We start from the raw sequence: 144,179 nt of genomic DNA, 5'->3' as shown, positions 1-144,179 counted from the left end.
CCAAACGATATGCTCTCGCGAGGCTCGCGTAACGACGTGAATTTGCGACCTCATCCGGCCAGATTGAATCGTTCAGCCAGGAAGCATCAAATCACCGGGAACACATCGCCGTTATACGCCAAGGAGCCATCGAGCCATCTCGTCCCTCGCCTTAAATTATCGTTACGCTTGCGAGAGGTGGCTACCTCGCCACGCATGAGATTGTGACTTTTATTTATTCGCGAGTAATGGCGCATTGTTGGCCGCTGCAGCGACTCGGGCTTCCGTATAAGATGATCTCCTAAACGGCGGTTACACCCTTATCATTCGTATTTCCATAACCATCCGTTGCGCAAACGCCAATTCAAGCGCCGAGATCGACCGTGGCTTCTCCGAGCCGCAGATACGGCTGAGCGGGTGCATGCGCGCGAATCAGATTCCTAACGGAAAAATGTCTATTGGATGTTGGAATCAAGTTAGAATCGAGTTCCCATTGCTAGAGGAGGAAATGATATATTATGGCTCTTGTAGGTGTTATGGACATCGTTAATACCTCTGTTATTAGGGGATGAATTCCAACGATCATCTATTATTATTGTAGGATTATTGTACAAGTTATTGTACAAAATTTAAGTATATGGGGGCCATAATAACACCTCTATCAAAACGATTACGATAACGATTAACGATAAGTTAAAACTAACGATAAATGTAATTTTAATTTAAAATTTGAAGAAAAGATATTTATATTATTCTGATAAATTCTAAGTTTCATAACACCCATGATTATTGTTCAAATGTTAAGGGAGAATGACAAACTATCGAGAAGTTATTAGCGAATTCGATGTTTCTTTCGACCGTCTTCAATTCGATACTTTGTTTATAATAGTGCACGATCAGATAACGTGATTTATTATTTTCTAAAAATATACATATTACGCGGTTTCAGATTTCTTTTAACGATTTTTTCAGGCAGTTATAAATATCTGCAGCCACCGCGGAATCGCGCTTCCCGACAAGCCATGTTTGTTATTCGATGCATTTCCATAAGTGCCATCGTAACCAGATACTCCTTTGCGTGGATCAGGTGTCCTTTCGCGATAAAAAGGCATCTACAATGGTCTGCATTTGTAATAGCGTCTTCCTCGCACTGACCGCGATAGCTTATCCTGCGAGACCAAACAAAAACAGTCGGTGAAACTCGCGCGAGTTGTACTTCGCCCCGAAGAAGTTGAGCAATACAGATAAATCGACAATAATCTTAGAATATAATGACTCGATAAAAAAAATAGAAGAATATTCTGAAAGTTAATGGGCCTCGTGACGCAAATTCCATAATCCTTTATATTCGGAGAAGAATCTCGGAATTCATTTGAAAGCACCGACGACGCAGAAAAAACCGCCGGTTCATGCGACGAAGATATGTTTCCGCGGCAACGAATTTATGTTCCGGCGCGACCATAAATCGATTCTTTCTCTGCTTTGTGCGCCTAATACGCGAGACGGGAAATTTACGAGGTATCAAGCGCCGTTAGGGTTAATCTCGTCGTTAAAGGATTCGAGAAACACCGTTCGCCTTTCTTCAGATTGTAATGGAATAACAAAATAAATTTCTCAGGAGTGCCTGGGAGTGCCATGAGCTACGAATCGCATAGCTCATCTCGGAAGAAAATATTACGACTTAAAAGGATCTCATTGAGAGAAGATTGCAGTAAGCTTTAGAAGGATCCCCTCCTGATACACGCCGCTAAATCGTGTCGTTCAACTCCAATTATAGATTCTTCCACGGCAGATTAAATAAGACGAGGGAAAACGACCGCTAATTTCGCAACCTGCCATTAAACCTGCCCGCCTGTGTATTCTAAAACAATTAATTTCACGAAAATTATACCGTCTACATCGGCCGGTTAATCAGTGCGCAACTCTCGATACACCTCGAGATCGATGTCCGCGGGGATATCTCGCGAACGCGTCGACGTGTTTTCCCCCGACGACGACGTCGCCGCCACTCGTCCTTCTAGCGCGGAAATAAGACACAACGATGAGGACGTGAGGATGAAAAAAAAAGGAAAAAATAAATAAAAACGCGGTAATGTTAATTTAAGTTAAATCACGCTCGATCAATATTCTGGACGAGTGCGTTGTCCATGCCTCCTCGTCGCCGCTCCTCCGTTGATGCGAAGGTAACTAACGTCTGTTGGCACGTCCTCGCGTGTCTACCGAGCAAGAGGACTTCGGAGGGTGTTGGGTTGGCATGTTAGCGGTGTCGAGGGTAATGACAGGCGCGGTGAACATTATGCTAAGTGCGAGACCAGACTACCTTTTTTTCCTTTCTTTTCCTTTCGCCCTCCTCTCGGACCTTTTGCCGCGTCGTGTTCTCCTTTGCTTTCCCTCTCGCTTTTTGCTCACCTCTCCTACCTCGGCAGCAGCCGATATCCAGCGGGCACCACGGTGATTAAGGCCCGTTTCATCTACGTAAACGTCCGTCGCACCTCTCTCTTCTCTCTCTCTCTCTTCCCCTTTCTCTCACCCGGTTTCTCACTTTCCGGATCTCCCTTCTCGCGCCCCTTTCACCCATCCTGCTACTGATAGTTTTCAATAAAGAAGCACGCGACGCGCCGCGTAGAAACCATTTCCTCGAAGTTGTTTCGCCTCGTTCTCGGCTTGAATCGATGGTGAGGCGACGGCGATAGGCATCGCCATCGAGGCTCGCGGGAGCGGACGCCGCGGCCGTCGATTTTTGTGGATCGGTGTTAAACGGAGGCGTCAGAGCGCGAGGAGAAAATGCGGTAGACCTTGAAGCGCCGCGCTTTTTCTCCCGTTCTTAACACGACGGGTAGACGATGCGCAGGATAAAGTGAGGCGATTTTCTATGATAACGTGAGCGACATTCTGATCGGTACGTTCGAAAAACCGTCAAAAACTTTCGCGTGCGAAGAGGTGACCATGAGTGAAAAATTGGACTTGAAATTCACGAGAAGTGATCGGAAAAGTTGGCTGGCGATTCCTGTATTTTGACAGTAGAATCGAAATTCTGGTTACGCATTAATACAACACTATCAAGCTTATCGTCTTCCTTTGATGCTATAAGTAATTATTTTCTATAATTACAGATTATTTATATGTTTTTATTGAAAGCAATGGATTGCAGATTCGTATTCATTAACTGTTATTTAACCGTTATTTGGGTTATTATTTCTCGATGTACGAGATAAATATCTGTGTCCTCCGTGCTAGTGTCCCGATTCACTCGTGGCACTGACACTGACGTTCGCGCAGATACGATTTGATCGGAGAAACGCATGTTAATTAACGCGATGCCGATGAGAGTCCGGTTAACTGTATCAAATGTCAACTATATCAAATTCTAATCATCCAACGGGAATAATAACTAACACACCGATACACGTACTCTCTAGTGGTATGTCACTCGCCGGCTTGAAACGTGACATAACACTTAGCCACGGAAAACTTCGAGATTCGCGGCAGTACGATGAGCAAAAAGAGCTACGTCATCTCTAGTCAATCGTTAGCGGTCGTCGCCCGCCGCTGAAGATCACAAAAATCAACACACAAAATATTTCTGACCTTCCAAGCGGCCGAATAATTTCTTATAAACCATATGGGATTTTGAAAAATTTTACATTCTCACGCTCTGCACAATTTTCCGAATGTTTTTTATTGCGTTCCGAGATAACGAGTGATCCGCATACCACGAAGTATGTGTACCGGTGCCGTTAGTTATCACTCCCGTCGGGTAATTAAACCATTACGTTCTTTAAACCGTTTCATCGGGGCATCAGCTATTATCGGCATCGGGTTAATTAATACGCATTTCTCCGATCGAACCGCGCGAACGTCAGTGTCAGTGCCATGACGGAGCAGTTAGGATGTTGGATCGGGAAGCCAGGAAGATGCAGGAACGCGGACAGCGATACGCATTACATATTTCCGATTAAATTCATCCAATCCAATCATTTATTATGCGGCGGATTTCCGATTTTAATCGACATTTGACGAACTTACCGAGAATAAAGAGATACCAAAGTCGAAATTTAGGCTTATACTTATAGTCTTTCATTATTTGACAAATATAATTATAGCTTCATTAATCTCCGATTATTCGTTAATCTATATACCTATATTTATTACATTACTTTATATAAGAAATATTGTTTTAATAAGTAGTCATTTATAGCATCGAAGATAGCGCAATAGCTATAATGTTTTATCTCGAATTCTCCATTGGTCCTTCACGTTCGATGAAATTTGCAGGATCAATGTAGAACCAAAATTTCGACGCGGGATATAACATGCATCATCTACTAAAACTTATGAATAAAAGAATCGATTATATATTCTACATACGTTTGTCGGTATCGTTTACACAACATTTAATATCAATTTGAGATGTCTTTAATGAATTGCTTTCATACTTGTTCTTATTCTTGCCATCCTACGATGTTACCGACATATATAATCTGACGGCGATACGAATTCGTACAATCCAATTTGAATAACGAGCTGCTGGAAGTGTTAATATCTGGGCGTCGGCGATAATTCGGGTTAGCAAATCGGTGATCGTGCGTGAAGTGTGTGTACGAAATATGCGATCACACCTTGTACGCTCGAGCGCATTCTCGCCCTGCGTGTGCAAAGTCGAGATTATCGCAGGAACGTATCTTGCCTCGTTTGCCTCACATCGAGGAGCATTTCGTGTGAATTTTAAGATAGCTGTATAGCATAAAATGAGTATAAAATGAGTGTCTTAGGAATTCGTTGGAATTTGCACTATATGTAGATTTTAATATGACTTCATTATTAGCGCAATTATAAGTAGACTAACCATTCGGCAGCTGAGATATTCGCAACTGAAGAGATGACACTTTTTATGTGTATTTCTTGAGGTTAATGTCCTATTCTTAACTTCTATCTTTAATTTCTTATAAACCATATTTGGGATTTTGAAAAATTTTAATTTTGATGAAAAACTATTGTAATTAAGGACTAATATAGAGACATTATACAAAAGTTTCAGAATGATTGAAATTTTCTTTTAAAAATATAGCTATAGGAAATTTACAATTTATAGTAATATCCGCGATATGTGTACATATAAACATATTTAATTATTTATATATCATTTTCCATTATGTATGCATTTCTATTAACTCAATCGACGTATAAATAAAGCAATAAGAAAAATAAAAAATAAATAATATCTTCGTGTTTGTAATATTTTGTGTGTGAATTATTAATTTCACTTCGTTTAATTTTACTCAAAATTAATATTTATTATTTAAATAATTAAATAAAGTTATAGGAAATTTATTAAATTTTATTCAGTAAATAATAAACTTGTACAAGGGTCCCTTAATATCGCTACTGAAAATTCGACATTCTACGATACAACTACCTTAAAGATAATACTGTTCTTTCTCTCTCTCTCTCTCTCTCTTTCTCTCTTCCTCTCAATTATATTATCGAAGAAATAATATCTATATAAATAATGCACTAATAATGCCCAGCGATCGGTTTTTACAAACCTTGTTTTTTTCTTCAGTTATGTACCTAAGAGCCTATTTATATAATTTATTCCAATATATCTAATACATATAATTTTATTCGCATCATCAGGAACAACTTGATACTTAAATTTTAGATTTCCGCAAAGATGCATTTTTATTTCCATTTTAACCGAAACGCATTAAAGCGTTATGCGTTCACGCGTTTTTGACTGAGGTTCCAAAAATTCGCATTACGCGTGTGGCTGCCAAACGCGCTAATATCCACTTGCGTGGCCGTCACCACGCCAGCAGCATATGCACACACGTGCCTCGTGGCTGCATAATGCGGCGAATACGGACGATGATTACGGATCATCGTACTTATGGCGAGCCGTAGCGATGCCGAGATTACCGGAGGAAATTGAAATCTGATAGCAGCTTTGCTCCCCGAAATGGCGGCGTCGTTCGCGCATATTTGCATATATACGGATATGTTTGAACACACGCGACTCTGGATTTCGGATACTGACTTCGCGAGAATTACAAATCGCAATTTGCGAAAATATGCGGAGCGAGTCCGGAAACGGTCACAGAAACGAGTGTAGAAACACGAAGTTATAGAACGCGTCGAGGCGACTAACTGTCGATAACCATGGCTATTAGTTCTAATCCGATTTTATGTAACATCGTTTCTAATCGCAGTGAAACCTGTTACAGCTTGAAACATTATATAGGATATAATATCGGTATTAATATCAATATTCCGTGTATATTAATGAAGATCCGCACTTTCTATATGGTAATGCTGCACAAAATTGTCCAACGGCTAAATTAACGATCACTCTGATGCCTTTTATCGATAATGACTTATATTTAGAAATATCATCACTATCATCAGAGAGCTAATAAACGTTGCCACAGTGAGTCCTACACTATGAATACTCGGATGCAAGCGCCCCTGTGGCCTAATGGATAAGGCATCGGTCTCCTAAACCGGGGATTGTGGGTTCGAGTCCCACCAGGGGTAAAAACTTTATTTTTTACCGAATATTTTTTAAAACCACGAACGCTCGGATATTATCAACCGAATATTTCGTGCTTTTGCATTCCTAAAAAGTATCTGACAATTTTAACCAATAGCAACATTAGCGTTTATGAAAACCCGTGATTCTCTCTCGCCGAAGACACAATATTTCGAACTATATCCAAAAAGTGAAAAGCAAATATACCTGTGCGTAATTATAAAACTTTCTTGAGGTATTTTTTTATATAAATAAATAAATAATATGCGAGAATAGCGAAATTGAGGGATGGTTTGAGGATGGAGGCTGAGATTATTCCGAAGATTGGGAGGATTTAACGTACGAGAACTTATAGGGTTGGAAAGCGGAATCTGATAAGCTTTTTGACGGACGTGAATCGATTCCCGCGTATCTTCCGTATATCTGTCGCTAGGGTTCAGGGAAGTCAATTTAATGGCTCGACGTGGTTGCAGTTTATTGCTTCGTACTGCCCGAAATACTCTAATCAGATTGATAGCCGCGTAAACGTAGACTGGGTGGTCCAAGCGATCCCGACGCGAGGCAGAAGAAGATCCCGGCTCGGGTTAATCGGTCACGAAAACATTTCGAGGGGTTGCTCGTGGACTCGACTTTGGTCCCGCGATAAAATCGGTCCTCCCAGTTCACAGAAGAGGGTAGTGGTTATTATCGGCCCCGGCCGTCTCCTCTCAATGTCCGACGAAACATGTAGTGGTCTACTTTATTGGATATTCCACGAAGATCGGCGGGCTTTCCTTTTTATGAGTGTCATAGGTCACGCGTCCTATACTTGACCTCCGGTTTCTAATATATAGCCCATATTTCCAGTATTTCAATGAGATATCAAAGATTCTTGTCTATTTAATCCACTGACTACACCTCAAGGATATTGTGTAGCAATCTTGCTTTGCGCACGTGTATAGCGTTAGAATGAACGATTCAAACGCAAGCTCTAGTCATTTTATATTATATTCTAAGTCGGATAGAAATCACGCTTCTTCTCAATCGCTGCGTATAAAGGAGAATGAAATATGAGAAATTAATGCGACGCAATGCACATTACGTTTCACGTTACCGAATACATATCCTCGTGGCGTTTTCACGCGGTCGCTTTTCCATCGCGTAAATTATCGCTCGCATTATATCCTTCTGGAAATCGCGCGAACACGTCCTAGTTTTGCCATGTTTGGCGCCGACGTTCTTTACACGATAGGATTATCGGTCGCTCATTCATCTCACACTCGCACACGTGCCGCTTTCTCTATTTCCGGAATCGTGTTACGGCGTTATCCACATCGATATAGCGGATCGTTTCTTTCCTTCTCGTGAGGAAGAAAGAGAGAGAGAGAGTCCACGCGTCGGATCTCGATCCGGAGGAGCGCCGCGAGGATAAACGGTGCGGTCGAATCTTGTGCGAACGCGATAACGATTGCCGGGGTCCGTACGATGCCAATGAGAAGGTGGGCAACGTGATTTGTGGTCGCGCGAAAGAGGATCTCGTCGTCGTCCGTTGGGAGGGACGCTGTACTAGTGTGCATTCGGTTCAGATCGGTATCTGCGTACACGCTACGTACGAGTCTGGTTATGCGAGGCGGATCGCACGTACATCGTCGATTTCTTCGGCGAAATAAACCTGTTCCTCGCCCTCCGGGGAGATGCATGTCCACCGAGATTTCGGGAAAGCCCCGTCCCTTCGGATAAAAGTGCTGACATATCAATCAAACACCTGACCTCGCGAGAGAGCGGACGGTCCTCTTGATATTTGATAATTAATTGCCCTTCGGCGATTAAGGAGCTACGTGCAGCGTTTACATATCAACTTTTTGTAACGAGCTTCGCATAATATGTAAACAAAAGTATGAAGAATCGTCTCTCAAAAGGACATCTTTATGAAGTCAGTAATGTGGTGAGCAGAAAAATTCAAACATTGAGCGCTTCTCGAGTCGCTCGGGTAGCCCCTTAAATCGAGAATAAAAATTCTGCAGAAATACCGAGACTGTACTCGGAATAAAACGTCGAAACGAACTTTCTTCATCCACCAGTACCGTTGAAGCTTAATTCGCTACAAGATTTTTATTTAACACGAGTTCGCAATAAGTACATAAAAAAAATAGAAATTATCGGAGGTACGTGTAAATTTCTCCCGACCGTTCGGTTTAGGCGTTTAGTTATCTCGTATCTCGCGGTCGCCGAAAAAATGTTACCATCATCCGGGAGCGTTGCCAGGTTGCGTGTTACGTGCGAACTACCCTGAAATTATCGCGCACGGCGCTCTGTTATTAACCGATTCGGCGCTTTTCTCGCGGCCGTGTTTCGCCCACGTCGTTTTCGACCTTTGATGCGTTCTCAACCGCCCATGCTCGGAGCGACCGGCCGCGAGTCGCAGCGAACAAATTACCGAGGATCTTGCAAAACGCGAATACAAGAAGAAGACTTAATTCATCTTCCCCTCTCATTATCGCTAAGAATCTTACGTAATACTATAAATTAACAAAAGGAGGAAGTTATGCATATGCATTTATTGCCACGCAAACGCGCGCGTGTACGGCTCGCTGAGGCGAAATTCGTGCAACGGGAATACCGAAGCCCGAAATTTCAGCAGAATTCGCGATTACCACCTTATAACCCGCCGCCTCCCATCACGCGGTCCGAACGAGACGAGACCGATCGTCGTAGTCGACGATCGGTTCGAAATCGTTATTTATTACTCGCTACGCGCCGCGCTTAGTAACCGTCGTATACATATGTAAACTCCGAAAATGAGAATGGTGGCGAGGGGTGAACCGGGGTGCGGCCCACGCCGACGGCGGTTCTTAAATCATAATCCTCTCAAATATTCAATTACGCGGGCATTGTTTCGTCGTTGATGCATAGCGCGGTAACACGCGATGCACCGGCCTCCACCTTTGCATGCATCCACTTACATGCGATACAGACCGCGCGCGTGATAGCTATGCTTGCGTGTGTACGTGCGTGTGTGTGGCCCATAGTGTGTACCCACAGCACACCACCCACACCGGTATTGGCCCATTAGTCGAGTAATGGGTACCCAGCGCATCACGTCCCACGCGCTAACGCTAATTTCATGGTGGTTTAGGAAGCGTTAATTAATTTAGACGAATCGCTGTGCTCGCCCATTAGCATTAACTCATCGCTGTGATGATGGCCGAGGACGTGGGTCGCGTCGAAGCCTGCGATTCGTGGCAGGGATCTCGTGTGTGCGCTCCCCGATGCGGTAGGTATCGATTGTATCGTAGGGAAATAGGCTACCGCCGGACGGAGACAATAGGACTTTCGCTCCTTAGTTTTACGTATTTATTATGGCGGTAAGGTATTGTCAAAAGGATGAATAACAATGTGACTGTAAGAGAAATTCATAAGACCGGTGTGAGGTGCTTGGACTTTTGAGATTTCTTTCAAGTAAGCTGAAAATAGCTCCGTGTATTTTTCATTCCAAAATTTCCAAGACGCGTCCGTGTGTAGACATTTATTTGAAAATTAGAAGTTTCTGAAAAGTACACGGAGAAAATATTGCAGTAAAAATTATCACAAAATTTTTTAATGCTGTACCACACCGGGATTATGACTAAAATTATGATGTGCGTAGTATTAAAAGTGAAATAAATAAAATAACGATAATGAAAACTACTGAAAGCGGTCATTCAATTAGGTCACATTAAAAGAGAAGTTTATTAGCTTGCATAATTGTTGTGATAGCGGGGGAGAGTGGAAATAAAGACCGTAAAACGCCATATTAAACTCTTGATACGCGATATTTATTTTCGTGCTAGATGTAACAAAATCTAATAATATAATGTGGAAGCGAATTCCACATGTCACGTAATATTGGAAGAGGGTCCAAATACTTCGTGACATAATATGGCGAATGGGGGAGAGGTTAGAAAATACTCGAATTTCGCGTGACGTAATTGTTGAATGGTCCCAAATTAGTGCACACCGATCGCCGAAGAAAACGATCAGGTGTCCGGAAGTGTCATCGTCGGACTCGTGATCCCGAAGAGCTAGCGGCTGTTCGCACAATTGTCTCGAGAATAATAAGATTTATACGTTCGCAATGGCAGGCGTCCAAAATTTCGGTCGGCACTATTATTATTATAGAACAGACAGACGTTCTGGTACAGTTCGTTGCAGTTCAAAGACTTCTACGCTTCTACGTGATGTTTAGATCCGAGCACCATTGTCTCTTCATCATAACTCTAACATTGTAGACGAAACCCGGAATTTGGAATTTAGATAGCCAAGCGGACTTGAGTGATAACAATTCGAGCCGTTAAATTAAATATAACGTACGATGGTAGATTCGTTGATATTCATTTACTTTCGTTTCAATTCCTTTCCATTAATATTTGCATACCTAATATTCGTACATATAAGTTGCAATAAATCATACAGGAAGCAGAATCGACAGGACAGATATCGATTTGAGCAAAGGAACATAAGAAAGTATCGTCAACTTATTATACAGTATTCCAGAAGTTTATTTTAACTATAATTTCTCTTCTAATTACGCTTACAAGCGCGATATCTGTAATACTCGCGTATAACCACGCATGTAGACATGTCTCAATTGAAAATATCTTTGATTAACGTTCTCTCGCAGATAGTCTGACACACGATGTGCGCGAATTGATATAAACATGAAAAACGCCCGAACGTACGTTTACGCCCACGTTTACGTCTGGCTGCGCGAACGATACTATCGTACTAATCAGCTCGCATTCACGTACACCCTTACTGAGTCGACATTCTTATCCCGTACCTTATCGTCAGATTATCATTTAGTACTGTATTGTATCCGTTCGGGGACGATAGCGAAATGTTTAGCCGGCCCGCCCACGACAGCTAGTCGCAAAAGTGCAAAAATTGTCGATACTCGTGCAGAAAATAGACAACCGTGTAGAAAGTAGAATTAGCAGGGCGAGTATTGATTAAATCGAAGAAATGTAAATGAAAATCCACATTCGATATGTTACGCGTCTAACTCGTACTGACCTAAACGAAGTTTAGAAAGGTGGAAAAACGCCGAGAGATTTGTACTCTCTTATTTGTCTCCTTTTAGTGACTCGAAATCGTCATAAATTATCACGTTTCTCTTTCTTATAAACGCGTTTCACGCTTCTTTAAGAAGTTCCCCCGTAGAAAATTATTCTACTCGGGAGGATAAATAATCGAGGAGAAGAATCCGCCTCAGTGTCGGATAATTTCCACACCTTTGTAAAATTACGCTGTCTCGTAAATGCCAACCGTTCTCGCCCGATGTTACGACTGGATCTACTTCACATTAATTATCCTCCCTTCTCGACGTCCCTCGTGCGGGATCGACGAGAGGAATATCGGATAGCATCATGTCGGGCGTAACACGTGCACACACGTGCGCAGGTTTGACTTGACGATTTTTCGGGGCCCTTAATCGTGTAGCGTCGAAACCTGAATCTGATTTATCGGTTATCGACGATAATACCTATGAAGGTGTACGCGGCCGATCCATCACTCTCTCGCGCGTTCGAATTATTCGGGGTGCATGAGAGACGGTGTTGCTGCACACTTCTGAGAGGACAAGGAGGGAAGAGGGAAGCTAAGAGTACATAAATGTACATAAATGTTGATGTGAGTAATGGCGCGCACGTTGTACAGGGCGATCTCGGTAAAATGGTCCCCTCGTAATGGATGCTTATGAGGCATACGCGAGAAAAGATAAATCGCTCGGAATACATACGCGAGTCGTTTATTTTGCGAGTGCCGCGATATTTTGAAAATTTATTCACACCTCTGGGATAAATATTATCAGCACCTCGGCATCATCGTATCGAATACAGCTAACGACCCGTGTTTTATTCCTCGATAAATTTCGTACAGATTTGACCGTGACTCGTGGATCGTAGTTACTAAAGAGTTGCTTGATGTTAAAAGTTAAAGTATTTCTAATTTGTTCTTAAACAAAAATCGTCTGAAAACCCAACAAAGAGAGAAAGCAACGATGATTCTGAGACGTTCCGTATGTCTGATTAGAATTTACGTTAAATAACAAAATACATACCGCTTGCGTTCTAATAAATAATTTGAATGTCCAATTAGCGCGATCCGACGAGACGGTAGGGGACACATCGATCATAAAAAGGGTTGATCCAATTACAGACTAATATTGGGACGTGTAAACTTTTTCCGTTAGAAAAAAAGGTGTTTCCGATCGGGCGAGAATTCGGTCCTGCTCTCTTTCTTTCTCGCCCCCGCGTCTACTTCTCGCATACACGCAGAAGTCTCACCATAACGAATCTCGGTCCAGAAGGGCTTGTGATAGGGACACCTCGATAGAAGGTGGTGGTAGGAAGATCCGGCCCATTAGTTACCACAAGCCTCTCGTCAAACAAGCCTCCGCATACGTAATGCACAGCGATAACGTCGCGCCGCGTCTCGTAATAACGCATAATCGGGTAATGCATTTCTCCCCGCGTTCTCTCGTTCTCGCTACAAGATTATTATTCATCGATAAAAACATTTGAACAATTCGCTTTAGGCTATGTGTATCAAATCGCGCCATGGAATACTTTTTTAACGCTTTTTTAAGTAAAATTATTATTCTTATTATTTGCGAATTTTATATTGAATAGTTCTCTCGTTTTTAAAAATATTCGAAAATATCGAATTTAATTTGTAGGTATAAAAACGAGTTATGAGTAGATAAATCAGAATTAAATGTTATAATATTGCTTTTTGTTTGAAAGAATGATGTTAGATTTACTCTTTTATGGCTAACTGAACACGGTTATATTTCCGGCAAAGCTATTTTAGATGTATCTATTCTTGATCGGTATACTTGGCTTTTTATTTAAAAAAGAAAAAAGAAAAATATAATTGTTAAGAAAATTCGATTATCGGAATTTATCTTTGTGACGAAAGATTTAACTCGTGAGAAACATATTGGCATGCTTGTCCATTCGTCGAAATAATTCGCGCGCTGTCAACAGTAACGAACAATTGTGCAATTACGTTCTTAATTATTTTCGAAACATTCGAACGTCCTTACACGCTCGAGATAATTATTCGTGAAGAATAATTTGTATTTCCATATTATTTCACATTAATTGTGCGTGCGGACGTACGCCATGCCACGTATGACATTTTGGCAGTCTTGCGGACGCCCTATTCTCGCCGAATTCTTGGCAGCGACGCGGTCAAAGAATATCTTCGAGATTCTCGCACAAGTCAACGCAATGAGGGAACATAGTAGACTGTGTCGCGTAGATTATTGTTTTTTTTTTCTTCGAACGTTTCGTCATTTCGTGAAACTAAACTTCATGTCGAAATTTTTTCTTGTAAACAACGCAATTATATTTTTGCGCGCAACACAAACTGAAGAAACATATTTTTCTGCGTTTTCCGAAAGCATGATTTGCATACTAACGATGTACTCGAGAAATGAATCAGAGTATTCCGTTCAATTGCCTCATAAATAACACGAGATCCAAGCGCGCGCGACTGTCATGAAGGCCCGACTGCCCGACGTTCTCACGTGATAATTGATGGGTACACGTGCGTTTAGGTGCGGAAAGGAAGCTTAGTAGGTACATCACACTCAGCTCAGATTAGGGTGTCTCATGGTAAAGGGCCGGGTGCATCGTGTCTGCGCTGGCAAACGTAGTCTGGATTCAAAATACAACGCGAAGCGCCGGCCATTTGTCTCTCATTTCGTTAAAGGCGGACCCAGTCTCTAGAAGGCATCCACGTCCTCGGAAACGTCATATGATCGATGAAACGCGTATGTCAACGTCCCACTAGTGAGCACTAAACAATGTAGCGCTTGAAACCGAACCGAAAGCTCAACGCGGTATTTGGGGAAAATGTCGCAAAGAATTATCGGAATTATAATTTAATATAAAGCCATGATTAAACGGCTGACATTAAAAAGGACGTATAGTGCGCTCTATATTTTCGAAAATAATTTTTCGACGAGAAAGATGAACCGAGGGACAAACGAAGGGTCCTAGAGAGTTTTTGGATGTACGAATATTTTTGAAAAATTAACTGATATTACTCAAATGGAATATACACATTAATTGGTACGTCAGTTTACACTTGAACAATACCGATTAATTTTTGAAATCAATAATTATTTTTAAAATTAAAATTAAAAACTTCCAAATTAGCGTGTGTCTTTATCACTTATACGAATATAATTATATAAATTTCATACGATTTTTTTATAAGTGTTTAGTATAATTAATGAATTTTGCATTAATTTTGCATTCTTCTAATAATATATTACGTATAGAAATTGGCTGAACGTAAGTTTATAGTTTACGGCATAATTCCCTTCGCCTATAATCTGTTCTTTTTCGGGAGAATCTCGGGGATTCTCAGGCCGTAATAGAGACGTTGAAAGATCCAGACTGGTTAAGCCATGGTCGTATCGACTGTGTGATCGTTCGGAGGGCGTGGTGCCGATACACTGGAAGATCGTTTGACACAAAAGCCGATCCGCTTCCTCCGGGCCGTGTTATTAACTTAACATATCTTCACGTTCAGTCTCACGATCGGGAATCGAGCGAGATCAATCGGGCGCCTTCATTCCTGACGCTCTCGAAACTCCCTTTCAAACGCGCCGAACAATTTATTACTCTTTTACTTTCTCCGCTATCCTTTTCTGCCTCGGCTCTCTATGTATCCGCCTGCGGATTCGCTATCGTCAGCGGTATCGGAGTCGCTGAGGCTGATAGAAGTATAGCTTACATGCGAGCCTAAATAAAAAAATCAACAAATCTTTATATGAAATTATGTCAATTTAATGTAAAATTTTGTACTTTTAATCTTTATTTTACGAAAATATCAAACGTAGAATTTATACTATACAAAATGCAATATACACAGATAAAAGATTTCTTTGGATTTAACACATGAGTTTGTTCGACTTGGGCTTGTTTAATATAAACAACACGATTTAATATCAAATATTATTTTGTTTAAGTTCGTTAATTTTGTTGAAAATGCTGTTGTTTTACTAAAGTAAACCATGTAGTTTGACAGAAAAACAATTATTTAGAGAATATAGATCTTTGAGTTATTAGTTAAAAAAGCTTCTATACATGGCCATCTTCAATCATTAATAACTCTGAAATAAAGCAAATAGAATACATGTTTATATGAACTTTTTTTTATTGCTTTTTCTTTTCCTGTTCATTTCTGAAGCGGGTTCACATATTAGGAAACATCCTGTATATTAAATATTGTTCCACTGAAACAAAAAGAAATTCTTTAATATTTCCCTAATATAATGTTATTTTTTAAAAATAATTTATTGTTCGTGACAACCATTGTGACGTTTGGATGAAAATACAAAAGCAGTGTTATTTGACATAAAGATATTTATTGTTTAAGAAACCAAACCATCCTGTTTATTGAATCAAACGTTTGTTTGCTTGCTCTATTTGAAAAGACAAATTTGTTTCAATTAAAGAAATTTTATTAAATCCAAAGAAATCTTTTCTCCGTGTAGAAGAAAAACCATATTATCGCGTACAAAGTGCTAGAGTCGGTACTATTGTTAAGAAGAAAGACTATATTATTGTTTGATACAAGATGTCATCTTATCCTTCGCTCGGAAGGAAAAGTAAACGGAACAGGGGAGAAAAAGTAGACCCATTACAGCGCACAGTGGCTTCGAAAGGTCAATGAATGGAGTCCTATTGCAGTCTCGTGCAACTTCACTACATATGGCCCATTCACACACGTGCTACGCACGGCGCGTAGCCCACGTGACCGCATTGACGTTCCATTCAAGTTGGCGCCGCCGCCCGGAGACGACGGTGAATCTTGGGTTAGCCTGTACATACCTTGCGAGGTTTCGAGGCGTGCACCACCTTCGGTCGTAAACACTGCTGCGCCAAGAGGAACGTGACGGAAACGGTGGCCAACAGTCCGGCACCCTTCTGGAACTTCCTCAAGCCGTTGTCAACACGCCATGAGACGTACGTGCGCGTGACGTCGCGAAAGTGCCGTGCGAACGGCGACACGCGTCGCAACGGGCGAACCATCGTCGCCATTTTCGACACGCGTAGTTGCTAACGCATGCGTCGTGCACACTCGTGCCTGCTACAAACGTCAGTATCTCCCGTCGGTATAGTGCCGTAGCGAAGAACTTTCCTGCCCGGCAACGAAAACGACATTTTCGACAACATTCGATCTTTTCGAGAAATTTACGAGCGAATATTCAGTTTAGGCTTTGAATTTCCGGTTTAGACTCTAATTTTTCAGAACACTGTATTGTTTCGTGTATATTATGTTCTTTTGGGAAAGCTGTATATCTACAACGATTTTCTTTTGTTTTTTTTGGTTTTTTAGTAGAAAATTTTATGTGGAAAAATAGATACAAGTACAAAATCTCTTGATTTAATTTTCGTTTTAAAATTCTCGAGAGAATATTCAGGGCGGCGAAAAGAATTCAGGATAGTTTTCTGCAATTTGGCCAATAACATACTTGTGACAAGGAATGTTTGCATAGGAAATTCGATCGGTATTGAGGGAATGAGATAGCTTTTGATCATATAACACGTTGATAGTCGATCTCATTCAACCAACATTTGTGTTAAGAGTAAAGCCAATAGCCGCATAGTTTTCAATGAGCCACAAAGACGATACCTATAGTTAATTTTATAATACTGCCATATCGCTCTTATCATTTCTTTGTTAGACAGGTGTCCAGTTATCGTACGATCGCATTTGGCACCGAGTCACAATATTCGACGTATTTAGCAGGACGTGTCTTTGACAGCCGCAGACAGTGACATGTGTGTTCGTCGTCGCGAGAGATTTATCTTCGAAAATATCTGAGGTACCAAGAAGAAAAAAACTCTTTTATATCGCCGCCTTTAACGTAAACACATGTAGAAAATATGCATTAACCAAATCACAGTCTATCGGTTGCGTATCCGCGCGCACGTGTCCAATATAAAAAAATTTAATTAATACATTTATTCACCTTTTACGTTTTAAGATTTCGAGATTATCCTTGCCGTCGCTAAAAATATCACGATCGTGCGATATTGTTATATATATTGTTTTTTTTCTTTTTTTCCATCGCATATTTATATAGTCTTAGAAAAAATTCTTGTATGTCGGTTTTTTATGAGATTTTCACATGAATAGAATTACTGCCGGTGTATGTAATATCATTATGAATTTTTCGTATTAGCGTGACACTCACATAACCTGACGGAATTTGCTTGTCCGCTCCACTTATGGAGTCCTCACACCACGAGTGTTATTTTCTCGAAAAGATAAGAATACTCGGCAATTCGCACACGAATACCAAATTAAGGACGTTTAAACCAAGAATGAGAAATATGTGTCGAATGTTGAAATTCCACGTATTTCGCTTATTGCAAGGCGTGCTTCCTCATTAACCCTTTTTCTCGAGTGAGCAGCTGCCCGAATTGAAAGATATTAAAGGGTTAATGATGGTGTAATAGGCGAATTAATACACGGATATGAGTCGAGTCTCGTGTAAAACGGCAGAACGAGAAGAAATCCGCTAAGTTCTGAATTGCATCATGTATATTGCGTCTCCTAAGTGTGTAAAGTGTCATAATCGTGCGTAAATCGTTTATTCGTCCAATCACTCACGAATTGATATCACATACCGATATCATCAGCTTGGACACGGAAAGCACCGGAACTAAATCCAAATACTTTGAGATCAATCTTGAATTCCTGACTGCGGGGACTGAAACTTTAAACGTACAGAACGAAAATTTCGGTTCGTTCCTACAAATTCACTCGTTTCTTGTTTTATTTAGCCCGCTCTGTTAGCAATATCATTGATATTCGAGATGCAAGAAATAATCCGTGGTGTGACTGCCCCTTTACGTCAGAACTCGATCTGTCCTTCACGAGACGACTCTTCGGGGCATGCCATAATCACGCATTAATTATGATCACGCTGGATGGCACGTAACCACATAAAATAAGTCGAGGCTACGCGGCCAGCCGTGCAACAACCTCGCTACGTCATTGCGAAAGGATCGAGGACCCGATGATTTACCCTTATTCCATCCGCCCCTTTCCCTCGTGTTTTGATCTATTTTCCGTGTTTTTAATCAAACGGTTCCTCTGTGTCCGCGACGGATAATCCGCTGTTCGTAGCCCATGTGCAGGGCGAAATTATCTTCTGCCAATAACTCCATATTATCATCCGGCTCAATCATCCGCGGCGTTTAAACGGCCATGTTACGCATTCCAGTTTGCGCCTCTAGTTGCTTCGCTAGCAGCCGGCCAAAGTTAGCCAAAGAAGTTATAAACCGAACGTGATGTAAGTTGGTTACGAGAGCTCACTCGAAGTTTAATAACAGTAATAGCGCGTGAGGATTATTTTAGGTAATTCCAACTGCTTATTTGTAAAGAAAAAAACAACGTTATTCCACAATATGGCTGGTTCAAGCGGATGAGGCCTCTTTGGGGATGCGCGTTTACAGAAAACGATTCACTAAACTCGTACACGAGAAAAACAATTTCGTCGTTTATAACTAAATTTGAAACTGAATTTCTCGTTGCTTGAGAACCAGACGAAAATTTAGTTGCAAGAACAGAAAGATTCTTGTGGGAGATTTCTATTAAGTCCATTGGTCTCAGTTGTCTCAACCGAGGAGTTTTAATGCAGCTGAAAATGTTCACACGAATGTTCTCAGTAACATATCACTTTATATCATTTCTTGTTGTCGAGTTTTCATTTCTTGTCACCGAGCTTTCATCTGGTCCCTATTCTGTTACAGGAACTGAGTTTTTTCCGTGTACATCTTGTTTCTGTCGTAATGCTTGAGAAACTCGTTTCTCTCAATTCCTCGAGATTTATACGCGTGACGAGTTTATTCGAGTCGGTTTGGAATAAATGATGTATTTATTCGTTTCTCGCGAGGTGGGATGTGCTGCAAAGCGAAGATGCGTGATTCTCGCTCGGGAATCGAAACGACGAGAATCGTTCAGACGACGAAGGATTAACCGAAGTGATTCACAAATCGCCGTCACGACGTTCGCGTGTTCCTTTCGTCGTTGTATAGATAGGAATAGAACTGAAGAGGGTCGCGTAGACGAAGGACGTTACGTAACGAGACAGAAGCTTCTTCACCCACGTCCCGACATCGCGTGACGCAACGCGAAAAGAGTTTGTTCGAGTAGCGCGAGTGCTAAAATTACGCAGGCTAATACAAACGTCGGTGTTACGCTCTCTCAATGTGTATCGAAGTGTCGTGTAATCACGTTGAACCCTTGCTTGGGTTCTTTGTGTCTCCATCCTAGAATAGTAGTCCGCGATCCTTTCCGATGCAAACATTCCGAGGAAAGTTTCGCATGACTTCTCTGTCAACAAGTTACATAATATTGAGTACAGCGCAAATATTATATACCGGGGGTCTACCAAGAGTATGGAAGCAGTGGATTATTTTCAAAACGTAATTGACTAGAAAACGGCTCAGACAAAAGTTGTAGGATTTGGAGAGAGACATAAGTTGGTGGCCTTAACTTCGTTGTAAAATCAATAATGCAATACTTTATGAGACATTTCATATTTTGCGCTGAAAAATATCAGAATAAAGAGTAAAATACCTCGAAAAGTATTCACTTCTCGATAATCTTATTCTAGTATTTTTATACGCAGAATAAATGGGGAAATCGATTTGTATTGACAAAACAATATGAATTCGTTAAAAAGAATGAAATTAATTTTCACGTAACTTTGGCGTCTCCACATAGAAAAAAAATTAGATGGCAAGAATACAGCCCTTCAAAATCATTTAATTTTCATCTAAACAATTTTTCTATAATGTCGATATTTAATACGTTATCTTAAATGGCAATTTTAAATCATCCACTCTGCATATAACGTGTTCAAACATCAGATATAAGAATTAACGTTATTTTTATACTTTTAAGAAATATTCCGCACGAGCTAATAAAAAATAATTCTAAAAATCTTACACGTATAATATTATTCGAAATACTTGAGATCTTGATAATAAAAGGATGTCTCTCCCATAATGACCATTTAATGTTATAGAGAGCTGAAAAAAAGGGAAGGAGATAGAAAGAAATTATTTGCCGAGCAAATTCCGTATAATCGCTGTTTGAAGAGAGTAAATAGTCTCTGTGGTATCCGAGCGCGGCACGAACTCGCGGATTAAGAAAATACACTTGGAAACTGCGGTGAGCTCGTTCGCTCGCGATCTGCCGGGTAAAAATCCATTTGACTTCATGCCGCAGCTGCCGTCGTCGTCGAGCGCGTTTAACCGGCAACGAGCGCTGCATCGAGGCTGCAACTACCTCGTCCACGCGCAGGACAAGTGCATCGTAGCGCGCAACGGGTTTACCGGGAGCGCGAGGTAGGCGTTAGATTTCTTGCCGCCCTGAGCGAAAAGTCGCACCTTCGGGTGAAGACTGCCACGAATCGAAAAGCGATCGATCTAATTTCTAAACATCAGAGCTCCTTCGCTCCAATTACGTCTGCGTAACTGAATGCAATTTCGTAGTGGCGTTTTCTATAAAAAAATCAATCTGATAATTGATTCAGTAATTATCAATTTTATTAACAATTATTAACGTATTAAAAAGTGAAATAGAAAATGATTGGTCTAATCACAAAAATTGAAAATTAATAAATCGACAATCAAAAAGCGACAAACATATGTTCTTCCGAATTTTCATTGAAGTAAAATCGATCGAATTCACCGTTAAATCAGTCATTCGCGACACTTTTTGGACACCTTGTATATACCAGGTAAAGAATTAAGCGTACCGTGAGAAACGCCCCAAGATGTTAAGGAATTACGGATTCCGGCACAACTTCCCTATAAGACCTGTCTGCAGGCTTTATCAGTGCACTGTTATCTCCTCTAATTTGAATAATCAAATTCGACACGGCTAATCGACTTATTCCAAGAACGCGGCGGAATGATGGCGGCAATAATGCCGATAACAGCGTGGGGCGGTATCATCGATATTCACCTAATAAAGTCTGATAGAGCAAAGCGGCCTGTAATGCCACCTGTACCACCTGTCTTTACTGCTTGATAAGGGTATAAGTGCAGCCCGGGGTTGAAACTGTATGGGATACTCCACCGATGCGCTCCGCGGATCAATCATGATGGATATCTGCAATAACGAGTGAACGAAGCTGATTTTACGTGTGAAACATCGCAAAATGTGCTTGCGCTTAACCGCAAGCTGTTCAACGGAAGACCGCGAAGATTTATGCGCAGGCATATCTGATTAACACGTTTATTACCATACAGGGGCTTTTACAGTAAGCTATTATAATAAATATAATATTTTAAAAAACACATAAACGTTATTTTTTTATACATTATTGTACACCGACATTCTATCGGTGCTCTGATATTACGTATCGATCTATTTTTTTAAATGTATTTTCTATTAATTATCGTTTTGCGATATCCGTAGTTCTGTAACGGTTAATTACGTGGCGCGAGCAAGGGTAGCGAGTACTTAGGTCTGAGGTCGGAAAACCTACGATCCCGATTGAGGGATCAATGATTAGGGACGTTTCGCGATACTGCGGCGTTTGTCGTGTTTCGCCTATGGGTCGCGGGCAGCTAGAACGGAAGACGTTTATAGAAGAACGTTAATTATAAATTGAAATACGCGCGTCGCAGGCCGAAGGTCGGGGTTATGGTTATGTTAATAGCGAAGATTATGATTATGATTACGTTATGGTCATGATCCGTAAGTGGCTAACATAAGTGCTATGAAAGATCGGCAATATACGGAGCAACGGAGACATGCCCGCACGACGCATTAGATATGCAAGTACTCTTATAAAACGACCGATACTGCTTGTTGCGATGCAGTAAACATTTCCGAGCCCGTACGGAAAGTTGATATTTATTAATGCGACATTTACGCGCACTTTCAAATGCCGGCATTTTTATAGATGTTACGTTATCAGATTGGTTGCAGCAATTAAATATTTGGTCAGCAGATATCCACTATTTTAATACTTATGAAATCCTTCCTTCAGTGCATGTTCGGAATAATCTGAGAAGCAGAAGTGTGCGTGCGCGATCTCGGCGATACGATCGGCCGTTGTCCCGCGATGTGCTTTTTACTTGGAAAACACGATTATTAAAAGACAATTATTTGGAGGGCACTGAGATTACGTAAATACAGGGTAAGAGCGCGGACAATGCACCGCAATTTTTCCCGTGCGGCAGGACGACTTTTACGCCTTATCGCAACATCGATCATTAATTATGGTACCGACAACAATGGGAGGAGATGCAGACAACAAAGGGGGGTGTGAGTACTGCTCTATATTCTCTATATCTGTACGGCTTGCAAGCCGCAACGCGGGCTTAATCGTTTCCGGCGTTCGACGTGACCGCGCGCATGTATTTTACGCTTGTTTACGTTCCGGAGATGCCGATGAGCCGCTTATTTTACATTGAGCAGCGCGCGCGGCAATAAGCGATTTGTCGCAGCAATGGGGAATATATTCGTACCTGTCGTACGCGCGCGCGCTATTCAGCGGATACTCAACATAATTCATAATTACATGTATTGCGAGTCGCTACAAACGGATCGATAAATCTGATTTAAAGTCGATCTTTTAATCGATGGAGCTGCAAATGTAAGAGATAAGGAGCCGTATTCAGTCCTAACTCCGAACAGCAATTGCGCTTGTTCGTTGCGACTGCATGAGGATTTATCGCGAACGTGTATAAGAGCTTAGAATATTCTGTTAACTATGCGTATCCTACGCATAGTGTACATACTCGACAAACGCACTAATCCTCTACTAATTCTTATTGAAAAATGAAGAAATATAACTCTTAGTGATTTATATTCGCTGCGAGTTTACGAAGCAATACTCAGTAAATATTCAGAAAATATCTATTAATAGGATATCTATTAGTAACGACGCAACGAGCTAACCGGAAATATAATCTCAATCTACAGTTGCTTGAGTCTTGTCTATTTCTTGCAGAAGTGTCAAATGTTCTTTTAATCCTTGTGAGTGGGGTATGCGAAATTGAAACTGACCGATATAGCTCGAATTAATCGTTACACTCATATATACATGTATCGTGATATACGAGTATAAATTTGGCTTAATATATCGTTTTCTGGGATCGGGCTTTACTCGGAACTCATTGTGCAAACAAGTTAAGCACACGGCGATTTATGTCGCACGCGCGCGACTCCTCTCCGACTCGCGCAACTTTTCTGCGAGAGATTTTACGATTCTGTTTAAATGCACGGTCGCGTACGTGTCGATAATTTTCTAACGAGCATCCTACGTTATGTACACTTACCTGTCAGCACTCCGAGCACGCCTGCATTAAACATTTCATTTCGCCGGTCCTAACTTCGCAGCGGTTAAATTCGTCCGCGTTAATCCCCTGCTCGAGCAGCGTTCGCTAAAAAGGAAGGTCTCGTGATTCTTCTCTTTTTCCCTTCCCTTTAACAATGCCATATTTTACAACACGGAAAATTTACATTATGAACATTATACAGCTGGCTCGCGGTATAATTTAACTGCTGATATGAAAGATTGCTTTCGAGTTTCCTTCAACTCGTTATTACACGTAGCACTGATATAGCGTGTTCCGAGAGATAAGAAGCGTAATTTTATGTAGCATTCATAATGTACGAATTATTCCGTGTCTTTCTGATAGTGAATCATCGTTCACACAGAGGTTTTATGAAAGTACGCACAGTAAACGACGAGGTATATGTTGAGATTTAAAATAAGAACGCAGCTTTGTATATTCAATAATATTTCTTTTATTATTTCTAAAAATTATATGGCGACGATATGGTGGGGTTCTGCGTCGAAAAGAAGCGAGAGAGGAGACGAGCGAGCGAGACGTGAGAATTTGAGAATCGATCGGCCTGACGGGAAATTTGCTTTGTCGACTTGTTCCATTTTCCATATCTCTCGCTCCCCTATCTGCTCTCCCGCTCCTCGTCCTCTTTCGCGAAGGCGACGATAAAGAAGTGTACCTCCTTGGGAATGGGACAGAAGAGGAAAGGGGTCGTGGATTCTGAATCATATCACAAGGTAGCGTCGAAATTGGCGGTGTTTTGGTTAAGAGAGGACAAGTCGTCGTCCCGCGGGCCGTGTACTTGAGGTGTCTCGACTTCGAAGAGTCATATCCGCCGTACATCGAGCACCCGCGGATGAAATTTCGATCGATCGATCAATCAGCGCGGCCCCTCGCTTGTCATCAGAGTTTTAACAATTAAATACTCGTCTATAACCTTAATAGTTTTTCAGTCTATGAAAATTAAATACATCTTAAACATGGCAGTGCTAGACTGGTTACGCTTCGACCTTGGAATCCGGAATTGTGCCGACGATGCGATCGTGCTTGCGTATCATTTTGCCAGATATATATCTAACTTTTGCGTCAATTATCTTATAACATGACGTTTGAAGAGCGTTAATGAGTGAGGTGTTTTGTTATCTCGGCAGGAAGAAGGAGTAGTTGGCGACGTGGACGTTGGAGATCAAACGGTGTATTCGTAACAACACCGTAAGAACGCAATATCGCTTCTATCGCTGCATCTCGAGAGCTAATCTGAAAGTGCAATTAGCATCAGAGATTACGTATCTACGACTCGGGACGTTCCTCTCTCCACGTCGCTAATTATTTTAGCAATTAGCCGTTTCGATAAGCATCGCACTCGCGCATCCACGTACACCTTCCCGAATTTCACAAACATTGCCGTCTCGTTTATCGTTAAACTCGTGCAGCCTGAGAGCGATATCTCGCATGAGTTTGCCTTCTACTCTTAATCCCGTCGAATCGCTCGTCTTATCTCATTCGCCAGAGCACGCATACTTTACTTTATTGAGACAATTCGGAATCCGTTGAAAATATCAGCGCCCGCGTATCGAGACACATACACATACACACACACACACGCACACACAGTATCGTGCAGAGAACGTTTTCTTTTATCACCGTGGAAATCTCGTAGAATGTAAAGTAACAGGCGGTCGCGAATCGTTTTGAAGACAATTCTCTCGGCGCGTTTTAACGACTCCAGAAAATTTCAATGATAAGTCGATTGAGCATGTTATGAAGACGCTCGTCGAATCAAATAGCTTACGTCACACGAATTATTCCCAAAATCTTCCGCAATGCTGCATCTCTCTGCCAGAAGAGTTACGATTAATAAAATGATTTTCGAGAGTTATCTTGTAATATTTTGTAGTATCTCTAATGCAAATGACGAAAATAGTTCGCAGCAGTCGCATTATAACGTCCTGTGTGTATTTGGTATATTGAATTTAAACGAAGAACACACACGGTTGTCGCATATCGCGAAGCGGCCCAATTTCAGTTCCGGCGGAAGCAGTAGCTCATTTTGCCAGCAACCATCATCAACTGTACGACGTAACGAGCTCTACCGTGCATGGGAAACAACTTGCTTTTGCGAAACGGCCGTAGAACGTTTCAATATCACCGCGATAAAGTTGCAATTATTCGATACATAAGGACGTAACGCGTTTAAATTCGACGAAATATATGTTCACTCGGCGATTTTCCGTGCGAAATTACATTATCTTTAAATTTAGTGAAAAGTCTCTGACACACATCTGTTTCCCGACGTATCGTTTCGTAGTATTCGCGCGTTATACAAAATCCGTGTTTCTTATTTCCTTGAAGTTTCGCCTCATCGCCACCTCTGTACCGTAATGTTCTCGCGGGCCAGGGCGAAGGCGACGTTTTCGAGATATTTTCGACGGATTCGTGTACCTATAAGGACAGACACAACATACGTAGAACACATGATCGATGCGCATGATTGATGAGTAATGATCGTAGACTTATGTACACGGAGAGTCACACACAACTGTTTATACAATATATAAATAAGTCTTTAATAAATACGCTACTACATGAATAGGTCGCTTCTAAAAAAGAAAAAGAGAGAGAGAGAGAGAGAGAGGGAGGAAGAGAGAAAAGAGAAAAGAAAAGAGGAATTAAAAAAAGAAAAACGCAGCGAGGTCGAGACATTCTCCCGCAGACACATCTTCGTACAGATTCGATGAGACTCTATACTCGAGAAACGAACAGATGGCTTTCCATCAGGTATGAACAAACCTTCTAGCGGCATTCGATGATCGAACAGTTTCCACGGACGTCCAGCCCGTAATTATTGCGGATGTAAGAATTCGAGATCGATCGAAGTTATACTTTAAAAACATTTCCTGCCTACGTGCGACTAATTTCGCAAAATTGAGCTGATAAAGATTCGTCAAAAGCGACAAGCGTGTTTTTCGCGGAAACTCACCCGCGTTATGCCGGGAAGACGGTTCTGACAGACACGTTAGAGATTGCTCGCAATCAGGCGTGATTATTTGTTCAGTATGATTAAAATAGCCCGAATTTTGAATTTGTGTCACGAATTTGTGTTACGCGTATAAAAGGATCCGAAGGGTGAAAAAATTTCAAATACAGCCATAAGTGAAAAATGCAATTAGGACCTCCGTAATTTTCACGTCGGCAACGTCGAGCGTCGCAGAAACGAGTCTCTCAAAGGATATCGTTGCGTCTCACGAGAGACAACGATCGACTGAATAGTAGAACTCGAGCGATCAGCGTGTGTAATTTGTGTCGATCCGATTCATCGACGTACATACTAAAACGAAGCAGCGTGCCACTTTGCTCCGTTATAAATACTGAGATTACATCGAACGAATTTACTCTATACTTCTCAAATTATATGTACGTCCGTTGGAATTGCGTTCCATTGCGAGTGACAGACTTACGATTTGACTGATCACTCGCGCGGGGGCTTCCTCAATGTTGGCGGCCTGGTCAATCGCAGGCCAGATCGTGATTCGCATCCCGAAATGTCCTTCTTGTATCCTATAATTCGTGTACAATTTACGCTATTTAAAAAAAAATTACCTCATTGTGCGGCAATAAGCGTAATTGGAAATATTCGTCGTTTGGTTTTCGTTGAAACGCGGGAGAAGCATAATCGCGTCGCGAGACTGCCAATAATCGACGCCGGACAGTTCGCACCTTTTTATTAATTTTATTTTATTTTTTTATTAATTAATTAGACCGATTTCTACTACCGCCTCGAGGAAAATCGGCCGCCGTGTTTGCCGGCCGAATTCTTCGCCCATACGCCATTCCCTCTTTTCACGTCGCTTATTGTCTTGTCTCCTTCTGCACTCCTCGCTCGCTAAAATACTATCGTATAATTATTTTAAGCTTAAACGCTAATAGTACTAGTTAAGACGAAGTTCGCCACTAATATACAAGGAGTTTCCTGCGTCGATACACGGCAAGGTGAGAGCGATTCGTGTCAAGTCGAAGAGAGAAAAAGAGTAATAATTTCAGACACAATGTAGCCGGGTAATCATTTGCCAATATAGCCATTCTAATGAAAGACAGTTTAGAATATTCTAATTCGCGATCATTTGATTTTATAAACCGTAGACATTTTTCTCTCCAATTTCCATATTGATTCTCGCGTTCTTAAATTGTCTGCTCTTATTTCTATATTTTTACCTTTAAATGCGATTCTTTTCTTCCGGTTTTTATTTAACATATTAACACATTAAAGGCGGGAGTCGTAGTACTACGATTTAGCTCGACTGCGGCTTAAAGGCGGGAGTCGTAGTAATACAATTTAGCTCGACTGTACCTTAAAGTTTTTATGATCACACAAAATATCGCCCGCCGTTAATGTGTTAATGGCCGTGTTTAAAAATGTTTAATGGGAATTAGGCAGCCACATCATTATCATTAACTCTTTAAGGCCTATACATAATAGTATATATTAACTTTGGGTCTTCCCCAAATTTCGTCTTTTGGTAAAATGATGCTTCTGTCGATATAATATTATTGATCCATCCAAAATGAAACTATATTCTCTATCCTAATCCGTGGAATAGTGTCTTTCCTGCTGAAAATATATGCAATCGCATATAGAGCAAAGTCACTGACATTCGGATTTATATAAACTTGCGAAAAAAACATAAATATATTTTTTTTATGAAAATCGTGTCCGCCAACGATACGAATTTTGTTCTTCAACGACTGTTATAGACAAACAGGAAATAAATATATTTGTTTAATAAAACAATTTTAATATTTTCTTATTTTTATACTTTAAATGCTAAATGTACATAATTTATGTACATTCAGAAAATTGTACTTCTCGTCGACCAATTTCATTTAGACATAAAAATTTCATCAGGAACATTTTTTTTACGACGATTTTATAAATTACAAAATTTTATTTCAATGGGATCGATGTGTGAGCCTTAAAGGGTTAAATGTGTGACGAGAATACGTACCTAGATTGTCACGCTGGAAGTACTCTGTGGTTATTAAAACTACTGAGGATGTATCACACTGACGTTAAGAACACTATAAAAATTAAAACAATAATAAATAAGAAATTTACAATAATTTCCCTTTTTAAATGCATATGTGCATCGTCTAAATCACTTTCAAAGTGTAAATGCAAAATAATCATGCAATGAAATATCTTTAAAGCGGTGTGAATATCTTTAAAGCGGTCTTTTGCAGCATGTTTCTGAACTCCGCAGACACTGATTTCGTTTGTAAAAATGCATTCGAAGAAAATTTCCGGGCGAGGAAATATCGATCTCGGGGAGTCCACGGACGAAGGTTGATCGGAATTCAGAAACTGCGCATTCGCATGCATTATTCCGACTTATCACCTTCTAAATGCGCGTCAAACAATATTTGCTCTAAGATCAATGTGTATGTGAAAATTACGGCTTTATACGACCACCTGGTAGATATGCAATTAGATCATTCGCCACGCTTCCGTATGCAGTCCGCGGCTTGTTTTGCGCCGAGAGAGAAGCAGTGGAGATTAAAGTCACATTTCGTGCTCGTTACCTGGCTACGCTGTTTGATACTCTCGTCCCTCTGCCACCGTAATTACCCCTTTTCGGATAACGAGCGTAAGAAACAGCTTCACCGGCGCGCTCCTCCCTTGGCTGTATAAGCGAGACCGAAGACTCTTCGCTCTTGCCAATATTCATCGATCCACGACACGAATCGTGGTCTCTTCCTCGCCGTGAACGTTGCACTCGAGGACCGACATCAGATCGATTTCGGTGAACGCAATTTGCTACCGTTACGAATTATAACTCTGACCCTGCCGAGATATCTTGCGCGCCTCGTGAAAATCGACAAACTTCGAGACTTCTCACGAACGCTAATATGTTATTAAACTAGAAATCATCTCTTCTTTTTGATGTTTACAAACTTCCCGGAAATTAGAAATTAATTGGGACGTATCCCAAGTCTGCAGTGGCCTAGGTAGGCACGCCCGAAAATAGGTCTGCCTTTGTCGGCCGCAGATATGGCCATGACAGGCAATTGTCAGAACTGTGTATTTCTAAAACTTATCTGGGACTTCTTTTGAGCGTCGTATTCGTGGAAAGTTACGCCAATAGAGAAAAGTGTTGTGGACGATACGATGGACCGAATTGCAAAAGTTGAGAAGAGAATTGTAGGAGGAACATAAAGTGAATTTTGGCGAAGGCCACGTGACTGAATCGATCTCACCGAAATACAAACGTGTCAGCCCTGGGCGCCGTGAGTATCAAAGTTCCGGCGCACGGTCACGGTGGTCGTGCGCCCGTCGGTACACGAATGTGGGAGTAAGTCGTAACGTAAAATGCTCGCATATGTACACGTAAGTTTACAATGACGTTCGCGCGCACAAGTCACCCCCCAGCCATCCACGGGGTGTCTCACATCGCCAGTCTGTCGAAGGGGGACCTCGTGGTGGCCCGTAGGATCGCGTCGTCCGTACCGGAGCCACCGTCCTCTTCGAGCAGCCGGAGGGTCGTCAGCTCCGCGACGACCTCGCTCGAGGCTGTCGACGCGGTTGACTCTGTCTTTCCTGTCGCGACCTCGCTCGGCTCCTCGTCCACGAGCGAAGACGAGGCGGGAGCTGGCGGGGATGGGGGAAGAGGAGGTTTCGTCGTGGTTTCAGGAACTTTGGTGGTTGTCGGTGGACTCCGCTGCGCCGTCTCGCCCTTCGTCGCCGGCGGCGTCGACCTCGCTCGACCGGCCGAGCCGAACGACTTTCCTACCCTGCGCGAGCCCACCGGCCTCGGAGACCGTGGCGGCGACGACGACGGCTTCTTACGACCAGATTTCGGAGAGGCCACCCTTATGTCGGAGGGAGCGCTCGATGCACCAGGAGAAGACGGCGAAGAGGACGACGACGCCGTCACCACCTCGCTGCCCGGCGGCGCCGTTAGCGACGAAGAGGCCTGGGACGACGTCGTGCCAAGCGCGTACCGCTTCTGGGACGACGTCGGCGAGGTCGCGCTCCCTCTCGGCTGCGTCGTCGCCGGACGCTTCCTCCTCTTCTTCTTCCCGTCCGTCAAATCAGGCTTTTTACTTTGACTGTCGCCGCCGACGTTTGGCTTTTTCGCGTTTGACGTTGGTGCTTTGTTCTTACCGTTGCGCGTGAGGTTCCTGCCGACGACGACGACGGCCGCCGCCGGGTCGCAGTCTATCCGCGACTTCCGCTTCTTCGCCGGCACCGAGAGGGCCTGGCGCCTGCAGGCTTCCTCGCTGGCCGCCCCCTCGCAGGACCTCTTGGATTCCGGCGTGGTGCATCCGACGTTGCTGCCGGTCTCCGGGGACGCGTCGGCCTCCGTCGCTTCCGACGTGGCACCCGCGACGACGGACTCCTCGGGAAGCTGACATTGGGGACCGGGCCGTTCGCCCTGTCTGCACCGTCGCTTCCGCTTCTTCCGCTTCTTCCGCTTACGGCACCTGAACTTGTCCCTGCCGTCCTTCTCCTGCATCGGCAGGGTCGGGCACATCGGCTGCTGCTGCGCCACGTCGCCGTGCTGGCCGCGATGATGCGCGCGCTCGTGGTGCCGATGGCGCACGTTGTGCTCGGCACCCAGCATCCGCCTTTGCAGGGCCTCCACGCGGTCGGACGGTGCTACCTGCGTCAGCACCCTGGCGTAGGCCGATAGCTTGCCAAGGTTGCCTTTACCTTTGGTTTGTACCCTCCTCGGCTGGCCGGAACGATTCAAGCCGAGGTACATTGTCTTCTTCTCCGTGGACCAGCGCACCGAACTGTACGTGTTATAGTTGTGCTGCTCCAGGTTCTCGTTGAAGATGCACTCGTTCGTGTACTCGCGCTGTAACAGAACGAAGTGGTTTCTCTTTGAAAACTGGCCCGATCGGGGTGAGATATCGACGAGGTAAAATTAGGTAAGGCAGAAAATCAGGCTGCAGAAGCAGCTTATATTTCAACAGAAATAATGAGATGATCACAGTTCATATTTTATATGTGTGTGTATGTATAATGTTACATATATTAATATAAGTAATTTTTATATCGATTGTTATTTGTTTATGTTCATAATCAAGTTTCTTTTTTACGTTTCTTAAAATATTTAAAAGATTTCAATCACGATTAACAAGATGCGTTTGAACGGAAACGGAATATTTCGCGAGACGAAATGAACGCGTGAGACGCGTTTCTCCAGAAAAAAAAGCGCCGTCAGTTTTTTCGATTGAGCTTGCTGGTTGCGGGACACCCTGTACACGACAACGTAGACTCTTGTGCTTCGTTTTTGTTGGGCGATGCACACGTGCGCGAAACGAGGTTAATGCAAGCGCTAGTCCGTTTCTCAGTGGTGCTGAAGCATTAAGGATAATGCGGAACCGACCGGCCGACGATGGCGCATACGGTAGGCATTAAGTTTTCGCTTACTGCGGCGGCACAACGCCGTTGGCTTTATGGTAACGCGTTCGTGGATGAGCGAAAGCGGCAGTATTCTTCACAGACAATTACACCGTTTGTCGGTTCAACTGCGCTAAGATGAGCGGTTCGGGCCGCGCCCGATGTCGACGGCACGCAGCGGTGCGCGCTCGGGCATGCCTCAATATGCCCGAGACGCACGACGTGCATCTCCGTCCCCGACTGATGTTCCTTTTAGACAAGGTAAATTTGCCTCCGATGTGGCGATCGCCTGCACGCGATATTACTTTTCTTCGCGCATGTATATTCCCGACTCGAAATTTTCAATTCTATATTAAGTTTTCGAGCGGAGAAAATGGAAATCAGTTCCCACCTCTGCATCAAACTCTGGATTGGATTTTTGGCATTAAAGGAGTTCAATAAGTACTCATGTAATAATACAAATAGAAGTTTATTTCTATTTTCTCCGTTTGAAGACTTAGTGTGGAATGGGAAATTTCGAGTCGTGGAGGTATCGAATTTGTCAAGGGAACGTGTGTTACGTTTCGTCACATTTGAGGCAACAATCGTTTCTCTTGACTCGGGTTCCACCATCTGCAGGTCAGAATACGCACGTATTCCGCGTATTTCCCGCGTGTATGTAATCTCGCGTTATTAGTCACTGTTATGCTAATTCTTTCGGTCCTGCCCATTAAACTCCGGTCTTACGTGCGCGCACGAAAAATTTGTGGCGAGATCTTTTTGCGCCGCGGTTAAAAGCGCGGCATACCCGGAATGATAAATTTCATTGAGCACACATGTGCGGCGGCCGGCACGCTAAACGATCGCATTGACCCTCGGATTCCACTAAGCGGCGGAAAACGAGCGGTCGTGCGTCAAGGGGGGAGAAACGCCACGAGGAAACCACACAAACAAACTTTCGTATTTTCCCTCGGGGATTTACGGCTACGACGAAATGAACGCTTCGCCAGTTTGTCTTCCTGTCATCGGCCTAAGCGAGGAAAATGTGCGGATAAAATGATCAGAGTCGCTTCCTTTCCGCCCGGGGCGTAAAATCGTGCGTCGCGCGCGAAAAACGGATCCGTACCCCATCTATACCCTAGTTTGACATCTCGCATAAATTTGAACCCTCATTGTCGACTTTTTACTACAGGTAAGAAAATACAGACAATCGATATCCCAAGACTCGCGATCCTTACGACAAACAGCTGGGAGGCAATCTCGAAAATCAGCACAAATTAATTACGTTGCGAGTCTGATATGCGCAATGCGAGCTTTAAAAACTTTTGAGCGACTTAATATAAACGCAAGCACGCAATTACATCGAGTGCGTGCGTCTGCGTTTAAGGAGCGCGCACATAACTTCTCAAGGATCGACATGACACGCTCAAGAAGAACTCTCGAGGCTCTCGATTCGTGAGTCGGTTGCGAAACGGTAAATGTGATTGAGACGTGAGCGCGACACAAATCGCCACAGGATATTTTCAGCTTGCGATTTGATTTCTCGCTGTGATTACTATGAATGCACCTTTACGCGCGATTAAAACGCCGACCACGTAACTTCCTAACAAGTCTCTTCCTCTGTCACACGAGCGAACTGGTCTACCCTGCGGGCGAATGTGCGCGTAAGTACGGTTGCACTCGAATGCCGCGCGCGGGGCGGTTCACGTGGGGTCAAAGTCAACTGGTTTTCTACCCCATATTTAGTAGACAAAAAATATTTTTATCCTAGAGGGGATTTCGCCGTACATGGCGGCACGATGTGAGCGCGATATGGCAAGACGGAAAAGATTACAGAACGGCGACCCTGGGAGCCACTTGAATTTATTTCGCGACGGAAAACAACCGACGGGAGATGTTTCAAACATTTCCGCGATACTTGAATTGTTTTCCACATAATCTTAGAAACAAACGGAGGGCGGAAGACGAAGTCGAATTTATGTTGGTTTAAAATGCGCATACTGACGCGAAATTTCCGGCGAGATCGACATTGTTGACAAGATCCAAGGGAGTCGGAGATAGGCTTCTTGTATATCGCCCGTCGCTTACATCGTCTGTGCATTGTAAGCGGATTCCTCGAGTCTCCTTAACAGGGCAAGATTGCCGTATTATTTGCACTTTTTACCCTTCGGAGGCTCTTCCGAAGCCATTTACGAAGAGCGACTCTTTTAAAGGCGACTGCGAGTTCCGCGGACTAGCTTGCATTGATCCTGGATCCTGCTCGACAGTTACCTCAACGATGGCGGAAGTTCGGTGCCAAGAATAACGTAGCTCGCGCCGTGAGCGAGTGCTGTATGCAAGCGTGTGGGCAGGATTTTTGGAGAGGTGTCCAAATTTGCGGCGAGCAGAATTTATGGGATCAGCGTGCTTTCTTCCTTTTGTATCCGACATTTTCTGACATTCGTGAGAAATGATACAGGAAGCATCATTTCGCTGCGCAGGCTGTCTCCAAGCAAAAAAAGAAATCCGTTATCGGTCGGTTCACGGATGTATCATTTACGTTAAATAACCGTTTCCGGGTTACCTTTTACTCGGCTGTTAGAGCTGTAAAGAGAAGAACAAGGTGACGATGGCGGGTCAATGAGATGCAGGACGAAAGTGAAGAAACACGCGTCTCTTCCGGGCCTCCGGGCCCGCAGCGCTACTGATTGGAGGATATTACCCTCGGTATTTTTACGTCGATCTAACGAGAACGCATCTCGCACGTGACCGGTGCTTTTTTTTCTGTGTCGTGATTTTCAAGACAATGATCATTACGCGCGCAACTACGAACCACGCCACTTTATGCCTCGATCGCTTTTGTCTCTCTGTTTTTCTTTTTCCCTACAATACCTTTTAGTTATCAGGCGGTACAAAGAAAAATTTCTTTTATAAAGAGCAATATGAAAAAAAGGATTTTAACTTAATTAAATTAATTATATTAACTGTTAACTTAAAAAGAAAATGTTAATTCACTGAACCCTATATATAACAATATAAACAGATTATTAAGAGACAGCAGTGACAAATAATGATGATAATAATGAAAGCGAATGATAATAAAATTTAGTTATTATATATGGTAGACATTCTCCAGTCAACCAACAGAAACATCAATGATAATTTCTCATTTAATAATATAAATGCAATATAATGCGCGTATTATGTAACAGATACATTGTTGAGTGGGAAATTATAACATTGATATTATATTGCTGTTATTTGGTGTTTGCTGGGACATGAATAGAATAATTTATCATTACCGTGGTATACAATTCTCTCGCGTAGACACTTCGAACGAATTGTCGTGGAATTCTCAGTAGTTTTGCAAGAAGAACCGAAGTTACGTGGACGGCACATCGGTACACACATATACCGTTGCCGTGGGCCATTTCTATTTTGTTCGCGTCAGTCAGTAAGCTCGGGAAAGTGACACGCAGCCAGAAAACGGTTCTTGGCCCGACTATGATGTAACAGAAAGAAGAGATCTTTGTGGCGCGCGAAGGAGACCATCGGTAATATTACTCGGGAGAAAGTGTTCTCAGAACATTCTCAAAATATTCGGATTCTCGGAGAATCTCAGATAATATTCTCAGAACTCCCGCGGGATGAACCCCCTTTTCCCGAAAATATACTTGGAATATTCCCAAAACGTTCCTTCGAATAACAATCGCGGAGTGTACTCTCAGGGTGTTCTCGTTCACGAATAATGAGACCGATTGTTGTTCAGTTAAATTTACATTGATATTTGATACCTAAATTTATATTATTTCCCGTCGTTATACCCGAGTCGAAATTCTGGGTCCTACATTAAGTCTATTTAGTTCTACATTAAGTTTTTTAGTGGAGGAAACGAAAATAACTTCCTACTTGTAGTATCAGAGAGGCATTAATAGTGCTTTTTTTAGGGAATTTAAACCTTCCGGAAGGAAATCTTCGATTGAAGAAAAAGGAAATAACTTCCCATTTCCATTATGCATCAAAGGAGCACGATAGAAGATCTTTGAAGACTTAATGTAAGACTGAATAGACTTAATGTAAAACTAAAATTTCAACTCTAGTATATATACATCGACGCTCTCGGCTGCGATCGTCGAATCAGACTGGAATCTGTTTTCTTTTTCAATGTCGCGGTACACTGACTCCCCTGTTTGTTCCCGCCGCGGTTACAGCTGAGACAATCGCTTCTTGCGCGACGCAAATTGTTAACGCTATTATCACGAACGGGGTGTCTTCTTGCGCCGTTTAAATCGCTCGCCGAGCTCGCGCGTACAGGTGACATTTTGCCGATAATTCGCGAATTAACCGCATTCTCCCGTGCGAACTCGTCGCTAACGATCACGAACAATGCCGCTTTTTCTTCCACTCGGGATTAAGATTAAATCGCTTATACTTAGTGGCGCGCGCACTTATTAACGAGCTTGCCGCCTGAGTGCCTGACCATTTCGCAGAGTGTTCGTCTTCTATTCTATTCTAGTCGTCTCGAGCGAAGCGCTTCCGCGCTCTTATACACGCGTCTGTGACTCTAATAATTGAAGACTGCGCTCGCATCATCAGAAGCAAGCTCGGTTGTCAGTGTTGACCGTCGATGTCCGATGCGAAAACGTAAAATTTTTGGCTGTGTGAAGTTGGCACCCTAACATTAGCTCTCGACGGTTCTGATTAAAATTCCAGCTTCATTTTAAGGAATGTAGGAATATTTTTATGTCCATAAAAAGAGTTTCGGCGATTAATACTAAGAAAATAGCAACTGGAAGAGGGAGTGCTAATTTCACACTCAACGTCACGACCGGATAGTTCTGAATAGCTCAATGGATATATTCTGAGGAATACTAGAGTTCCCGACAGAAGAATAAATTGTATTTATTTTTTCGAAAATTTAACAGTTGAAAAAATCAGATGTCAAGCCCGAATAATTCTGAAATAATTCATTTAATATCTCTCGACGAGTTTTCGAGTTCCTGATAAATAAAAAAAATATCAAACATCTATAATTGTATAAAAAATCGCCATCGAAAGTTATCCTGCTGAAAATTTCTAGATGGATTCCCATGGAAATCCATAGGAAATCATGTGAATCCATATAGGATAATAAAATTTCATACAGGAATCCATATGGTGTGTGGAAATCTATATAAGTTCGTGAAAATTCATATAAGAATCTACGTGGATTCCTACCTGGGAAGGACCTTTTAGATTTTTAGCGCAAATCTCCAGAGACAACCATGAGAGACACCATATGGATTTCCTGTATAAATTCGTACTTGGTTTTTTCTCAACAGAGTACCAGCGGCAAACTTTTAAGATCAGATAACTCCCTAATTAAAGTTCGGATCGTTTGACGATCTGTTTGAATAATAATTTCTTGCATAACTTTTTGAACATTATCGGAAACTGCCACCAGAACTTCTGAAACTCTTAAAAGCAAATTAAACTTCCACACTTTTTCTCACGTATTTTTCGTTTCAGAGTTGCGATATTCTTAGCGTGATACGAAGCAAAAATGGGTTAGGACGATTTATAACAGTTTTCGAAGTCCTGTTGCTGATAATTCTTGTGGTAAAATTAATCAGCCAATTAAGCTAATCGAAGATAGCGAGGCCGACTCAAGAAATTCAAAGAGTAGAATCTCGCAAAAAAACAACGCTGTATATCAACTTTCCGATAATGGCGAGAGAGACACCTTGGCGCGTGAATAATAGCTCGTACTTCGTTGTTGTCCCATTTGCACTTCAACGTGCAACCACGAAGCCCGTGGAAGAATCCAATTCGGAAGAGAAGGCAGGTGCTTTGTTCCGTGCAGTTCCGCCCCATCTCGCGCAATTAACGAGGTGCAATCGAGTTGACGATAATAATTAGAGCCGCGTCTTGATAACGGATTGCGCACGATTCTTTATCGCGCAATTACCCAGGGCCGACGAACCTTTCGCGCGCATATTTGCACGTACACAAGGAACCAGTTATCGGAAGATCCTTAGAAGTGCCGCCGATCATTCTTTATGACGTTTGGTAATGAGTCGCTATTATCGATACTCGGGGCAAATTTCTTAGCGCAAAGCGCTGGCGCGCGTATAAACATTTAAATCATTTGTCCCTACGATAATTGCGATAATCAAACGAAAACAAAGTCACATCTGGGCGTGCGCGTACGGATAAATAATTAGCTATCCTTGGGAAGTTCGATTTTTCCCCCGTATCGACTTCTTAAACGCCTCTCGCGGCGCGACGTTATGAACGCCACGTGCACGCAATTAATATTACATCGCACATCATAATTTCATCGGGCGATCCTTTTTCTCTTCTCCACGAGACAAATAGGTATTTATGTTGGAGTGAGCACAAACACCGGTCGGAAAGATCAAAGTTAACCGACGGACCGCGAGAAGGAACCGCGCCGGGATAAGAATTATTCGCGGTGTTCTAATAGCGTTACGTTAATTTGTAGTACGTCGAGACGAAAGAACGGCGCCGCGTCACGGTGTGCCTAATCCAATTAGCGAATTAATAGCGTTATTAAACGCCGGCTCTCGAAGAAACGGACCGGCTACACGCGCTACGTCAATGGTCATAAATTATCGGATTGAATTTTTAATTTCGAATATCGACCATACCGTGCTCACTCGCGACATCCTCGGACACTCATCGCGCCCGGCACGGTGTCCTGCTTTCCTCCCAAATAGGAAATAATCGTTTTTAGTGAACAATAAACTGGAAAAAAACAAATGCTACGTCCAAGTAAATATTTGCTATGAAGTATCAGAGTGGGTTTATACGCGCATTTATCGCGATCGCTCGCTCCTCGTTTCAATTCGGACGTTTTGTTAGATTTTACAACGCGATCAATTCTCGCCGGGGTATCGGCACGCGCGCAACTGACGGAATTAGAAGACGACAGAGCCGGGAAATGAGTCATAAAGACTCGCGCACGCGGATGCAGAGGGGAGGCGGGTTTCCGTTAAACGTCCGACTCGAAAATCGTAATTTTGCGCGGAAAATCAAGCCGGACGGGATCACACACGGGTCAATGCTCGGTCGTTTCCCGCTTGCCGGATGCGCGCTCTAGAAGTAGAGACGACGCAATCGGTGAACGCGTGTTCGGTGCTCGAGGAGATTTGCACGCCCAAAAAGGAGGAACGGATGTATCCTTCCACTCGCGGCGTATATGACGATCTCGTCGTACCCGCGTCCAGATGGGAATGCAACTGAATTTAGCATGCGATGCGCGCGGTCATTACTACCTGTCTTTGATGTTACCGATTTATTACATCTCGCGAGCCGCGCGTAGGAAACGAGGACGCTCGAGAAGGGAGGGAAATAATATGACGCGGGCCCGTGTAGACACGTATTTTGATTCCCGAAATTCGCGTATGAAACAGACGGAGGCGATTTCCCCTCCCCCGATTAAACCCGCCGTTAATTCTGGTGAAACGTGGAGGTTTCTCCGCCGTTCGATGACGGCCGGATATTCGAACGAGCGGATTTACGAGCTTGGGTCTGAGGTTGCGAACTGTCCGGCGGGACCGCGCGCTTAGTGTATTCTCGTTTCGACGATGTCAGAAGAAACCGCGCTCGTAAAGCACGCGAAATACGACGTCAGTGTCTACCACGCGAGAAGACATATTACCATGGTGTGCCGGTGCTTCTTTAGCGGCGCGCCGCGGAGCGGTAATCTTCCCGCCGTCGAATTGTCTTCTTAACCCTGTCGACCGCGCGATAGTCGTTTTCGTCCGGCGTCACGCGCCAGACCTTGCTCACGGGGGAGATCCCGTGTGACGAGCGCCCTGCTGCGAGCCGGATTCGCCGTGTAATCTGTGTTACGGGAACCCCGAATAACATCGTTCGCGCGGTATGGTTCCCCGTATCAGCGTTGCATCGCGCGGATGTAATGCGAGCCGTCCCGACAATGTTGCAATTGAAAAACGGCGGTAGACATCGTCCCGATAACGCTACGATTCAATTTTAACACTGTCCATATAACATAACTGAAATTTAGCTATGGGCCGTTCAACAATTCGCATCGCAGGAGGATTTGTTAGTCTTGTATGACGGTTTGTGATGGCAGAGGAGGAAGGGGAGTAAAGACCGTGAAACGTCACATTAAATGGCATAACTTGTAAACATGGATGTGGTTGTCCGCATTGTTTGCATCCGTGATTTATTTATTTGAAACGGTATTACATGGCCAGCCAGTTCGTATCTGTGGGAGCTGATTCTTTTTTCCGCGCACTCGTCGGCGAATTATTATATTCTCCCGTTCATCAGAGAATGAAGTAGTGCACTCGACTTCACAGCACTTTCGCAGATCCCGACGAGCTCTCAGAGTTTCGAAACTGCAAATCCCCAAAGTGTCAGGGCCTTCGATTCGCTCGTCCGCCCACACAGGCCTGGCAGCGTCGATTCGTGCCGGTTTTCATCACGAGTATCGCCTGGCCGACGGTTCCCGCTTTCATTCGCACGTCGCAACGGCGACTCCCGGCTGTTGGGCCGAGAGAATTCCCATAGGGCGAAAATCTGAGAACCTTGAGGGAAAAGGAGAGAGAAGGGTGAGAGTTACGGCCGCGGGTGTTCGGGGCGGATACCACCTCCGTAGGATTATTTAGAGGCATTCCTTCGAACGCCCACTGGTCACCCACCATAGCCGCCCTCGGCCCCGCCGCTTCCACCGCGAGAGAAGACCCAAGTTCGTCCCTTCGACCTGAATGAGATGGGTCGGCCGGAGAATGGAACTCGAGAGTAAGTCTGTCCCAAACCCTCTGCTTCTCCCCCTCCCGCGTTGCCGCCGACGTGGACCCTTCGGAACGTGCGCCGCGCATAAACGGCCGTCTATCATAATATTTGTGCTCGCGTCGGCGACTTGAATTATGTTGTAACGGCCAGTCACGAGAATGAGACGACCTGAGAGGAAGAGTCGCGCATGGAGGTGTGTTGATGTACGCGTTAGCGAGGTCCGAGGGTGTGCAGGGGGGGCACCCTGTGCTTGCACGTGTGTATGTGCGTGTGCACACGGGTCTGATGTACGATGGGCCGAATTGGGACGAATACCGTGTCCAATTTTAACGAGAATCCACCCAGATTGGATGCCGATAAAGTGTCGAACGGGAACTTCATCCCGAATCCGGGCCGGTGACGCCCGTGGAAAAACGGTTCTCACGGATTTCAACCCTTTACCCCCCGATAAATCGAACGCAAGGTGCCGAAGGGTCCGAAGTGTCGTCCGGGTTGCATCATATCTCGTCCGTGAGATTTACTCGCGCGTTACGGAGAGAATACAGGTGGGAGGGTTTATTTTACGATCGAATAAATTATTTCGGAGTATAAAAATTTTGATGTCAAAGCAAATACCGGATTAAACCGAGAAGAATTTTTTAATTATTATGTATCGGTTCTTCTTGTTGATCGAAATGATATTTCGAAAGGCACCTCGGCTGCGATAGCTCGAAAAACAACGAGAATACCTGATTCGGGATATAATTTATGTATCTAGATACATCTCGGTTACATGCGTGTGTTTTATGTGCGTAAGGACATGGCCGAAGATAGATACGTTCTACTAAAACCTGGTTCTGGGATTACGACCGCGGAGATACGAGGTTTTTATTTATCACCTCGCCTGCGTCGTTTTTAATTTTGTATTTTAGAAGCGTTTTTACACTCTTTCGAGCGAGGCATTAAACGCAACATTTAGAGCTCTCTAAAGTTGTATTTTTTATGTAATACCCGCTATAATTTCATTCTACGTCACTATTAATTTTATTTCGTCCAAATTGTATTCCCAGAAGTCAACAGCTCCATTTCGGCTTCTCGAAAGTTCGAAGTACGACAACGTCGGATAAGCTAGGCAATTTTCCTCTTGGGAGTTCTGTAAGTCGGAAATCGTGAGCAAGCGTCGTAGAAACATCTCCATGTGACGATCAATGAACCTTCCTCGAGATACCTCACGAATTTACGCGTCCACCGATGATACGCAAGCGACACGCGGGGTGAGAAACATCAGTTTTCCATCGTCATGTAAGAGACACACATGTGCGCGGAAATCGTAAAAAAGCAGACCGCTTCGTGCTGAGAACAAGAATTCGAGAATCTTGCCATCCCGGGATCGACCGGTGGGAATCGGCCGGATGTATTTATGTGACAGCCCGCGCTCCTTGGTAAGTTCGCCGGTCAATTAAACATAAAAGTCGACGGAACAACCCCCTGCTGCTGTTTGACACTGCACCGTGATCGAAACGTCGTGGTACGAGGGACGAAATTCGTTTTCGTTCGACACGAGATTCCTGCCTTTTTTTGCTGAACGCAGCCATTGCCTTTCGAATTCTCCTCCTCGCGTCGCGCGTCACGAAACGCGAGAGCGGGCACGTTAAAGTGCCGAGGAGAACAAAACCTTTAGCGGACTTTATCGCTATTTATTCGACTCGTTCAGTTTTATTGGATCGTGCGTCGTCCGGTCGCCGGGACTCGACTTGCCCCGGGTGTCCCGCGAGCCGCCATAACCGCTCTCTCTCTCTCTCTCGCTTATCTCTGACGCTGCTCGCCTCGATCGCGTGTTAATTTATGTACGTTTACTATCTATCGCGATGGGTAAAGGTTGGTCTGGAATCACGTCTCATCAAGGGACGCCCCACTTATCAATTGCGTGGGCCGACTCGCCCCGTTACATTTTCGCACTCTCCATCGCTTCCTACGACGCGGAGTGTCTTGCACGGTCGGAAGAGAGCGGATGAGTGTTAACGGAATTGGCAGGTATCTCCATATTGAGAAGACGTCTTAGTCGATGCGGGAACGATCGCCCACACTGCTATTCGCGGTATCGGAATAATTGATTACGCGTTAGCGGCTGAAGGCTCGCTTAGTTTACAGAAATTTGCTCGACGTTACCCTATTTAAAACTTACGAGAAATCCGAGAGCGGAGCCGCGAACTTCCGAGAATAGCTTCACTTTCGACGTGTCGAAATAGACGAGCGAATCGTGGAACTTCGAGTGCTTATTTATAATCGGATCGGAGGACGCTTGCCGAAAATATTTTCAGCGGTAGTAGGGAATAAATGTTCTCTTCGTAAGTCAAGCTGTGTGTATGTTTACATGCACGATGTCGCGCGCGCGTTATTATAAGTCGGTGAGTCGTCGGGCGTCGACGAGACAATGCTCGCACACAGACAGGTACATATCCCAAAAATTCTCACATTAGCCGGTCATTATTTTATATTTATAAGATTCGCAGGAGCGTTAAAGTTATCGGATATTCATTTTGCAATTCCCACAGTTGCTGCTTTACGCGACTTCTCTCGATATCGTTTAAAACGGCACAGTGATATTTTCCCGTCGCCTGGCGGCCGATGAGCGAGGCGGACTTTATTACGATTGTTATTATCCTCCATATTGTTAGCCGTGCTGAATATAAAATGCAAATACACGGGTGTCTCTCTGATTAAACTAATAGTCCGCGCCACATTTCGCTCGTCCGCGAGAAAACGTCCAATTCGAGCGAAGGTCGTTGAAATAAAAGTAAATGACGCTGCCTGATGTTCGCACATCCCTTTTTGCACCTCCTGCAGGTATTATCAAGCCCCTCTCATGGGAATAGCCAGTCGTGATCGGGCGGAGGCCGCGGGGTGAACGAATTATGGGCTCGCGGGGCAGAAAATGGATGTTTGACGCGCGGCAATTCGCGTTATGCGGGATATCTGTGTGTATAGCGCGCGGTAACGCGGCAATTTACGGTAGCGATAAGTACTGCTCATTATGTCCGACTTTTAACGGTGAGCCGACCGTAACGGACATGCGTCCAATTGATTATAGACTTTCCGGCGAAAACTTTTTATTAAGATCGATTATTTGGCGAAACAAACTTACGCGTGTCGAGTATAAAATATCCAAGTGCCGTCTGCACCGTCGGTATTCCCTCTCGTTGAGAACTCGCGCGCGGAGACGGGGGGGGGGGGGCTCTTTCAAGTCGGCCGATCATTTACATCGCGCAAAAATAACCGAGCGGCGGAGTCGGGTGCGCGGGAGACGACACTCTCGCCGTAATCTCCGGCGGGTCTCCGCAACAGGGAGTCGTCGTATCACGAGTGAGAGCGGCGATTGAGTACCGGTCGAATCGAAAGGAGGGAAACGGTTTTCCGATACAGTTGTTCGGCGACTTCACGCCGGACAACCGCGTTGGTCGTGGGAACGATGGCATAATCCGATTTAAAGTCCCGCCCCGCGGGTTATTTTATGACGTCGATAAGCATCTGCGCTCGGAGCGGTACATGATTTCAAAGTAGTGCAGGAAGTAGATAACAGATTTTCTCGAGGGGAGGTCAAGCGTTATTTTACACGAAAAAGTCGCGAGTGCACACCTCGCGCAGATTAACATAGCAGCCTAGCCGTGCGCGTCGCGCACTATAAGGGAAGTATCTGTTGAAGAAAGAAACAGGCTACATACACGACGTGCTTATTATCATGATTATTGCCGCTTACTTATCGGAATGCCTCGGTATAAACGGAACCGTACGAGTATTCGCGTCTCTGTTTTCCGCACCGTCTCTACACTCCTTTCGACCCCGGACACTTGTAAAAATCTCGGGATCGCTTTCCTTTTACTTTAGCAATCGATAAATAACCGTGAAATTAACGTAACGAGAATCCTGAGGAAACGCAAGTTGCATGTTACACTAATTTTCATGAAGTAAAAATACACGATATCTTGAAGATCGACTGAGTAAAAAAATGACAAAAGCAAAGATGTCGAAGCAAAGTAGTACTGATGTGGGCACGAATATCGAAAGAAAATATCGACACCAAAATACCCGACATTAAAAGACAAATATCTATATCGGTGGTATTGCAACATTTTCACGCATGTCGTTCGGTATCGCGGGAGGAAATTGTTTCTTTGTCGCGCTTCTTTCTTCCACGAGATTCCCGGTCTGAAAACCGGGCGTCGCTATGGTCGACAAGAGCAAGACCCCGGGAACGTGGTGACCCAAAATAATCATCGGCTCGTGCAAATAAATCCGCCCTTATCGAAGCTGATCTCCGCGGCCACCTTCTCGCAACGCGATTCTCACATGTTTCCGTCTTTGAAGCTGCGCGCGCGGCAGCGAAAGCCTTGAATTCCGCGGGGTACAAATTAAGTATTTAAGATAATTAGCCAGGGACCGCGTGTTTCGTTTCTCCCGTGGAAACCGATAGCAACCTACTGCCGCGGTCGGCGATGCTATCTCGCTGCGATGCGATCCTCTCTCTTCCTGAAAGCTCCTTCCAGAAGTGAGTGCACCAGAGGAGCTTGATTTACATAGAAATACTCAAGCCAGAGTCCGAGCAATCCGCTGTAAGCGGATGAAATTATTTCTTCATAATCTCCAATTAAATCACGATTAACGTAACATTAAGTGTATATGTGAGAGAGAAATAGATAGATAGATAGATAGATAAAGAGAGAGACGAAATTAGACATTAATATGCAGAGTGGTTTAAAAGTCCGGAAACGGTCAATTATTTTGCAACGTTTTATCGTTAGTTTCACTGAATGTAACAACGGCAGTCGTAACGCAATGCCTCACGACACGCGTCATCTTAACCAGGCTTTGACTGGAGCGCCTTAAGATCCGTGCGCATATGTAATGCGGATCGCCTCGTAGCTATTTTCAACTATCCGTTTGCTTAAACAATAACCATCGAGCTCGGCACCTGTCTTCGCGGAGGAACGTAGCGCCCGGTGAATCCAGACACCTCCGGCAAGATCGCTCATTGTAGTTACCGCTTTCAACTTGCCGTCGACTGCAATCCGCGTCTACGGGATGAAGCGCGTGAAACGTGTATTTCCGTACATACAGCGGATTCGATAGATTGAATTATTTGTTATATTATATAATTATTATATATTGAAGATAAGAATTATATATTGTTAACGTCGTGGCAAGAATCGACGAACGATCGGGAACGAGCGGAATGAATTTGAAGATGAATTAAACAAAAAAACGATCTTATCAATGGCGATGCAAGATGATCGGCGAGCGAATTTACTGTCAATTAACGTATAACGCGAAATGCAGCGATTCACTCTTTAACTTCGATCGAAGTGAGGTCAAACTCGTCGGGTGTTACAAGAGGAAGAAGCATCGCTAAGCCGCACTTAATTGCGCCGCTTCTATTACTTTTATTAACGCACTCTTTCTTGCCGCCAGGTGGATTTATCCTTTCGCTCGCGTGTGCATCCGATGAGAAGCGCGAGATAACTTCGCGGTGAAGTTCTTAGCGCATACTTCCATCTCGTTTATCAGCAAGAAGCTGAGGCACCGCAATTCCTCACGCGCTATATGAAGCGAGCGCGGACTCATTTTTCCATTCCCCATCGCCGCATGTAATGGCGAGCGCGCATTGAGACGTCACGTGGTTCACGGTTGTATCTTTAACAAAATACGTGTGGTATTTTCGCTCGGTTTTATTTCGCCGTTCAAGTTGTCCGTGTCTTCTACTGTGTGTATGTGTGCATACGCATCGGCGAGATGCGATACCTCAAACACTCTCGAGTCGTGCAAAAATCGCAACGACGCGTAACTAACGTTGATATATTACGATTCGTCGTTTGTAAGTTGAATTTCGGTGCACGTCACATTCCATCCCGTCGTCTGCGAATACGGAGGTAAGCGATGACGCACGATTTCTCCGAGGAGAGGAAGAAAAATCAAACGACATCACGATCCCCTCTAATATAACAAATCAATCGATCAGTAAATTATCGAGTGCATTTTTTAGAATAACAAGCGATGGAAGAGAAGCGCGTGTGGAGTTACTTTCGTCGTAGATTTAATTGACAGATTGGCTCGTTGATTTTTTTAGCGTCTAGAACCAGTTGGTTCTTTAATTCGATAATCAGATGTCTCGATATCCGCGTTCGAGCGCAACGACAGTCGATATGTCGTTCTCTCATCATCTGATGTAGCTTCTCACTTTTTTGACAATGATGGACCGGTCGCTCGAGAACATTCCCCTTTAGCGGAAAAGCGCGAGGAGAGCTTCTTCTTTTCGCGTAATGATATGTCGCATTGGCTCGCACCTGCTCGTCTATTTTCCTTGGCTGTTTTCCACGTGAGAATTTAAAACGAGAAGTGTATTCAAAGTGGTAGGTGCCGGGTGAAGTCGCTAGATTTCCGGAATAACATTAATCGCTTTGACGTTCGTTCAGTCGGTTTGTTATTTCTCCATTTGTTGTTTCTCCCGTTTGTCCCCGGTGTCCGAGGAGCCGCTTGAAGTCGAAGATCTCGGATATTAAGGTTGTTGATCCATAAAATGCCGGATTTTTAATAACGACATTAAAGGGCCTCTGCATAATATAGATATTTCCATTAATATGCAGCTAAAATTTACGAGTAAGCAAGAAAGAAAGTGGTTTGACGGACCTAATTGCCTTAATCGCGGAAACGAAATGCGTATTTACGTGATATGAACAAACGAGCGAACGCAACGCCATAGTTAAATTTTTTTTCCCTCGAGACCGAGACAACATGTTAATTACGCGCGAGTGCGGGTATTTAATACACCTCGATTCGCTCGACGAATCAAATAAATATCCATCCGGGCGTCGGGATAATCGTACAGCCGACTCGCGCGTCCATAATGAACCAGCCATGAAAACTGGTTAAGTGATTCTTAAATACCATTATTTAATACCATTATTTCCTTAAATACCATTATGACTATTACGCATTTCATTCGTGCGAGTAATATAAAACGGCCGTTTCCGTACGCCGTATTCCGGAATCGTCGGGCGTTGCAATCATCGTAAAGAATAATAACGAACAGTAACGCGTGCGAACGAGCGAGCGGATATGCAGATGGTCTCAGTGGCATCTCTCACAAATTTGTTTTGCGGTGTGCTTATTACCGTCAAACTGTCTTCAATCCGTCTGCTGATTCGCGGAGCGCCGGTTTTTTGCCTCCTATATCGTGGAACGTGACAATAATGCGACCGTCGATCACCGGAAGCGGATACACACGCAGTCAGAAATTCAAGAATAATCGAGTGTTTCACGCGTGGCTTCGGCGATATCGCGGTTCCGTCTCTTTTATGTGTCGTTGCTTCGATAATGAAATTTTCAAAGCTTGATGACCTCGCGTCGTTAGATAAGCTCTTGAGGCGTGCGTTTAATTAATTCATGGGACACTTTTTATCTATTCGCGCATCGCTCGGCTCGGGACTATTGGATCCTTGATCGCTTAGCGCGCGAACGATAACATATCACGAATCTGTACACTGACTTATCATAATTATTCCTACGTGAATTTCCTCATGTCGAATATATAGGATGAAAGGGAGATGCTTACATCATCACGTGTAGTTTACTCAGTCCTGTAGACGTAAAGAGGAAGTTTCTTTAGGCCCGATTAAACAGGACCCTCGGGTGCGATTAACCGCGAAATTAATTATTCGTGTGATATAGAGTCGTGTCTCTAAAGGGAATCAGTATCGAGTGGGAAATTACTCTCCGCGATCGTATCGACCGTGGACGCGGAATTTCTCGGCGGGCAAAGCCGTGCTTACGGTCTTACAGGTGCGCGCGTTTAGCGCAATTACAAGTGCCAAATCGTTTATTGGCCGCGCCTGATAATTTCCGGCGTCTAAAAGAACGACTTCTCCGGCGCGGTCGCACCAAATCGGGCGGCGCCGTCGCGCCTCTCGCATTATCGAGCGATCTTCGGGGGAGACCCGCAGGGGCGAATCCGTGCGGCGTAAGAACGACTCCGCGCATGCAAAGTGCAAGCCGCAAACCTGCTCTTACGCGAGAAAAGAAAAAAAGGGATCGAGCGTTTTAACATTCGTGAGAGGCGCGAGGTGGAAGGAACCGCCGAGGGAAGGGGGGTTTGAACGCGGGTGGAAATATTTCAAGGAGATACACGGTCGTCGTCGACATCGGGATTATTCTCGTATCTTCTTCGCGGTTCTGAGAGATTTCAGCCGAAGGTCTTTGTTTATGAAAAAGTTGTCTATCAGAAAGTTATCAACAGAAGAAATGTTATTTCCCGGAAGGGCTAAGATGGTGATGGTATCTCGAAAACGCGTGTCAAAATCAAAACTACCGGAGCTTAAATCGTTATCGCCAAGATATGGCTGTGCTATATTGAGCAACAGTGAAAACAAAGTATGCGAAGGAGCGTGAAGGCGTGAAGAATATCCGGTAACAGGGTGATATTTAAAGTTCCAGGCGCCTCCGCCGTGGTTGCGCCATCAAAGGTACCGACCCCGTCCGTCTAAATTGGGATTTTCAAGGGCCGGCCGAGAAAGAGAGACAAAGAGAGGGAGAGAGAGAGCCCGCGAGAGAGTTCGTTTAACTTTCAAATTGACCCCGATTTAAACCGCAAAAAGACGCCGGTGTCCGCGAGCGACGTAGACACGACTCTTCGGCGGATCCAATTTGCCGGCAAGGTGCGAAACGAACGATCGGTGGCTTCGGCCCTCGGAGGACGGGAAAGGAAGGCGGAGTTGTCTCGAGGATTTACTTCGACGATACTGCGAAATTATTCACACGGTTAGAGCTTGCGCAAGGAACGGTTATAGGTTCGGTCGCGTTTTCGTCATATATGATACTCTTATTGACTGATCTCATTCCGCTATGCGACAATTAATTTGATTTTTGTAACAAACGTTTGTCTTCATTTTTCATACATTTTCATTTTTTTATTTACTCTTTAATATTTGACATTCCGTTTGGATTCGTTTTAACGAACGTTTATTTCTTGAATTTACTCTTCGATTAGCTTTTCTTCTCTTTTTTTTCCATGCACAACGTATCGATGCAAATTGGAACACAGCTCTCGTCTGTTTTATTTATTAGGTTGGTGCGTATGAAATGTCGCATTCTCTTTACATGCGGACGTTTTCCTCCCTGTTTTCGTTATACTTTTGTATTTGGCATAACCTCATTCATACTCGTATTGTCCATTGCCAGAGACTCATTTCAACAAAATAGGTTTTCTCGAAGGTCTTCCCTTTTTTATTTCTTTTGAGTTTATTACCGATATGAATTCTGCCGACATTCGCGTCATTTTCTTATATGAGTACAAACTTGGTAATAGTGCTGCAAAAGCTGCACGCAACATAAACCAAGCGTTTGGGGAGAATACGGTTAACAATCGGAAAGTGCAGCGTTGGTTCGAAAAATTTCGGACTGGCGATTTTTCACTGCAAAATGAGCCGCGCGGAAGACCCAAAACGTCTGTGAATAATGATGACCTGAAGGCTCTAGTGGAAGCGGATCCAGCCGTATCCACGAGGGAACTTGCTATCAGGATGAAAGTTGACCATACAACGATATTGAGACACCAAATTGTACTCCCATCGCTTGTGAATCGGCATGGCCCGCTACTGCTCCATGACAACGCTCGGCCGCACACATCGCACAAAACAATTGCGAAACTGAACGAACTGGAATATGAAGTTTTGCAGCATCCACCATATTCACCGGATCTCTCGCCGACCGATTTTCATTTTTTCAAGCATTTAGAGCTGTTTTTAAGAGGCAAACACCATGAAAATGAAGACAGTCTAAAAAACTCGATATCAGAGTTTATTAATTCTAAAGACCAAAATTTTTTTAAGACAGGCATCTACGCTTTAAAATCTCGTTGGGAGAAGTGTATTGAAGCGAATGGAGCATACTTTGATTGAATAAACAGCTTTTGAAGAAAGATATACAGTTTTATACAATCACTTAAGAATCCGACATTTCATATGCACCAACCTAATATGTTAAATTGAGCTGAAGCGCAACAGCTGTCGAGCACGAGCTTGCACTTACAGTGCGTTTATCATTATTATGAGAAGTCGCTTTGAGCAAATTGCATATTTCCCGTATAATTAGAACATGGACTCTTACGCGGCGATAACGTCGCGATAGTGAAGGATGTTCCAGTACGCTCCTGTTGCATTTTGTAAGCTCATGTTTTATTTAACGAATTAAGTAATTGAAGGAAGTATTATATCATAAGAGCGTTTCGTAGTCAATAATCACGGATCGAACTTGATTGAGACAATCAGTATGTCGGCTTCAATTTCCTGAGACGGGGAGATACGAGCGCCGCGCGAATATTTTTTATTAATTGCGCACACGAGAAATTAGATTAAATCACGGTGTATGTTGTACGCCCTTTTTATCTAGGATCGACGACGCGTTTAATAATAGGTATAAAATGCAGTGATCCTCGTGAACATCATAATCCGTGTTGTGTATATTATGTGCACATAGCAGAAACTGTACGAGAACTTGATTGCAATCAGGCGCGAGTGCAATGCGCTCTTTGAAATCAACTTCGTGGTTCGTCTTGTCTACGGCCAATCAAGTGCAATTATTAATGCTCCCGATAATACCAAGAGAGAAATAGAGCTAGAAAGAGAAAGAGGGGGGAGGGGGGAGGGCGGCATTGCGCGATTGCGTTGCGTACGCGTTTCGAGCGAGGCTAGTTTGCAGTTCTTGCGAGCTAAATTTATCTTGCGTCTTATCGAGCATTTGATAAATATAATATATTATCGACGCTATCAAATATTCGATCTGGAGGAGACTGTCTAATATAATATTTGTCCTGATAAAATAGATCACGCGTGACATTAAATTGTACATTGCTCTTTGATCTTTTCTTAACGAGAACGTTAAATTATCATGCAAATAGCCGCGAGGGTTAATCCTTGAGCTGCCACGCATTCCTTCGATAGATTTAATTTCTTTTCGCAAAAAACAACTTTATGTCGTGCATTCCTCTAATTCTTTTACCACGTGTTCGATATCGAATCTCGATGTCTAAACGTTAACGTCATCCCCCGATATTATTCTTTTTCACATCGCTTTTTATAAAAAAAATTAATTTCTTTTCCTGTAAAATTTTTTTTGTATCGCCTAATAATGCAAAGATATTCGCAGTGATAAATGATGATTATGTGATTAAGATATATAATATAATATAATTATAACATTTAATTGTTATCGAGTATGTGGTGAAAACATTACAAGGGACATGGACACATTTTTAACAAAAATAAGATTACTTAACCTGCTAAATTATATTAATATAATGGACATTAAAATTTATTTAACACATCATTTAAGTTGCAAACAAGCAATTTTTCGAAAAAAAAAACTGTTTCTTTTCTTTTTTTTTTTTCAAACGATTAAGAAAACTAATTTTTGCGAAAAATTAAGTCGCTTGAAGGAACGCGCGGCAGCTCGCGTATTAACCCTCATATCAGAACCGACCGCACCAACGGCGACCATTAAACAGCGCACGTACATAAAGCAAGCCCTACCGATCGACGAGGACGACGGCATGCAAATACGATTAGTCACTCTTGGAGTATGCGTGTATTACGTGTCGATGCGCAAACGTCGATCGACCGGTATGCTGGGATCGGTATCCCGGGATCCTGTCGGATAATTTTTTCCGTGTCGACGTTGAATTCGTATTCCGTATTAACGATATCACCGATCAAACGAGTTCGACCGGAGCGAGCACGTGTTCAGCTCGGCGAATCCGCAACGATGCATCAGCTCGTCCGGCCGCGAGGCAACACAACGCAACGCTGAGCCTCGACGACGAGGTCGTCAAGAAGGATGCACGGGTGGCATCGCTGCCAAACGACCTTGGGATCTATTCTCGACCTAGCGTAATATCCTCGCCGCGCACGAGGACTTCCTCCGCGTGTCCCGAGTGCTCCATTTGCATCTGGTAGGCCAAGTAGACCGATAATCAGACGGCTGGTCGCTTTCTGCCCTTCGTGCTTCACGCTTCCGATTAACTGCCGAGTGTTTCGCATTCCGCGAGTAGCTTCTTCTTCGTAAGCGACGACGAGGAGGATGAGGAGGAGGAGGCACACGGCGGTGCTCAAACCTGCTCTCCCTCTCGCTGCTCCGATTTTAATGCCGACGTAACCGACCGACAACGTGGCGGAAGACAATATTTATGGGCGAGCGATCGAGCGAACAGGCGCGTCTTTTTTTCCCGAATCAATTTTTATTTCCCATAGGATCACGGATTCTATGCGGAAAACATGCTTAACTGCCTTCATCGGGGCTTACTGATTTCCACGCATTTATATCTGGAATTTTACTTTTTTCGAAGTAGTGTTTTATGCGGATGGTATGCGAAATGAGAAATTGGTTTAGGTTCATTACCTCCGGCACCTTTACAGAGATATTTCACTCTTTTTTTATTCTTCGTATGGCCTGTTTTTTAACCCATTCTTTCATTTTTATGCATGCTTCTTGCATTCTCAGGCATGCGCAGTTTATTAAACGAAAGAATATGACGAGTACACGAGAATATGCGTGAGTATTTTTGAGGAGATTGTCCGTGTCCAACACTCGTTTCTCAGCTGATGAATGAAAGCACGTTACTCTTTTACTTAATTTCGTTTCAATACGGGAAGGAACACGTTGAAGAATCGCGCATTTACTAGTGCCATTTCAAAATGCGCAATATGTTGCGAGTGTTAAACCATAATAATACATTCAGTTTGATAGAGAAATTCACTTCGTTCGTGACAGCTGCATTTAAGAATAGGGAGTTGCAACAAGTGAATTTCTTTGCTAAAAATGAATGAAGAAGACGCACTTTATTAAAGAATCTGACATTCCGATTGAGCAACTCCCGAGAATGTTACCGGACCTTTGGTTTCCCGCCACGATTTTAACTGCTCGCACTTGTCCGATAATTTACATCGCCTTCTCCATTATCGAGACTTATCAATTGTCGCTTAAACGACCGTATAGATAGCGCAACAGCCGGTCGTCAATTGCGTTTTACTGTCGCGCGTCAAACGCGAGAAGGATTTTTTGTTGACGCCAAGCGCCTCCCCGACTAACGAGACTGATAATCCCGGCGCACCGAAAGGGTTAACGAAGGACCGAAGGACCCCGCACTCTCGTCTGGTCCTGTGTCGTAAAACAGCGGGAGCGTAGGGGAGACTTGTCGCGCGACTGTTACAGTTCTCTCTCTCTCTCTTTCTCTCTCTCTCCCGCTCCCTCCCTTCCTCGGGATTTTGCATACCTCTCGAGAGAGCCTCGTGAAATTACATAAGTAAGTTTCAAGCGGTGTTCCTCGGCCGGCTGTGTGCATGTGTTCCATTCGAGACACGCACGCAAACTCAAGTGCGATACGCGTGCGAAAAACGTACGAGAGTGCCGACTACGCTTGATAGGTATCTACTTTTTTATGTCACTAAGGTATCGTTCGACCGATCTTTTAGTGACGTAAAACGACACGAAGATAGCTGTCACAAGCCGCATTTACGCGTAGATACATGCGGAAGATATAGATGTATACGAGATAATACGTCTCGTAAAAGCGCTTTCGCGTGTGCGAATCTGCGGACTCGCGAAATTTAAAGCGACAGTTCGATCCTGTTGTCAGGGGAGGCGGAATTCGCGCTCCTCTTAGAATCGAGTTAGAAACGGGATACATCGCTGCAAGGACTTTCAATGTTGTTCGCTCGATATCGATCGTAGAAAGATCATCTTGAGGAAGATGGGTTGCGCGAATAGTTTTTCGTACACACTCGACTCCGATGCCGGAGATAGGAATTCGCGGAAAATCCTAGCGATCACGTAGCGATCGGAAACGCAATGGATATCCATCCCCTATTAACGTGCTCGCCGTATCCTCAGATACGAGGAAGCCTGAAAGAAAAGATTCCGTGCGAATTCCACGCGATATGAAGGCGCGGTGCGTCCAGATGAATCTAGAGAAGCATGAGATTTCCTTTATCCTTTAATCTACCATCGGGAGTAGTGTAAACAGGAAATAAAGCCGATCAACCTAATTATAGGTGAGGTATGCCCGTCATGCCCGTAGATACGCCCGGCATAAATGAGGCGCCATTTACAACGATACTGAAACGAAGCATCGATCCTTGGAACAGAAAGAGATTACCCGGGCCCGTACGTCGAGATCGCATCGCAATAAAACTGAAATCGATTGGCGATTCTACAGGACAGAACGAGATTACTTTTGCATCGCGCGTATAAATATCTCGAATCGATCTTGTAGCAAAGCGCCGGTCTCCTTGATTTTTCCCAGTGTCGGAAACAACTTCGCGAAATGCATCTTAATGGACGTATTTGCATAGACAATTAAATAAAAATTAAATCCTCTGTCAACGACGACCGGAACAAAATTATCATCGGAATATCGTATTTTAATTTTAAGTGAATTTATATATTTATAGCTTTATCGATCGAGACTTTATATAAAGTAAAACCGTCTTAATTTATTGAAATTTACCGCTTAATACATTCGTGCAGCAAATTGCCGATGCTCCGAATGTTCTATTTTGTTCCTTTTTAGTTTCAATGATATACTTCTGTTTCTCTCATTCTCGCTCTCATTAGCGACGTAGCGACATGTATTTTTCAATTCGGTGTTTTATTATCTTTTCGAAAGTATATTTTTATATCTTGATATTCCGTTTTATGCGGGGAGGCAAATGACCGTTGTAGAACGCAATTTATTCAAGTCTCATCGTACATTATACGTGCAGGTTGTAGATAACTTTAATTATTAGATCCCTTAGAGATTTTCGACAGTTATAAGTTTTAATTACAACAAGCAGCGAGTATCCCGACTTTTCCGCTCGGATTCCTCAAAGCACGCAGTGACGGGTTTCATATTTATGTGCTCTTCTCTATAATCAGGCGTAATTTCACGGTTGATCGAGCTAATAAAACTGCTAGGATTTTCTGGAAATCGTGCTATCGATCTCAATCTCGTAACGAACCGCGGAAAATTTATCGTTATAAATTTATGTTCTTAATCGTCAAGCTTTAACAGTTAGATCTTAATCGCGCGCCTCCTTCGTAAACATCACGCGATGGTTTCGGTTTGGTCGCACACAGCGTTCCCCAGCATTTTTTTCGTGGACATAATTCATTATCTCCGCGGCGCAGCGTTAACAAGCCTCTTGCCCTTTGACCAGCCTGTATATGGATCACTGTGTAGCAACGACTGTCAGTCACGCGTCTCGTTTAGGAAAATTGGATTCGTCGATGCTATGTAATTAAATTCTTAACTATTTGTAACACATGTGTAAGAATTAAATAATTCAATGAATAACATAATTAAAATTAAATTATCATATAAATGCATAATCATATAATTTAGTTTATTATGCAAGATTTTCCTATTTATTTTATACGTGTGAAGCTTAATTGCTCTGAAGGTTCCGCTTCATTGATTAATTTTCACATAATTTAATTAATCGCTTATATTTCAATAACGAAATTCTAGCGTCGATTAACTTTAATAGTAGCTCTTAAAGTTTACGATTAAAAACTTCGTGACTTTTAAAAAGACTTTTATAACGAGAGGATGTACATGTCGTACCCCCCTCTCCCTCCCCCCGCTTCCCAGTAGCAACGATTTAACATCTTCTTCGTTCAATATTCCGAGCACGAGTGTCTTTTTATCATTAATTGCGTTGAGACGCTATTTATAGTCGCTGTAATCGATCGGTTTCAATGCACATCACGCCTGTTTTGCTGTAATCAATTTGCGTCTTTTGAGATATTTCCAAAAACAAAATGCGCGACTTCCGCCGTTGTTAGCGGTTTCACCCTAGTCACCCTCAACCCAACTGGTCGAGCTTGTCTCACATATCATATTCATGAGGTCTCGGCCTATAATTAAGTTAGAATTTTACAGTCGATTGAGCAATCGAAAGTTTTTCTTAAGTTTTTGTTGACCTTCGAGAGAACGCGGGATATCGATAATCAGTATGGGCCATAATTTACAGCCGGAATGTGTGTGGATATGTATGACTTGATTAGAGAATTCTTCGTGTATACTTCTGTGTATACTTTGTGTGTACATCTAATATACATATTGTTCACGAGGACATATCTGATGTCGACATTTCTGACATATCTATCTCACTCAAAAAATCTATGCTCATTAACTTATTTTGGGCAGAATTACAAATGACATCTATATTTTTTTCTCGTAATGACATCAGCCTTAGTGCAAAAATGGGATTTACAATGTTTTATTTCACATATTCACACAGAGAGAAAGGTTTCTTTGGATTTAGTGTTTGTTTGATTTGGGTTTAATATGTAATAACAGAATTTTTAATATATAATAATATATAATGTGTTTGTTGAAACAAACATTCGTTTGTTTGCAAACGACCTATTCCAAAAGACAAATTTGTCCGAATTAAAGAAATTTTATTAAATCCAAAGAAATCTTTTCCTCCGTACATCTCGACGGAATACACCGGACTCCTCCGATTTCCCTTTTATGTATTACGTCGCAACATTCTCGTTGGAATGAACGTTACGTCGAATCGCTTCCGCACAAATGGGAATGAAAGCTCTCAATGCGCTTACGAAAGCTTTGCAATTAAGTTAGAGTTTCGCGTCCATCCCGCCGTCGTGTACGGTATGGAAGCGATCGAAGCTTTCGTGTGCTTATTAACATCAAATTACAACCACCAAGGGTGTGATTATAACACGGTTCTTCTTCGCATAGCTCGAAAGAACGAGCGTGCGGGGAACAGGTTGATTATAAGCAGTCATCGATCGGGAGGCACATTTTTCATCGGCACCGCCGCTCTCGAGTTCTGCTCCTCCCGTTTATCCTTACGGACGCGTGTGTTCCGACCGGCATGAAATCAGGATACAGTGGGGCAGACATAACGAACAGGAAGTATCTTGGTACACAAAGGAGAAAGAGAAGGAGGGATTACCGCCGCGTATCGCGAGAGCGACGCCGTATAAAATATTAAATTCGTTCGTGCCTTAAAATTACATCGGTAATCGAAATAAATTGGTGAAAGCCGTTCGTTAAAATCAGATAAATATGTTCCCACAAACTCACTCGGTTAATGTAAAATCGTATAATTTCACGACGTATGCTGCTAATCGATCAATCAGCTGATTTACTTTTTGGAATTTCAGATATATAGGGTATTCTAAAATTAGACCGAGAAACTTCAGGTAATTATAAAAGATGTCAAAACAAGTAATTTTTATCAATAACCGCCATGCCCACAAATAGGTTTCTATATTGAAGTAAATGGCAAACATTGCGGGCATAGATTCGCTGACAAAAAATATTTGTTTTAGTGCTCTTTACAAGTACTCGGAATTTGTCGTTCTAATTTCGGGACACCCTGTATATCTATTATTACTTCGATACGATCAAATATGAAATTGGATTTTTATCTTATACGTTTTGGATTATTCACATTTACATCGTAATAATGTTTTATTTTGACGGAACGCGAAAATGTCTGCTCGCAAGTTTCAGCGCGCTCGAAACAGCAGTTTCACTTACCGAACCGTAGAGCAGGCCGCAGACATCCATGCAAAGGTAAAGGCAGGTCGCCACGCCTTGAATCCTCAGTTGGCCTTTCGACACCGATGTCCTTTGAAAAATCGCTGAAACGGACACAACCGTCAATTAGCATCTATTATAAAAGTTCCCGTCCTCTCGTTTAATTCGCCGCAACATAGTCAGTGAATATCGTTTAATGACACGTATTTCGTCCACGAATGTGCGGAATCGAACGAATTCGTGTCGGACGAGGGAGGAACAGGTTCTTCGAATGTTTTAATTTGTGACCGACCTTGCTCGCTTATCGCGCTCCTTCTTGCTCCCCCCCCTCCTCTCCCCTCCCCTCCTCTATCCTCTCCCTCCTAATGATTCAATCTTGAGCGCGATGATACGTATTCTCAGCCGACTCGTAATTCATGGCACTTATCTCGAGCGTCAATGTCCATCGGGAGGTACTACTCTGTGGGCTGGCTATGATGAATGAAGCTGCGGCGCGAAATTGCAACGCGACGTTGCGGTGGCATGCACCACTGGCGGATAGGCATTTATACTATCGATAAGGCTCGCCGTCGATCGAATCGGTTTACACTAAAGCCTGTTTTTAGCGTCCATTTGGCGCGACGTCGCGTTGCGTCCGTCGACGGTCGCTCGGTCTCGCCGTGAACGGATATTTCTCGCGTAATGCGTTAAAAAAAACGCGACGGATAAGTGAAAGGACTTTATCGGAAATAACGATCGATTCTTTTAATCGTCCCGGAGTCGCTTTTCCTGGGAGGAGTGGAGCAACGCCGATAGCGAGCTCGTCTCGGCCCTCTCGGAGCGCCAGACGCGCTTACATACAGTATAATCATCTTAATTCCTCCAAGCTATAGGTAGATAGACAAGGTGTAAGGCGTGCTAACTGTCTTATACTTGTAGTTTAGGTCAGTGTGAACAAAAAAGTCCCGTGCAAGAACAAGTATGTAAAAAACGGGTTGGCACGCCATGTGTCGGACACCTTGTATACGGCAGGATGCGTATCAAAGAGATATAACGTGCGTGACAGTCCGGCATAGCGGAATGTACGCACGATTGCGCGCGCGCGGCCCGGTAAATGCAATGAGTTATCGGGAACAGTCGGTCGATTTTCCATTTGTGCTCCTCCCTCGGGAACTAATATGTACAACAGAGCGCAGGATTCGAGGTCGTAGCGCGTCCCGACCGGCTATATTAGCTCGTGCACCCGTGTAATCATTTTCTTCATTAGTTGCCGCTCGGCCGCGGCGCGCAATAAAGATGCGCGTGACAGGGTAGCGTCGCGCTAAATCGCGGTAAATCGGTGCGATCGCATCACCTGGACGCGCGACTGCTAAATACAGGGTGCTCGACGCGGTAATTCATCGCTCGCTCACTCTCCCAGTCCCCCTTCGCCGATATCGCGAAATAATAAGACGATCATATCGGCGTGAGTCATGTACATGCAAAAAGCCGCGTAATGAAAGCGCACCGAGAGTAGAGTAGAGTAGAGAGAGAGAGAGAGAGAGAGAGCGCTGTCGCGAGGAAACCACGAGGAATTTCGACGTGTTCGAGCGGACAGTTTGATAGATGTTCGCGTCACCGAGTGCCAAGCGTGTTTCTGTTACATCGGAAGAATGCTCGCTAAGTGATGACTCCTTCCTTTTACCCGCATATTAAATATTAATGCGGGAAAGATTAATTACCGCGCTTTTGCTCCAGGGACCCCTCCTTTTGCGCTACTCGCTCAGCTGTCCGCGCCGGTTTAAAACACGATCGCAAGTGAGTGAGAGAGAGATAGAGAGAGAGAGAAGAGGGGAAGGGGTGATCCAATCCTAGGTATCGCGCGGCATTAACTCGGCTCGGCAAAAACTGACGCGGGTTAATTTTAAATGAACGATCCTGGACACCCCGGCTCAGGTGTCCCTTAGAGTATTCGCGGCCTACGTGTCGCTGTCATCGCGATTTAACACGTCACTGCATCGCGTAGATGCATCGGCGAGAGCGCGTTCGCGCTAGCTAGAATCGTTTAGCGGGGCCGGTATCTCGCGCACGAAAGTGTAAATATCTCGTGCATGCTTCGCGATTTTTTGCCGGGCGATCGGCGTGCCACCACCGTCGCCAGCACGTCCTGTGGTAACCTGTCCAAACAGAAGTATACAGCGTGCGTCAAGAATGAGAGAGAGAGAGAGGGGGAGAGGGGAGAAAGAACCAACGTGTCAGGACGAAGAAACGGAAACAGCGCCGGGGTTCGATCTTGACTGCGCGTCGTTTATCGGTGCAGCGCGGCACGTACTAATCAGAGCTCTCTCTCTTTCTCTCTCTCTCCTCCTCGTGACGCGACGCGATGCTCCGCACAGTCGATCGCAAGCAGTTCGCCACCTCGGAAAATCGATGATGATGGAGGCTCGCATGACTCTGTTATTATGAGCATGCGATCGGTATTCGCGGTCGAGACACTCGAGGCGTGTACTATTCACGGACGGGACAGCCGATTCCTTAAAAAAAAATGAAAAAAAAACGCGCGCACGCATACACACGCGCGCGCGATCATTTAGACGTCAGCTTGTGAAGACGTGTGCGAGCGCGACGTCGGTGTTAATGAACGTGTTAAGGGTGCGTTATACGAACAGGAAGAAAGTTATTAAAAGTATCAATTGTTATTTGCTGGATGTGCGAACGGTGAAATAATTTGGTTATGCCGACTAAACGTGTTTTGCTGCGACGGAAAAATTATTATTCCCGTGTAACAAATCTTTTCGCCGTCCGCGCGATAACTGAGAAATTCACTATGCCGGTGAGTAATTTTTTTCCGTACTCGATGCGCCACTGAAAATACGGCACTAATGGGTGCATTAAATAAAGGGTTCAATGAAGCTGAGAGAACGGACACAGGGTGGTTTTCTGGGAAGGTAGCGTTGCGAAGTAATAAAGACGCGAGTCGCCATGGCATTTGCTGATTAACGTTCGCTAGTAACTGAACGGTTAATGAGCAATAATCACCGGGTATCGCGAACAGCGAGCATCGCGCGATGAGACGACCAGTTTGTGTGCGCGGTTTTTTAGCAGCGTTTTCGGCAGTTTGACTTGGCAATTAACGGCGTTGATATGCGCGGTGCGACAACTGGTGAGCGAGATCGCGTGCCGCGCCGCAACGCGTTATGGCTTCACTTTAGCAGTCAAAAGGATTATTAAAGGGATTTGTGGTGGCAGTAACATGCGATGTGTGTACGCGGGATTACGCGAAAAATAATGAAAAGGAGCGCGCACGGTGCGAGGTAGCGAGATTAATAACAAGGTAGCGCACAGAAGCTACATGTAAATACAGTAACTTCTGTGCGTCTTCGTCCGAGTACGCAACACGGAAAAATCGACGGTTGAGAGGCTTATTTCCGCGATCGTTGCGTGCACCTCTTAATTACGGTCGATAAATAATTATATTTAATCTCGCACTTGGAAACCGACTCGGTATGATTAAGCGTTAAGTCGTATCGCAATTGAAACGTAATTAAAAACGTTTTAACACTAACATTTCCTATCCTAGTACTCGTTGTAATAGATACGTGTGAAGTGGTAACAGTGATATTACCATTGGTTCAGCAGTTTTCAATGAAGGGTATAAAAGGAAAGCAGGATTCTCTACTTGAAAGACAAGGCTTCGTCAAATTAGAATACACTAAGCTCAATAATTATAAGAATTTCGCTCTCGTTGTCGAAGTTTCAAGCTCGCTGCAATCAAGTTAAGATTTATGCAGGATTTTACAAGGTCGGGAGAAACGCGTGAATCGCGCATCTTTTTCACAAAGATCGAAGTAAACAATCGGCCGTTATTCACTTCTAGATAAAGGCATCCTCGAGTCTTGAGAGTAATGACTATTTTTCATTTTCTGGTTTCGAAGTAAAATACATTATCCTGAATTTATGTATTCTTGATACGTTAACGTCTTAACGACGTTGACGATATTCTTGATATGTTGACGACATTATTAACTAGGAACTTGCTTTTTGTTTCAGATATGGTGGAACTTGTGACCACACAGTGGATGTGATTACCAAGAGGTGCAGTTTCGGTGAATGCCGTGACGGAGGATCCGGTTCGTACCGAGCAGGGTCGGCTTGAAGGTAGGTTTACCCCAATTTTCCGATAATCTTGCGTTCAACTTTTTGCGATTGAAAATTGCCACGTAATTGTCCAAGGAGAAATCCTTCACAACGATCGCAAAAAATTAACACCTTCATACCCACTTTTCTCGTTAAACCGTTAGCTCTTATATCTAATCGACGATGTTATATTTTTTTGTCCCAGAACAGCAGCAGAACGTGGCCGATCCTGAGCTGCTGACAATCGGTGAGTCAGAAAGCAAGATTTTAGGTGATGGGTTATTTGGCCGACGATTGCATGAAACCATTGAGATTCACACTATCGCATAGTCTAGTTTCTTGAAAAAAAAAAAAAATGGGCAGAGCCTTTATGCTAAATAAAGCTCGTTTGCGCGACACGAACGTGACTTGTTATTCAGACAGGCGAGGGACTAAAAGATATGTTAATATATGCCGCAACTGTAGAAGAGCAAAGCGACAATGAAGACCGTAGGAGTCATTTCGACCGGCAACGCGAATCGCGCATCCGAGCATCAATTACCGATCGCACATTACACGGATTTATACTTTTCATTTTTACGAACCCGGTCCCCCCCCCTCTGCGCTTTGCGCTTAACATTACGGGCGGTGATTAACGACGTGAGCGGGGCAACGCGAACGAGTTTTACGACGTCATTGCGATATGAGCGGCGATCGAGCGCTCGCGATTCGACAATAAGCCTCATACACGGACGAACCGATACCGGTGGTCTTATCTAGGCGTATAATTTATACGAACCGCCGCGAAAGAAGAATCCACAAACCCGTGCACAGTACCGCTTCCGGGAAGTGTATTGCAGGAAGTGCCATTGCCGCGCACAGGAGCGTCTGTGGGACGTTCAGCGGGAATTAACCGAGTTGAAGCAATCGTTAGAATTCATTGACTATTCGTATAGACGCGGTATAGTAACAATTCGCAACGTTCAATACTCGGGAGACCCGACTGCTCGCGACGTTTAACCACGGCTCGAGAATATTATTTGAAATATCGCACTGAAAAAGAAGAGAGTGATAACGTCCAAATAATATTTACCTGGTCCAAGTAAAATTACTCCAATACTCCTTCGTAAATATTTCAACTTTTTTTCCGTGCCCGGGGCGGTGTGGCAGTAGTGTGTCATTTTGATTTTTCGTTTTAAGATATTTGCTGGGAGATCTCATTTCTTACTTTGTTACGAAACGTTTCCACGTAACTTCGCGGAGTGGGGAAACATTGTATCTCATATTTTCCCGGGAAAAATTATTTGCCTTTTTTCACACACCAAGAGGAATTATATACGAAAGAAAAAATTACAGCTGTGTTCGAGCCGTCTCTTTTTACGTTTCATCTGTCGCGCGCCGATGTGTCTTCCGAAGCGTGGTTCCCGCGAATGCATTTTTCTCCCGAGTGTAGCACAACGCATACGCCGCAGAATTCGCACTTTTTTTTTCTCCGGTCGAGGTGTAATTTCACATCGACTCATCCGCGCGTGCGAGCGCATTTTATTGCTAATATTAGAATTTCAATGCGGACATAAGCGCGATATTAGGGACCCGGTGTGGTTTACGTTTTCGACCGGCGCGAACGATGCCGGCTAAATTATTGGCACATAAATTTAATTCAAGAAACAAGTTAGAGGTAGCCACGCGCGCATGTTCTCATATCAGATATTCCGGCTCAATTGCTTCTTCTCGGTGATGTTAAGTTACGAGCGGTGCCAAAAATATAGTATTCCACTCGCGCTGCGGATCGAGGCGTCGCGAAGTTCTACGGACGTTGCGAGACGAGAAAGTGAAATGTTGCCGAAAAGTTCGCTGCGTTGTCAGACGTCATTGTAGCTTGACGTAATCTAATATCTCGAGAATTATTGCTTCCACTTGCTAATGAGTACACCGATTTTTTTTCGACGGCGCTTTAGAATGCGATGATCGATCACGCGTCCTACGCGATAAGTCGTCGACACAAAGCGCGTGTAGTGATAATGGATATACTCAGATTTACAGATGTAGCTCGTAACGCGGTTAACGAGCTCTCCCTTAACGAACGTCAACACGTTAATTGGGTGTCTGCGCTACTTCACGCGCAATTTCAACCGCGTATATCTAGCAATTGACAATTGTGTCGTACTCCTTTCGGATGCTACATTTTTCTCGTCGAGAGACAAACGTCTTCTCTCCGGAATATCTCAAATCTCAGATTCCATTCATGGTCCTTTTAAATATGAAATTCATATCTAATAAAAAATTATGGCTTCTGTGCATTATATAAATTATTATAATTATAAATATCATATAGTTATATATAATCAAATATATATGAATCGTTATAAATTGTACAAATGATTATAATTATTCTGAAAATTTATATAAATCATCATAGATTATAGTTTATATAAATTACTATCAATCATACCCTGGTGTAAAATTTGAGATATTCAAACGGAGCGAATAACATCGCGGAACTCTCGGTCATTGAAATTTCTGGAATATACCACCGCGCGATTGTCCGTTCGTTTGCGTACCGTTTATTTCTTACGTCGATTGACCGGCTGCACCGTCGCGTAATCCGGCGGAAATCGGCGCGACAAGTCGCGTTAATTGCGCGCCGCTGATAAACGGCGGACGAAGACTGATTATCGATCTCTCGTACGACGCTCGACCGACCGACCGACCGGCCACGTAACAAAAAGTGCACGAAATTTCTCTCATGCAATATTCATCGGGGGGATTATGGGTATACCAGAAGCGTCGGTAATTACTAATGAAGCAGGGGCATACGACGTCGGCGAGACACTACGCGCGTCTGCAAATTGCCGATACCGCGTCCCGCCAGAAAGCGAGAGAGCGAACGTGCGCCGGTAACGGTATCGATGTATGAGGATTTGATCGATACTCGACCGCCTGTCGTCGCCTTCTTGCTCGCCTTGGACATTTTAACGAGCATTTCCTCTTGTAGAGTCTTTTTGTTCGTGCACGCTGCAACTCGAGGCCTTCGTCGAAATCTCTTCAAGATGTAACGAGATTTGCTTTTTATTATACGTCGATTATCGAGAGATCTCGGTCGTTTATGGGAACGCGCGCGCAAAAAGCCGAGTTACGGCGAATTTCTGCACGCGGTTCAATTATCGTATAGATATTCATTGTTGTTTAATAGCTTTTGCAACTTTTTATCGTCCGCGGGATTTATGAAAATCGTAAATTGATCCTTTAATTGCGTTTTATCGCTTTTTCGCCGGAGCATATTTACGTTTTCGCATCTTTTCCTTCTCGTTTTGACCGTAAGCGGGCGTCTTATCGGCGAGCTTTCAATTTTCAAAAGCGCGACGTACCGAATGTACGTACGTACGTACGTATTACCCCGATTATCTTATATCAAGCTCGTGTATACCCCTCATTTGTCCAATTAGACCGCGTGTGGAGTTCTCTTTCTGTTAATTAAAGATTTTTAACTGGCTTATAAATGGCGTAATGTAATCCCGTATCTCTATGGTAAATTCCATTACACGGTTTCTCGACGCATATTGTATTCGCCAAGTGAAATTATTCGCTCGTTACAATCAACAACCAGCCAACCGGCTGCCCACGTCTCTAATCTAAATTCCCATTGTCGTAAAGAATTATGAAAAGTTGTTTTGATTATGTGAAACCGGAAGCTGAGGCATTTTAAGACAGAAAACACATTATGTGACTCGCGACTTATTTCGTTTTAAACGAATTCTTTTCTCACGACAATCGCTTGCGTTTAAGGTAATTGTAGACGTAAAATGAGTTTTATAAGAATTCGTTGAAACTTACGCTATGTATATAAATATGTATAATAACCTAATTATTAGCGCAATTAGAAAACGATTGGACTTGGGCATTGCTTTGAAAAGCACTGTTCCCAGTTCACCGAATTTCGACGTAAATGTCGCGTTAAATACGTAAGATACGAAAGAACGATAGATACGATACGATAGAAGCGAGATAATTTCGTTAATTCCGAGAGTCACTTTTATTACTCAATATGTACGCGCAACGGTGAATACGTGCCGATTCGCACGGCGCATCGCACGCGACGTCACCGTGCAGGCGTGGTATTTCGAGAATCCGAATCAGTCTGGCGAATCAAATAGCCGTTCGTTGATACGTTCTAAGAACCGCTGACTGTCGCCCGACAAGGTCGAATCTGCATGTCGTATCATCGTGTAATATTCGCCTATCTACGTGATGCGCGGCACGCGTCGCCGCGGTTATATCCTCGAACTCGAGCGACCCGGAATGATAATGGCACGTTGCACATTGGCACATCAATAAAATTGCGCACCGTGCAAATTGTTGCCGGATGATGCAAAAGGTCTAGTGGATGTCATAGAAACGCCTAGTGGTCGCAGACGACCGCTGGTAAGTTTCCGAGCAGAAAGCAGCTACTATTCTTCTAACTGCTCTTATAATTTGCCAAAAATGTCACTTTTCGCCACTATTCTGTGCGAGGTCGTCTTTTTTTTGCCAAGAAGCTATCACTATTTTCTTTTATTTTGTTCTGCCGACTGGATGGCAATACTGAGAAAGAGGAAGCGTGCGTTTTCTTGCCAGAATTACTGACAGCTTCCTCCGGCGATGAGCCGCACTTCTACACGCGTTTCTAAACACAATTCGTAGGAAATCGTAGATCCCGGAAATCGCGAAGGCGCCTCGACATGAAACGAATCAGCCCACCCCACCCGGTATTTACGCAATCCGCGCTCAATTTCTCAATTTCACGCGTTAAAGTCCCAGAATTATCGAGTCGGCCGCGTAGATTATTCACAAAGAACGGGAGAAACAGAGGACGGGATAACGCCCCGTGTTACAGCACACTATGTCGTATTTCGGCGGTGGTCACGCTGCCTTTCTCTGCAGCGAGATTGGAATCGATGAAAGAAAGAACGGTGAGATTTATCACGGAGTCGGGTAAAATTTACGCCCATCTGATTAAATCCCAAACGCGCGCGCGCGCCGCCGCGGTCGGATCGAAAGGCTGGTGTGATGTATCCCGTGGCAAATTAGCGTGTGGATCTCCGGCCGAAATTAAGTGGGAAATAGAAACTTTAACGAGGACAAATAACTGAAAGCACAGTAGGTAGATGTGTTAATCATCCTGTCGTGTTAAATCACCGACTGAATGAAGGGCGCCGAGTTAGCGAGACCACATTGCGATTAAGATGTAATTACACGCCAGATAGGATGAATTATTTACGCACGGCGAGGGGAACACGAAGGAGCAGGGGAGAGACGGTTGAAAAAAATAGCGATATTTCAGGCGTTTTCTCACAGGCGAATGGAGTGGTAACTTGTACTCGTTATTATCGCGCGGATAAATTTCCATTTAACACGCTTCTGACGCGAGATAGGGCCCTGCGAGGAAACGAGTTCGTTTACCGAAGAGAGACAGTAATTATCCGATGAATATTCGTATATCCTCTTTCGTTGCGCCGCTCGCTTTATTTTCGTTTCGCCGCGCGTTGTACGCATACGACGAATAAAGATCCGTCTCGGCGAGATGCTCCGGCGAGTTGTGGAGAGAGAGTTAAAGCACTCCGCTAACACACAGCGGAAGAATACTGACCCAGTGGGAATCGCCAGGGAAAATATACGGAGTGTACAATGTGCGCGAATGAAGAGGAAGCGAGAGAGCAGGTGTAAAGCACCGCGAGAGCGTCCGCATGCTTAACGTATCGTCTCGTTTACGTTGTACGCCGCCGGTGTTTATTGACGGAATATGCATCAAACAATTGTAAATCTCACGGCATCCGGCAACGCGGGCGCATTAAAATGCTAGTCCGCGCACTATGCATACATCAGCCGGGAGTAACGTAAGTGAGCCGCGCCGGCGAGCGATTGAATAAATTAGATCCTATCATAAATGTTTACTCTCCTACCACCCCCTCGGTAGAAAATAGCCCCGTAGGCCCGTTTTTTCGGGAGATTAATTTGTCGGATCTGAGTAACGGTGTGGTCTCAGAAAATAGAGGGCCAAATGACGTCGCCCGATTAAAACACTCTGCCTTTTGCTCGAGAGAAAGACCTCGACTTTGGAAAAAATGTTTGTTCGAAAGCCCATTCTTCTGCAGATAGTACCATGTATGACGCACCGTTCTCTAGATCGAGATTATATGATTATCAGCCTTTTACGTGTAACAAATGAACGGTGAGTTATTTATTAGACAACGCTATTTTGTAGCGCAAGCTTTCGAACTTTTCAAGTCACTTTGGATCTTGTGCCAATCTGTTCTCTCTGTCACGGAACTACGCAAAAAAGTTTAGGGTTATGTTGTTCTGTGAACCAACATACCTGAGCCTACTGTTTTCTCAATCGACATACCTGAGTTTATTGTTCTTTCAACCGACATACCTGAACCTTGTTGTGAAATATCATCTCACCGAATACAGTCGAAGCTACCGGTAGCTGATTTTCTCCTGTTTTTCTTCCTTGTTTGTTTAAGACGGCCGGAAAGAGCGAGCCAGCGATTTCTTTCCACAGTAGTAAAAAATATATACGATTCAAGATAACATGAAAGGATATATAATAAATGTATAAAATAATGTAATTTCAGTGCTTTCATATCATTTTTAGATAATTTCCTGGTTGTGTGTGTGTCACAAGTATGTCGGTTTTGAAAGGTCTTGAGGTTCTTTAGAGCTGCTTAAATGTGCTTTTTTCGAGAGTTTCAATTATAAGGCACGATGAGGCTTACATCATCGAGGCTCTCGCTTGTCGCACGTGTCAAAGAAAACCGAAAGAAATAGCGGGTGCACCCGCTCGCGGCCGGTACGTTTGGAGAGGAAGAGTTACGGGTGTCAAGAAGAGAGGCCACTAACCCGAGGGTTATGTCACGGGAGGAGCAGAGACCCGAACGTTTCGCCGTCGTTGCCGGCGTCTCGGCCTCGTGGCGTGACCGAAATAGAAGTCCCGTTCGCGCGCGTTGTTGTGCACTCTGCCACAATAAACCGTTCTTCTTACTTACGCATCGCCATTTAATCCCGAGGGCTGACACGGAGACACGGCCGATCGAGCGGCCGCGCTGCGCCGCGCGTATCTTCCAACCGCGCCCGTCCGCGACTCCTCCACTTTTTCCCATAATCGTTGACCTGGTTTACATCGCGCGTTTTTAGGGTCAGCGTCGCGTTCTTTTAATATTCTTTAATCGGGATGCGCGAGAGAAGTCTCGGTTATTTATAGAGCGCGTACTTACGCGCGCCGGGACTGTCGTCGGGCATCCGACAACTAAATGCGACCGTTTGCTTTGCCGAGCGAGCCGAGCTTTTGTTTTCCTGCCCTCTGCGCGTACGAAGTTGAAATTTTCTGCCGGCATCGCGTTATAAGTTCAATGGACAGTTCACTGGACTCGGCCACTAGACTGTGACGAACCTGATCGCCTCGAAAGCTTCAAGCCATGTCCGGCTGCTCGCGTGTTAATCGCTGTCAGCGATAGCGCGATGCCGGCGTAATTTGAGAAATGCTTGTAACTCGAGTACACTTTCAAACCCGGAAATCGGATAACGCCTTCATTCATTGACAATTCAGGAAGACAGGCCGAGTATATAATAGTTGGAGCGACGCTAGCTTGACACATTGTGGCGTGCGCGAAAATTTCATTTTGCCTGATTTCCAATTAAAAAGCACGGAGACGGTGGGACTAGATAATACTAAGTGCGATCTCGATTTTTTCATGTCAAACGGTCGTTCATTCCGACGTGTCGTTATTTCCAGTATCATCGATATTGCATAACTGCAGGCAGAAAACAGAACTTTGAGTAATTTACTGTACACACAGTAAAGAGATTTTGCGTTGGAAATGATCCCCTGAAATTTTGCCTTACTTTAACACTTGAATTTTTAATATTTGTGCATTTTTTAACACATTCCCCGTATTAAGATAACACACAATTTCAGTGGACTGTTTGCAACACAAAATTTTTTCCTATGTCATCATAGTGAGTCGTGCGATTGCTGAGACGAATATCATAGCAATGAAATACGCTGTCATGGGCGCTTGCATGCAAGCGCCCCTGTGGCCTAATGGATAAGGCATCGGTCTCCTAAACCGGGGATTGTGGGTTCGAGTCCCACCAGGGGTACAAGAACTATTTTTTATCATACTTTTCTGTAAACTCCAAATTCCCCGATATTTCTGGCGATTTCGCATCATTGCAGCCGTAAAAAATATTTAGCACGGTTTTACCGAACTTCGTTACGAACGTTTGCGAGCAATCCGCTTTTTTTTTTCGACGAAGCGATGCTCAACATCGCGAAATTATCGTGAAACATCCGGAATGTAAAACACACTGGACGTAAATCCGTAATTAGTAAGAGCTTGTGTTTTTTGAAAGCTCGATCGTAAAAGATTCTTCCACAATTCCGTTTTATTTCGCGCGAGGAGTCCCGTTCATGTTCGCATCAACGTTATTACGTACCGCCTATATTATATACGGTTAGCTCGTCGAAAATTTAATTTCGCCGGTAGAAGCACGTCCCGTCCCGAAGGGACGATCGTATGAAAGAAAGGGCCGGGACACGAGGCGAAAGCGCGGCGAGAGCAAAATGACACACAAAGGTGCAGAGAAACGGTATGCGGTACACCGCGGCGGCCCGTTCGGTGATAAATCGCTGTTCGTGGTCTCTTTGCTCGAGTAATTTGTGCCGCTAAATGGCCACCAAGCCGGCATAACTCTTTCGGGTGGAGGCGCCTATAGAAACAACAGCGGCGCACGTGAAACACGCGTCCCCCTCCTTATGTAAATCGTACGATCGCCGGGTATCCAGAAATACGGTGTTGGGGAAGAGAGCCCACAAGAGGAAGAAAGAGAAAGAGCCCATATATAAATACCAAACAAGTTGTACTTCAACGCGCCGGAAAGTACAACTGTTCCGTGTTGTCGTTCGAAGTCGCGTTCGAGTAACACCAGCTCCGACTCTTGAAGATTCCATTATTTCGTAATTAACTTCTTCATACGGAAAATTGCCTCTTTAATGAAATAATTTATTCATTGAAATCGTATCTCGATGCTTTGATACTTATCGTATGTACATTGAGGGGAAAAATCTAAAAAGTTTGTGTATTTTTTAACAGATTCTCCATAAATAATATTATTCGTTAGATACTAATATCATATTTATTTGTATCAGTATGTTTGCTATGAGAAAACAGTTTTCTCCAAATGAGAAAATATGCATTTTCTTAAATCTGCAGCTTTTCACGAAAGTAATCGCTTACTCTCTACTTAACCGTTTGAGTGCCAAGGAGCGATTTTACGCTTCTTCTGTTTCGCTCGAAAAGTACCAGCGTTCTAGGCTGCGAAGCCGATAACCGGCACACGCTCGGCTTCTGTCGATGCGCGACTTTACGGGCTACCATTCCGTTTTAGGTAAAAATGAAATAATGAGACAACTGATAAAAGAACGAATTTTAATTGCAATCTAACATTTGGATGCAATCATCGGAGAATAAGACAAGCGCTATCGCGTCGTTTGGCATTTCTGAATGGGGAATAAGACAAGCGAAAAAGCGCTCCTTGGCACGTTTGGACGGGGAAACAGCAGAGACGCGTGGCACTCAAACGGTTAAATAGAAGAATTTAGATTTGAGTAAACATGTTATTAGCGTCTACGAAATATATTTTTTATGGTATTTTTTAAATGTTTTTTTTTTTCTCTCAGTGTATCGAGTATCAGTTTTTCTTTCCTCACGTTAAACTCAAAAATGCAATACATCCTTACCTTCGTAATTATTACAATACACAAATGATAACTGTGAAATCAATTTCACGTTGAAGAATATACTTAGCGATTTACGGGAAAATTCGGGAATTACGATTTGCGGAAAATGTCGGGAGAGATGCGCCCACTCAGCTTCCTCTGCGTCACTCCTTGGTCCTTTTTTCGTCGGTAGTTCAACGGCTGCTATTAGGGTTCAAATGTACGGGAAGTCGGTGACTGTAGTCCGCTTAATGTACACACTTTACGAGTAATTTGTGTCGTTGAATGGGCACGGTCCGTTCTAACTCTCCCGGATGATATCCGCAGAAGCGACGCTCTCTCGCGGTATGTAAAGGGAGCAATCGGGGTTGCTTCCGAGCTCGGAGGCCACCGAGGGTACTATTGGATTTTTCAGGACGTCATCCATTCCCTAAATCCCGCGCCAGACGCACTCGCATCTTCTATAATTGACTTTCGCATGCCGGCGATCTACCCTCGCCTTGTCTCGCGCCTCTCATTTAGACGTCACTCCCACCGTATTACTTCACTTTATCTTGTTAACCTTGTTTCGTCTACCGCATTAGCGCTTAGCTGTCCTTTTACATTTATCGCGGCAGTTGCGATAGATCTTCCAGCATTCGTTAAATTTCCAGATTAAAATTTCACGGTTATATTCATTGTTGTTCCTCCTAAAAGAGTTTATCGCGAATAAACATATATATTTGTAATAAAATACTGTGTTTTTTAAACAAAACCAATTTCTCAAAACTATTTTAGTGAGGGCCCACATTACCATCTCTGTTCGATTAATTATGCACTATCTTACTTATATTAATTATATACTATATGCACTATCTTATTTATATTAATTATATACTATATGTTTACAAAAATAACGCCCTAATAATAAATATTTCATAACTTTGAGTCTAGAATTTTGGATGGCTTCCGGTTTATATATACATTCGCTCATCTTTTTATACCACATACCATTTCTTTTCTTCTCATTTCTTGACCTATCTTTCCTCACTATCTACTATCTCTAAATTTATCTCTCTGTGTTTTGCTTCTTTTCAACGAAGAATTTTTCTTTCTAGTTTCAGTCGACTGCGCTTTGGTTGCTCTGTCAACGTTGTCGTCGCGATCCAATTTTTTAAATTACACTTCTTACCTCACATAAAAGAAACTTTCGGGAATTTTTACGCTTTTATAGTTTTCGAGTTTTATGGTATCTCGAGTTTCCAACATTTCATCGAGTTTCCAACGTTACTACCGACCATAACGCTATTATTCACGCCGTGACAGGATGAATGTAACCATTCGTAACGTACATCTTCCGGGATGTAAATATTCAAATTTAACAGGAACCTAGTGGAGAAAGGATAGATTGTTGCAAGCACGGTCGTTAGAACGAGTACACGCCGTAGTCGCGATATTACGAACTGTCAACGATAAATCTTTACAAAAGTGCCTCCATTTATAATAACTAGCCGATAGAGCAGCTACAAGTAACGGTTTTAATTGCACGAAGAGGCCCGTGACCGTGATCAATCGCATGTATTTACATACTCGTGTTTATATGAAGAACAAGCAGCCACCGTTTGATATTTGCTAGCATAATGAATAACATCGCTGCTAGCATTTGAAGGTAAATGCGGTTAGAACAACGCGCACGGAGAAATGCGTCAGGGGCGCGCCGCCGCATTTATATTTATCAAAATATTCCGCTCGGTTGCTCCATTCATCGCGGTCAATGAACGAAATGTAACATGGGATCTCCGGATTGATATATCGGGTATAATATTAGAGCAGAAGGTAGTATTATAGATCTCCTTAATATCTCCGCTATCAGGAATTCTAAGTCATTACTTGCGAAATCATTTATTTAATAGCCCGTCGTTGCGCAGTGACGCTAATATACTGATATGCAATAACCGGTATTTGTTGGAACGTATTTTTACTTTCGAGCCTTTTGAAATAGTTTTCAAGGTGCATTTTAGCATCTAATTACATATATTATCTCATTTTTCTTAAATTTGGGCGTATCACGCGGATATGTACACTCGAGTGTTTTGTTTATTATTTAATGTTTTATTCCGCTGTTTTGAGTTATGCAAAATTAAACAATAGCGCGGCATTTTGCTAATTTAGCCCGCCACTAAAATAGATTTAATATCGCCTCTTTTCGAAATGTTTATGTGTCGAAGTTATTTGACAAGTCAATAGTTCAAGTTAAATTGACAGGTCTATTTGTTTTGTAGAAACGGTTCTTTTTTAATCATTTATATACCTACATGTTGACTAGTAAATCAATATTTACATTAAAAATTCATGGTTACATTTATTGTTGTTCCTTCTAAGAGAGCTTATTTCGAATAAATATGCAAATTTATGATAAATCACTGTTTCCAAAACTAATTTCTTTAAATATATTTTAATGAGAGCGACCACATTACACCATTCCTGTTCCTCTTCGACATTATACTGTGTCGCCACATTTTATAAATAATGTCCAGAGTGATAAATATTTTACAACTTTGAGCCTGAAATCGATGGAACTACACAAATATAATCGTTAGGTTTTCATTTAAAAATATTGATTATTAACAAAGTTGTACAAAATGTAAATAGGGGGCCGTAATACCCCTTTCTTCTCTAAATCTCCCGTAACGTTAAACGAATGATTCATTCGCGAAATTCGTCCGTCCGTTCGTCACGTCGATTCGTTCCATCGAATCCATTATTTCACGAGTGAGTCCCTTCGCTAACCATTTTTTTACGACCTTAGTAATCCCTCGTGAGATTTCCTAGTACTTGTTGCGCGCGGTAGGTAGCCTCGGAACGACAGAACGAATATCCCTTGGTACTCATCTCGATGGACCAATTTGTACCGCTAAATGTCCCGCGATCGAATCTTTTTGAGAACAACCCGCGCACGTTAATCCGGCCCTCCCCCTCGATATATGTAAATTAATCGAGGCTCGATCGTCGGGTCCCGCGCGCGCGGCATCAAAATAACATATATCGTAAAAGGAAGAACGTCGCTCTCGCGCGCGCTGCCAGAATCTATAAAAATTCCAGACATCTTATTCCTTCCTTGAAAACGGTGAGTTACACGGATCTGAGGCGCCGCAGGCGGTCTTGACGCCCGGCCAAGACTAATAACGTCGAAAAGACAAAAAGGATGCTGCTGGTGTCGGTGTAAAAAGCCAAAAGGCGAGAAGGGGGCTGCCCTATGGGGGCACATGCGGTCACTGAGGCCGGGATCGGTGACAGTAGCGGGTTTGCCAAATGCGAGGCCCCAAGTCCGAGAACTTGAAGGATACACGAAGATTCGCCTCGAACATAAATTATTAAACAAAATGATTCCATATGAATTATCTTGAAAATGATCGCATAATGAACGAAGCGCAATGAACGTAAAATCGATATGTAAAGTAAGGAACATTTGCGAGAACGACGTCGAAATACATATAGAATATTGCGACGAGCGAGACACTTATAAAAGAGAAGAATTTTTCACGCGAGTAGATCTTTCCTTCGGCGGTATCCTCGCGCTCGGGTGGAATCATTGGGAAATCCGCCACTGGTCGACGACGGCGATAAAAGAGATTCGGGAGGTCGCAGAGTCCTTGGCACGGCCGAGACGATGCCTCTCGAAAGTGGGCCCGCCGTTAACAGGGCAGGTCCCCGTAATAAACGCTGATTTAGGTGACGTATCAGCAGCAACGCGCCGGTCGTCTTATGACACATGGCGACGTTCGCTTATTATTCGTGTTTCTCTCTGTCTCTTTTACTTTCCGCGTTCCCAGGGGAGAGAAGAGACCGTGCGGGACGGAGGATCGAGGGGGAGGAGGGACTCTGTGGGATTATCCTGAGGTGAGGTCCAGCGAGCGCGACCGTGAAACCGAAGACGAGCAATTACTCGGACGGGTCTGATCGGCCGGGCAGGCGAGCGGCCTAGCTTCGCTAATTAAACCGAGGACAGCGAAATAGCGTCACATGACGATCGCTGATCGATGTTGCAATTCCGCGAGATGACAAAGTGATGATAACGTCGGCCAACGCGCTCGATCGCCGGAGATCTCCATTGCCGATAGGTATCAGTAGTGCGCGCTTGTCCCTAGGGAGTGCTTAAGATGTAGGCGAACGCCGTTAGATCGGTTGATATATATGTCTTTGATATTATTCGAATACACGATTAGAATACAGATGGACTCGTCAGTCTGTCAACGATATGATCGTTTTTCATGTTACAGTTTCGAGCAATCTCTGATCTTGATCGAAGCGATCGAAATGACTTCCGTTACCTCGAACCGTTAAGAGATAACAGGACCCTGATAAGAGTAAAAATTAGGTGGAATTTGGGGAGTTAAAGAGTTGTGCATTAATAGGAATATGCATTTTTAATTATGTATGTCTATTAAGTACACTTTTAATAATATATTGGTATAAAACATAAAAATTTATTAACATCATTGTACCCATTTCAATTCTGTTTTGTAAAAGAATTACACGTCAACGGTAACCATGCTGGCCTCCAAATTTTACTTGATTTTTACTCCTGTCGGAGTCCTGCGGAGCCTTAATTCGGTAGCGAATGAGGAAAGTCGCAAAAGAAAGGTCAAAAATCGGCGACGTTATCCCATCGAGCCGCGCGCATATCGCTTATCCTTCGCACAATACGTGGAAACGGTCGTGAGTAATGAGAGGTAGCGTGGCGCGATTGAAAAGTCGCGGCAGGAGTGCGAACGGCGCGCGAAATACACTCGCCGTGGATTATGACGTTATCGGAATAATCGATGGGCGCAGTTTGCCACGTCGCGCCGACGGCCGGCGATCTTTTGTGCGTCGCTGATTTACGAGCGAACCGCGTGCGCGTATTCCCCGGTCGCCTTCGCCTCGAGTACACGAGTTACGCTTTCGACATACCGCGGGGAGATTTGAGAAATGATGTATGCACATTCGAGCGTTCAACGACGCGAGCTACACCGGTACCTTCCGCTTAACCCGCGAGCGTAGGCGTCGTCGGTACGAGCGGTGACGAATTATTCTTTTCCACGCGACAATCATGTGTGAGAAGCGTTATCTTGATCTTTGCTTGAATTTTTCACACTCGAAGAAACTCGTATTTGAATATGCGAATATTCCCGGTATGCCTTTTGAGCCCCACCGCTTGGACGAATCTGAAATTCACTTTCTCGCATGAATAATGCGATATTATTTATTTTAGAAATCATATATATATGTATAATTGCAAGATAAAAAATATTCCGTATTTGAGCGCGTGACGTTTTGTTGAATGATTAGGCGTGACCGTGCGCGTAGGCGGAACACGTTCGAGCTGCAAGAATTTGATCGGGGTCAGATGCATATCGAGGCGCCAGTCGACGACAGTCTCCGCTAAAGAACAATGCGCTGGTCTCCGCGTCGCGTGGGCGAATTGTCAGGCTAACACAGATCAATGAAGTTGTATCGAGTGCGCTGAATCTCTAGAGGAATATTCGCGCACGGTAAAAAATTTTGTGTTAAATTTCATACGCATTCTAAACGGCTCGGTGAAATTTTCGTGTTAATTTAACACGCAAGGTGAATATGTTGAAAAGTAACGCAAATATTATGTCAAAAATTAACACAAAATTAACACGTTAATCGACACTGAAGTGCAAAATGTATTATTTTAACACTTACATGTTGAATATCGACGCGATGCAAGATGTTAAGATAAAACGCAATATGATAAATTAACATACGGTATGTTAAAAATTGAACCCAAAGATTTTAACAAGGATCGATTTTAACACAATTACAAAATGAATTTTGTTTTTTTACTATGTGAGTTCGTACGCCTCCTAGTCAAAGAGGAAAATTTACATGAACGGTGCAAAAATAACATATAAATCGTAGATCATTATTTATTATAAAATTTCTAACTGGAATCTGCGAATCACCGGTTGGGCGTCGCCGATAACAATCACGGAAAGTATAGCGCTAGTGAATGAGGAAATATAAGTTATACTTTTCAACGTCTAATTGCACGGTGCACACCGAACGACTCGTTTAATGCGTGACGCGCTGTCGTTTCCGGTTTAGATTGCTCATCGAAAAATAAATTGCACCTGATAATTTTCTATAATGAGTCTTATTTTTCAACGTGTATACATACGTTGTTAGCGCTAGCGAAGACATTCTTAGCTAAAAGCGCATCCACGCACTTAACATTTTAATACCATCGCATCCATCGCGCGCGTCCGTAATAATAATAATTTATATCAATATGTAAAAAATAGTTAATTATAAAGAAGAGAAGTTACATAGCTCTCTTGCGTACACGTACCGTCATACAATTTTAATTCGATGCCAACGGCAGTCGAACGATTTACCCTTTTTCATCTGTCGATTTATCGGGACTCTATTAGTCACAGGACATAATAGCAGGTCGTTCGAAGAGTCGATAATGGCGGCTATTCAGAGTGCGTCTACTTGTGCCTTCGGAACATGGCCCAATTTATCATAATGAAGAATCATAGCAGGTTACCTATCCACACATTCTTGCTCAAGGGTAGGCATGTGAATCTCGGCGGAGATGCATTTTTTCGAAGGCCCTCTAACGCGAAACATATCTCTTAACTTTAAAATTGAGTAGATGTAAATATTAAATTTGATAGGAGAGAAATATACGCCAAAAAATTAATCGTCGTAACGTTAAACAATGATTTCCCAAAATTTTAGACCGTAGTCGTCGAATATTTTGAAAGTTAAAAAATAATCAGAGAAAAACGAGAGCAAAAAGGTTGCGCAAAATAGGAGACGAAGTATAGTGATTGGTAGTTTTAGGATATATTTTTATTTTAAGCTGTCTCTTAATGCAAAACTGACACTTGTAGAATATGTTTCTGTGTAAAGATTGGTCAAGATTCTACACTATAAGAATTCATAATTATATTGGAAAAGGAAAATATATTCTTGCATGAAATAAAATATCGAATTGAAATGACGAAAATTACAGTAATTGGCACTCATGTCACAATGATTGGTATACTTGTCACGGTGATTAGCATTAGAAATCTATCACAATTTAGAGTTAGTAGTTAACGGTGAAAACCCAATATTGAAATTGCGCTGTTAAACGATTTATCAGATAATTGCACACACCAATACATCGGCGGCCTCTAATTACAGCCTAATGAGTTAATCAACACTGCAACTTAATCGATTGCTTTTCGATAGCAATTCCATTTTCTCCCTTATTATCAATAGCTGCACATTCGATGATAATTAGTTTATTTAGCGTTTAAATATGCAGAATGTTAATCACTGTACCCCCGCCAATCACTGTATCCCTTCCCCCAATTAAATTAGACACCGAACGGAAATTACAGTTTCGAAAATTCTTTCATTTTAACAAAATCTCTAATTTCTAGAAACAGTCCGATAGAATCAAGTTAAGGAGTTTAAATCGTTCCCTCGGGATCGTATTATGTAACGTCACCTCGACACTTTCGCTGATTTTGCACACACAGCCTAGTCACGCGAGAGCGGTTTATTACCGACTATTATTAAGAAGATTTACATATTTATATATTGAGGTACAGGTACACACACACCGCGAATAATTGCTTCGTTGTGCCGGAGGCGGGCTCGTCGCGGATAACGACGCTAAATGCGCGTGCGAGAAAATTTATTGTTTTCGCCGAATCTTGATGCACTCGTTATGTGATGCACCGTAAATTACTACAAGCTTTTGCTAGCATAGTTTATACCCCTGACATCAGTGAGTCTCCTTTATATGACGAAGAAACGCACTTTGAATGCATGAGACGCGCTATGATGACATTTAACTGACGTCTTCTTCTACTCGCACGGCGCCGCGAAGAACGTCATTGTCTGTTACATCGTGTAAGTGTGGATCATCGCGTCGGCTATAACGGGTGACTTATTACGGTATTGGAATCATGAAGTGTTCGACGAATTCGTATAGGCGGAAATTTGGAGAATCGGTAGAGCGCGTTAGCTTCATTTGTAGCTAACGTTTTTCAATGCCTGAGAAAATAATCACGTCGAGACGTATGACGATAAGTGTTCCATCGCGTATGCTTTTTCCTCGATAATTAATTGCATGATTTATATTCTTAGGAAAAAATGACTGAAATATAGATATTAGATTACACTTAAGAACCTCAAAATATATGCGTGGGAAGTTTCTGAGACAGCATTTTGCTGGATAACAAGATGTTAATTACCATGTCACTCGCAGTTTGCCACGTCATGACGGATATAAATGGATTCACCAGTGTCATGAAAATTGAACGACGTGTCGGTCATAGCGATAGCAACGGCATCTGTTTAAACTAACAGTAAACTGGCGCGTATTGTTTTAAGAACGACCTCAAACGCTCGTGGCGGTAATGTACGTAAATGACGTACTCGTGCATGCACACTTCATTACCGTAGTTTACTGTCGGACAGGAATTGCCTTCCCGTGTCGGAAGGCGGAGGGGAACATTTTGTGGGCGTGTGCCGTACGCCTTCCTAAAGTCTAACTGACGTCTTTTTCGATTCGTTTCGAGCCACGGCGCCTGTAAAACCATGCCGAACTTTTGTTCGGGAATGCTTTCGGCTGATAGATTTTTAATTAAGGTGTCCTAAGTCGTTAAGCAGTAATTTAACTTTAATGGGATGTCGCGGGATCCCAAAAAGGACGACTATAAAAATCACCTCTTTTGAAGAAATTCCTCCTCCCCGTTATCAAATATTTCTATTAGTCAAAACATCCGAGTTGAATTATTCGGTATCTCTTCGGTGTCATTAAAAAGAAGAAATTCGCGAAGGAATTAAGAGTAAGAAATTTATCCGCTATTATCATCGTAGCGATCTTCCCCTGTTAATTCGCGAAATTCTTCATAACGTAAATATACAAGTTATCCATTATTCGTGTTTAAATGGAATGTCTAAACAACTATAATTACAACGAACGTTCGAACGACTGATCTCTGCCTTATCAAACCTATTTTTTGGCGTTCAAATAGAAGTGATTGCTTAGTTATCGAATACCTTTCGGTAAATTCGCTCACGACGCGCCACGTTAAAATCAACCCTATTTACGACACAAGATACAACTATAGATATCGAAGATATCGATGTAAAGTCGAATGTAAAATAAATAAGCCGGGTCACCTGTCGGTCGGTATTCGGACGGGACGTGCTGTAGACAGGTTCAGGTATAAGATAGGGGTTAATGGTCGTCGAAGAGTCATAAAATCAGGGAGAAACGGCACGTTGCACCCAGTCGTTTTCTCTTCCGTAAAAACCTCGGGACAAGCTGGCAGCAGCAACGACGGCGGCAATATCGGTAACGACAACGTCGACATCGGAATAGCGGACGCGTGCAAAAACGAGTTGTGCCCCGATAGAGCCATTTTCCCCGCTTTCCTTTTGTCCTTCTCTCCCAGAGGTAGAGAGGCCCGTCGGTATCGAACAGGCGAGAAAGAGAGAGAGAGAGAGCCGCGCGAGAAGTCCTTCCAATCAGTTTGGAAAATTAATGGACGGAGGCGGTTATCGCGCTCGATGCACGCATCGATAATCCCTTTAGTTCCGGCCGGGAGTATCGCAGATCGGAGATCGCGAAACGCGCTCGCGGGAGACGCGTCTCCTGCGGCCGGGAAGGTAAGACGGCTCGTTCGATCGATCGCAATTTGCGGCGGGCGGCGATTTTTGCGGAATTATTAATTACGGCCGTCTGCCCGGCGGGGATAACTGATTACGCTGAAAAACCGTCGCCACCAGGCCGTCGCGAGCACGCGATTAGTTAACTCTCGCTCGGCCACCGACGCGACGGATCGACCGACCGAACAGACGAACGAGAGGGTAGCTGGTTTGATTTATGCGTGAATAATTGAGGAGCGCGCGAGCGCGCGAAATGAGTCGCTCTCGTATGCGTAGCCACGCGCAGGGGGAATGAGAGAATGGGATGGGGGGGNGGGGGGGGGGGGGGGGGATAGGAAGAGATAGACGTCGTGTGTGCTTTGATGTTCACCGGCGGGGAGAAATTCAATTCATGCTGTCTAATCTGAGGGGAGTAATTCATTAGGCTGATCTATCGATGTGGATATTGGTGACTTGGGCGGATAGGCGAGCGATAACAGGTTTTGCGAAATGTGCCATTAGTTGCACGTCGATTTGCCAGTATTTACGTAAAAGTAAAAAGCTGGCGGTGATGCAACGTGTAATTTATAATCACACCTGAGAATGAGTAATTAGTTCGGGAGAAGAAATGCGTGAGCGTAATCGGCCGGTGTAAAGGCCAACGTTCATTAAGAGAATTGCGGATGTATTATTAGCGACATAAAATATTTTAATGCCGACAACGACGTGGTTTTTATGCGAGGGACGTTCTCGCGACTGTCCGACGCTGAATATCTTTGTGATTGAATCCGCTTGAAATTTCTGTCGCTGTAAAATTTAATCGGGATTAAATGGATTCCTCGTTTCCTCCTCCTTGAGGGAATATTATCGCACTCGGTGATTGCCTCGAGCGTATTTCGATTTCGGCAGATGAAATCGCGAAATGATCGAAGGAAGAGGCTCGTCGGGATTTGCCCCGGTTTAACAAACTACGACGAGTCGGACCTCGCGTGGCCTAACCAGATCTCGCAATCGACGTTACGTTTTTTGTCAGCCGGTAAAACGCTTCATTTCGCGAAGAAGCCGTCACTTTGGACGTAATAACGCAACGATTTTTCACACTTTTATTATACCGCGCCACTCGATATGCCTCGCCACCGGCCGCGCCGCCGGTGCATGTCTTGCGTTTATCGCGTCAAAAGACGACGCTGGCACAAAGACCGGTTTTGTTTCGATTACATGGACGACCGATCGAACCGTAAATTTCGGCAGAAACGCGGTTTTTGATGGGAACACGACGTGGGCCGGCTTGCCTGCTGATAGCAAGATGCAACGAGGGCTTCGCTCGCATGCGAGATATCGCGACGATGCTCCTCGGCTCGCGAGAGATGGGCAAAACGAATTTTAAAAGTCGGTCGTTTTTTGCATTTGGTACGAATGAGGAGATATTATCTTATTTCTCGTATATCAATACGGAAGCGACATAAACTACAGAGCTTCTTATATTTCTCTCAACGCGATATAATATATTTAAATATGAGATTCCACAAAATTCCTTGAAGATTATTTCCCCCCGATTTTTATAATACGAAAAGTGAAACAGTTTCAACGTCTATCCACGTTTCATATTTCCGCTCTCGCGTGCGTGCAAATTTTGATTTTATTTGACTATTGACCGCTTCTCAGCGATTTTACACTGATTGTACTTTAGAGAGTACGAGCCGTTACCTCGTACTTTTATGCGCGCAAGCGAGAAATTCGAGACAATCCAGGTGTTAGCGACGCAATTCGAAGGATCTCCTCGCAGATGCCGCGATCTAATAATGAAACCGCAACATACAATGGAAGGGCCAAAGGCTTTCGTGTAAACCGATGTTAACCAGATAGACAATAGGCGGCTGTGTCCTGCGCGCTGCTGCGCTCCGATGCAACACGATGAAACGTTGCCGGTACGTAAACAGCTTTCCGATCCTTAAATAGGCGGAAGACGGATGGTCGGTGTGGTCGTGTCGTCCTCGTTTTTACGGATATCGGCTTTCTCGGCTTTTCGAAAAGCCGATTCTTATCGAAGGATCGGATCGATTCCGTGAGGGCGCGCCCTTGTTTGCCCGATCGGCGGATTGTTCCTTTGTGACCGTCTTCGGCAGATGTCAGCGATTCGAAAAAGGACGGTCTTAATCTCTTGTCGCGGAGTGATCCTTTCTTCATCGCGGGAAAAGATCGGTGTGTCGAGAAATTTGGGAAAAATGGCAGAATGAACTCGCTATTAGAGAGAATTATTAGAGCATGCACACACAGACACACAAACACACAAACAAACACACACACACACACACAGAGTTGTACTTCGTTTTCGCGTATACTCGGTATATATAACGTCGTCATTGCAATTTTCTTCGAAAAACTGAAACTTGATCTAATCTTCTTTGTAAAGTAGGGAAATTCATGCAGTTTTGAACCCTTTAATTTTTACTTTATGGATTTTCCAAAACGTTTAGCGTCGATTTCTCCTTACATTTCGAAAGGGAGAACTTTATCTCTCGTGAATTCTTAATATTTAATATATCGCATGTATTCGTGTAAAATTCTCAACACATAAAATTCCCAGGAAATAGGACCCCCCTCCCCTTTCTCTGTCTTTCTCTCTCTATTACACAGTAAAATATTCGGTGTTAAATTTAACATATTTTATATGTTCCAAACGGTCTACATAAATTTTCGTGTTAATTTAACAGAAGGTAATTATGTTGAAAAATAATACACATATTATGTCGAGAATCAATATAAAATTATTATCAATTTAAAACATCACAAAACTAACGCACGAATATAATGAAAATGTAACACAGACATTCCAACAAGGACAGATTTTAACACAAGTACAAAATGTTTTTTACTGTGCTACTACTGCTTTTGCGATATTGCGTTCAAATTTTTATAATGGACGTAATACGAATAAGCCGAGTGTTTTTGTGTCGAGGAATTAATGGATGCGTCGGATTCCTCCTGCACGAGGAAGAATTGTAAGGGACTCGATCGATTGCGGTTCCCGTTGCGGTCGCAACAATTTACTATTTCGCTGCCTCTCCACGCTGCGCTTGCATATGCTTTTACGGAACTGCCGCAGAAATTTCGCATAAAAACAGAGCGCACAAGACACGTGGTAATGCAACAAATCCATCGAGCGCTGAATCCCTTAACGCGGAATCGTGAATTTATGGCTATAAATTATGGGGAAATTTTAAAATCTTGTTTTAACATTGCAACTGTGTGTAAGATTTTTATCAATAGCGCATCTGGAACGTATCGTGGTATTGTATATAAGGGGTAACCTCTAAAAGCAGATGCCGAAGAACAATAACTAAAACAAATAAGATCTATCCGAACGATCGACACGTCTATGAATTATTTGACGATGAAAAATGAAACTTGGTTTCGGAAAAAACAAGCTTCGATTAATGAGTAGATAATAAAACTTTTTATGCATTCGTTTGCCTTAATTTAATATGGAGCCGACAAAAATGCTCCCTCACACCTGCCACAATCACGTCAGGTATGCGAGAAGAGAGTGGCGAATCATCGCTAAAAGGAGCAAAGGGAGTTTAGTAAATTAAGGGGCACCTACAAGGTATTTAGTTCCATACGCAGGCCGACGCACATCATATTCGCGCGTTTACGATATGCGTTATATCGTAAAGGATGAAGTTACGTACATGTACGTAAACGCGTCTCGCACGTCATTCCTCCCGTTCCTTCTCGTCCGCTATCTATACAAAAAACGAATTAGCTCTTTTATATTAAATAACAAATAAATTGCCTATAAAGAAAGTAATACTTCCAAACACTTCTATTAGAAAAACTGTCCTGAATTGAGCCACTTTTTATATATTTTCTTTTTTTTTTCCTCGTCAACAAATTCGCAGATTTAATCTTATTCTTCTTCACGCACGAAAGATATATGATGGAATAATTCCAAAAATATGATATTGAATTTCCGGATGGAATCACCGCTGATAATCTTTTCGGGATACTCGCTTTATTTACATAATATGAATTTTTCGTTATTTATGGATAAATAACGCGACGAGAGATTGAAGTGCGAAAGATCAATCCCGTAGTTACAATATTAGCTCGAGGAAGCCGAGAGATCTCGTCGGACCGGTGAATATTCTCACACCGCGTTGGGAGTACGCGCGATAAGGGACACCCTGTACATTCCGCGTAAGCTGCTCCGTTTATGACGTCGGTCTCGCCGTAAGAAAAGAATAGCCGTGCGGCCGCAGACGAGCAACAGGTTATTCTTACGCGGCGCGTCGCCGCGCACACGCGGTGCATCCACGTGTGCGCGCGGGCACGCACGTGTGTGCACGCCGGTGTACAGTGCAGTGCAGCGCGGCGGAAATATACGCGCGGCAATCTCGTCGCGTCTCGAGGGATGTGCGCGTGGGAGGAACGGGGGAAGGAGGAGAAGAAGAATCGTCCAACCCGCCCACGAAAGCCCGGAGAACCTCGTGACCTTGACCGTCACTTTGTGCGGACGGTACCGCGGTCGCGGAGATTAATCGGCCGCGATGCGAATGAGAGTCCTTTCGCGGTATCGATATATTCGTGCTCGTTTAATCCGCCGAGATAATGATACCCGCCCGGGGCGAACTTTTATCGCTTTACACGTGTTGAGCTCGTTGCGTTTTTAGAAACGTTCCTTGGCTTCTCAGCATCGGCAAGACTAGTTGCACGCGAGATTACACAACTTATAAATAGGATTATGGGACGCGCAGCGTTTAGTATATAGAAAAGGAAAGTGGCGTACAGGAGAGAAATGAGTGTAGCACGTTTTTCTTACCGTATATTACATTCAAGTATATTTGCTTAATCGGAATAAAAGAAATTACTCCGATACTCCTTTGTAAATATTGATTCGAACGTAGCCATTTTTCTCGGTGTATGCATTATGAGGGCGCTGAGAAATTGGGGCAGATGAGCGCGTCAATTTCCACTTCCGCGGCTCTTCTTCGCGCGGTCGGGCCTCCGTCAACGAACGCGAGCTATTACGTATTCCGAAGCACACATGTTCCCGCGTTCATTTCACGAGGCGTATGTGTGTGTGCGTGTGTGTAAATCGCGTGCGACAGGCATTGGCATTGATAACTCACTATCGTCACCCGATAATGAGCGGCGGAACTCTATGCGGTGTTGCGTGTGTAAATGCTTGAATTAATCGACGAGTCGGAGCAGAAGAGCAAAATCCAAACGGTCGGAGGCAGCGGTAAACGCCGTGAAAACGATTCGTGCGTTCGTTCCCCGGAGGCGGACGCTCTTACAAAACGGAGAGAGGCAGCGCCGCTTAACCTCTCGTATAAATTATTTAATTTTTCCAGATATCACTTCGTTACCGAACCAAAGTGTCCGCCCATTTACGAACGTAGGCCGTTTCTTATCGCCGGTCCGACTTCGCCGCAGATAAAGTTTCAACTCTACGAATGTGGCCTTCCCCATTCGTGGAGATACCCTCGAGCGCGCGCGGATCATATTTAATACGGAAACCTCTTCCACGATTACGCGCTCGAACTCGAGGCAGTTTCGAAGAGAGCTTCGTGAGAGAGGAGTTATGAGAAAATCAAGATACCTTAAACGTCCTCGCGCACACGCACACGCGCGCATTCGAAATCCCGTTAGACTTTTCTTGGCCGCGGTCGCTGTTCGTGATCGGTGTGATTCGAGATTCATAATTGAGAAATACGCTCACGCTCGATGAAACGACTGTTTTTTGCGCTAAACGTCCTCTTAACGGCGCGGCCGTTGCTTCGACGATTGAAAATCCTACGACCGTTTCCTCGTCTTAATTCGACGAGACGCCGTGCGTAACATTTTAATGTGGTCTCAGCGTATGAAAGTTCTATCGCAACGACGGAATCGCTCGCCGAGGAAAATACGGGATGATGCATTCGGGACATGGTGAAGTATTAGGATGACTTCATCCGTCCGGGAATACCGCGTGTGTGTCTCCGCTATAAAACGTCGTAACATGCTGCTCGCGGGAGCGTTTGAAACGCACCGGGGTTAATTTGTAAAGAACTCCGCTGCGCTATTTCTTTGTGGAGTTCTACGCTATTTACGATGCCTTTACGACGTTTCGCCGACGGAACCGGTATTTTACGGTTTTCGTCGTTGCATTCTCGCGGATTTTTACGAGCCCTTAACAACTCCATTAGCCGCTCCGCAAATGGAAAATAATGCCGGTCGCGCGTACCTTTACTCGTCGCGAGCACCGCGATTACGCAACAAGCCGCGACATCGATTTTCGCAGCGTGCCGAGCTCGAACGACGGCAGAACGACACTGGATACAATCGGGAAGGTTGCCGGACGTGATCGCGACTGGTGACCGAGTGAAGCACGAAACTCCGTGGCTTCTTTCGCCGCGACGAGCGCCTTCGATTGAAGGTTAACCCTGGGGGCGGTCGCGTGGATGACTAGTTTGAGTCGACATTTTCAATAAAGAAAATCGCTTCGGAAAATAATAATATTCATTTCTGTGGAAATAGCGATTGTAAAAGATCTGATTTAAAACGAAACCAAAACCATTTCTACGTCTTTTTCTCAATTGAAGAATAAGACAGGAACGAATTACTAGGAAATCAACGTGGATGGAGATCGTTAAGATGGATGCTCGTTGTTATTTTTCGGAAAATGCGTTTTACTGCGCACGGATGACCGCGCTACCATCGCGGAGTTAAACTGCAAAACGATCAAACGGTTCCGCGTATTCTCAACGGCCAATTGACGTTATCTTTCGCGTAAAACCGCTTCTAAGAATAATATTACACAAAGGGTGGGCGTCGACGAACACGATGTCTTCCTGTAACCTACCCTACACAAATCTATCCGCACCTCAGTCCAGCTAGTCCATTCGCGAATCCGTGAGGTCGTGCTAATTGCTATCCTCCCACAGTGCGATCGTACGGAAATCGCGCGAACGTCCTATTTTTCTCATAAATCTCTCGTTCTCTCCGGCGACGCGACGCTTTGCCGAGGAAGAAGCTATCAACAAGATCATCGATATTGTTCTTCCTTTTTCCTCGGCGTAGGCGTAGGAGAAGCGCCTCTCCAATTATCGAGGCACACAAGTATACATTATGTCAACGGGAATGAGCCGGGATTTATAAATCTCCCGCGAGCCCGGAATAACTTATGGGATGTAAATCGAAAAGCAGCGCGTGGGTACCCGGGAGAAAGATAGAGAAAGAGGGAAGGTGGGAGGGAATCCTGGATCGTTTGTTTAGCCGTGGTCTCGGGGTGTACGGGGGGTTGGTCGAACGGCTTAATCTTTTTAATAATGAATGGCTTCCACGGGCCGAGAAAGAGAGAAAAAGAGGGGGAAAGATCACAGTGAGCGTCCTTAATTATTTATTTTTCATATCCGGGGGTTTCACCGCTCGTGCGTGCGCGCTTTATTGTGGCCGGGGCATTAATAGCTCGATAGGGATCCGACGTGACGATGCACGAATGCCTCCCTTTCTCGGTGGGAAGGAAGAGAGGCGCAGATCTACGATAAGCAGGTACCTTCGGCGCGATATCGTTCCGATCGCGCGGTTTCACACGACGGAAGGAAAGTGAAACCAGTTTGACATTCGACTGGTAACGCGTTCCGGCGGCGGGACGATTTCGATGTCTCGATACCGTGGGACTGGAACACACCGGTGTCACAGTGTGGCACCACGCCGTTTGAACAGGGACCGGACGGATGTCTGAGAACGTATCTCCAGATCGCGCGCGCCTCTGAGATCTCTCTTTTCAGCGTGGAACGCGCGCGGTGTTATTATCGCGCCTGCCTTGTCCCCCGATCGCGGAGTGTCCGCTTTCTCTTTTCGCCGGGCAAGGGTTAATTTCTCGCGACGACACTGCGCTTGTTTCACGACGCAATCGAATTCGAAATGAAACAGAGTCGCGACGTGCTTTTCCTACGTTTGAGCGCGTGCAGGAATTCACTCATTGTTGCACCGGGCTCTCGCCGCAAACGGCTCGAATGGCCACAAAGTGCGCCGTGGTTGGTTACGCCGGCAACTTTCTTCCTCGTCGCGGCCGAAAAACCCAGCCGAAAAATATGAAAGGCGGTGCGCGGCTTGAATAATTAAAGTTCACGAAGGGGAGACGCGCGCGCCCGAAGAGATACTTATTTGGGTACGAATGGCCTGCGGTTTTCGAGTGTGTGGAAAATCAGCGGCGCCTCAATGGCCACGGGGAAACGTGCAGTTCACTTGGAATTAATATTCAGTCGGTGGCGCCTCCGGGATTTTCGGGAAGAATACCCGCACGTCCATTGATCTCGGATACGCGTCCGGCAAATGCGACCGTGCGTGTTGCATTTAACACGTTGCATGCCGACTTTGAAATCCGCATAGTGTCTCGACGTGTGTGTTGCGACACGAGCGGAGAATACGAATGGTGAAAAAGTGCGAAGCTAAATGTCAAATCGCGAGACGACGCGATATCCTAACGCTCGTCAGTTCTCTCGTCATTGGACAGCGCCCGATTTAACTTAATGTCATTTTACGGCGGTTATGACGGGGCTCAGGTGACGATTCGCGTCGTTAACAGTTAGTGTTCATAAATCCGCTTTACGCACGCGGTATGTTATAACATCTAAGGAGCCGTATCGTCCGAGAATGCGTTCCCTCGGTGTCATTACGCATGTTCGAATTGCGTATTTTAGGGTTGTTTAGAAATTTCAAGCTTGCTTCGACTCCTCCAACGGTTCATTTTGCTTATTACACGGAAGAAGATGCGCATAAAATCACCCACAGCGTTCTGCTGCCGCGAAGTGTTTAATCTTGAAGTTAACCCTTTGCACTCGAGGGCTCCGCTATGGAGACAATGCAAATAACTTTCAGTTCATAACATGAGGACAAAGACAAATCGTAAAAACTATTATGTATAGAATATTCCGCTGTTGCTATTTGCATTTGAGTTTGAAGAGTTTGAAGACAAGTTTTAAATGGCTCCGCTCCGGAGCCCTCGAGTGCAAAGGGTTAATATTACAGCTTTGCCCGATTCACCAGGAATTTGAGGAAAATCGCCAAAAAAAATATTGTAACTCTCAATCTGCCGACTATACGTTTTTAATTAATTAAACTTAAATTAAAGAAAAAAAGGTTAAATTTTAAATTCATTTAATCTCTCCGAGGCGCATCTCATAAGAAATTGCTGTGAAATGACCTTTGGCGTACGTGATCTTTCACACGGCACATCGCAAATATTGCGGCACACGAATGCACCAGTGGCAAAAAACGCAAGATGCTGCGTAGAATTCGAAATTACCGAGATTTGATTTGGCGCGCCGACGCGACACGCTCGTTTTTTTCGCCGTGCGTGATCGCGTGCGTACACGACGGGATTGCAAGGTCGAATTTCCGTCTCTTGTTGCTCGCTTCTTGTTGTGTGTCTCGTTCTCTCCCCTATTTCCCCACGTGTCTCACGTCGGACGAATTTGGACGCGTAACGCGAGGGACGCGGGCTGACCCGGAATCCGGCAGTAGGAAGCAATGAACTTTTGCGAACCGCGGCTTGCGCGTTCAGGTATAGTTGCCGAGTACCCCATTTATCTCTCTCGACTCGGCTGCATCGCCGCACAAATTATATTTAGCCGGCTGCTATTTAGGTACACCTTGTGGACCCATTACTATCTTCTAAGGCGTTCTGTCATAGACACGATGATTCGGTGATTCCGTGAATCGACGGAACGTACAGGATCGCGATGATTGCACGCTACGACGGTTGTTCATTCGCGAATACACTCGCGAAAAAGGGGGAAAAATGGACTTATACCGTATCAGAAAAAATCATGAGAAATTTTTGCGAGGGAGGAGATGACACCTCAGCGTCGGTTCGTTGTTGGGCCGCGGCGACACCAACACGCCCATCCCTTTATTCGGTCTCGACGAGCTTTAAATGAGTCCTCCAGTGATGATCAGAAACTAATGAAGTTTTCAATTAAGACGTCCCTCCTTGGTTAATCACGGAAAGCATCAATGGGCACGCGGCCGAGGTACATGACGAGCGACGTCGCCGCGAAGCGTATAACATAATCTATTCGACCGGAGATTGCATTTCGCCCGTCGTATATTTATCGCTCTATTAACTTGCAAGTGTACCCTTCAACATTACGCAGCATGAACCGTGCACGCGTGACACGCCACATGCGGAAATATCAGGCACGATTATTGCGCCAATGATGACGCGTTGAGTTCGCGCGAGAAAACTATGGGCGTGGATATGAAGTTACGTTCACATAAGACTCAGAGCCGTCTATTGCGGCTTAGACGAGCGGTTCACGCGTGTATCCTCCCGTGAGGAATTAATTAATCCTTTGCACTCGGAAGCCGGGCTACGCTCGACGTAACATCTTATTTCAACAGCTCGAATTTCGGAGTCTGCTCGAGGTGTGAATATCTATTAAACTGTATATAAAATGTAATATGTTATTAAATCTGAAAATATAGAAAAAAAGGTGGTATTCCCCTCCCCCAGTTATACAATAACGTTGTTAATCAGTGTTTAAAATTGAGAACTGAACGGTTACATTCGTCAAAGTACTGTTCAAACGATTCTAATTCCAAAGCTATGAAATATTTATTACTTATGACGTCACTTATAAAAATATGGCGACACTGTACAGTTCGAAGAAGAAGGGGTAATATAATATGGCCCTCCACTAAAATATATTTAAAAAATTGGTTTCATTTAAAAAAAAAACAGTATTTTGTTACGAATTTATCTATTTATTCAAAATGAACTCTGAGAAGGAACAATAATGAATACAATCATGAATTTTTAATGCAGATACTGACTTGCTTGCTCAGATGCAAATTGTCAAAACGACAATAGACTTTTAAACTTAACTTGAATTATGAAATTATCGAATAACTACTTCGACATGAAAACTCGGAAAATTATCCGGGTGTGACGTTGAAGTTCCTATCACAGAGTGCACTGAATTAACATCGCTATAGTCACGTGCAAAGATGCTCATTTTTTTGCGCGATTCAATCGGAAATCCGAAAGAATAATTACGACTCGGTCTTCGATTCCCCCTGTCCGTTGTTGTTCTTTACTTAACGCAGGGATATGTTGTTGACTCTAATTCGCCGGTAATAAGCAGATGCCGCCCCGCGATTAGACGAGGTTCGACTTCTTCCGTGGAGAGATTCAAAGGGATGACTCGCGAAAGCGCGACGCTAATTGGGTTACGCCGTTTAACCCGACCGCATCCGGTTAAGGGACGCGGTCTTAGAATTTCAAATCGCTTCGAGTCCGATTCGAGACAGGGCGCTCTCCCTCTATTGTCTCGTTTTCGGAGGGGAGCTGTGGCGGGGTGAACACGAGTCTGCGAGTCGCGAGTAGCCCCCACAGTCCCGACGGCTTCAAGAATTCATGTGGCGCGCGTATGTATTATTCATGGCGCCATGAATTATTGTCGAATCCACGAGACTACGCTGCCCTAGTAGGGAGCACCCCTCCCGTAGCGGCTCGTGACGTTCGTTCGGCCGCGCCTAGCGATCCTCACCTCGCGACTTCCTTGTTAACGTAACAGCTGCCAAGAGACGAGGAAGACGATCCGTCGCGAATGCTCGAATTTCGACGTCAACTCATATCCCCTGGTTGTCGCGAATGGAAAAGCGTCGTCTCGAACGACTAGCTGCGAGAATGCACAGAACGCGACCACTCTGTCTTGCTTATTGACGTGCGACCGGTGCGTACGAACGCAATCAGTCGCATCGCACACGCACAGAGTTACGACGTGATTGACGAATGACCATTCGTATTCGCGTCGCTTATTACGGTAGATTTGTACGTACATCGCTGATCGCAACGCTAACTTGTAGGAAAAAATACTTGCGTATTTGTTTCCTTGGGTTTTCGGTTAACGTGCTCTAAATTAGAAAAAGAATATAAATATACGATAAAATATACGGAGATATTGTAGGGATACAATTTTTGCAAAGCGTTTGTAGTATTTTTTTTTTCTCGACATTGTTGATCTCTTGGAAATATTTTATAATTAATCGTGCAAGTGGCAGCGTCACAAGTATTTTCATATTCGCATGACAAAGATCCGCGAAACATCCTCTTCGATGTCTTGAATCGAAGGAACTTAGTATGTATACTTGTTGGGACGGATGATATACAGGCTGCGTTTTCTTTGGACGCTCACGCGCTATAAGCGTCATTCTATCTTTACTGTTCATCACATGCCAAAGTGAGATAGAATGACGCTCAAGCGTGTGAGCGCCCAAAGAGAACGCAGCTAGAGTATTTTAAAATTAATTCGGCAGCCTAGCCACTAGATGGCGTCTCTACTAGTGAGTTCTCTCGCAGTTAAAATCCAGCTTCGAAGTATATATAGAGGGGGTGCCTGTGCGACGAAAAGTTAAGACCATGCTTCACAGGATCAGTTCTGTAGTAGCAGATCTTATACCTCTTCCCTAACACGGAAGTAGATTCAACCACGATGATGAGCAAAAGCTCTCTTCCTTGAGCGTGAGAACGACTGACTGCTCGACTCGTTTCGAGAACTCGGTTATCGATGATCGTTCACTCTTTGTACTCTGTACAAGGAGGAGGGGGAGAGAGCTTTCTGAGTGGCCCTTACAAAATTCCTCCAACAGTTATGATAAAAATTGAAATTTTTTTGCAAGATGTTTTATTTAACTTTGAATGGGAGAAGAAAGTTGGGAAAGTCGAACATTGTAAAAAATAATACATTTCTGATTAAAGTTGAGGAATCAGACTAAATGTTAAAAATTTATTTTTAAGTCTTTTATATTTCCAATAGTTATTGGAATAGCACAAAAAGGGGGGGGGGTGACGTTTAGTAGCGAGAGGGTTAATTTTGCCTATTAAACTTGTGCCTTGTAGATAAAGAAAACAACATGTATTTCTAAATATTAGGGGTTACTCCTAAAATATATAAGTCTCACAAAAATCAGGATGTACCTTGCGAAATGAGATTCTCCCGAATCAAACGAGGAAGCTCCGAACCATTAAGATTCCACTCTGCGAGCGATAAGAGGCGGTCCTACTGCGTCATTAATTAAAGTTCGGCGCGTTTATCGGTCGGTCACCGAGAATTTCGGCGAAACTCCGCACGAGATATCGCAATTCGCGTGTAGTACGCCTGCTGCGTGTTAAAGTCTCACGTAGACGTCGCTATCTCTCTCGCTCTCGTTCTCGAGAATTTCGCGCGGAAATAACGAGGGAAACATTTTCAAGATCAACGGCGTTAGAGAAAACTAACAGTTCGCACCGACGATCTGGTTCCTCCTATTTTCGTCTCTGAAGCGGGCGATTCGGTTAGGTCTCGCTCGAGTCTAAGAACAGGGAGCAGCTTTCGCTCGGCTACAACGTCCAGAATATTGAACCATCGAAGATAGTTACCGGTTAGTTCGACCCCCCGCTCGCGAGGCAAAGCACTACTGTTTCCCGGTGTGTCTGGTCCGTTCTCGCGCGTGTACGCGAATCCGTGATGCGCGGGACGGCGGCACCGGCTCTGCTTCGGTTCTATTCTAGGTTGACCTATAGAACGGTTCCCTCCTCGCTGCGTGCGTGCGTGCGCGCGTGTGTATGAAACTCGGTCTCGGGATTGCGCGTCGCGGCGACGGATTCTTCGTTTTCTCTGGGTGGTCGAAATATACCGGCGATAAATTTGAACGCGGCGTCTCGCCGTACGCGGAAGGGATCTGGAAGCTTCTCGTTTTTTTTTTTTCGTTACTTTTTTTTTAGTCATTACGTGGGCCTGAGAGATCCGGCATATCTGCGCGATCAGAAGGTCATGGTAAAAATTCTCTCGCTAACGATGCGCTTAGCACTCAGGATAAAAAGATTTTGCTGAATTCTTAATTTTATGGTTGAATATTATAATTTTATAATTAGTGCAAACAGCGTGTTTACTGTCTGGAAGAAGTTGAGAATCTGAGAAATCTGAAATTCTCTGGGGATTTTTATGCCCGGAAAACCTGGAAAATCAAAGAATTCTCAATTTTATTGGAAATCAAAATATATTTAATGGATGTTTTAATGGATTTTTAATTGTATTTTATAATTTATAAATTTTTGTGAAACGGAAAATATGAAAGACTTTGCACGATATATTTATTTGCAAGATACATTTAAAAATACTTTCATTTTACTTGGGATTTTTAACAAATTGACTGATGAAAAATCGGGGAATTTTCGAGAAAACTTTTTTCGGATCTGAATAAGTACTCTAAAAAAAGAAACACACAATTTTTGTACGGAGCAATAATCTTTATTGTTTAATAAAGATTTATGAGTAGCGTGTTAAAAATAGCGTAATCGCGCGAATAAAATACTCCAGTGAGGGTCTCAGGATATTTCGATGAATGAAAGCGACATCCAAGGTGAGATCAACGAAACCAAGAGTGGATGGAGTTTCGCTTTTCGCTGCCAAATGCGCACTGTCTCGCGTAACAACGTGAACAGATAATCGTTCGGGTTCAACGACACGGCGCTTCGGAGTTTATCGTCAACGATTAGATAATCTCGCGAAATTGGACACAATGGCGCGCGGCGCGATCGATCGTGTGGGTCCGGCACGAGCGAGTGAGCGAGCGAATCGAACCGGTAGCACTGCTGTTAATTTACACTCAAGCTTGCGGAATCGCGTGGGTTTGACCAATTATCGGCGCGATCTAACTGACGACCGCGTGAAAAATTAATTCGCCGATTTGTAAACCGAGGATGATTATATCGGCGAGTTTCGCGTTAAATTAGCGTGCGCGTGCGAGAATCTGAGCGGCAACCGGTTTTGATCTCTCGCTGGCATTTTTACGTCGCGCAGATGTGATCGAAGCGATCATTTCTCCTTTTGTTCTTACGGTATACTCGGGCGGTATATTTTATCTTGTAACGCCGTTTCTAACGTGCGATCGCGCGCGTGCGAGAGACATAGAAAGAAAGAGAGAGAGAGAGAGAGAGAGAAAAATGTTGCGTTTAACGAGTAGTAAAATTTAATTGGATGTTTCTCTGGAAGTGACACGGGTTGTTAACGTCCGAGTGTATCGACAAGTTATTATCGATGTAACGGATGCTTTACGACACCCGTAAAATCTTATGACTGGAGGGAGCGACAGGTGCTTCCACATTTTTGCCGGATAGGATTGTATACGATTTATGATAGATGTACTGGTGAAACTTCGGAAAACCTCGGATGCGACTGGAAGACAACATTGTCGGTTTTCGAGCTACACAGCTAATTTTGCTCGTGTTTACTGCAGAAGATGCAATGGTATATTAAAAATCTTAATAATAATTATATGCCAATGATTTGTGGATTCGTTACGAAAGAAATCTTTACAAAATTCATCATGAATCGTGATTGGTATTTATATATAATATTATTCAACGTCGATCTAATCTCTCGAAAGAAAGAGAGAGAGAGAGAGAGACCAGTTTATAGTTATTCGATAAACTCGATTGACCTTGCTTCGTACTCTGACAGGATGCGACTGATGACGGTATAGTGAACGTGACGAGCGATTCCAGAAGCGATCAATCAGGACCACCGTGACCCGCGACCTCCTGGAGGCAGAACTCAGAGGTTGTGTCCGATCTCTTCCTGATCGCTCCTCATACCTCAGAGATAAAATATCGGAAAAAGTTCATGACACGTCATGACGAGCGGACGGCGCTAAAGCTTAGGACCCCCTCAGCGCGGCACTCTCGTCGACTATCGTTTGCATACCACCTCGTTGTTATGCAATCAAATACGAGTTAGAAGTGCCGATAATGCTGACGTCTCGGTCAGTGGCGTGACGAATGTTTAGGAAGCAGAAAGACGCGATAAACTCTGCATCAGGAACGCTGTTTACATAGATGAGAATGACGATGTTGCTTTATGTAATTTCCGAGAGAGAGAGAGAGAGAGAGAATTAAAAAAACATTTTTTCATATAAGAGGCAAAAAATATTCTTAAAAAAATATAGTTCGTGTAAAAAAATGGAAACCGGGCGAGAATTCGGCGACTAGAAACGATATCTCTGTTATCGCGACTGAAAATATTTGTCTGAACATTCAGCTGCGTTAAAATTCCGCTGAGATAACTGTGAACAATTAACTGCATAGAAATGTCCTACAGGAGTTTTTCCTACAACCGAGTTTTTGTTTGCTTCTCAGACAACGGAAAAGTCATTATACGAATCCATTTTTTTCACGTTCACGCGCAAAAGACTACTTAATTGCATACTTAATTTTTTTTTTTAATTTGACGTCGATCTCGATTATTTTAGCCACACACAGTCTTCTTTCAAGATACACTGAAAAATCATAACAAAGTTATTATGCTTGTGTTAGAGAGGATGAAGCGCGATACGATAAACGACTGTACAACCGTAACCCCGACGCGATTCATCCGATGCAGCAAACGTGTACAGATGACGACCTGACCTTTGCTGCCTTGTTTGCTTCGTCTTCCACTTCTTTTTCGCCCTCTTTTTTTCTTTCTGTCGCTCATTCTCTCTTGCTTCCTTTCCTTCTTTATTACTTTCATCCTTACTTTCATTCTCTTTTCCTTTACTTCTCTTTTCTTCCCACTTATTGATCTCTACTGCCCTCTGACTTCGAAGACCACCCGTAGGGCCGTCCGTTGTGCCATTGACTACGACATATCCTTTATTGACTGACAGGAACCGAGAGTTGTGATGTGTGGTCGTCTCGACGACGGACTGAATGTATCCACGGCGTTGGGAATGCGGCTGAAATATCGTTAAAGTGCGTCGCGGAAACAATATCATAAAATATTTTTAGACGCTAAACCGCGGCACTGCTGATGGCGCGTAACTTTATTTCAGCGTCATATTTCGCATGCTAACGTCGTTCGGTAGATTCAACGATCGACGACGGCAGTAAATTACCTATCTAGCCGAAGTTATCAGATTCAGATTATTAGAGATTATTTTAGGGTTATTCTTTAATAATTCAAAAAATACCTGGTACCTATCGTCAAGTGGGACTTCCGTCATATATTTGTGATTTAGGTCAATGTGAACAAAGAAGTCCTGTATTATTTTGCAAACAACTGTACCAAATTTTTACAAATTATTGAAAATGATCACTATTATCCATATATCCAACAAATAACAATTAATACTCTTAACAAATCTTTCTGCTATCTAAACAAATTTTTTTCCCTGTCATTATATCGAAAAATATATACTATTCGCAAAATTTGTTTTTTTTCCGTACGTGAGACATTCTTTTCGAAAATTTGAAAAACCAGAAGATTTAAGCCTCGTCGAGTCCCATAATCGGACGCGGATCGCTTTTGGAGCGTTAAATCGATGTCATCGGAAAATATACGCGAGCGACGCGAGACACGCGTAAAATTACAATGAAGCAAAGCTTCCTCGTCCTTGCTCGCGGCGAGCGATTCGAGTTCGACGCACCTGTCTCGGGCTAATCGTCGCTTTAAATGATCGCGCCACGTTCCACCAGGTACGTAGACCCGCGTAAATAAGGCACTTCTTGTTGTCTAGTGCACCTGCCCGGGGGGTTTGCACTTCGCTTAATCGTCCTGCGCATCCTCGGCGGCGGCTGTCTCGGCCGGGTGAGTGCGAATCCATCCGGAACGACGCTCGGCGTCGTAACGCCGCGCGCTCTCAGCCTGCGCGCCGGCTACTTAAGCGCATTAAGGATAAAGAGTCCTAAGGACTCTTGCCGCGTAGAGAATTAACGAATTACTGTGCTTGCTCGTGCTTGTGTACGACTACTCCGCATTAACACGTCGAGTCATGTTCGCGAACAGCAGCTTGTCTCGAGCCCCGAGCAGTCGATGAGGAAGTCCACGTGGAGTGAAGTTTCCGAATGAAGGCGCGAGAGTGACAAGTCGTTGAAGAGCCGAAATAAGGAAACAGCATTCGCGTAAGATAAATTAAAGATATATTTTCGAAATAAAGTAAGCTTAAGCGCATTAGATCACACGGTAAAAAGTTTCGTGTTAAAAATGGTCCACTGAAATTTCGTGTTACTTTAACGTATTTTGTTAAAAAATACACAAATATAATGTTAAATTAACCTTGTTGTCTTATTCTTGTAAAACATATGATGGCGATTAATTTGTTAATTATTAATTTAACATTATATTCGTGTATTTTTTAATATATTTCTCATGCTAAAGTAACACAAAATTTCCGTGGACAGTTTTTAATACACAATTTTTTCTCATATATCGGAACACGTTGTTACGGAATGAAAATATATTTCTTGCCGATTATACAGTTATCGAGGCGATGTCTCAATTCGATCTTCAATTCAATTTCGCTGAAGTTTGACGCTAATTTCCTCGAAGTTCCGAGCCGACGCACCAGCAGTGATTTTCCAGGATGAAATTAATCACTCGGGAGAAAATCCGTAACTGCGTTTATCTTACGACGAACACGTTTCTCGGCATAATTTTCTAATTACGCGCTCACGGACTGGCAAAAACAACCGTGAAGGATCTCTATCGTAAAATTAAACGCTTGCTGATGAATCATTAATCATATTCAACGTCCTTTTCTTCTGCCTGCACGAGACGCTTTCCTCTTTTCCGCTTTTAATTGATCACCCGGGACAGTTCTAATTGGTAGCCGTTGACAAACGTTATCAGTTACCCGTTCAATTCCCGTTGCCCACGTATTTATCCGCGATTACACGGAGTGTCCTGCAATTAGAGGAAAATGGGCACACCGTGTAATTGGCTCGTAAAATTTCGACAGCTTTTCCGTGAAAAATGTCGAAAATATTGAACTTCGTCATTGAACCACAAGCCATTGAAGGTAAAGAGTTTGCCAGTTTGACACAGTGTGTGTCACAAATTACGAGCACTCTCTCGACATTCCCGCAAGAACGGCCGATTCTAAAACTAGGTCTGGTAACTAAATTTCAATTTATTATGTAGACAGAGCTAATTCCTTTTTCCCGTATGTGGAAATAATGCATTTTGTATGCGTGCATTTTCCACCGGGACACACTGTATTGCTTTTCACGGGCTTTTTCCGTTACATTCTACTTTATTCTACGGCGCGGTAACATTACCACGGCTGCCGGCCGGCGTGCTTAGGAGCTGTAAAACTAATTATCCGCGACGGAAGGAAGAAAAGGCGTCCCGCTGGCGGACGCGTTCGTTCGTTCTTTGCGGCTATCACGGTACGAGGGCTCCGGCGAAGCGAAGGTGCGGATTGTGCGCGAATAAAAGAGCCCGGCATGTCGCTTGCGCGATAATTAATTCGACGGCCCTGTAAGAGCGCGCAAGTACCGTCGCTAAAAGCACCATTAATGGCACGAAAGTGCGGGTTCCTGCTAAAAATTGATCTCACGTATCTCGCCAGGACATAATAACAACCGTTAATATGCTAATGAGAACGTCTTCAAAAGGCATGTTTCTTTTTCTCTTCTTCTCTCTCTCTCTCTCTCTCTTTCGGAATATTCGAAGATTCGAAAGTAGATTTGAGAGCGAAGAAATCATATTATCGACTCGAATGTTTTGACTTGATTAAATTTAATGTTGTATTTTATGAGATAGTTGGCATTTCAAAACTGCGGTCAATACTCGTGTTAATTTGGTTTTACTACTAGTGAACCTTCAATTCATCGAGATATATTGGGACACTGAGATATCCAGGTAGTTAAGAATGAGTTGTATATCATTCATTCCAAATTCTTAATTAGTGTTTGTCGGACGTAAGCCGGTTAAATTAATTCAATATTAATGCAACTTTAGCTGTAGGAAGAGATATGTGTTTATTATGTAATACTATATCATATACTATGATACAAATAAGGAAGGAACTCGAGAAAACTGCCAGTTTCCACAATAAGTGGGAAAAATGGATTCGCGTAAACTCGTGACACCCGTCCGATCGAATCGGTCTTACAGCTCGGGAGCTACACGTGAAAAATCACGCGTGACCGAACGTCCCCCATTCCCTGCCACTGAGAGATCATCTCTCGTGAAAGACGAGACTCACCTGGATGAAGCCCGCAACGGACACCGACTCTATCCAATGCGGCCATTGTCGGGAGGCTCGAAAAGATCGGATAGTCTTGTCGACTATTTTATTGATAAAATCCAGGGGCCCCGATGTAGAGGAAGGTTTTCCATAAACGTGGCTCGGATGGCAGCCGTGTAAAATGGATGCGAGGCACCGACGCGCCAGAGGAATCAATGAGACGCGAAGGAGGAGATCGATGTGGGCGGCACCTTTGAGCGGACGAAGGGTCCGCCAAGGTAGCGCGCGGGGCATGCATCATCGTGCTTCTAACCCTTTGCTACCCCTCCCGCCCTTCCTCCTCGGGGAGTCGATAAACCCCCGGCGCTCCTAATCAGAACCGCGGGCTCATCGGTGGTATCTCCGCTGCGTTATCCCCTTTATTGTCGGATGATCTATCGCGGTAATATTGAAAAATGGCCGCCGTCGACGACAGATCCGGAGATACATAATATATGACGAGTCTCATTGGGATCGTCGAGGCTTTTCGAGGGGATTACAAAGAGCGGTGCCAGCATCCTGTTCCGAGACGGAGAGGAAGAATGAAAGAGAGAGAGAGAGAGCTTAACGGAGTCGGGGAAAGAGACACCGGCGACGCCGATGGGGCTGCCGACGTCGTCGACGTTATTGAACGGGACGGCGGAGTCTCGCGAGCGGCTCGTTGAAACACCACCGGCTTCCGCGGGATTTGCCAGATTGTGTCGCTTAACGAGACGCGAGACGGGCTTATTAATTTCGTCCATCGATCCGCGAGTCGGCCGGTCGAATCGAGTATATAATCCGCGGAGTGACGACACGATCGGGACGACGATCGAGAGACGATTCGCCGCCGGCGGATAGTCGAACGATAGCGGAATTTGCCGACGAGCTTGTCTCGTTTCCACTTTTATCCTCACCTCGACGGACGTGAAGTTCAGTCAGCCGCGCGGAGATTGGGGATATTACGCGCCGTTACCAGGTGACAGTATCGCGGTAATTACATCGGACAGGCAACAAAATACCTCGGAAAGTTCGTATAAATTGCCGGTGCCCGCGACCACGCCGAACGAGACACGGCCGAGAGTTGTAAGTCGAGCGTATCGTGCAGGCTCCTCTTGTCAACCGCGCGCTCTCCGCGATCGAACCGCATAGACGGTGAATTAAACGGGCGCAAGGGAGCGTTCGCACTGCCTTGCAGGGCAGCGGCCCTCGTCGAAGAAGCGCCACGCTTGTTTGCGTATGTCGCGACGTTCTACTACTATATGATCGCGTTAACTTCGAAACGCTTTGAATTCGCACGGGTTTCTCTCCTTGAGATTTAACGCGGAGAATAACACCCGCTACCTTGATGCTGAAGTAACACCATCTCTCAGACCTACGTGACGGGAAAAATGGGAAAAATTGTGCTTTTCTGCGTTTTTTGGTCTTTTACGAATTAATAGATTTATTATCAATGTTTATTCATTGACTCGTCGACTGGTTGCCGCCAGGAAATCAGTTGTGATAATAATAATAATCTTTATTTACGGATTTAGAATGCATAAAAGAAATAGTCGATTCGCGATGAGTCCGCTGAACTTACGGAAGTTTTTGTCTAAGGCATTAACTTCCCTAACAAATGGAACTATATTTATCGCTTGTATTTTTAACTGCGGGTTCCCCGTTTCCTTCGTATAAATCGGTGCCGGCTCTGTAAATCGGCTATCATCGTAAGCGGCACTCTCGCGAGAACATGTATTTTCGAAGAAACCGCAGATTCTAGCGGTTTCCTGCGAGATTTAGCGAAGTGGAGATTGAGATAAGATTATGAAGAAGAAGTAACAGCGTCGGATCGTAAAAACCGTGAAAGCAGGCACGCGCGCTGTTTGAAAATGAAGATAGAGTTGCCTATCAAGTCGAGAAGTCGTAAGTAATCGTCAAGTCGGATCACTCAGGGAAAAATAACGAAATGACTAAAATTTCTTTTCTAAAAAAAATATTTTTCTATAAATAAAGAAGATTATTCTCTCTCTCTCTCTCTCTCTCGTTTTTTTTTCAGCCGAGTCTCCAATTATAATTCTCACACAAAGGGAACCTGGGTAATTTTGTGCTCCGGTAACACGCGCTTACCATCGCGGATGCGTTCACGAGAGGCTCGCGTGAACGCGAAGGACAGGTTCGTGTCGTGTTCAGGAAGAGGAAGAGGTCAAGAGCGAATGGAATCTCTTGAGCGTCGTACGCGCCCAATCCGCGGCACGCAACGCGACGCGACGCGCTGATGCAGGGCGATGATGATGCACCGTGGTGGAAGGGTCTCGAGGAAGTGGCGCATATCGCCGCGTCTACCTGGTAGGAAGAAACGGACGAGATCAACGGAGCGATGTACATCGGCGATACCGGCTATACCCGCGAGTCGGCCGGAAATACGAGCCTCGGCGGTCCCGACGGTAGTTTCGCGCACCGTGACGGATGATAAATCGCCCCGGCGATGCTCCCCGCGCGCAAATTAAGGACCCCAGTCCTTCCGTATCTCTCGCCGTGTTTGCCGTGAAACGTCGTCGAATTGACGTCGCGACTCGCTCTCTCGCGATCGCGCATTCAGGCGGATTATGAGATACGAGAGACGCGGTAGGTCGATGACAGTTGGGATACGCGCACGGTAGCTGTGTACCTCGCGATATCCACATGCATTAGAAGTAATCTATTCGCTTCGGGAATACTCGAGTGAGTTACGGTGAGGATAAACCGTACGGTTATCGATCTCCTCCACGAGGATATTCGTTCCTCCGCGAGAGATTATCGAGAAGCGTTACGCTCGAGATACACGGTCGCGCGCACCGGACGCGATCATTAGTTATTAGAAATTATGCACGAGAGAGGGAGAGGTACGTACACGTGAAAAGTTCGCGAATCGCGACTACTTGAATCACGCAGTATCCTACATTTATTAATTTTCTTGTTCTCACGGCAAGATCATTCGTTAGATTCCACAAAGTAATCCAGCGAATGGCGATCGGGTACCCTGAACGAAATCGTTTTGCCGTCCGCATGGTAACTGACGGATTTTGCTGGGGGAACATAAAACGTGCCGTGCCGGTAAATTACTTTTCTCCGTTTCGAAGGTTCGCGTCCTGTCTTTTTTAACCACCACGAGAGTAGAATCTGCGTTCGAGTAGCGCTCGGAGGCGGAGAGACTCGGACTATTCTTTCCCTCTCAGCTACGCGCCTTTACGATCTCCGACTTTTTTCGAACGCCGAGGCTCGACTCATCCGGACGCGGAGATCGACCAAGCTATTCGAGTATCTTCCAAATAAACGAAACGTAAACAATAGCAAACAATGGTGAACTACATGGTAAACTACCAACGCCAAGAAGCGGAGGCGCGAAGAAGCGGGCACCGCTCGCGAGGGAAAGAGAGAGAGAGGGAGCGCGATAATACGCGTGTGATTTTCATACCACCACGTGGCTGGGCGCCCACGTGCCGAGATATGCGTCAGTGACGAACGTCTCTCCCGCTATGCGCGCGCGATAATCTTCCTCGTTGCATTAGCGACTGCACCTTTACGACGCTGGCGATAAGACTCGCGGGGACTTTACGTTTTGTATTTGGACGCGCGCGATTAGACGCGCGTCGTCGCGATAACGGCCCGCGGATAAGATATTACGAGGGATTCGCTAATTAATAGCACGGTGCCTTCATGTTTTGTAGTCTGGCCATTTATTACTCGTTGTACAAAATAACACCTAAATAGCGAATCGTTCGAATCGCTTCACGTTGTTCATAATAGTTTCACCATGCGCGGAAAACAGTGCTGGATTCAAGTAAATAATTCTTTCAACGTATTTTAGCAGATTTTTACCCAGATTAACATGTACTAATTTAAGATTGTTTTTCAGCTTTTGCTCAATATTTAAATATTAACATCTCTTTTATGTTTATAATAGATCATCTTTTGATCTATATTTGCGTATATAATTTAGATATTTAATTATATTGTTCTGATGTTTACAGAGCGCATCGATTTCACAACGAATCTGATATTTAATATTGAAGTCGGTGATTTCGTGTTAGGTGCAAACATTTCAGTCGGAATAAGAAATTGTTCGCCAAATTACCAGACACGCAGAATTTAGGCAGTCGAGTTTAATGCAGCGGCGCGCCGTGTCGCAAGGCCGTTTTATCTTCGATATCTTAGCCGCAGAAAGTACAGCGTATGTGAGTAAAACTCGTTTTACGAGATTTTCAGAGGAGTGGTATCGAGAAAACGAGCGTATTACTCTTAAACGCGTCTGCACATATAACGATAAGAAAAATGTGTGTCTTCACGAGACGCTAATTAAATGCCCGCGTTCCACAGCATTCTCAATGTTTACGGCGAAACGATACGGAGCGGCACCGGTGTCGATTTTCAGTTAACATTAAGCAGAGGACTTATTTAATTCAACATTTAGATATCAAATCTTTTCCTCTATCGAGATTTGTGTCTGCGCAGAAGCGCTATTAGTATCGCAGCGGCGAGATTCAAAAGGCCGGTCCGATAAAAGTGAAATTATCCGATCCATTTTTTAATCGCGAGCCGATGCTTTTCGAGATTCTCGCGTCAAGCTCTGCGCTCTTCGAGGCCTCGTGAAAAATTCGCTAACACTCGTTCTGCGCGACTCTAAGGCGAATTCACGACGAAAGATCGTCTTTCCACCGGTTGAATGTAGAAATAGCCGGACGAATCATCCGACCAGAATGCACCGATCACCGCGGAAAGATAGTCGGGATAAAAGTATGCCGTGCGTCACTAACGATCCCGATTTAAATGTGCGATCGAACTCCTCCGAATGTGGACTTATCTCTTTCAAGAATTCGAGACTCAAGGTTTTTCGACAAGGTTTCGTCGCTTCGCGACGATTAATCGGGGTGTCTGAAGATCAACCGGTTTCTCATTTCCTTGCTTTTCGCATTGCTGTTATCGTGACCGATTAATTTCTTCGGGTTACGAGACAGGATAGAGCTTTTTCCCGAAGATTCGTGCATGATCGCGCATTCCGTCTCGTCGAATATATATTTTTGGGATGATGATTTAAGGAAGAGAAGTACGCGCGCGATCCTCTTTTGGCCGATCGTTGACACATATTCACCAGAAATCTCGTCAGTCGCATTACAGGCAGCAGCGACGTACACACACGTGTACACTAAAAATAAAGGAGGCAGATATGTAGCGAAGTTCGTTGTCTCGTCTGCTCTCTATCTACGTGGAGCTATGCCAAGGAGAGAGGCGTCTTCGAAAGTACCCGCCGCGAACATTGCGTCGAAGAACATTTCATTCTCTTCATCGCCGACAAGAGGAGCCGAGCACCCGAGACGAAATTTTGATCCCACTTTGAGTCTAATTTAGTTCGACATTAAATGTTCAGTCTTCTATTGCGCTCCTTTGCTACAAATAGGAAGTTATTTTTGTTTTCTCCAATGTAAAATTCTCCGATAGCAAGGTAAGATTTTCAACGTCAAGATTTTCTAAAGATAGAATCGGAACCGACCCCGTGCTTCGTTTCGCCCATTTCTCATATAATCAATGTACAAAAAGAAACAAATAATAACATGAAACTTTCCTCAAGAAGAGAAGATGCGTGTGCACGCTGTAAAATGAACGAAGCCGTGGGGTCAATCTGACCCCGCCTTACCACTAGAGAGTTAATGTGGAACTAAGTAGACTTAAATAACAGGACTAAAATTTCTACTCGGGGGCTCTCAATCCCGATGGACGTTACGATTGTAATATTTACTTATTTCGTTCCGCAATCAATGAAATTCTCTTCTTATTATGCCCGCAAACAAACACACACACACGCATGCACACATACTTGCACGTGGTTTACACAGTCGGGCACATTTAACGCCTGTCATATCGGAGTTATCTTTCTGGCGCTTACGTCATCATGTATTTTACATAATCCAGTCTACGCCCCGTCACGAAGCGTCAGAATTACCGGAAGAAACGTGTTGCCCAAGACTGCGACGAATATCGTGTGATTCATTAATTTCCACTGCTATCTAATTAAACGCTCTAGAATTTTAACACGCGTGCGACCGTTTGTACGCGAGCGTTACTATTTTTGTGCGGGCGAAGTCGGAGGGGGGTCGGGAAGAAGGAGGAAGAAGAAAGGGTCAAGATAGCGAGACGCGCGCGAACGTAAACAGAAACTCGTAAGTGTACACGTATATAAGCCGAAATAAGAGAACGACGCGCGAGGGTTCCCTCGTAAATTAGCGCCCCTTTATAAATCTTAGGAATGGGGGAGGTGGCAACAATGGAAAGTGTCAATCGTAAATTTCGGTGGTACACGTCGCGGCTCGCGAGAGGACGGCTGAGCGAGAAAAAAGAGCAGGGAGAAACGGTGAGAAACAGGACGAGCGACGAAGACGAGAAGACGCACGAATCAAAATATCGTAAAACGCACCTCGATGGTAAAACAAACGAAAAGTGTCATAACGAAGGATAAAATTCGCGATTAAATTTGCGTATTACGCACGAACGGCTGCGCGAGAGAGTGGCGGCAACGGGCGAGAAACTCGAGCTCGATCGGGAATGTAACGTCGAAAGAAGGAATCTGCGGAAGGCCTGGCGTGTTAGAACGTGGAAATATAACGCGTCAGATTATCAGCAATTACTTAGCGATCAAAGCGGTAATGCGCGGCGTATTACCTTGTCCCGTATCACTAATGGATTATTGCCTCTATCAAACTGTTTATCAAGTAACTACGTACTACGCCGACTATATATCGTCGGCCGGCGCGGCGCGTCGGAAATTATTAATTAATAATAATCAATTAACTGTCGCGCCGCGGCGGACGTGGAAGTGCTAAGAGGTGAGCGCCGGTCGTTAATCTTGTCGGGCAAACGAGAGAGCCGTAAAATGCGAAGTTGTCGAGATGTTGCTCATGTAGTACACTGGAGTCGACCTGGCCTGGCCGGGGGTATCAATGAAATCGCGGCGGTGCGAGATTAATCCGTTTTCCAGGCGATCGCGCTATTCGCGTGATTACGATCCGGTGGAATCCGGCGCGCCGTAAAATGGAAGGTTGAAGTGCAGGGAACAGCGGCGATTATTATTATTTATGATTAACGGCCCTCATACACCGACTCACTTTTATATCGTTCTCTTTATACTCAGCGGGATCTCGTTTATTTTCATTCTCCCTTCTTACGCTAAACTGCCCACGGACATTTACGCGTCCCCGGAAGACGCGCTGATGTTGCTAGTAAAAATTGAGGACTGTCGCTGATATTGCTAGTAAAAATTGACTCGGTATCCGGAACAAGCAGAATGCGATGTGAGAGCGCGATCCGACTTGAAAGCTATACAAATTACCGACCCGGAAAACATCAAGCAGATTTATATTTTCCGATTATTACGCAGAAAAAAGCGCTGGAATGAAGTGAACGTAATTGGGCGCTAATTGATCACGACGATGTCGTACGGAAGAGTCCAGGTGTGTCACATTATTTGCATTTGGGAAAACGGCAAATTGACAATTTGAGGCCAGTTCTCAGCGAGAATTCGCTACCTTCTCTCGCAACTCTTCGTTTTTCGGCGTGAGATATTTTCTTCTAAGTGCATCAACCGGACGGTCGAATAAAAGCAAAACGGCTTCGTAAAGCGTAATTCACGCGGTGAATTTATGCGAGCCGCAAGGGAGTCGCGTTCTCGCGCGTGCTCCCTCGCGCTTCCTTCGCTTCCTGACGTCATAATCCAAGATATGGGAGGTATAAAGTATCACCGACGCTCCCTTTCTTTCTCTTAATGCACGGCTGTCAGCGGCCCCGGAGATAAATCGACGCGGACATCGATTTGTTCGCGCGTCTCTATCCACGGCGAAATTGCGCCCATAAACAACGGGAGACGCCGCGCTGGCATCGAGGCGAGATAAGATCGCGTGCAATCTGTATCAATGCGCCGCTGATACCGAATAGAAAAAGGCGGATGCCTCGCTGCCGGGCCTTTCCGTGAAATTATGTCATTACAAGAGGCAGCAGACAGCGCGCAGCCCCCCGAGTGGAGAGCGTTTACGGGAAGGAAAGTCGATCGTAAATTACTGTGTTCGTAGGGACGCGACGATCGATAAACCATCGTAATCCTATGCTAATATCTCGTCTTTACGCGGAAACTGACGATCCGATGACTTTAATAAATCGTAGTCACAGTGTGATAAAGTGACCATGCGGGCAAGGAAGACTTGTAGCCACAGGCTCGCTGATTTGTAACGAAACGAGAGAGCCAATAAAACGTAGGATATTGATGCAACCGTCGGCTTTTAAAGTAATGTTAGAGTGGCAGATTTTCAATGGCGATATTAAGAGGCCCTTGCATAAGTTTATTATTTACTGAAGGAAATACTCTCCGATAATTTTATTTAACTATCTAAGTAAGAAATGTTTATTTCGAGCGAAATAAAGGGAAATATATACGCAATATTACAAATACGGGGAAGTTTATTTTTTATTTTCCTTATTAATACGTCGCTCACACGTCAGTCGATTGTGCATCTGAGGGCCATGACGACTCGATCGATTTCGCTGAATGTTCTTCTCGAAAAACTGCTCGAACCTTGGCGCCCCCCGTCGCGAATCCTACGCTGATCATTGCTACTCGTTCGACGGCCTGAATTGCAATCGTTAAGCAGGAAAGTAGAGGCGGATATTCCCTCGGATGAAAGTGACGTGTAACGCAGACGTTCCAGCAGACGTATATTTCACGATCGGGTGTAGGAAATGCGTGGCAGTTTCCGCCGCGGAAAGGGATACTTCGCAGGAAAGGAGCGATCTTTTTGAGCGTTCGCGGGCTGCACGTGTAATATCGAGGTTGCGACTATTACCGGCACATACTCAACTCGCGTTTGTCGGTCAGTAATCAGCGGGATCGCTACTTTCTTGCCGCCGACGTAGAAAAACGATGGCAGCCACGGCGATCAAAGGGCGCACCATCGCATGAACGTAATCGTATAGTAGTCCCGCGGGTCGAGGTTTCCGCATTTACGAGTTCCCATCGCAAACGAGACGAGCATCACAACCAACAACGGCGGCCGTAGTCGCGCGCATCGGAATTCACCGCGTCGGATGATAGTCGTCAAATTGTTCTTAATCGCATATCGTACTTGGATGTGCTGTACGCGTGCTGTAATTCCGATACGTACAATGTAACACTCGCGGAAAGCCGAGTGCGTGAAAGAAAGAGGCGCGCGCATGAAGAGGGGTGGAGAATCGCGCGAAGGATGCGCGTGGAATAGGGAAAAGTTCTCTTCGAACGGGGGGCTCACCGGTGAAGGGCGTTACGATTATACTCGGAGTATCAATCGTCAGAGTAATGGACTGTAATGCACCGCTGTCGACGCGCATGATCTACGGCATCGTAAGTGATGGGGGCGGGAATCGCGCTCGTGAAAAACTCGCCGCCGATAAAGAGACCGGCAGAAGTAGCGCCCGATCGAATTAGTCACACACAGGGGTCTATTTTCGCCGTCTGCCGGGAGGAATTACGTTTTCTACGACATATCGTTACCCTTTCACTCCGAAATATCAAGTATTACCGTGAAATTCTCAGCCGTCAGACGTTGTTCCCGACGTCTCCGTGACGATTCTCATCTCTCGCGGGAAGAACGGGAGGAGTAAGAGAGAGAGAGATGGGGTGAGGAAGAAAAAAAATGCACACACCTACTTATCCTCTTCCCGGGCGTTTGTGCTCGGCCGATGATTTTTTCCGACACAATAGGAACCGACAAAAGGCGCCTGTCAGACGGACAAATCTGAAGAATACACCTCCCGGGCTCGCTTCGTGGGCCTATCTCCGAGGGGCCCGCCGGTCCTGACACGCGTCGGTTCCCTCCGCGCACCACGGGAACTCGATGTGATGGGCACAATACGTCGAAACTAATGCGTCCGACCACCATCCCCGGGCACACGACGAAAATCAATCAAGTCCATTAAAGGACGGCGTCGGTGCACGGATTCTAATTCCGATATGAGGTAATGTAACGCGATATATACCTGCCCTGCGCGCCGTTGCATCATTAATGAAAATCCATTTAGCGTGACGCGCGCGTCGATTACGGGATTGATGATGATTTCGTCACACGCCGTCCAACGATAGATACTCGCCCTTGCCCGTCTTTCTCCGTCTCCCTCGGAAAGGGAGTCGTCGGTGATGCTTTCTGTGCACTCTAACTGAGACGACGAGCTTCGGGAGGTCCGGCTGTGTGACGAATGACGTCCGGTGGTCGCGTCTTCTGAAGTACGATCGATATTTTGGTGAATAATTCATTTCCGACGCGTCAGATAAGATTCTCGATCGGACGATGTGTCGTGTGCGGTCGGCTGGAACGAAAGGACGCGGTAGCGTGTCTGTAGCCGAGGGAAAGCTTTCTTGGGTGCACCCCGTGTAATGAATGATTTAAAAGTCAGTTTTTTAATGCTCGAAGAACAAAGCGAGTCGCTGAAACTGCGGTTGGCAACACCTCCGCGCGCGCGCGCGCGATTCAACGCGGATAACTCTCCTACGTCATTGTCGAATTCGAAATGAGCGAATTGAATAGACGGGCGTTATCTCGGTCGGTTTGAATGAGAGTGCCTGGCGAGTGAATCACACTGACTCGTTTCGCTGTTTCTCGAAGCTTGCGCTAAGCGGCCTCTCGGATGCTCGCATGCGAAACGCGTCGGCGAGCCTCTCTGCCGCTTTCCCTTTCTTAAAACATGCGTCTTCCCGACGCCTTCGCTGCCACTTCCTGCCAATCGCCACTGGAAATGCATAATCACGCGACGTGACGATTACACCGGCCAACAAATTTCGATATCATTAGTTGCATCCTTTTTGAATTCGAATTCTCTTATTTTCGTGGTTTATATCAAACAAACCCAAGTCAAACGAATACATGTACGAGAGTCCGAAGAAATCATCTTTTCCGCATAAAATTGACGGCTTAAATCCAGGATAGAATTTTCTTCGTTGGCCAGTGTCGATTTTCGCTCGGAAGCGATCGGCTGATAAATTCTTGACAAATCACCGCGCGCGCGATTTATCACGGGGCGATTAGCAGATGGGTGGCACCCGCGGGTTACACCCGTTATCGATTTCCGGCAACTTTTTCGCGACGCCCGATGACGGCGGAGGAAATTACTCCGAGTCATTTATCATCGACGGGCTCGCGAGAACGCGCCGATGACTCGGCAGAAGCGCGCGCGAGAATGCATTTCGCTCGATATAATTCCGAGACGCGTCTTGCGCGCTAATCCGCGCCGCCGGGAAGGATGTAATTGTCTTCGCGCAACACAAAACGCGTCGAGTCTTCATCGCCCGACGAGATAATTATTATTTCAATTCGCGCCGGATCAGATAAGCGAAAGCGCTGCGGCCGCGAGATAGTCGTCGTGTACTCCGTAACTAGGAGCTGTCGATGGCCGATTATCGCGTCTCCGACGCTTATCCGAGCGTAACTTCAATAACTTCGCCGCCTCGTCGCAAAAACGTTCGCTCGTGCTGAAACGACGATAACCCGTCCGATAATTGCGCGATACCAGCGCGCTAATTGTCGCGCGCGAAATTCCGCCGGCTAATTTTGGAATCTAATCGGCCGATGCACACCTCTCCTCGCGAGCCGGTCGCGAGATATCGCGACTCGAGGCGCCTTCTGGCGCCTCGCTACTTCTCGAGGCCGGTCGCGGATACGCGACGATCTTCGTGTTGCCGCGGCCCCCGCGGATTTTACCGTTAATCAAGATAGCTCTCCTTGGCACATTCGGGAAATATCTCACTTCACCGGCTCACCTGGCGGGCGTTTAATCGCTCGGGCGTGACGGGCCGATAACAAGCGAAATTGACCGTCGTGCCCGATGCATATCAAATCGCTTAGCGGTAAATCAAAAGCAACGTAATTACAGCGTAATTATTATAGCAATCAGCGAGATATCAGGGCAGTGCAAATATCCGCGATTACGCCGGTGATAGCCAATTTTCCCCTCGAATCGTAACAACTTGCTGATCGCGCGATTTTTCACTCCGATCCTCCGTCTGGCGCGCTTCCAAGTTTCGCGACAGCGCGTTTCTCTGTGCGTCTTTATCGAATCACTTAGCGGTAATTTCACACGTACAGCAATCTTCGCGCGCGATAATCCTATCAATTGGAGATAAGCGGGAAATCAAGTAACTAGACTCGCAAATATCTTTATTATATCATTATCTATTTTGTCGCTCGTACTCGCAAGCTGGGATTTTGTTTCTCCGCTTAGAAGAAATACGCAGAGTGAATATTAATTAGTGTTTAGATTATTAGACATTAAGACGTCGTGGAGACGCCTTTGAGATAATAAGACGTCTAATACGACGTCTTCAAGGCGTCTTTAAAACATGTTCAGGTGATGAGCGATCTTGATTCGATTTTCAGAAAATCAATCTCTTTCCTCCAAAAATTGATTGTTTTCTGTTCGATTTTCCGATTTTTCTATGAATTAATTCTTTCAATGGAAAATCGATCGTCGATTTGCTTATTCATTAATGACAAAAGATGTAACGTCGGTAAAATATATATTCTCTCCGTTTTTGGCAACATTCGGTTGGCAACAGTCTCAGCTATGCCTGACCTTCTGGATCGTTGTGATGAAAAACCCCAGTGCTTTTTTTTATTTTTGAACTATATATATCAAATGTTCATCCTCATTTTTTCCTTCTTTTAGTCTAATTTTTTTAATAAATCGATTCTGTTATTCCGATTCAAGATCAGTTCAAAAGTCGATTTTCTCCATAACATCGCCCATCACTAATATTAATCGTCGTTAGTAAAAAATTTTACACTTTTGCGTGTAGTGATCCTCTCGAAAATGGAAATTAAACCGCTAGATCCGCTTATCCGACACACACGCGCACACACACGACATGTGGGATAAACGGGCGGATCAAAACGCTGCGCTGCCACGTGGCCGGTTAAACGGCCGGCTGTTTCAAGCATCGGTGTTTCTCCGATGTTGAGTTCATCTGAGTTCTCCACGTCCGGGATATTTCAATTAAAAGCACCGGGCCAATCAGCCGCGCAGCATGCAGCGCGTGTCATTTGGGAGCTAAGTGCTGTATGACTGCAGGGGTTCGATACAAGAGGGACACGTGAAACTTCTCTTTCTCCCTCACTTGATCCTTATTCTCTCGTATTTACTATACTATACTAGTCGTTTCTTCGAATATCACACCATCTATTTGTCCCATTTCCTTTTCGGATCGCTGCCCGGTGCAAATATTATTCCTAATGCATATTAGTTCTAATGCATACAAGTCGAGAACGTGCTCGAGCCGGGCGAACGACGAACATAATTTCCGCGGCTTAGAGCGTCCCGATCGCGAGCGTCACGCATTATCCACGTGCCTCGGACGCAGGCTCGCGACGTTGGACTCAAGCTCGTAATTTCGTGGCTTGCCTCTTCGTTTTGCGTCTCCTGTTCGCGAAGAAGGCGCCGCAACGGGTCGGGCGAACGGCAAAATTTATTGCGTATTAATTGCACGCGACCACGTCGTCAGTCATAATTACGTTCCGCGTCTCGAATCGGCAGGGACCGCATGTGGTTTACGACCGTAACGAGGAAGTACACGCGTCGTCGAGGAAGGGAGACGCTTAAGAGAGTGCAGTCTCCCCTTCCTCGACTACCGACGACTAGCGCTTGAATTTAACCGAAACGGTTCCGTCGGGAAAGAACCTTTTCCAGATGCGACACCGGCAGTTTCGGCGCGAATCGAGACGTCACACGGTCGTCTTTCCGATCTTCTTCTGCGGAAACAAGAGAAGGGAACAATACAACACTAGGGATTTTCTTGGGAAAAATAAACGTACATTCCATGTGGAATGCAGGAATTCGTCAATCTTGTGCTAACCTTGAAACTCCGAGATTCTCCCGAGAATTCCTCCATTCCACATGGGAGGTATGCTTCTTTCTCAAACGAATTTAGAGAACGTTTAGAGAACGTGATATTTTTGGTCTCCTTTTTCTGCCCCTATCATCGAAGAAGATCGGATGACGGCAGAAACGTTTGGAGTCCGTCAGTGCTCATTTTCTATTTTATTATCTTTACGACTGAGTAGGTGTCACGTATCCAAGATCTTGTGTTTACTGTTTTCGCCCTATCGCACAGTGGGGCCGTATGAAATTTCATGTTTCAAACAAGGTTCGCAGCCTCGAAATTTGAACGGATTTCGACGATGATTGTTTTTTTTTAATAAAAGCCAATGAGGTTTAGAACAACTCTATCGAGTCAGATTTTTGTTTTTCGCTTCTCTTCTTTAATAAATCAGACATAAAGAAGATAGATGTAGAAACTGTTCAATCAAACAGTAGATAATTCATTTAACATCTCGCGATAGGCGATAACTGGCTGACAGACATTTCCCGTTCAATTTCCACGATTTGTCCTGAGAATTCTTCCTGCGATTTATCACTGCAGAGACTCACATACGAGAATACGATGCGTGTGCGAAGGAATCGATTGAATGAAATTGATTTAGCGGTAGGTGTCGACTCCCTTTATCTCTCTCGTTCTCGCTGGGCCCTCCGTTAATCATCGGACGTATCGTGGCTTTTTAAGGGAATCATTTGTTATCGTTATCCTTCGGCGTGTTGTTAATGAAGTGGATAAACGCGCGAGCCACGTCGGATAAAAATGCCCAATGACAAATCCTTATTTTTCACGGCTTCGTCGGACGGAGGTTACTTGACGTTCTGATTATGTTCCTCGTGTACGTGGAAATTATTCGTGACGTGCTTGCTGCTAATGCAATATCTGTCACGTCTATCTGTCTTGTCCTTGAAGGAAATCCTTAATTTGACTAATACATAGACGGTACCGGTCGCATTCCTTCGCGCATAGAAATTACGTTTGTCGCTTACCTTAATGCAATGTCCGTCATGTCTATTTATGCGTTGTTTCTTGGAAAAATATCCCGCTCGACCGTTAGATTACTTTTACAATCAAGTCAGTAGTTATTCTATATCGATGCTTTCGCTACAACAGCAACATTATTTTCCTCCGTGTGTTAACTTCGCTTACTGCCGAGTCGACAATTATTTTATCCCGAGAAAATGGACCGAGAATAAATAGAATGTAAAAGGCGCCAAAACGCCGTTATAAATTCAGACACGTTTCTCCGCTGACTGCCTGATTGAATGCTCGGGACGGGCGATAATGTGCAACATTGACTCGCTGGCGTCCGCCGTCGTTCGGGGCATGATTTTCCGCGTGATGTCACTTCAAAGGCACGCTGATTAAAATGAACACGGAGGGAAGAAGATGATACTCCTTCGTCTCGTGTTTCTTTTCGCCGGTCACGAAGGATGATCGCGCGTCATTGAGGCAAAGTTGCAAATTCACATCGCCGAGACACGGCCGCAAGTAACGTCGCAGCATGCTAATTAAACATATTATCTCCAGTGACTCCGACTAGAGATTTTCTCTTTTCCTTTTCGAGGCGCACGCAGGGCTGATCGGGGCCGGTAATCAGGACGCGGTCGAACGCGACTGTAAGGAGACGGGAATGACGCGAATGGTGCGCAACTTGGGAACTAACGAAACAGCGTCAGTTCGGGCTTAACGAAACCTCTCACTCTTCTTGCCCGTCGCGACTTTAATAGAGCGATACGTTCGCGCATACCGCGGAAGTTTTACGATACGCAGTTAAGGCAAGACGCCGTATCGTTTTATCGAGCAGCGCGGAATTTATCCGGCGTGTCGCCCGCGACAAGTTCGTAAAACAGGTGAAAGCTCTTGCGCGACGCAAATTGAACGTAATGTGGTCGCGGTAGACGCGTAATTGACAAGATACGGCCTTTAATGCGCGATGCGCGCTCTCGTGGACGAGCTGTTTTCATATTTACGTTCTACGCGCATGTAGCTCGTAATTGAGTTCAACGGAAATCGCGCCGACTCGTGTATCGGTGACGGCGACGTAGTTAGTCAGAAATGGATTGACTTTTTTTTTTACGAGTATCTACAGCTGACGACGGGAGCTGACGACGGCGAGCGATAATCGACGGAGCGAGTCGCACTTGACCCACTTAATACCGAAACATATGTGAGAGAGAAAAACGTGCATTCAACAGCATCTCGTCGGTGGGTTGCTTGGGCGAGCGTGGAACTCGCGGGACAATGGAAACACGAGACTTTTCACGTGCAATCGTTCGGTTTTCACTTTTGTGTTCCTGAGACGAAGTGGTCGTCATTCGGGAGTTGCCTCACGCGGGTCTGGCTGTGTCAAATTACGGAACATTCGCGTTATCGTTCGTTACAAAAGCGCTTCTCTCTGTCGGATCGCGAGAAAATTCGTCTATTATGCGCCACACCATTCTAGCCGGTCATATCTATCTCCAAAATGATCGTGATTGTGCGCTTGCAAAATGACAGAGGACTTTTTTGGCCAATACGATGACTTCTTCCTGCCTACACTTAGTACGGACACCCTGTACATACCGGAATCCAGTGGCGGGCGGAAAGTTTATAGGCGTGTCCGCAGTCATTAATCAGGAGGCGAGGGACTCTACATGATAGAGAAAACCGCGCGCTTCCGTCAGCCGGTGAAAGTTAGCCGTCTGGCTAAATAAATATCGGGGGGAAAAAAGAGGGGCGACGGCATCTCGACATGTAGAAAAAGCTCTTCGCGCGCCGTCACATGTGTACAAGGAACGCGCGGTACAAGAAAGGCGTGGTACTTCTACGGTCGCTCCCGTAGATAACGTCGATGACAAGGTTTATCAGCTGAATATTGAAAACGCAGTCACGTGCCAGCGTATGCTGCGATGCCGAGAAGGTTGGCCGAACAAACGCCGGCCGACGTGAGTCTACTGCAACGCGATAAGCGATGACAAATTGGACAAGTGTTGCTTTAAACTGGGGTAGGTCCGAACGCGAGCTCAGCCGTGCCTTATCGAGCTATCGGACGAAAATAGCAAATGCGGATTCGATGTGAATTTATAAAATATATCGCTTTTAGACATTTTTTCAATATTATCGCGACCTCTTCTCTGTAGGAATTATCTCTGTCTTCGATTTTGACAAAGTAAAAAAAAGAGTGTTAGACTCAAGTAAATAATTACTCCAATACTTCTTAGCAACGTTTCATTTGGATTAAATAAATTTTTCTTAACTCAAGTAAATATTTTATTTGTACAATTTACTTGGGAAATATTTTACTTGGTTCAAGCACGTATTATTTAATCCAAATGAAAATTAGCTAAAGGGTATTAGAGTAATTATTTACTTGAATCTAGCACTTTTTCGTGCAATATCAAGAAGATTACCGAATCGAAATTTTAGTTTTACATTGAGTCCATTTAATTCTACGTGAAATCTTCAAGTCTTCTATTGTACTCCTTTGATGCTACAAGTTATCTTTGTTTTCTCTACTTGGAAACTTAATGAAGAAAATTTCGACTTGGATCAATTCTCAAAAGTCGAAAGCCAATTTAGGTATTAATTTTCAAAATTATTTTTTTTCTCCAATGAAGCTGCCATTCATTATTAATCAAAGAATACAATTCTGACGTTTATTTATGCTTCTCGCTTTTTAATGTTCGATTCACATGCTCGTTGCAAATTAAATCGGTGTACGCCTGCAGTCAGCACAATCATCGGATGCGATAAACAATATAATTGCTCGATCTAATCTTTAGAACCATCAAGCGGACGATGACCTAGTTCTATCTCTAACTGTCCCGTAGACAGTGTCTCGTGCGATATACGGCACACGCTGTGTCGCAATTTTTCATAATATTCCAAAAGTTTCTAAAAGCGATATATTTTACAAATTCACATCGAATAATCCGCTATTTTCGTTCGATAGCTCGGTAAGGCATGGCTAAATTCGCGCTCGGACCTATCCCAGTTTGCAGCAACACTTGTCTAATTTGTTATCGCTTATCGTATTGCAGTGGACTCTCGAGGCACAGCACACAACCATGTTCAAATTTATATTATGTAAAGTACGTCCGTGTGTTTGGCGCGGACGTCGCGTATCGCATAACTCCGCTGGGAAACTTTCCTCGCGGAAACAGATATCACACAACTGTTGCGTCACACGATACCCGACATTGCACGATAACGCGAGATCTCAACGTATCGCGCACAAAAATGATAAGGCGGGGAGCAGTGTTCGAAATACGTCGCGAGGGATCGCGTTTACGTTGATACAGCACTCTACACGGCTAACCAGACTTAATATGAAAGGAAAATTTCGATTCAGGTGCCGTTATGATGAAATCTTCACGAGCGCGAGATCATTACCGTCGCACGCGACGGTAACTCGAGAAAAAAGGGAGATTACGAGGGATGAATTTGGGCAAGAACGGCCGTAAAGAACCAGCCGCAACGACACGATACATGCGCGATACGTGTGTATCGCTTTGATTTATACGCGGCGCTCGGGGCCAGCAGAACCCGCGGTTCCCGGCGCGCATTTTTCAACTCGCTACGGCTAAAAACGACCGCGACGCGCGCGTCCATTCACAAGCGGGTTTGTCACCGCTTCTGTCCTGATATCGCGATTTAAGGCCCGGGCAATTGACCTCGTGCATCCTCGTCCGTCGCGTGCAGGATTTAGAGCCGGGACGCCGAAGACATTAAAGTGGCTCCCTTTTGCGTGCGCGTACGCGCGCGTCTTGCTCCGTTGGACCGTCGGCTTTCGTGCTGCCTTATTAATAGTTTCGCTGCACCTTTTTGCTCGACTCCTCGGGCCCCTGTCTAGTCGACGGCTTGACCACCCGCGATACGTCGGCGATTCGCGGGAGACTATAAAAGGGCTCGCGATAGCCAGCGCAGTAAATTTCTAATAGGGAGCCGGGAGATTGAATCCCGCTTCGGAGGGGTCTCTCACACACTCTTTCTCGAGACTTTGTTGGAAATTGCCGATGAGAACGGCGAAATACACCGCGATAGAAGCGAAACGAGCCGGGTCTACGATGAGTTTTGCTAAGTATTTCGGTGCCTCCACCAGGCTATTCGCGGCCTTTCGAAACTTGTGTCGTAAATATATAATATATTTCGCAACTTGAGTCGTGCAACCTTTTACGCTCACTCGAGGTATACCTGTAAAACAGAATCAGTAAAATAATCTGTAAAACAGAAGTGGCTGGAAAGGATTAGGAAATTTTTAATGAAGATCACGAAAGTTTGTTTTTTTATGCGAACGTTCATTATAGGAACCTGTCGACCCGGCCGCCGAGATTGTGTATATACGCGTCATTGACTGACAGGCGACGACAGTTGACGATTGATGGGGGAAGATGTTTTTGCCTTTCTTGCCGATTGTTTTAGTACTCTCTTGCGCGTTATATATCCTTCCGCGACCGAGTGAATTATTTTTGGAGACGACGAGTGACGCATATATCGCAATACGGGTTACGTGTGTATCCGTATGTTAATTATCATTCCTGCCGGCTCTTAAAATATTTAATCGTGCTCTCGTTGGCATCGCATTCATTAACTCTCCGATCGAAGCGTATCTGTGCGAGTGTCAGTGCCATGGAGTAGCCGGAGCAGGATGGCGAATCGGGAAGCTAGGACGCAGCAACGATACATCATACGTTTCCAGGTGTATCAAATAATTTCTTATACGGGATAACGGATGCTTGACGGAATTGCCGAGAATAAAGAGATGCCCGAGTCGAAATTTATGTCAGCATTCACAATCATCGTTTGATAAATAATTATATTTTTATTAACTTTCGATTGTTCGTCAACTCCTGTATCTGTACTTATTGCCTTATTTATATTAGGAACATCAATCCGAGTGGATCTACCCGATTGGTTCGCAATGTGTTAAATTATTTAATATCTGTTTTTATATTATATTTTGTGATATGTCTTTCTTCAAGACATTTTCAACATGGAGAAAAATTCAGGTGAGGCAATCTTTTGTACAGTGTTATAACTGGCGATTCTTAATTGATCTTTCAAGTTCGATGGAATTTGCAGGATTAATGCAGAATCAAAATCTCGGGTAAATGCTCAAAACATCTCGTATACCGTGATCGCGTTAAGATACATCGTGCGTGCGATAATTAAGCTCTGTTTGAAAATAGAATGTTTCTTCGAGTTTAAAGTCAGTACTCTAAGTCAGCCCGCGGTATCTTCTCCTGTTAATTGACGTTACTGTTGCGGAGTCACGTATTCTCTCTTTGCTCGAGGGTGCTCTGTTAACGGGGGTAGCAGTTTCCCGGTTGTGAGCCGGGAAAGATCGCTAACTCTTTTGTCTCTAGTTGACTCAGGTTATTATCAATTCTATTATTAGTCCAAGAGAAGCATCGTAAGAAGTAAATTACTAGACACGGCGATATTTGAGATTCATTAGCGGCATCGGTAAAAATTAGAGATCGTCGGCGACGTTATCGCTTCTAATAATAATGTTTCGCGTGCCACTCGGAAGTCAAACACCCCGCGGTTGCATAACAATATCACAAGGAACGCGTGCCAAACACATCGCCCGGTCATGACTACACCGACGAAAATAAAATCCGTTAATTACGATATGAGCAAACGTGCGTTGTAACACGACCGTACGGCTTCCGTTTAATAAACAAATAAATAGGTTAATTAATTAATTAATTAATAAGTTAATTAATTAAACAGTCGATCGATTATCGATAGCTATATATACTTCTAGTTTATTTCACACGTTTTTCACAAATATATTTACATTTTACATTAATTTAACTTCTTATCTCGTCAATGTCTACATAATTTACATACAATGTCTTTCAGAATGATATTCAAAAATTCGATATTCAAGAAAAATAATACCCATCCGTTGAGATGTAAAATCTGATATACGCGATATGCGCGTTTTTCGAGAAATTTCGAATCGAGATCGAAATCCAAAAGTTTCCGAGAAAATCGAGATTTTCAATTTAGACACGACAAAGTACCTAGACGGCACGCGCCGGAATTCGCAAACAACGCTCTCACCTCGCAGAGTTACGAGGACGAAAATAAGATACGGCACGGCCGAGTAGCTTTCGCGTTCAAGCTCGTCACTGTGTCTCCGGGTATTCATCATCAAGTGGCTCCAACCGCGATTTAATTCGGACGATAACTCAGAATTTCGCCGGATCGACCACGGGATTCGTACTCTTTAAGCTTCGTCGTCGCCGGTGCAGCGTGACTAATCGAGCTTAAAATGTCGGTCATTAATTATTATTTGCGAGTTTAAGTCGCACGCGGAAATTGGGGCGAGGCTATCGTCGATCACGCGTGATTATCATTCTCTGCACAATATTCCGTCGTGGATTTCCTAAAGTTTCTGAACAAATCACGCTCTAACCGATCTTATTCGGCCGTCGTTTACGAATGACGGATGACATATGCAAATCTATGATGTTGTTTGCGAATATTAAATTCGTCTTGTTTCCTTCCTCTTTTTTCGAGCAATCGCACTTCCATTTAATCGCGGAAGTGCGAAGTTAGCGGGCGGGTAAATCGGCGCAATGCAGCACGCATAAAAGACGCGCGCTCGCGCACGGAATATAATTGCTTAATGACACAGTGGAAATTTATAATTTCCATTAGCAGACTGCGAAAAAGGTTGGCACATCTTCCTAGTCATTAGAAGCTCGTTAACAATCAAGCGCGCACGGCGCTTTCCCATAAAGTTAAGCCGAAGAACGCGCCGTGAGGTCTGAAAGGTCCGTGAAATTAACCTTATCGCGCGAAGGGTTAATTTAATTCTATAAATCCTTTCCTATTTTTGTCGGGAGATTCTCGTAGCGTCGTCGGAAAAGCACGATTGATACACGACCGAGAGACACAGTGTAATCACACCGAAGGACAAAACGACCTTCTACGAAAAATATTGACAAAATAGCGCCGAGTGTGCGTGCTTAAAATAGCGATATTCAAGTGTCGCACCGATCGCAAGTCAAAAATAACACGTTAAACGCTACCTTTTCTGCGCAAATACTTAAGCTAGCACTCTCCGATATATCAAGTATTTCGGTTCTTCTCGAGGCTTCTCTAATGACGAGAAGTGAATTCGCGTCTTGCGAGCGACGCGCCCCTGTTTTCCATTTCTCCACCTGCTTTCGATTATTCCGACAAGAGCGGACGAGAGCATTCGACTGCATTCTATAGGTCGATATCGATGATATCACAGGAACGAAAACGCACCGGCGAGGCCGTGCCGGAGAAAGAGAAGGCCGGTAGCTCGTCGGCGATCGTTTGATCGTGGATGCTATCGACCCGGCGTGCGCGTTAACATTCTTAGGAGAAGTGCCCCGCGTAAGGAAGACGAACGAATCCAGAAACGAGATTCTACCGGTTGAATTCCTCGATGATTGATCCGCCGCGGTAGCCTGACGTCGTGCGATTGCACGAGATGTTTAACTCCAATTACCCGAGGCTGGGATTAAAGCAGTCGTGTCCGTCGTCATCGGCATCACGTTTGGGTGGCTTCCAAGCCGGGGGAAACGCAGCGACGGGCACTCGCGAGAGAACGCGTCACTCGTCCTCGTCGTCGGTGGCGACTCGGCCACTTTACGCGCGCGCGAATCTACAAAAGAAGCACGCATGCATGGACGGTACTCACGCACGCACGTACGTATTCACGCACCGACGCAGCCGCACGCAAAAGAAAGCAATTAGGCGGCAACAGTGGACGTGCGGCGGAAATAGATGGTTCATTGATTTCCCCGGCGAACCACGCACGAATCGCGATGCCCGGTAAAATAAGGTGCCGCCGGTTACGTGATTTATTTAAATGCCGATCTTACGCGCCGGTAATCAAGGTGAAACCGAAGCACATCGCCGACATAGCGACATCGTGTTCATTCCGCGTTACGCGACTTCTCCTCTTCTTTCTTCTTCTCGTCTTCGGCATTCCGCTCGGAAGTACGACGGGATTCGCGCCGATGCTTCGCTCGCGCCTTATAAATTTTCCAACAGCGGCACCGATGACAGTCAATGGCCCGATGACAGGATGAGACGGTTCCGAGGATGAATGTCCTTCCGAGTCCGTTCCGTGTTCCGGCGCGCTGATTTTATGATTATAATCACGATCGCCGATTGATGTATTTCATCGGCGTAAGCGTGCTTTTTAATTACCGGCGAACGACGTAAAAAGAAATGTTAATGTTGCTGCTGCTTTCAATTATCCGCGAACAGGTTGTCGTCGCGACCGGTCGAATTTTTGTCCCGCCGGTAAAATGTGTCTCTCCATCGGCCGAAGGAAACAGGCTCGTCGGCAGCGGAGCACAAACGGCGAGCGTACGCGAATGTTTAGAAGTACGATTGCCCCTTTCCGGGGCGATGCCCCGAAGGCGAACGAAATGTATTGTACCAAGAAAAATAATCAACCGATTCTCGAGGATCCTTCTTAGTACTTGACGTGATAAGCGAGTGATTAATTGTACTTTACTTGGTCTCTACCGTTTGAAAACTATCTGAACTCAGGGTCTACCCTGCTCTCATCACCACTTACTCTGCTCTACCCTCAGGGTGGAGTTTCCGAACGCAACTTCATTGGAATTACGAGGCCTACACGCGTTTTCTCTCGTTCACTCTCTCTTCTATGTATTGTGTCAAATTCTATATCTTATTTCTATTCTCCTATTACTCAGTTTGACCTGCAACCTCAGTTGCAAGGAAAAGGGTCTGTGTCAGCTTTCGTAAATAAGTTATTGCCATTTTGTTTCAACGACTCAGGCGACTCGCACCAGGCCTCTGAGACTAGTCAGCATTAAATCTCACAAGCCTTTCACGTTCTTAAAAACGCTCATTCTACAAATTTCTATTTTTTTTTCTGTTTTGTCAGGCTTAATAACAAGATATTTCTTTTTATTCTAAATTTATTTTGTATTTAAGTGACAATTTCAAGGAAGTTTTTATGTTAAAATAAACCCAGTAAGCAAGAAATAATTAACACAACGTCATTACAATGACATTTTTTATCAAATATAACGTTTCGAAATATGTGGTTCTTCAGGTTGTATACAACATCATAATAAAAACTAAATGAATTATAAATTAAGACAGAAAAGGTTAGATTCATATGACTTCGGCTGTCATCAGCCTGATCCAATGAGACAACTGGTTTCCAACCAATCTACAAAGAATAATATAGAAAGACAGTAAATAAGAATTGGAAATAAACTAGATAAATCAAAGTAATTAAGAAAAAAATTGCAAGAAACCATTATTTTTACAAGTTATTTTTTCGTGATATACAGCCTGGGAGACCTATGATGGTACTTCAGCGTTGTACATGTATTGTACCTGTATTGTAAAATCGCGGGTGTTATCCTCAGGCTTAGTGCGCCACACCGCGCAACAAAGTTGCAGCGCTTCGAGTGCGCGAAAAGCGCGAGCGTCGCCGATCGGAAGTCTCCTTATCGCGCGATTTGCAATGTACTTGTAATATAATTGCGGTTTTTGCAAAAGCTATCGCGTATAATATCGGAAAATTGAGATTTCAATTCCGATTTTTGCGACGATGATGCCGTTCTTTCTATCGGTTAGGGCTACAATTATCACAGCTGAGGCGAATGCTAATTTTGTCCTCGATTAACGATCACATGCCCCGGCTTCATTATTGTAATACCGGTTCTACAAGAGTAAGTTCTTACGGCCGTAATCCCCGAGGGTGTCGCAGTGTTCGCTCGATTCGCTCGCGGAATATTCGGAATCACGCGTCCTATCGAGAGGCGTTCCTGTAAAATCCACAAATTATCCGGAGTCTCCACAGTCGATGCTGTAAGCTTTTAATCTTTTGCCCTGAGCAATAAAGTGTAACATAATTTCTAACAAGAAGCATTTCCCGCTGCCAAAAGTAGCAGTAACGCTGAAATTTTAGGAATTACGACGTCCAGTAGGGCTGAAAATGCTTTTTACTAGAAATTTCGTTACAATTTAGTATTTAGAGCAAAAAACTAAAGTTCTACTACACCTCTTGCGGATCTGGACTTAGGATTAAGCTAATTCATTAAATCCAATTTTAACAGCTTCATTAAAGTTCTTCTATCAGCGTACTTCAACCAAAGTTCAGCTTGACTTCGCGCGGTCACCGCCGTTCTCGCTTAACCCAATTCCACCGTCCACGAACAAAAGAGCGCGCGGGAATGCAAATCAGATGGCACTTCCTAGGTTAAGTTCCGATCGCCGAGCGAGCCGACGTGAGACCGCGGTTTCAGCAAAGGTTAGCGTGGTCTAGTTACGAAGACGATATTCTTGGATCAGCTCTCTTCTTTCTCTCTCTCTCTCTCTCTCTTTCCCTCTATGTCTTCCGATCTAGTCGCTCGAGTCGTTCGTTCTGCCTCACTCGATATCCTTTCGGATACCGAATTGCTCAATTGGCTCGTTGCTGCGGAGAAGGCGGTCCCGTTATTTTCACGTGTTGGAAAATTTCTCGCCGTGGGGACAAAGTGACAAAGCCGCTCCGTCGGAACTGCGTTCTAGACTGATTAGAACGCAGCTTATCGAGCGGATAATACAGGAGAAGCATCGGTCGATAGTCGAGGCTCGGGCTGCAGTAAGAACGGTCGAAATCGATTAGATAATTCGACAAAATTTTTCAAGCTGCGCACGACGAAGCGCCGGGAGACGCGTGGCACGGCATTCTTCGTCGGATAAGGTCATCGCGCGCGATAAAAAGGCATGCCGGCGAATTAGGACACGCCGATGAAATCGAGTGACGTCGAGCGGCGTGTCGAGTGGCCGAGGGTCTCTCTCTCTCTCTCTCTCAATATCGGCCGGATAAATATCGTGAATGGACGGAGAATATCGGCTGTACCGTGGTATTAACGTCGGACTCGGCGCGCGTGGTTCAAGGGTAACGCTCGATTACACGTTCATTAATCACACACAGACGGCACGAGTCTATCGGGCGCGGCCGTTCGGATTGAAACTCTATACACTCGGCCGGGAAGCCGCAGCGGTTTTAGAAAAATCGATCGCAGGTGTCGACTCGGATTAAAGGCACTCGGACGATAGAGAGAGACCGCAGAGAGTGCGCTTTCGTATTGCGTGCGCGTGTATCATATGTTAACGTGTCGCGGATTAATCGGCAGCTCGAGGAGACGATAGAAGCACATTGCGCCTTAGGGATTTGCTTTGAGCTATCGGACGCAGGAATAACAAAAAATATAAGGTAATCGTACCAATGCTTGGACACGCACCTGGTTTCCGACACTCTTGTCATTTTGATCTTTGAATGTTTGAGCTTTCAACGTAGAATATGTACGCATATATTTTGTGTTTGAAGTTTAGATATTCGTATTTTTAAGGGTCAAAACAATAGGAGTGGCTGGAGTTCGGTGTGTGTCCGTTTAATGGTGCTTTTATTTTAATAGCATTTCTGATCTAGCGTGATAAGGTTCTCTACAAAAAATCAACATACGATATATTTAATACTGATTTGCTATTGGTTATAATTCAACTTTGATCGGAAAGTCATTGCACTCTTGGAAATGAATGCAATGCACTTTGTTGATTAAATTTTTATCTTTGCATAATTGAACGCGGTCACGACAGAGTTTCTTATCCGCTACTTTATTGAGGCGGTGGGAGGGAAGGCGAGATTTAATTTAAGAAATTGTCAGAGCCGAATATACGCTGGTGGTTATTGTTAGTTGTCCGAAGATGAAGAGAGGTGGTAAGTCCGATACTGAAGCAAAATTATGATCTCGAGATAACGTTATGCAATCGACATGTACGCCCGTCGAAAATAACCCCCTTAGGCGAATCATCGCAATAGCATTCCAATGCCAAATGAAATTTGAACCAAATTTTCTAACGCGTTTCGCTGTTGCGTAAGACTTCGGGAGGTTTAAACAATTATTAAAAAAAAAAATGAAGAAGAATACAGGCATGGGAGCGACTCGCTTTCCTTATCTTTTCCTCACTTATTTCGAAATATCTTACTTTTTCTCACTTTTAAGAAGAAAAAAAAAACTCACTTTCTCGTCTTTTTCTCCCATGACTTGAGCGTTTCCATAAAAAAACTCGATCGCAAGAAATCATGTTCAATAATTAGCTTCTTTAAAGATAAGACAAAAAATTCAATTTGAAAGTTGAAAGTAACGATGACTTCGACGACACAATGTTCATAAAGCGAAAAACAATGATTTTATCTTTAAGCTGTTTTTATGAGGTTTGTCAGAAAAACAGACAAGTATACGCCCACCTGACTATTTTTTAAATCACGTGGAAACGATTGATCTCTCCACTGAGTGAAAATGAGTTCGGAAGAAAGGAACTTGATCCCATCGCGCGACTATCATGCGGAAGCGTGCCAGAGCAGTACTCACTGTAGTCAGAGGTGTCGTCGTTGGAGCCGTTCACCGTGCCGTCCGGCAGGATCTGCAGATGCCGGTTCTTCACGTACATCTGTATCTTCCTGGAGGCGCCGGTGATGTGGGAGAGATTGGCCGACCTCTCGGCCCTGACGCCGGCGTCGCCGACCAAGTCGACCGGCGCCGCACTCACTGCACCGATTACCGTGCCGATCACGCAGCTCGGTCCCGCACTGAGCTTGCGCGCACTCCGTCCGAAGGCGACGAGGAAGAGGAGGAACGCCAGCCGGAGGAGCGAGCGGACGCGTCCGCGCCTCTTCCTGCTCGCGGGATCCTCGCCGGCCTGGACTTCCTCCTCCTCCGGACGTTGATCGCGCGACGAACATCCGTCGTCACTAGCGAATGGTTCACTGGTGTCCTCGCAGGACCTCGCTCCCGAGCGAGAGCGCGAATGGTGACTAGAGAGAAGAGGACTCGCCGCCGGCCGCAGCGTCCAGGAGCGATCCCGGAGACTTCGACGCCTCGCTATCGCGAGCCGCGATCGTTCCGCTCGCTCGACCTTGTCGCGCGCGCCCCTCGCGCGGCAGTTCCGCGTGACCGAGAGACACTCGTCCTTGGGGACATTCTCGAGCGCGCGCGACACTCCCCCCGATGCCAGCAGACACGCGAGTCTCTCGCCTCCTCCTCGCGTCCGACGCGGCGGTTGCGTTGGCGCGCTGCGACTCTCTGCCAGGACGCCTCTTCCGCCGGAGGCTTCCTCCTCGGCTCCTCGTCGCGGGTCCGGTTCACCGGAGATCCTCGGTAAGCTCGCGGCTGACTCGGCGAGTGAATTCGCGGCTCGGCGCTGTCGGCCGGCGGAAGTCGGCACGTCGGAATCACAGTGCAGCACCCTAGGCCCGCCCGTGTCAATCTCAGCGGGCATGACGGTCTCATCCGACGCTCCTTTCTTTGCCCTCCTCCTCCTTGTCGGCGCTACCGCCGCTTTCCGCTCCTTATAATATCGATCCTATCCCCCTTTCTCTTCCCTTTTCTTCCTCTTCTCCTCTTCCGGTTTTACCTCACCGTTTCGTCGTAACGACGTTGACGAAGGTCGCGGCATTAGAGCCCCATATCAGAGCCCTTCTTCCCGTCGTCTCTGGAGGAGATACCCCGGGAAGGCGTCGGCCGGAAACGGAGGATGCGGCTGCCGATCCGTCCATACACCGTCGCGCTTTCGGTACTCTCGCATTATTGCGGTATGCAGCTCTGCGCAGCACCGCCTTAGCTACCGATACAGCCGATCCTCGGGCCCCGGTGTGACCTGCTGCCGCAGACGAGAAACGATGACATCGAGGCGACGACGATGGCTGTCCTCCGTCCGAAATCGCCGAGGATCCTCGGTGCACTGCGAATGATCCTGACAGCGAGGATCGGTCGAGCCCTCGATGGCAATGACCATCGAGGAGCCCTTCGTTAGACCTTATCTTATACGTTAGTCCTTATCTTCTTCAGGCAGCTCGTCACGAATACGAGTTGACATTATCGGCTACTCTCGAAGATCCCGCCGCTCTCCCGCTCCCCGCTGCTATCGATAGGCAGAACAGGCTCCCTATCTCTTCTCCTTCCGCCGGCTTCGACTCCGCCTGACCGATTTTCCTTTTTCGGGATTCCGTGCGTCCTTCCGTAATCGGCCCCCGGTGTCACGCAGTCCACAGAGATCTCGGCAGACCCCCGCGTTACGCACTACCACTGCTTCACCGTTTATTTTATCCGTCACCACTTCCCCCTCGCGTTTCGGGAAAACGACCCTCCCGACGCCGTTGGCGGAAGGGGGAGGCTCGGAACTGACCTACGCGCCGCGTTCGAGATGCGATGCTCCGAGGAGAAAGGCTGGAGAAAAAGAATTCCGAAGAACTGGTCGCGGAAACCCTCCGTTTCGCAACTGTTCCTCCTGAATTCGGGGGGGTCCAGGGGTTACGTGCGGAGATCGTGCGCCAATTCGCCGTGGCGATCTCTCTCGGTCTGATCGAAGCCACGCGCTCCGCGGACGCAATTGTCACCGGGGGGGGAGGGGAGGGAGGAAGGGGGGTCACAGGGGTTAAGCCCTGCGGCGGCCACACGTCAGGGTTATCTCGCAGGGTCGGATGGTGCCTGTGCGGCGTCCGAGAAACTACTGAACGAGTGCCGCGGTTCTCTTCCCCGGCTCGGGTTCGGGCACGCTCCTCGATTCGCTCTCGTAGAGAGACCGAACCGGCGCGGCGGCGGCGGCGGCGACGGCGGCGGCGGTGGCGGTGGACGGACGGATCGACGACGGCGGCAGCAGCTGCGGCGGCACACCAGCGCGCACCACAGCGGCGGCTCGACGCTCCGTGGCGGTGGCAGCAGCCGAGAGTGAAACCACCGACACTGTACCAGCGTGCTGAGAGTTCTACTCACACCGACCTGTCGCGGCAACATCCATCCCATCCCGCTCTCGGGAGAGCCGGCTGCTAATAATGATCGTCCGGTACCGTCCCGTCGTATCGTTCCGCTTCCTTCGTCCCATTCCAGAGTCGCGACGCAGCACGCGACAGATCTGGACGCTCGCGAGAGACCGCTACCGCGCGAGCATCACCTCCTCCTCCACTACCACCACCGTCACCACCACCACCACGCGTCTCGCGTCTTTTGCCCCCTCCTCCGCGCTCTTTCTTTCCTTTTCCTTTATCTCTCTTTCCCTATCTCTCGCGAGCTGCAAGGTAGAATCTCTTCTTCTTCTTCCTCTTCCCGCTCTTCTTCTTCTTCTTCTTCGTTAAATCTTATCCCCGTCTCTATCCCACACCATGATGACCTTTTTCCTCCTTCTTCTCTCGGCGAGTCTCTTCCCTCGAGCTTCTTCTGCTCTTCCGTCTATCGTAGTTTCTCCTCTTCTCGTTCGTTCCGCTCTTCTCGCGTAAACCTCGCCGCCGCTGCTCTCTTCGATCGTCCTCCGATCCGCCCGGTCTATCCCGATCGCATCGGCGAGCGTTCCTCTTCCCCGTTTCTCTTTCTCTCGTCGTGCGGAATAGGCGAGCGACCAGGGCAGTTACTCACCGGCGGGAAGAAGACGATTGGCGACAAGGGCCGTGAAGGACGCGCGCGCGAACACCTGTGAACCCGAGAAGATGAATCGCTCGGAAATCGCCCCTCTTGCACGAGCGCCCGCGTTAAGATTCCTCCACCGTTTCTTCTCTGCCACCACCACCGCCACTACCACTTCTTCGTCCACGTGCACCTTCCTTTTAGCGGGACGCTTTTTGACCTTTCTTTCACACCGACCGGCATACGCCAAGTGCGACAACGTTGTCGGTCGCTGCTATTGATGTTGCTGCGGTTGCCGCTACTCGTTCTACGTTTGCGACTTCTCGTTTCCTTCGACTGCGTCTTTTCCTTTCCATTCTCTTCTCCATTCAAAATCGAAAGCGGTAGGGGTTAAACAATACGTCGGGTGCTCCTGTGAACATAAAGATGATCGGTTTGCGATTCACCTTGTATATATGAAAATATTTATATAAGTTATATACGTATGAGAATAATTGTGTCGATGTGTAAGATAGAATATGTACATGTAGAATAAGTTCGATAAAGGGGGGTAGAAATATTTTTAAAAAAGTTATGAGCGATTTTATGTCACTCGTGCTATCAGTCGAGATTGCGTTTCGATATTTCACACGGATTTCTGCGTAATACGATGTACGGCAGCCCTGAGCTTCATTTTGCAGTAGCATTAGCATCTCCTCCGCTTCGTAATTTCCAAGTAATTTCCATTAAATCAGAGCCGGGAATTTTATAATAGCGGCCGTGCAATCCCATTCCGGCGAAACACGACGATTAAGGGAATGATCGTAGCCGAACGCGTAAAAGCACGTGCGCAACGGGACGGTACATCGATTGTTCCCTCACTCACTCACTCGCTCGCTCTGAGGGAAACTATCGCCGGCGCGCTCCAGAAGTGGAAATGTCCGCTTCTTACGTGCGCTTACCCGCCTTGTACGAAGATAATGGAGAGATACCCCTCATCGAGCAACGCGACGAACGCATTCCCGATGCTCACGTCTTCCACTTTTATGGCCACACGTCGAATTTCCGGTGTGTCGTGACGCAGAGGAAGACGCGAGAAAATACAGAGCATCCTCGAACCGAGGGCGACAGAACGGAGAGGGCAGGTGTGAGTCACTTAAAATCACTTACCTTTCCTACGGGTTCCATCATACGGTGATACGGGATATTCTCCGGGACATTCTTCAACTACCGTTATATTACTTTACATCTGAGACGTGTTTCGTCGCAAGCCGAAATTCGGACGACGCGTTGTCTTGGCGAAAAATTTCGGAAACGCAAACCGGTATGATAAAATGTCACTTTTTAAAATTAAATTTAAGCGGACGAGTTTACCGTAACGAAATCTAGAAGTAAGCATCGTTAGCGGATTATTTAATATCCAGTAGATTCTACATATGCAAAAATATATGTCATTTAATTAAATTACAGAGATTGATTTTAGAAATTTTAGAATTAAAAAAATTGGGTTAGCCTGTAGATTTTTCAAATATCGATGTACTTTCGGGATCGTTGTGGAATTAAAATTTAAACTCGGATAATAACGAGAACAGAGTGTTAAGTCAAATAGTAATGAACCGATAGCGGAATTTATTACTATTTTTAGATAATATATATTACAATTATTTAATAATATAATTATAATTATAATAATCATGTTCTAAGTGCGTTAATAAAAATGCTTTTATGCTCGTCGGATAATCTAATTACAGGCTTTCGTTAACGTATTAAATATAAGGTGAGAGTGTGTATTAAAAGTATAAAAAACGAATGGTGCCTATTTATTATATATGAATGTGATAAAAACCAGCAAAAAAGAAACTCGCCCAACGTGGGGCTCGAACCCACGACCCTGAGATTAAGAGTCTCATGCTCTACCGACTGAGCTAGCCGGGCTTGTGGTGGATTTCTTCCAATTGAATGTAGTATGTTACCTTTCCCTCCCTACCTTGCGCGTACTTCATTCACGTTAATAGATCTATTGATTACACTGGTGAACAAATTTAGTACCATGAATTATATCCATTTTAAATTTGAATCTTTTCTATTTATATTTATGTGTTAAAACAGGCTTATCATCGATTTTCATTGCAAGTTCCGCCAAATACACGCATTATCTCCGGAAGGAATCACTCATTGATAAACTTCCCGAATCGAGTTCTCGTGAAGCAGGTCGAAGCGAGTGATGAAACTTTGTACAAACGAGTCCTTGTTTGCAGGACGTCGGTTTTATCGCAATGCAGACGCGAATCTATTTAAAGAACGTGGCACGTCAAAACCTCGGAGAGAAAGACGTTAATTAGCCGGCTGCAACTTTAAATTTATCGTCAATATCGAAACCCGCTCCTCTATCTCGCTCGTAAAGCAAATACCGTCACGACTGCCATCGGCGGATCGGTCCATACATAGGGATGTTGTAATACTACCGATATAATACTGGTATCGAGATTTTTCTTTCAATACCGGGTATTGGTGCATCGATATTTTCTTTCGAAATTTATACCACTAATACTACTTCGTTTCGATATTTTTTTTTTTCTATTTCTTACTCAGTCAACCTGAAGTGTCGTTTTGTCCATACAGTGTTTTTCTCCACGTATATCGAGTAATTTTTGACATGCGATTTCGTGCTTCTGACGTCGTCAAATACGTCGTCAAAAATACTCCATTATGCTACGCGTACTACATTCGTGTCGTTGCATCGTATCCGCAACGGTTACGCTTCGGGGATATCTCGTGGCAACGTGTTCCACGTGGAATAACGCGAATTAAATGGGATAATTGTTACGATGCAATTTACGGCGGGTAAACACGACGGCCAATTATGTCAGAAATTAGTATACGGCGAGTCACAATTTGCAATGCGATGCGCGCCGAGCTCGCAGACGAGCTCGAGACCGCGAGCTGTTTTACGCTCATTCCCGAATATACTCGGCGTGCAGCCTGATATCCCCATATGCTTGTCGCGTCCCTTCGACAGATCGTCGTCTCGCGGGATCGCTTAATTGAGGGGCGTCATTGTTTTCGTATTTATGCATTATAACGAGCCCGGAGGAGTTTTCGTCGGGATGATGTTATAATCATCGCCGAGAAACGGACGTTTGAACAAGGGCGTGACCGAGCGGCAAAAGAATAAGCCACGAAGGGGGCAGACGAGCACAATGGCGTGGCATCTCTAATCCGTGCAAACAAGATCGTCCCGAAATTCTAATTAACTCTATTCCAAACCCGTCGCTCTCTCTCTCTCTCGACCGTCTGTAGATCCATTTATGAGAATCTCCCGCGGCTCAGCTTGATCTGTTGCGCGTATTAATTGTACATTCGCATGCAGAAGGTTTGGACACTTTTCGAGACGCATCCGACATCCAACGAGGAAAGACTCTACTGATGAGAATTAATAAAAAAGAATTGCTTTCACATTGGAATTTATAATAAGAATTTGATCGTTTCAACGTTAGAATTTAATTTTCTCGTTGGGTACGTCGACTGTGTGTGTGCGTTTCGAAGTGTGCCTGAAGAAAAGAAGGGTTCAAACCGTTCTGCGAACGAATGTATGCATACTTACATCGATAAAAATATGGCGAGATTCGTATTTTTAATTGGAACATACTCGAGAGCCGGCGGCGTTAAAAATTTTCAGCGCAATTTCAATCACGTCGACAATCTCGATTCGAAATTTACGGTCGTCGCAGCCGCGCGGGTATTAATCACGGCGGGCGGAATAGAAAGCGCGCGGATGAGTAATTCAAGCAGCGGCCTTTCGCGCAAGAACGCCGCAGCGTTGCGCGCACGGCGCGCCGGTGCGTAAATTCTTATACGAAGTGGCGATCAAACTTTACGAGAGTGTGTTAATTAAAATTTCTCGTCCAGTTTCGCGCAACGTGCGCGCTCGTCGAGCGGGCGATCGAGTGAGCGAACGTCCGCATCCTCGGGGATAATTCAGCGTCATCTGCGAGGGCTTCTGCGCCAATGGTGAGCGCCGGGATTTTATAGTTTAATAATAGAGCGGCGCGCGGGTAGAGTGTTTGCTTATCGCATCCCTGATTTCCAACCGAAGAGACGATGCCGTCCGTCGTCGTGCGCGGCTTATAGAGGAGTGCATGAGAGGGAGAGGAGGAGTAGGGTAAAAGAAGAAGAAAGCGAGAGCGAAATAAGACGCAACAAGAAGACGCGCTCGGCGGCGGCGAGTGGAGGCGATGGGGTGGTGGATGTCCCGCTCCATCCCCCGGACGCGAATAATCGAGGGATAATTTGAGCCGGCGGCCATCTCGTCGCGTATTTTGTATGTTCACCGGGTATACCGTGCCGTGCCGCTCTCTGCAGCGTTTCGTACTTGTAAAATGTCGATTTTCAGCTAGGAGGACCTCGACGAGTCTTCGGTGTTATTGAAAAATCGAAAAAAATCGAAAAAAATTTTCATATAATTAAAAACTTAAAAGGAGATATTNTTTTTTTTTTTTTTTTTTATGCTGAGACATCTTGTGTAATATTGCACGAGTGACACGAGGAAAATATTTCGCGAATCTAGAGCGAAGGAAGATGAGAAATTGTGTGAAATTTTGAACCGCCATTGAGATTACGAGTTCTTACATTTTCCTGTTTTAACGATGAAAAAGATTACACAATCCACGATGGTGAGGCGTAATTGCGCGAGGATGTCGAGCACTCGATAGTATTCATCTTGATGACCAGCGCCAATAAATTTCTTTATTCGCCTTGGTAATCAGGATTTATTCTGCTCGGCGAGCAGAAACCTAGTAGCGACTGCGAGCAACGATAAATATTCTTAATACCGTGCTCATGGATATTAATATCGACACGTACATGGAATATTGACGTACTTATTTACGGACTACCGTTTGGTAATTATCAGTTATTTATCGCGAGACTCTCGCCATGAAAAGGATACTTTTTACGCTCAATTATCAATTGCTACCACTTAACGTAATATTCCCGTTTATATCGCGCGTTCTTATTTCACACCACATGAACGGTCTCGTGCTCGCATTTCATCGTTTTATCTTACGGATTACTTTTTATTAAGTAATCGACAAACAAGAAATTACGAAAGTCACACACTTGTCCGTCGCTGTTTATTTCGTGAAGTCCCGTTTCTACGGATTAACGTCAACCCGTCATCCGTGTCCCGTGCGCATCGATCCGTATAATCAAGATTTCGGTCAGGCGAGAGACGATCAAGCATGCCGGGCATTGTTCCCAAATAAGCGCCGCTTACGTTATTGAAAATTCCGATTAATCGAGGAATACGGGGGGCAATCCGAGGGAAATAAAAAGTAAAACTCCCCTCCGTGAAAGCTCGCCGTGGGCCCCTCTGCGTAAATGGCTAAAAGGGCCTTCGTATAGACGTAGGTATAGGTAACGTAGGTGCCCGCACGTAGGTACCGCAGCCACACAAGGTAGATGGGCGTAATTCAATGTGCTCCAGGCGCGATTTTTATTTCTATTCGCTCGTAATAAACGATTATCGTAATAACAGTGATTACGCGGTCGGTTCACCTGCGCGACTTTGAAGTCGGGACACGCGGGCATGCGCTTGCCGTTGCAAGAAGATTAACCCCTTAACTGATTACCCTCGGCCGATCTTTTTTTTGATAAGGAACCGTCGGTCCCGTTTCCTACGCGAGGTAAACACATCGAGCGGCGACGCGGGTTTTACGGCCGCGTTTTCTCGCCCGCTCTCGTGTCTTCGATCGATTATTAGCCAAGTACGTAAGTGAAGAGAGATCTTTTCTAAAGAAGGACCGCGAGATCCTCACGACGGGGAGTTTTTCCCGAAAATCTTCCCTCGTGTCGATCGTTCACGTTCATTCGATGCACCTGGTGTGTAATTCGGGGCCACTTTCTTCCCTGATGAAAACACGAGCAAATCAATTGGATCCACGTAACGAGTACGGGGAATCCAACGGAGGAACGTGCCGCGTGAGTCGCCCTGAAGAGCACCGCAAAGGGCTACAATGTGCCTGTTAATAGCATTAAATTGAGCTTCGTCTTCTCTCGGGACGCCATGCGTACGTGTCCTACGACGGTGTTTACACCGTCACCCGGGGTCGATCTTACCGAATAGAACGTCGTAAATAGACAGGTTGTCGCGCGCCGGTGCCTTTAGGAGGGATTTACAGAGGGTGGCCACGAACTTCCACAATGGTCTCGTGTCCCCGGTTAGCTCCGGGACTCTCAGCGCGTCCCACACACGCCACACAGGTCGAGCTCGAGATCAGATACCGCTCGGTCCTCGACTTCCTTCTTCTCTGCGGCTTATGATGGATGAAAGCAATCGGTCAAGTGAATGACCGGATAACACTGGGTCGTGTGCGCGCGCGAGTCTACCGTGACCGCGGGTGGCGCGGGAGTTTCCGTGGCTTTTGGAATCCGGATCGTGCGTCGGTTATCGGTAAGGACGACTGAATTAATAACGAACGGCACGGAAGGGTCCGGCTCGATAGGACGGGATAAACGAGTTAAAGGGTGTCGCTTCCTACGTGTATATACGTGTAGCCGGGGTAGACGAGCGATTAAAATGCAGGATGTATTGCGTATGCTAATCACTACGCGAGTGTGTTCCCGGTCTTGAAATATGTTCGAAATATCTTTAGACGATCAAAGGTGACGCGATATTGTTTGCGCGGGATCGGACACTTCGTTTCTGAGAACGAAGTGACGATTGTTCGAAGTCACGGAAATTCTTTATCGGCGGCTCTCCCCGTCACGAGCGATACGAAATCCGCATGCCGATCTCCGTATCTACAAGANGCCGATCTCCGTATCTACAAGAACCCCCCCTGCCGTAACAGATAAGATCGGCCCTTCGGATATCAGAATCAGAGAAAATGTCGTCTCCAAAGGCGCTTCACAATTCGGCATTCCGGGATGGGTATAGAATTTCCCGCCGGGGGGTGGGGTGGGAGGGGGAGGAGATACTACCACCGTGCGGTCGCTGATGGCAGGAAAGAGGGAGACAACGAGGCCGACGCGATCGTCACGTGAAAACAATTCCCGCGCCAACCCTTTCGTCGTGATTAATGTATGCAAAGATAGCGGAGTTCGGGACCGAACTCTCGGATTAGTTTCAGGAAGAGAGACGACTGAGAAGGGGTAGGGGAGAGACAGTGAGAGAAAGGTCGAGGTAGAAGGAGGAAAGGAGAAGATAATAAAATGCTCACACCCGACCCTGCTCGTTATAAATGCCCCTGTGCGTCTATTGTCGAGGCACGCTAGGTGTGCTCGGAGACCTGTAAACTCTTTCGGGGGGTTGTAGGGAGACGGGCCGGTAAACCGTAGGACGCCTCTCTCCCTCACGGCGTGCATCGGGCCCGATTTCTCGAGTAGATGCGGTTCACCGATAAGGGACGTGTAACGCCGATTTCTCGGATCGACGATCGTAAGTCTGCGTGCACCGGCGCGATTCGTGTAACGAACGGGCGAACCATTCTTGAACTGAAAATCAGGTGGTTGCACTTAGTGTCAAGTAAAACAAGCGCGACTCGGTAATTACTTGCCGTTTGAACATCGTCGAGTCACATATTTTCGACCGTCGCTGACTCTTCCACGTCCTACCTTACTTTTTACAAGATCACCTCACTCCTCAAAAAAGAGAGCTTCCTAACGAAATTTCATCGCTGTCGCGACGAATATATAGTAGCAACGACGGTTTCGCTGCCGCAGCGAAATTATTTCTCCCCGTGTGCGTTTAGTTTCCACGGCAATTGACCGCGACTATCACATTACCTCGCAAAAGTGGCCGTCAATCATTTACTACATTAAACCTCTCTTTTGTTTTACTTCAGAAAGCAGTCCCGCGTTTTCCCGAAAATTCCCGGACCGCGCGGTAACTCTTGAAGCGGGCCGACGTTGGCCGGATCGCGTCGTTGCGATGAAGCCAAACACAATCTCGGTTCAACAGTCCGCGGCTGGATTGATTAATTGAAGGTTACGGGGGTTCAGAGCGTTAAGTGGTTCACCGGAATCTTCCTACGGGGCTCTCGACGTCGGCGGCTCCGAAAGGAGAACCGCGTGTGGAATCAGAGCCGGTCTCGGGCGTGGACAAAGGGAGGAAAAGGAAGGCGGAGCGGAATGCGACCTCGGCCGGTTACCGCTCTTTCGTGTCAAAACACGACACTAATGCATCATTAAATGAACGCGCCCCTAGCCTGTCGGCGTAGCGCCGCCACGGAAACACATCTCGTAATCGACTCGCGTAGGTTCTCTCGGCTTACGACGGGTACGCGTTACGCCCTCCCCGCCCGGAGTTATCGGGCTCCTTTTAACGGCGTGCCGCGACTCACGATTTATTGGTACGACTCGTTAGGAAAGTTTATCGCGATACTTTGCGACCCCTCGAAAATCGCCGATCTTTAATACATAGAATCATCGCGAAGCGCAGCAATCACTATCGGGCAACGAGGATTCGCGATAATTCATGCGATGAGGGTGGGTTAAGATATTAAATAAGTGAGAGAGGCACGCACCACTCGCGCGCGGAGGCTGGCCCGGCAGTCAAGGGGTTGAATGACAAATTGACGCGCCGTTAAATTGGCGGGCGAGGCAATGCAGGTAGAGAGATGCATTCGGAGATACACTCGTAATTTTTGGGTACACCCGAGCGGCGGCGGCCGAGTGGCGGATGTACCCGAATTTGCGTTGCCGCGGGCCGCGATCGTTATACGTCGCAGTTTCTAAATTAGGCTCAACTCGCGCTGATTGAACACCGGCGGAGAGCGCTCTCCCAGCCGGTCTCTCGCGGGTGGACCGATCGGCGATTTATCGCGGCCCGATCGACGATTATTAAAGTCAAGTGCGACGGGGATCATGCTCCATGCGATGTGCATGCCGCGCCGATTTGCATGCCGCTAACCACCCACCTCGTAACGCGAATAACGCTTGGTCCTTTGACCCGACGACATTGACTTACGATTCGCGCTTTTTATTACGGATTAATTTGTCCTGATATATTTATTAGGGACGTTTCATCGGAACATATATCGACGCATCCCGATGGATCCTTTTTCTCTATTCAAGAGGACTATTTTAATTTGGAGAATTATTTGGAGTTACGTGTTGTACAGCCGCGGAGTTCACGATCAATTTCTCCTTTTTCGAACATTTGTTCACGTATTTATATGTATTGAATTGTTATTTATATAATTATATAATTATTATCATTTGTGTTGTTATTGCTATTATTGTTGTTGTTGTTATTATTCTTATTGTTATTATTGTTGTTGTCATCATCGTCTATTTAATACCAATATTCATTACATAATTCGCAAAACATTCGTAAAGCAGTTTAGAATTAGCAATAAAAATTTTTGGTTCTTAGTTGAAGTATGTAGAAATGAGAAGCAAATTTCGGAATAACCCAATTTTTATCCATTATTAACGGGCTTTCGTTGATATTAAAATATTAAAAATAATTATTCAATCGTGTATAAATAATCGTAATTTTATTACAAGAAAACAGTATCAGTGCAGGATAGAATTTTAGTCAATTGTAAAAAAAATATGGAAATTCAGCTGTTATGCTAATTTGTTTATGCAGATTAGGTTGACGGAGGTTAATTTGTTCGTCATCACCTCAATAATTTCCTTTGATCACTCGTCCGAACGAGATTTTATCGTCGTTTGATCGGTGATTATTGAAATCAAGTGCGTGTGTACGTCGAAAATTACCTTGCTGCACCTTGTTAAATTATGTGCTTTAAATCGCGTGATATTTTTAAAGTAGAAAAATATTTGCCAACAGGTTTTCGTGCTAAATTAATATTCCTTTAACACAGCATGCCGGCACGCAAGTTAATGTTAATCACGATATAAATAATTCGTTTTTCGACGACTTTATCGAAATAAATCAATTCAACGGTTACGAAAATGAAGAAAAAAAAGGGGATCTCGGAATCTTCTAGAAATTTTAATGTGTCCTAGTAGCTTACCACATCGCGACAATGTCGATTAATGCATTCGATCAGCAAATCGGATTTTCCTCGTTTCTTTTGTATCGCGCGCCGACTCGACCCACCGCAGAAAATCAACGCGACGCTTGTGTCGGCACTTTTACTTCTTGAGGAGCGGCTAAGAATAGCGATCCGCAAAACGAGCTGATCCCATTCAATTCCTACGCGTGTTAAACCCAATGGAAACCGCATTAGACCGAGTGTAATGACATCTGGCCGAGAGACAATGCACATCATCCGCTTCGTGAAATACAACCGCTCCCGTCATCGTGACATTTTTAGGGTCACCGGTGTCGGTTAATCCTAAGTACGGTTAACTGAATATTCTCTTTGTACAGGGTGACTCACGTTTCTTCTTCCTGCATTTCTATGGGACTTTTTCTATTAGGTACCTTTGAGGCTACAAATAAGAAAGTTATTGCTGTTTTCTCCACTTGAAGACTTGATGTAAAACTAAAATCTAGACTTTGAAGGACTAAATTCCCTTTGTAGCATTAAAGAAGCACTTATTGCGCTTTTCTTGGATACCGGCTCGAAATTCATCTTTCCTCTATTTTCTCGTTCGTAATTTTTAAGAAAATCGACAAACTGTCATGCCGTCAAAATTCAGAAAAATTATCTTTTGCTGCAAAACAGTTTTCACGGATAAATTTGATATTTGTGAGTCGTTTAGATTTCTTATATAATCGAAATACTCGATGATGATTTTACAATGATAGACATGTTTGATCTTTGTTATTAAATAATTAGGATTAACTTTTAATATCGTCAGAATACAAAGTTGTGTGAGAGACTTGTTTTCCTAAGTATGAAAGAAAAGTAAATGTTAATAATTCGACATGGGTGGTCTCAATAAGCCTTACGCATTCTGCGGATGCTTGAACAATTGTTCCATCTCATCTACACATAAACCGAATTAACGTATTATGCGAGCAGGGTATTATGTTGGTCGGCTGTCGCTAATCCTTTGGTAGGCCTGTATGTGCCTTAATGCGTTCGGCGAATTCGTCGTAGGCATCCTTTATTTCATCAACGAGCGAACTCGGGACGCGCGAATCGCGTGATCGAGGCGGATGATCGTCGATGACACTTTTGTTCGGAGTACGATAAATCAACACATGTAAAAGCGCATTAATTAAAGAGGTCAAATGAAAAAAAAGAGAGAAAATATGAAAAAATCTATTATTTCGAGTTTAGCAAGTTATTTACGCAATGTGTATGTATGTGCGTGTTCCGGCGTTTACTATATAATTATATATTTATGTAATTATTCATATATACATATATATAATTAATGTAATTCTCTCTCTCTCTCTCTCTCTCTCTCTTCTAGATAATATTGCGTTATTTCTCTGTATTGCTGTAATTAAGAAATAGTTACCGCGAAATGCTACTGGTATCTTTTCGCATCCCTTCACTCGTAAGAAGAGAGCATCCCGTAATAAACGGCATTTAACGTACAAGCGCCTGCGCTTTTTCATAGATAAAATGAAGACATCGCGAGGTAAGTACATTCTTGAGTGCCTTTAAGTAAGACTGCCATATAATCACAAGACGCTTCCTCGATATTTTTGCACCGTTTCCTCCTATCTGTCGAGACCCAATACGACATTTCTGCGTGTTTCTATTACCGGACGGTTGAATTAATTCTACATAAACTGAAGCGACCCGCACGAGAGAAATTATCGGTATCTCTTTAAGGGCAAAATCAAGTGCGACCATCCGATAACTCGATTCATCCAAGAATCTGAATTCATCCTCTCACTTCTATCGAGCCGGCCTCCAGCTATTTAAACGTGCTCCATGATCACCATTCCTGTCGCACTCTTCTTCTCCCCT

The 144,179-nt window shown here is 44.7% G+C and overlaps 2 protein-coding genes and 3 non-coding genes across 7 annotated transcripts in view; 2 read left to right on the top strand and 3 right to left on the bottom strand.

Moving 5' to 3' along the window:
- Nucleotides 1-16,584, bottom strand: part of LOC106745692 (calcium uptake protein 3, mitochondrial) — a 27,366-nt gene extending 10,782 nt beyond the window's left edge. For 2 of the 3 annotated variants that reach the window (XM_014621534.1, XM_014621535.1), the window contains exon 1: nucleotides 16,375-16,583. In XM_014621534.1, coding sequence (XP_014477020.1) covers nucleotides 16,375-16,575 — 201 coding nt within the window. In that variant the 5' untranslated portion in view covers nucleotides 16,576-16,583. Of the gene's footprint in view, nucleotides 1-16,374 lie in introns of all 3 variants that reach the window. The other variant, XM_014621533.1, reaches the window with a different exon arrangement.
- Nucleotides 6,441-6,513, top strand: Trnar-ccu. The gene has a single exon. It is a non-coding gene; the product is annotated as a tRNA-Arg (tRNA).
- Nucleotides 16,585-30,311: 13,727 nt separating the features above from the next.
- Nucleotides 30,312-130,237, bottom strand: LOC106745658 (serine/arginine repetitive matrix protein 2). Its single transcript, XM_014621465.1, has 4 exons — nucleotides 130,195-130,237; nucleotides 129,331-129,747; nucleotides 58,578-58,681; nucleotides 30,312-31,727 (listed from the first exon to the last, which is right to left on the bottom strand). The coding sequence occupies exons 1-4, from the start codon at nucleotides 130,235-130,237 to the stop codon at nucleotides 30,312-30,314; spliced, it is 1,980 nt and encodes a 659-aa protein (XP_014476951.1).
- On the top strand, nucleotides 70,718-70,790 carry Trnar-ccu. Its single transcript has one exon. It is a non-coding gene; the product is annotated as a tRNA-Arg (tRNA).
- Nucleotides 130,238-134,195: 3,958 nt separating the features above from the next.
- Nucleotides 134,196-134,268, bottom strand: Trnak-cuu. The gene has a single exon. It is a non-coding gene; the product is annotated as a tRNA-Lys (tRNA).
- Between the last annotated feature and the right edge of the window lie 9,911 nt (nucleotides 134,269-144,179).

The sequence above is a fragment of the Dinoponera quadriceps genome, unplaced genomic scaffold (genome assembly GCF_001313825.1).
Source record: "Dinoponera quadriceps isolate SergipeBrazil2010 unplaced genomic scaffold, ASM131382v1 scaffold1441, whole genome shotgun sequence".
NCBI lineage: Eukaryota > Metazoa > Arthropoda > Insecta > Hymenoptera > Formicidae > Dinoponera > Dinoponera quadriceps.
Note: the sequence above shows the minus strand (reverse complement) of the source record. Positions and strands in the feature narration are given on the sequence as shown.

Bases quoted from the DNA above. Each gene is read 5' to 3' on its own strand.
- LOC106745658 (XM_014621465.1), bottom strand. From the start codon at position 130,237: ATGCCCGCTGAGATTGACACGGGCGGGCCTAGGGTGCTGCACT. The intron at 58,682-129,330 runs GTGAGTACTGCT...TGTCCGTTTCAG, and splicing joins CGACGACACCTCTGACTACA to CGATTTTTCAAAGGACATCG. The intron at 31,728-58,577 runs GTAAGTGAAACT...GTTCTGTTACAG, and splicing joins GCGGCCTGCTCTACGGTTCG to CGCGAGTACACGAACGAGTG.